Source organism: Buteo buteo, chromosome 18 (genome assembly GCF_964188355.1).
Source record: "Buteo buteo chromosome 18, bButBut1.hap1.1, whole genome shotgun sequence".
Lineage (NCBI taxonomy): Eukaryota > Metazoa > Chordata > Aves > Accipitriformes > Accipitridae > Buteo > Buteo buteo.
In genome coordinates this window covers 27,183,148-27,312,827 of record NC_134188.1, presented here as the reverse complement: position 1 = coordinate 27,312,827, position 129,680 = coordinate 27,183,148, and the positions used below count along the sequence as shown (strand labels likewise).

General features: G+C 41.1%; 1 protein-coding gene across 2 annotated transcripts; it reads left to right on the top strand.

Annotated features, from left to right (window-relative positions):
• Positions 1-8,128: 8,128 nt before the first annotated feature.
• Positions 8,129-102,480, top strand: UVRAG (UV radiation resistance associated). Of its 2 annotated transcripts, none has more exons than XM_075050252.1 (15): positions 8,129-8,260; positions 26,202-26,319; positions 27,763-27,797; positions 29,454-29,615; positions 31,409-31,483; positions 37,052-37,137; positions 50,640-50,745; positions 53,068-53,194; positions 54,152-54,236; positions 54,716-54,803; positions 55,392-55,452; positions 57,596-57,761; positions 73,318-73,396; positions 90,532-90,623; positions 100,500-102,480. In XM_075050252.1, the coding sequence occupies exons 1-15, from the start codon at positions 8,144-8,146 to the stop codon at positions 101,200-101,202; spliced, it is 2,100 nt and encodes a 699-aa protein (XP_074906353.1). In that variant the 5' UTR covers positions 8,129-8,143; the 3' UTR covers positions 101,203-102,480. The 2 variants fall into 2 exon arrangements, with proteins under 2 accessions (XP_074906353.1, XP_074906352.1); XM_075050251.1 differs by lacking the exon at positions 8,129-8,260 and adding an exon at positions 9,082-9,364.
• Positions 102,481-129,680: the final 27,200 nt, after the last annotated feature.

The window sequence follows — 129,680 nt, the reverse complement described above, 5'->3', positions numbered from 1 at the left end:
GTACAGGTTTCATCGGTGAAGAGTCAGTCAAAATGTTACGACCTAAAAACGATACCTAGTAAGTCAAAGATCAAGAAAGTCTTGACGGTTTGGTATAACGGCATGGTATTGTCTGGGAGGCATTTATAGTCAATGAGAGTACAAGGTTTTGGTGCAAATGCTGTCCTGGGGATGCTTCACAGCCAGTGGGCTCCCAGCCAATGTGTATATTGATTTTTTTTCTCCTTATGTAGGCTTAGCTTTCATATTCATTAACACATCGTCCTGCAGAGGCTTTCCATTCAAAGGGCCTCAAAGAGCTCTATACATATTCCACAGAAGGATTTACTTTGCCCATTGGTGAAATGCAACCACTTCTGTGGTGGAAAGCACAACCATTACACATCAGATTAAGTGAGGAAAGCACAATACCACCTCTGCAAGATGAAAAAGCAGATGCAGTAAAGGGAGGGACTTTAATTTAAGCAGAATTCAGAGAGAAATTTCCTTCAGGGACTTCTGGCAATGTGGCAGGGGATATTGCATGACCATACCTATACAGGAGCTTAGGATTTTTTTGCATCTTGCTTGGAAGACAGTCCTTGCAGCAACTTGCAGACTCCGTGCTTATTCAGTGGTGAACCACCAGCCTTTGGCCTTGATATATGGTTCACTGAAATCAGAAAGCCTCTTCTGGTTGATTTACATGGGTTTTCAATGTAGTCTCCAGTGAGAGCAAGTGATGGTAACAACCACTTTGAGGTGGGTGGGTGTGATGGACCCCACGTGCTAAAATGTAACAGAGCTGCTTTGGTGTGGATCATCCTGTGCAGAGCCAGTGTCTTGTGAACAAGCAGAAAGCTGTAACTGATTTAATTTCTCTGACATAAAAGATGCTTTAGTGGCTGATCTGAGGTTGGGGAATCACTTTCAGAGCAAAGAAGTTGCTTGTTGTCAGTTCCTTCTCCAGAGCAATCGCTTGTCTTCCTTTGAAGTTAGATACACTGAAACTCTCTGTTAAAGAATAATGATCCCAAGGGAAAACAGCATTTGAGCTATTTTTGTGCCATGCACTTAAGCTATCGGAGGCTAACACTTCAACTGAATGAATGCTCCTGTAAAAGTTTTTCTAATTTCTTTTCCAACTCCTCTAATTTAAAAAAAAACCCACAACATAGAAGATGTAGACATATCATCAGTCCAAGAAACATCATCAACAGCAGACAAAGCATGTGTGTTAGAACAGGGAGTTTCAGAGGTAGCACACTTCTATCAGCACACCCCTAGGACAGACCCCAGAATGATCAACACTGTAGTACATAAGCTAAGACCTGTAACATTTATATCTGGTGTAATCCAGTACTCAGTGAGTACTGATATGGCCTTCTCTTATAACCAGCTGAAAACTCTGGGAAAAAAATCTTGGAAAATACTATTCCTTATCCCAAGCTGATAAATCCTCCCTTTTTTTTTTCTTTTCTGCCTGCTCTGCCTTTTAGTTCATTGTCTGTGTTGTTAAATAAATTGGTCTAGCTGCCTCTGTTCACTTATGAAGCACGTCCAGTAATCATGTATATTTGTACAGCATCTTCCATTCTAGAGCACATTTAATGATTTGAGGTTTTGGTTTTCTAGCTGATCCAAAATAACATTTTCCCAAGTATTGCAAGAGCAATTCAGAGGGCAAAACAGCACCTTGCTGAGCCTTGATTAAGCAGGATGCAAGCACTCCCTCACTCGAAGCTCACGTGTAGTCCCCACAAAGCCAAAACCTCCTGTGTTCAATGCAGATGTGGCCCTGAGTAAGCACGCTGTGGGCTCATGGCTTTAATCCCAAGGGCCATTTCCAGGAGGCTTTTTAAAACATCCTCATCCCAAACTATCTTGGCCTGATTCTGCCTCACTTGTGAAACCTGGGAAGATCACAGCATGACTTCGCGTGGCAGCAATTCTCTTTTACGACACTCAAAACATAAAGCATCAAGAAATAGCTCATGTTGTTCCCAAACCGAGAAGCTTTTGTGAGGTTCTTTGAACATTTATTGAACTTGTTAAACTTTTTCCTGGTAAAAGCTTTTCTTTATGGCCACAGTGATGAGGTAATAACATCCTTCTGAAGGCAGTTTTTACAACCCCCTGCCACCTGACCCCCGCTTCTAGCTCTTTTGGACAATAAGCTTTTGTTTGGATTTTTCAACAAGCTAATTCAAACAACATCTAAACTAATTGGCAACCCTCTTGCAGGAGCAAACATGCTGAAATATCTTTTCCAAAGAAAAAAAAATTCAGCTTCAAATACTCAGGATATACTATAACCGGTGGGTGAGATTCCTGTAGCAAAACTTAGTGTAATAACCCTAAAGTTTGCCAGTATCTTAGATCCATGCATCCATCATTCCCTGAAAACAAGGCAAATAACAACAGGTTTTAAAGGCAGCAGAAAAAAGAATTTGGATTTGCTATTAAAGAAAAACTTTGTAGGATAGTTAAGAAGGCTGGAGAAGATTGAATCCATCACAGGTTGGTGAGAAAAGGTTGAAAAAAGTGTGTCAGGGCTAATTCAGGTACAACGACTGCTGCAGCATTCATCGCTGAACTGAGTTGCATCACGGTGTCTTGCCCATTCAGTGAACCTCATCCCAAGCCAGCACGACTTGGTGAGGCTTTTTTTGCAAATCCTCACCATAAGCTTGATGAAAAACCCACCAGAGATGCTTAAATGTAATCTGTTGACTTCAGTGGATTTGAGATCAGCCTTTCTTGGTCGGATGACTTCAGTCTACCAACACGTTTCTCAAGCTACCCAGAAAAACCAGCAAAACAAACAACACCCTTTCCCCCAAACCACAATGTTTTAACATATTGAAGGCTTCAAAGAAATAATACACACGTAGTTTTAAAGCAATATGGTTTAAAGCAATAAGTGTTTTCCCAGAAATTAGGTTTGGTTTATGGGCTGTTTCTCCATATTGTGCAATTGTGCTGTGAAGACTCTGACAGGGGAAGAGCCCAGGTGCCAAATGCTAAAGTCCACATAGCAAAGACACTCAGTGCCTAAAGAAATTACCAAAAATAGCAATTACTTCTTGTACAACCTAGTCAGGGTGGGAATAAAGCTGGTTTGTAAAGGTCGATGTGGGGATCACCTTGTTCTGAGATAGTGCTGCTGTTCTCTTTCATGATTGTATCTCATTTAAAATGTAATTTGTTTCCCTATCTCATTTTAAATATATATTTAGAATATATGCTTGCATCTGAGAAGGAAGTTTTTCCATTAAAATAATAGCTCTTCTAAGCGCCAGGATAATAACAGATATTCCAAGCATCATTTGCACTCCAGAGCAGCAGGAATCCCCTTCCGTGTCCTCTGTGGAAATCATCTAATGGTTGCGAGCTGACTTGAAAATGTCTTCTACTGAAAGGGGATCTCCTCTGTGCATGTAATGTGATCAGAACAGCTTGATGATGTGTCAAAAATACAATGAAGTCTCTCTGAGGTAGGGTTTATCTATATTGGGACACTCAGGAAACTTCTGGTAAATTAATGAAATCAATTAAGAAAACGATTTATGCAGCTGACAGTGATGGCGAAGTGCAAACAATGGCCAATTTACTTGCAAATTAATAACCCCCCCATGGAGTTTAATGTGGTATAACTCAACCACACGTTTTCAGCATTTTTCTGAACATCTTCACGTAGACCAGTACTTTTATAGTACCAGCTGATATCTTCATGGCTCTTCAGCTGATGCTCACAGACATATACTGCTATTAATTCAAAACCTAGGGCCTTCATAGCAAAAAGATCTGACCTTTACTGTGCTTTTCACTACGAGCCTCTGATATATTGCATAGGGATGACTAGAAAGTCTTAGGTAGCTGCAGGTGTCTTACAGCAGTTTAAAACAACCTCTAGGGATAGAGCAAACATATTCGCCTGCAACTAGAAATACAGACACTCAGAAATACCTTGGACATAAAAGGGTCCAGGGTTTAGTGCCCACAGACCCAGTTTCTTACATTAGTCTCTGTTGGTTGAGCTTGATCTCTCCAAATGCAAAGCTAAACAAACTCATTTAACCCCACATCTGTGGCTGTAAATTGCATTATTTAATAGGCATTCAGTGGCAAAACTTTAGCTTTTTCCTCTTCTTTATATAGCTCACAAACTTGACGTATTTTGCTCTGCACTTGGAATCCTTCCATCCACCACTGAAGTATGTTTGCTCATTTGAGTGATTTTGCAGTGATCTCATACCCCAATAAGAAGCATATTTGACCCAGTCTGTGGCAGAAGTAGGAATTACCATTAGCCACAAGGTCATTGCTTCCTTTCCCAAAGCTTCTAGCATGCCAAAACTTGCAATAAAGTCTATTTAATAATCTCCGTAATGACCTGGAGACAGTATCTCTCCACCACATGTCATCTGAATGGACACTAGCCCATGTGTCTCAAATTCAGTGCCACCAAGCAAAAAGAGCACTGATATAGCAGTACATCAAGAAATGACACTTAAGTTTTCAAATGGTATTTCTGACAATTCCTGAGTGGTATTTCATCCAGCTTTTTCCAGAGGGTTTTCAAAAATATGCTTTATTCTGTAACACTGTTTACCCTATTTTGTTAAAATAGCATTTTGAAATTCTGTTAATAATAATTTTAATTATTTTCTGGCTTTGCTTTCCACAAAAAATGTCCAGAAGAAACTGCTTCTGGGTTTCCATAATGCAAAAGTGAGGAGCTGCTGGTGTGAGTTTAGATCACATCTGAACACAAGACATGCTCAGTAATCAGATGATGTTTTTGAAAACTTTTTTTTTCCTGTTTGCCTGTTGGATTCACTTGAAGAACACTGAAGATCACAGAATCACAGGATGGTTTGGGTTGGAAGGGACCTTAAAGATCATCTAGTTCTAACCCCCCTGTCATGGGCAGGGACACCTTCCACTAGACCAGGTTGCTCACAGCCCCATCCAACCTGTCCTTGAACACTGCCAGGGATGGGGCAGCCACAACTTCTCTGGGCAACCTCTGCCAGTGCCTCACCACCCTCACAGTGAAGAACTTCTTCCTTACATATAATCTAAATCTACCCTCTTTCAGTTTAAAACTCTTACCCCTTGTCCTATCACTACATGCCCTTGTAAAAAGTCCCTCTCTGGCTTTCTTATAAGCCCCCTTTAAGTACTGGCAGGCTGCTATAAGGTCTCCCCGGAGTCTTCTCTTCTCCAGGCTGAACAACCCCAACTCTCTCAGCCTGTCTTCACAGGAGAGGTGTTCTATCCCTCTGATCATTTTTATATCCCCCCTCCGGACCCGCTCCAACAGGTCCCTGTCTCTCCTGTGCTGAGGACCCCAGAGCTGGACGCAGAACTGCAGGTGGGGTCTCACCCGATGGGAGCAGAGGGGCAGAATCCCCTCCCTCGACCTGCTGGCCACGCTGCTGGTGATGCAGCCCAGGACACGGTTGGCTTTCTGGGCTGCGAGCACACATTGCTGGGTCATGCCCAGCTTTTCATCCACCAGTACCCCCAAGCCCTTCTCCACAGGGCTGCTCTCCATCCCTTCATCCCCCAGCCTGTATCCCTGTTTGGGATTGTCCCGACCCATGTGCAGGACCTTGCACTTGGCCTTGTTGAACCTCAAGAGGTTCGTACAGGCCCACTCCTCAAGCCTGTTGAGGTCCCTCTGGATGGCGTCCCATCCCTCTAGAGTATTGACCGCACCACTCAACTTGGGCAGATGGGCAGGTCATGGAGGTGGGAGCGCTGCATGCATCCGTGCACTTACTGCAGCCCCAGGAATTTAATCTTTTATGATAATCAGCTACAGGAACAGCCACAGGGACATAAGAAAGGTCATGCTGTGATCTTCAAAACGATGCAGACAGATAACGCCAGCCTTTTTATGTGGTTAAAGAATTGAAACGACAGTTTCCTAGGACATCAGTAAATTATATAGGGTCCTACGTAATGCCACGTATACAGCTGAGATTGGCAGTAGTGCTCCAGCATTACTGCTCTGAGTGGCTGTTCATAAACCAGGGATAAAAGCAGCCACAGTCCTCCCTGGCTGCAGCTTGCAAATATGCTGGTAAAAAACCCACCAATCCTTATTAATTAACTAATTCTTTTAAGCCCCAAAGGGATGATTATTTTGTTCAAATTCAGGCACAATCTGGATTATTACATGACTCTCAGGGTGTTGAATGGTCACTGTGGTGAACTATGGTTCACCATAGACCAAGGCGTGGTCTTAACCTCTCAAAGCTCGTGAAAATCAAATGTAAAACTGAAACCTTATCCCTGGAAACTCCTCATTTTATAATGCCTTTGCAAACAGTTCCTTGTTACACTAAGAGAGTAAAAAGCAAAGATAAGTCTGAAATTGAGAATATGAGGCCAAAGCCTTAGCTAGCATGAGCTGGAAATCTGCAGGCACTTCTTTGGAGCTCTATCAGTTCCACTGCTACAAAATCATTAATAAATCAGCATGGGATTTGGGGTCATATTTGAATTTTCCTCTGGGGAAATTTTGCTTTTTAGTCCCTGAATTATGGGTTAGAGCTCTCAGTCTACATTAAGCAGCAAATTCAATGCAATTTGCATATATAGAGCATGTGAGCTGCTATGTTAAGTAACTCATTTGACTTTTCTAAACATCAGTATTTTAAGAAAGTTTTGAGATAGTCATCTGTTCCTGTGGAAATGAAGAAAAAGAGGATAATCATCCTATGGTAGTGTCGTATGGACTTTAAATTCACCAAATCAGCATCAGTTAGTCACAGAAAAGTCACATATCATCTGAGGATTGATTTTTTTTTTTTTTAATCCTTTGATGTTTTGGGCAAACAAGCAGTGGAATCTTCACGGTATTTCCATAAACCTTTTTTAGTGATTTATCTCAGGAATAACTGTTCTTACAACTGTGATCGTCTCTGATTTTATATATAATTCTGAGCTGGAATTAGTTTTGCTCACTGGAGGAAGCATATCTAAAGAGTTTCAGATTCAGAAAGCATTCTCAAATCTCTTGATGTTAAGATCATTTTTGCCATTCCAAATGCTTTTTTCACTCCTTTTTCACCTTAAAAAGGAAGTTTCAGTCCTCCAAGGTGAAGATGGAAAGTTCAAGAGGAAGGAGCATATGTATTGTAATGAGCCAGAAACCAGGAGGTGAATCAAACTGATACAACAGGTCCAAAATTACTATGTTTGAACCTCCTGATCTCGACAACGTGGCTCAGGAGTCTGGATGCTGGAAAACAGCACACTTTGCTGTTGAAAATACTAAAATAGTAGGGGATTTTCTTCATCAGAAGAAAAAAAAGGAGATGCACTGGTTCCCAGAAACTCTTCTAAAAAAAGGCGACTGTCGTGAAATAGTTTCCTTGGTAGAGACAGCAACATCCAGAACTCAAACACAACTCCAGGCTCATGATGCCCAAAACTTAAGTTTGAGGTGTCGGATTTATTGGGCACCCACACCTCGAATCACACAATTTGGTAAAAAAAGTCCACACCAACATGTCCCTCAGTGGTGAAATGGACAATTACTGAGGGGGAGAGTTTGGCAGCTCCATTTTCCACTCTTCCTAGGAAGTACTTTGGGGAAAGGCAGACCCTGGCGAGTGGCTGCAAGGGAGGGTGAGGATGGAAGAGGATGACTTCTGCAAGCATGGCCATCGAACTCCAGAAAACTTGGCTTTACACTCCAGTTTTCATCATTCTTCCTCTTTTTTATTTTATTTTTAATGAGTTCACCGTTGAATACCCAAGACCAAAATGCATGCTGAAGACAACGCCGGTACAACGCACGTCGATACAGCATGAATATTGCAAAACCATGAGTACTGCAGGTGAACGAAGCCTTGGTGGGCTTCCAGCGGGGAAGATCTCCACGGTGTGGGAGCTGCACATGGCTGAGGACAGGAGGAGAGGGAGGAGAAGAGGAGAGGAGGACAGGGCTTTCCAGCACTGCATGCCACGCTCTATCCTTCCAGAGCCGCCCAGTCCGGTGGGAACAGGCATTTCCAGTGCCGCGGCACACTCCGGCAACAGGTGTTCCCGGCACTGCTGCTGCCGGGGTGTTTTGGGGACAGGCGTTCCCGGCGGTGCGGAGAAGGGTGTTTTGGCACAACCCATGCCGGTCCTCGGCGGTGCGATGGGGACGAGCATCTCCAGCGGGGCTGCCTACGCCGGGCAGGTGCTGCAGGGTGCCGTGGGGACGGGTGGCCACGGCAGGGCGCGGGGACAGGACTGGCGTTCCCGGTGCTGCGTGGTACGTGGGGACGGTGCCGGCTCTGGGTGGGGACGGTCCTTCTGGCCGGGATGGATGTTGCCTGGGTGGGATGGAGGTGGGTGGCGGTGGCTGTGGCGGCTTCGGCGTGCGTTGGCATCGGGGGCGAGTTGGGAGGCGGGATGCATCGGCGTGATGTCGGGTTGGTTGGCACGCTGTGGGGGCGGCTGGCCTGTTATGGGGCCGGTCGGTCTTCGGTGGGGCAGGTTGGTTGGCGGTGGGGCAGGCCGACATGACACAGAGGGCGGAGAGGTTGGTCTTTCGCGGGGTGCGTCGGCCTGCTGTGGGGCAGGTTGGTGTAATACGCGGCACCGTGGCGGGACGCGGGGCAGGTGGATGGGATGTGGGGGCGGTTGGATGTGCCGTGAGGGTCCAGCCGAGGGATCTCGCCCTTTTGGGGACCCCGGGCCCGGCCGCCCCTCAGCAAGGCCCAGGCCGCGGCGGGGGCCAGGCCGCTCCGCGTTGCCATGGCGACGGCGCCCCCACCCAGCAAAATATTTTCGTCCCGCCACGTGATAAAAACAGCTCCCTCCACACGTGACGGGGGACGAAGCCGCGTCAATCAAAACGGCTTTCTTCCAATCGTCAGCCGCTCCTTCAGGCGCCGTCCCGCCTTCCGGAAGTCGGGCCTCCAATCGGCTCCCCGCTCCCCTTTCAACGGTTTGACAGAGGCCGCGGAGTGGAGCGTCGATTGGCGTTCCTGTCAGCCAGTAGCGTCTCGAAGACGCACTCGGGCTCCCGCCTCGGTGGAGGACGGGCCAATGAGCGAGCGGGACGCTCCTTCCCTCACGCCGCCCGCCCCCCCAGCACTGCGGTAATATGGCTCCGTAGCGAGCGGCCCGGGCCGGTGCTGCTGCCGCCATTAACCCCTGGGTGCCCGGCGGCGGCGGCGGCGGCTGGGGGGGGGGGGGAAGAGAGAGAGAGCGCGAAAGAGCAGCAGCAGCGGCCCGCGGGGCTCATGTGCGGGCGCTGCAGCCGTTGGCCGGCCGTTGCCCCGCCGTGAAGATGAGCTCGGCCGCCGGCTCCGCCGCCTTACCGCCGGGCTCCGCCACCCGGGCCTTGCATGTGGAGCTGCCCTCGCAGCAGGTACGGCCGGCCTCGGGGGAGAGGCGGCCTTCAGCTTGGCGGGTGGGGGGGGTGCCCTGAGGTGAAGGGGGGGTTGCTTCCTGAGGTGTGGGGGGTGTCTTGAGGTGAAGGAGGGGGTCCTCTATGGGGAGAGGGGTGCCCTGAGGTGCAGAGAGGTCCTCTCTGGGGTGTGGGGTGCCCTGAGGTGAAGGAGGGGGTGCTTCCTCAGGTGCGTGGGTGCCCTGAGGTGCAGAGGGGTCCTCTCTGGGGAGAGGGGTGCTCTGAGGTGAAGGGGGGGTGCTCCCTGAGGTGTGGGGTGCCCTGAGGTGCAGAGAGGTCCTCTCTGGGGTGTGGGGTGCCCTGAGGTGAAAGAGGGGGTGCTTCCTCAGGTGTGGAGGTGCCCTGAAGTGCAGAGCGGTCCTCTCTGGGGTGTGGGGTGCCCTGAGATGAAGGAGAGGGTGCTTCTTGAGGTGTGTGGGTGCCCTGAGGTGAAGGAGGGGGTACTTCTTGAGGTGTATGGGTGCCCTGAGGTGCAGAGGGGTCCTCTCTGGGGTGTGGGGGTGCCCTGAGGTGCAGAGAGCTGCTCCCTGGGGTGTGGGGTTCTTCCTGAGGTGTGGGGTGCCCTGAGATGCAGAGGGGTGCTCCCTGGGATGTGGGGGTGCCCTGAGGTGAAAGGGTGGAGAGGTACTGCCTGAGGTGTAAGGGGGAGTTGCCCGAGGTATGGGGATGCCTGAGCCAGAGTCCCTGAGCTTGATGGAAGGAGGGTCCCTGAAGCGAGGGGTTTTGAGCACCCTTCTCTTGAGCTGGTAGGAAGATGAGAGGATGAGGTTCTGTTTGTGCCGGAGCAGGGGTCTGTGCCCCTCTCCTGCCAGTACTGGAGAGTCAAGATGCGGGTTTCCTCTCTGTGAGAGGCTGCTTCTGTGCCCATAGAGTTGCTGGGCGCAAACTAAAGCAGGGAGTTGCAGCATGGGTAACACCCAGATAAATCGGCTTTAAGCTTGGGTAACTGATGAGGCCGGAGCAGCTGGGGTGCCCTCTCCTTTCCTGCGGTGTGGGGGGTGAGCATGGATAAAATGTACTGTGTGCTCTGAAAAGTGGTGAAATGTTCCCTCCCCATCACATCCTTCCTTCAGCTAACTCTGTTTTTCCTGTTTGCTGGTAGTTGGCTTTTGGTTTACTGGGCAACCGTCCCACGTTTTAATTTTGGAGAGCATTAGGAGCAAGGTTAAGTGAGGAAGTCTAGGCTCTGGATGAGGGTTTAGCAATCCGTATCAAACTAAGTCCGTGCCCTTTCCCCTCTTGCATGGGGTGACTTTTATTGTATGGGAGCTTAAGCAGTAGTGCTGGAGGGGGGAATAATTACTTAGCAAAAGCATGCTTTTCTTTAGAAATACTGTAAGATGTGAGTCTGCGCTTGAAGTTTTGGTTCATTGCCTCGGTGCAGGCGACATTATTGAGAAGTAGATGCACAATCTGAGTTACTTGAGCTACATGTTACTAGGTGTGAAAATGAAGAGTTACTTGAGAAAAATCAATAGATGTCCACTTTAAATGAAGATATAACTGCACCTCAGATAAACATGATTTACCAGACATCCACGTAGGGGCAAAGGGAGGGAAGGGAGATGGCTCTTGGCCACTGGAGCCGTGCAAGTATTGACCCTAATTTGAGAGCAAGTCCTTATTCTAAAATGTGGACCTGTTTTATGTTAATGAACACAAATGTGAGCACTGCTTTGGATGAACTTTAAAGGGAGCAGTGGATCTTTCAGGAGATCAAGTATGGCCTTCTCCCTGCTGATTTTTTGGTTTTATTCTTTCCCCGGCTTGTGCAAGAACCAGGTGAATGCTACAGGGAGAAGCCTTAGTTATTAGTCATTGGACTTCATTTGTGAAAGTGAGACCAAAACACAGGCTCTTTTCTAGGAGCAGAAACTTTTGTAGGAGTTTGTAGGAGCAGAAACTGAACCATCAATTACAGGATGTTCCAGTCGAGTAAATATTTAGCTTAAGCCATGTAGGATGCTTGTATGGGTGCTGAAGAAATGTTAATTGTAGCCAGTGTAAGGCTGTGACAAAGTCTGAGGTATTGTTTCCCTGTGTGCTCTGCAAATACAGGGACTGTGTGCTAAGGTATCTGTATGCTGCGTCAGTGCTTGCAGTCAAATCAAGAAGCTCCGGAACTAAACTACAGTCAGTTACACTGATAACAAATCATCCTCTTTGACTGTATTATCTGATCTTAAAAGTCTGTTACTGAATTGCAAGATAACTTTCCTTGAAGGGGCTAATCACCCTGGAGATATTTTACTGTAGAATCATGAAAAAGAATGGTAAAGTCATTCCAGTCTATTGTATGTGAGGTAATTGTTTGCTACCTGCCAGTACAGAAATCAACTTGCTGATTTGTTTTAGTAGGCAATTTTCTCTAGAACACCCAGTGCTGCATCTTTTGACTATAAGGATGAGAGTAAGATGGTCTGAGTCATGGCTATAAATCTCTCTAAAGACCAAATTCTCAAATGTGAACTTAAGGTGAGTGCTTTTAGTGACCAAATTGACTTTTTAATGACTGAAGTGTTGAAGGTGTAATTTGGGTTTAGTCTAGATTTAATTGTGCCAGTGAAATTCACATTGATTAGAAAGCAAAGTTCCTGCTACTGACATATTTGCAGGAGTGAAAAGTCATGTCCAAAGCCTTTTGCCAGTATGACCACACTTGTGTCAGACTGACTAACCTATTCTTTAACTTGTTTGGTGGTGACAGGATGACCTGGCCTCAGAATGCCTTTTGCTGTTGTATTCTACATTTTAAGTGGGAGAAATAGAGGATATGGCTGTATAGAAGTGCATCTGGTTAAGCATAATATTCCAATTTGTATCCCTAAGTAATTGTGCCAGGATGTTTTCTTTTGCTGGAGGAGTGAGTCTAAACAGAACTGAAAATGTGTCATGAAATAATTACACTTTAAAAGCAGAGATTCTTTAGCATTATCTCTTCCTAGTTACTCGATGCAAGAAAGCCAGGAGTGTCACGATAACTTACTGATTTCTAAATGCTCAAAATAAACTTCTCGGTCCTGTCATCATAGGCAGCTCAAAGCAATGGGAGGTGGGGGAGCCAAACCTTTCAGACTCATGTTCTAGATGGAAGGGGTTGGACAAAAAAAAAATGTGGGCTTAACATAGACAGACAGTCATGCTGCAGTCAAATGATTTGTTGAATGTTACTGTGCTAATTGCTGACGAAAACAGATGTCACGTGTGGTTGTCTAGAGATTGGAAAGCATATCTTCATGGACTCCAGCACCAGTGCCTCCAGCACTTCAAACTTTTCCTTCATGCTGAAATTGATAAGCTTTTACTATCAATTCCAACGTTAGAGAGACTGAAGCTTTAATGAACTGTGAGATAGTGTTTGAAGACCTGCAAGCTTGAACTGCATGTACTGTTGTACAAACAGCTGTACTGAGGCACAGTTTGTAGTGAGTGACTGGGGAGATGTAATGAAGAAAAAGAACCCATACTTTTTTTTTTTTAACAAATGATTTCCGGTTGGTCTGTGGTTCAGGCATTCAGTCAGATCCATGTCTGTAGACTGAAGCATCCCTCTTGTCTAGATGGCTAACCAGGGCATGAATAAACTATAGGTATAATTGGTTTTGGTTGGAGCAGAGGAGGATCCTTCAGAAATAATGGCTAGAACCATTTGAGAAAATGACAGAAATGTTCCCTACTACTTTATTGTGATAAAGATAGATGACAGAAGAAAAGCGAACAAAACCCAATGTGGATTCCACTGTAGTAGGTGAGTACTAAGTCATACGTGTAACAGCTTAGCACTTGTTTGACTTGGCTGATTGTAAAGTATTTCAACAGCTTGTTCCCAAGTGGTTTGACCGTACACCAACTGCAGGGAGAATGCTCATCAGCCAGTTGCATCTCTGCCACCAGTACTTGCCAGTTGTAAGCTAAAAGTTTGGTCTGCTTATGCTGCTAATTTTCACTGGCCTGATTGATGATCAGGTGCAAGAAGCTTTCTTCTGAAGATTGTCTATGGCTTACTTCCAAATTATAGGGGGAAAATAATACGTGACATTCAGACTGTACCTAAGGCAGCCCTATAATGGGACTAGAGATCACGCCCATCTATATCTGCTTTTTTCCCCAGGAAACTGTTCAACTCTTGGACCCATGTTATTGATAACTTGATGTAAGCAATTTTCTGCTCACTGGAGACAGCCTGGGTAATGGGGAGGAAAAAAACCTAGCTATTATAGATACTAAGGGATATACTAGAAGCTGTACACGGAGTTAGGTCTTTTCCATCAGAAGCTTTAGTTCCAGCTCAGTGTCAGTCAATCACGTTTCAGTATGCCCTGTGTAGTCATATCCAAGGTGGGTTTCCAAGATGAGCTCCTCAAAGACTGGATGTATTGCGTCCGAGGGTGCATGTGAGGGAGTTAGATATGCTCTGGTGAATATGGACGTGGTGGTAAGAAGGGAAGGGGTAAAGTGTGCCACTGTGCACAGCTGTGAACAGTGTTAGACCAAAGTCCAGGTGACCGAATATCTTCTGTATCTTTCAGTTCATAGACATCTCTTGTCAGGTGGCGAAAGTTTCTGTGGAAAGGAGCAGGAATGAGCTTTCAGCCACAGATGTCAGAAGTAGGTGTTTAGGGCAGAGTGAAACAGAGCAAACAGTTAGTGAAACTTTCCGAGGACACTCTGTAGCCTCCATTCACTTTCAGACTGGGATTCATGAAGAACCAGCTGGAGTGTGATGAATCTTTAGGAGCTGGAGAGCAACACTTAGCAAACATGGCTGCTGTGGCTTCCATGCTAGCTTAACTCTGGGAACAGTTTAGCTCACATAGTGGGGTTTAAGATAAGGGCAAGGGACCCTGACATGGTTCCATGATGAGCCATGTGAGGCTTCCTTGCACTCTGAACTTCAGCAAACTTCAGAGCATCACATTTGTTTATACTCAGTACTGATACAGACTTGTCAGACTAGGTGCATGTTGGCATTTCTAGTAGCTGGGTAAAAGTATCATGTGGCCAGGATATGTTTTCTGCCATCCCACCACTGCTCAGACAATGAGTTATCCCTGTCCTGAACATGTTTTGAAGGGAAGGGTCCTTTGTTTTGAATACTGAATATGAAAATCTTATTTAGGAACTGAAAAACTTCTTTCAACCAAACAAAGTTCTGGAGCAGACCCCTAACTGGTAGGAAGAAAATCCCCCAAAATCTACTTTTAATATGAAAACACGCTGTAATGTTTACCTTCCATGAACTGGTTGACTGTAATAAAGGGATTGAATTCAGAGACTGTGAATGTCCTTTTCAGGTTTATACTCTTATTCCATTCCTATGAAGAAATGGGAAGTTGATGACAAGGTCTGAATATCTCATTGATGACCATAGTAGTGAAGATTCTATCCATTCTGTAAAATTTCACGTACAAGGAATTGTTCCATTGAGCTACATTCAAAGAAATTATATATACTAAACATTTAACAGTCTGAGCTTTTGGTATTTTACTAATTGCATGAGCTTAATATACAGGCTTCAGAAACTTGCATTGCTGCTCTGTTTGAACCCAGGATGGAAAGGTATGAAAGTCATGAACGAAGTGAACTTTAAAGCAAAAGGCGTTTTTTTCTTTTGGAAGTACTTCTGGAAAGAACTTCTCAGGAAGAAAAAGAACAAATACTTCTGGATTGCAGGTACTTCTGCATTCCAATAATAAATAAAACCACTATTTTCAGCAGTTGGAAGTGACAATCCAGTGTTAATCCAGTACCTTGGGTGTATGTTTAGATACTTGAGGTGATCCAAGTGAGTAGAGGTAAAGCAGAATGAGAAGAACATGGGTGAATTAGAACAAGGCTAAAATTTCATAGTTACTTTATTTAAAGATGTGTACCACTCATACACGACAACTTGGGTAACAGCAGAAATGGGTGATTCAAAGTGCACTGGCAAATGAGTTTGAGAGGTCTTGTATGTGGGAGAAGTGAAGAAAGCGACTGTACGGGCTCAGAGCTGCACATGAACTAGTTTTTTAACTAAAACAGTGTGAAAAGAGCATCTTTTTTTAAATAGTTTTCTGTAGCTATTGTTGTATATGCCACTGAGCAATATGAAAACAAAGACTGACTCTTAAATATTTTATTTCCTCTTTCCTACTAAATATGCTGGGGGAAGTCAGAATAGCAGATGGAAAGTGTCATATTTGAATATTGCTTTCACTTCTCTTTGACATACACTGTCTTTAAACACCGAGTGGGGAGGGAAGTGCAGCTCCAGTAAAACATGACAATGTGAGTGTTGATCTAGTGATCTTACACAGTTGTATCCAAGTCCAGCTGTATCACTGTCTAGTGTTTGTTAGAGACAATTAGGAGGATATAGTTGTTAAAGTTACTGTAAAATTGTAACTGCAGCCAAAAAGGTTGGCTGTTAATCTGGGGCTAGGTTTTTGCTATCGGCAGTGTGCTACTATTTTTTTTTTCCCTAAGGAATGCAAGTGTATTTTGCAGACTGAATGGTCTGATGGTAAGTTAGAGAGAGACTGTTCTGTCAGAAAGCTGTAGTAAATCAGTTTTGATGCTTTATTTGGGAGATTTGTTGGGGGTTAAGGAATATTCTTAATTGAGTGAAGGAAAGGTCTTGGTAGCTGGTAACTAAAGACTCATTCCTTATTTATGAAGAAGCTTACTGGTTTGCCCTTGGTTTCTCATCCAGTAGCATGATAAACATTAATATGTTTCAGGTTATTAATTAGTGTATGCTGTTTGCTTGTGCAACTTGGTGCATACTTAAAATCAAGTGGTTCTTTAAGGTCAAAAGTGCCTTTGCTTCAGTTTTGTTGATGCTTTATTCCATAAGGCCCTGTTTACTTTTTGTGTCTTTCCTTCTGAGCATCATCTTGTTTTCCATTGCTTAATTGGTATTCCCAGGTCATTCTCACCGCTAATATGGACTAATGCTCTCTTGCCCAAGGTGGTATTAAGAAGCTTAAGGGACTTCTCTGAACTGCTACAGTGCATTATTAATGAGGTGGGACTTGCACCCCGATGTTCGCTTTTCTACCCCATGGCATAGTTCCCATGTTGTGTCAAAGAAGCAGTTACAGTTTTGGTCTTTCATCTTGCAAGTGAGTAAATATTTATTTAGACAAACTCAGAGGAAAACATCAATAAGGAAAGATGGTATTTCTAGCTACTGCTTCTTAAAGGTCTTGGTTAAAGATGAAAAGACTGTATATCTAGTTCCTTGTTATTTGTATCTTATATAAACACCTAGCAAGAGGAGCTTTGGCTGGGTAGTGGTTGGTGCTTGTAAGATTTTTTTTTTTTTTTTCTTAACCCCAGTTTAGAGCAATTTTTTAGGGTGTGCTGACAGTTTTTATTCTTCAGGGTTGTGGTGTTTGCCAGCTTGCTTGGTCTGTTGCTCCTGATGTTGTAGTGACCATAACTGAACACAGCTGTTGAAACAATACACAGAAAGAAGTTGATTTGCCTAAGTCCCTGCATGGGCTTATGATTTTGCTTTTGAACCCCTCCTGCTAACATTACATTTAAGTAACTTCTATGTTTTGAGTCTTGTTTTGTCACACCTAACCAGCTATCCTGTTTGTATTCTAAAACTGAATACCCATGTCTTCTGCACCTGTCCCTACCTTCTAGTTTAAATAACAGGTCATTCAGTCCTTCTGCAGAAATGAGCACAAATTATGGATGTTGAAAGAAGGATGAGGATGCAGAAAATCACTAGTGAAGAGTGTGAGCACTGTGAGCTTGCATGGAATATCAGTTTTGGTCTTGGTTGTCTCATTGGTTCTGAGCTCTAAAAAAGCAGTGTAGATTTTCTACATGTGATTATGGTGTACAAAGAGAAAATTTCTTGCTCCTGCTGAACAGTTACCAGCTGTTTACATTATTGCTCTGAGGTAGAACTTGAGTTCTGACTTGCTCCCCAGTGTAAATTCAGTTACTTAGTGAGGAAAGAGTTCAGGGGGCTAGCTATTAAGAGAGGGTGCAAGCGAGGATAGACTGAAGGACTTGGCTACCTTTAAAAGTAGTATATAGCCATCTTCTTTTTTTTGTTTTCATTTGTTATGTAATTAGCCATCTTATTACTTTCTGATACTACTGTTGCTGTTGTAATTAGTGTTAAAGGAGCAGGTTGTGTCATAGACTGGCATATTTTGTCAGATATAATGTTCACTTCACGTGTTGCATACTTTGAGTTGAGCTAATGAAGGGCTGGTTTGCATTCAAGTAGCTGGAGAATAATTATACTTCTACATGGGCCATGTCAAGTGTAGAGATGTTCCTTACTCTTCCTCTTTCACTTTCTCCCTATGTGAATTAGGGAAGACTTGGTGCCTTTTGGACAACATCTTCCATGTACTGACTCTTTGTTGAAACTCTCATTGCAGTACGGAAACAGGAGTAGTTGTGGCACAGTATGGATGATTAGAAACCTGTTTTGAGCTTTGTTGTGTTCAAGTGAAAGCTTCATAGGTGTTTTCTATCTCATATGAACCTTTCAAAAGCTTTTCAGATGCCCCTAAGCATAAAGGAAAGCCAGCACCTTGATTTAAGGAACTGTAAACTAAAATCCACAATTGCACGTCTGTGAAAACTTTAGGCCTATGTTGGTGAAGGTAGTTTTAACCTTTCTTGTGGTCACTTAGTCTGGGTAAATCACACTGCACAGATTCAATGTGTCTCATTGCTTGCATCAAATCTTTAGGGATGTGAGGGAGGAAAGTTTTGTATGAGTGTATTCTGCATCTACACAGGAAAAAATGAGGTTACATTCCTACTGTGCATCTTTGAATTGGTGTTGGCCTCAGGTATGATTCATAGCAGGCATAACTTTTGAAAGACTGTTGCCAGAAAGTATCTAAGTCTTAGAAGGAGAAATGAGTTACTGAACTGCTGCTGAATGCCGGGGTGCAATTATAATGAGATCTGCAAGCGATTCATTGAACTAATGATGGTTGTGTAGCTCTCAGGGCCTTGCTGTCTTCAAGTGTGTGCTGAAATCACATGAAAATAGAATTCCAAAAATTCCTTATTGTGTGTACTACAAGATTGCATATCAAATGCTTCTGCTTTGCTTCTGAAGTTGATCTGAAATCATGTGTGAACTGTGGAAAACTGTTTAATTACAAAACTTCTAAATAAATCTTCCTAGCAAGTGTCTAAATTGGAGTACAAGCATTTTCTTATCCTTCCTGTGGATTTAGGTAACAACACATCTGAATAGTATCTCAAATTCCCACTGCATGTTCCTTTGCTATTTGAGGCTTTGTATACTGCAGCAAACTTGACCCATACCTTCTGTGAGGTACCTTTTTTCTTTTTGTAGTGGAGTGTATCAAATTAGAAAACAAGGCAGCCTGAAAACTTATATAAAATTGAATTAAGTGTGAATTCTTGTCTACCATTTGAATTCCAAGAACTTAGATCACATGATTGTTAGGTAATAAGTCAAACTGGTACAGACAGATGAAAGCAAGTAGTGAAAATCTGAGGAGGTAGGAAGTTCAGATAATATGTTGAGCAGTGCTGTGCTAATAAATAATGCTCATGTTGGCTAAATACAGTTCATATTTAGATTTTTTTTTAAGAGCTAGAGTTTTTATGCTTTTAAGAAAAGGAGGAAAAAAAAAAACCTAAACAAAAACCCAAACCAACCTGACTGCTGTGAGCTACAAAGCACACGGAGCCTTGTGTTTTTCTGTGACTTAATTATGACAAGTATTCAGAGACCCAAATAGCTAACCATGCAAGCTCAGTTCTGTTAAGTTCAAAACAACTAGAGTTGCTGTAGTAATGTTTGTGTTGCTAACTAATCTTTGAAGCCTGCTTTAATGCTAAAATAGTTGGAGGGATTTTGCTTAAATTCTTCCAGAGCTACTGTGGGTCATAAAGCAAGCAAGCTAGGAAACTCATGTGAAAGCCAGGTAAAACCAGAATATGTACCAGCTTGTACAGAGGTCAGAGCTGATCCTGACCTGGAAAGAATTTATGGAATATTCTCCCTTGAAACAGTCAGGAGGAGGGCAGCAGTCTGAAAATCAGAGATGGTGTCCAGAGATGAAGACTATGTCTTGGTGTTTATGTTAAAAACTATCTGATAGGTAGGATGCTCCATTAAAGGCTGAGTAAGGAGAATTGGTGCTGAAATTGTAGCCAGTGTTGATAGTCCTGTACCGCATGTCTTCTGGAGAAAAAATGATTGCTTTTCAGGTAATCAGGTCTCTGTGAGAACCCTGAGTGGTGATTTGCTTTTGGCAACTTTGGGCTTTTTTTAAAAGTAATTTCTGTAAATTTTGACTTTGCTTGTACGAGATGGTTTCCCAGCCTTCTTACACTGGTTTTACCCTTGTATTTGTACTTCAGGCAAAAGTAAGCTGGTTTTTTTTTGTGTGTGTGTGTGTGTGTGTATATCCCCGCCCTTGTTCTTTGTTGAATCAGAAATGCTCTCTTGAACCTGTACGATGCTTTGCACTTTACATTGATTATATGGGATGTTACAAGGAAAGCAGGGGTGGTGGAAAAAAAGTCTTTTTCCAATCCAGCCATAGATTTATAAAAATTTCTTCGTGGCCAATTGAATTTAAACTTCATTCTGGAAAATGTATTCAATTTTACTAAGTTCTTTAAAAATTAAACTATTCCAACAGAATTTCTGAAACTTGCTCGTGGACACGGATGCAGCAGGCCCACTGTCATTCTTTTATTAACATCTGGAAGAGTTTTCAGCCTAACCTTCCTTTCACAGAGGGGTCTGTTTGACAGCATCTTGGATGGCTGTTGCTGGAAGAAACTAAACTGCCTGCCTTGCTTAAGTTTAGATGCTCCTTTGACACCTTTGCAAATTGCTTTAATGTGTCAAAGTGCTAGTGTTTCTGCTGGGAGCAAGGATTCATGAATAGTTTTGGTGAAAGAGGCAGTGCTGAAGAGGGCAGACCATGCAACTGGAAGAGAGAGTGGGAGGAGGCAGATTTGGGATATAAAGAAGACAGAGCTCCCCTTTTTACAGCAGTGAGTCATTAGATCATCTCAGCTGCTAATAAAATGATAGGCTCCATGTGATAAAGAATAGACTTAGCTGTTGCCCATATTAATGACCTGAGCTACACAATTCATACTTGGAGGCTGAGCTAGTAAGTGTGATCAGTGGCTAAGATAGAAAAATGGTGTTTGGCTATGTTCTCATCCAGCTTAGATATACTTACACTGTTTTTTTTTCCCCCAGGGTCATCAGATTCTTGTAAGAGAATAATAAAGTGGTTAAGATGGAAGAGGAGTCAGAACTCTCTGTGCTTGTTTTTGCTACCCATTATGTGACCCTGAACAAATAATTATGAAATTCCACAAATACTTTAGGCTGTTGTAGGTAGTCACTGTTCTTCTTGTGGTTCCATGAACAGTCTGGACCTTGTGTTAACAACAGTGCACTTCTCTCTCTTGTTTTGACGTATTCTTTCCTTCCCTTCCTCCCTATGCTCCAGCTCTGCAGTGATTTTTATTAATGGTACCAGATTGTTAGACTTAACCTAACAAAAAAAACAAGTGAATAGTTTTGTCACTTAAGTTTCTCAGGCCCAGAGGGAAGCAGAGCATGGTGTCTGGATCAGTTTAAGCCGTCAAGAAACTGCAGTGTTAAAAAAGACTCTGCTGCTTTCTACTCCTGCCTGCTCTGCCCTGCTTTTGTGGTGGGCACATCTGTGTAGCTGTAGTGAGCTGAATTGGAGGAACTTACCCTTAAAATTAACTTCTTTTTTTTGTCAGCTGTAGCTTGGATAAATTCTCTGACCCTCACCATGAGTGAGACTGCACAAATGCACAAGAAAACGTTGTGCAGGATGGGAACAAGCGTCTAGATGCAGAAGGTGGTATTTTAGGCAGATGTAGTAAAAGATGATGGTTATGTATCTTAGTGTTGAGGGAACTAAAGCATGAAGGGACCAGGCATTTTCAGTCCTTAAAATCTCAGAAGACTTGGTAGACTGTAGAGTTCTGGGATCAGCTGATGAAAAAAGCAAAGTATTAACAAGGTTGTTGATCAAAATACTTTATTCTGTAGCAGTCTGACTTTTTGTTTATGGCCTGCGGTAAATCTGGAGCGGTTCCCAGAAAGTCATTGAATGGGAACACTAAATACATTAAACAACTGATAATAGTTCTTCAGAGTGATGAAAACTGAGTGCTTTTCTTAAATAACAGAAAAGATCCCTGACTTTTAAGAGAAGCCGGTCATTGCTGAGCGTGAATGGTCTCGCTGCACTCTAGCAGCTCTGTCAAGATGCTGCTGTTGAATTGTGGGAAGCCAGTTTTGTGGCTCTGCAGGCATGAGGGATGAAACCTGATGGTAGGTTCTGCTCTTCTGATCTCTTCTAAAGCTTTCCTGATCAGCCTTTCTTCGGGATAGCTGTATGCTTACAACCTGTGGTATCTTTACCTCCAGCAGTGTTTTTAAAATAGAAGCTACTATTCAGGATTTCTTCTAGGGAAAAATTAGTGGCTCTCTTCTCCTGGTTTGTAGTAATTTATTTTCAAGGTAGAAGGAAGCACTGATTTCTTTCATGTAGGTCAATGTAGAGTTGCTATATAGCAGTTGCTTTTACTCAGTTGCAACTTAGACTAGCAATTAAATCAAATGATAACAAGGCCTACCATGTAATTTCACTGCTCCATTGACTTTCTTGGGAATTGCAAAGGACTAGGGCAACTGTGGTAATCAAAATAACTTCTGTGTCACAAACCCCCTAGAATGAGCTGTTAAACCTGCTCTACTGCTCTGCTAAGCAGTGATCCAGATATGCCGTCATTCAGGCTGCGGGCACTAAATTCAGAGCTGTTGGGAAAATTAAATAACCTTTTTAATGGTATCAGTTCTGCTTGTCAGAGCTTACCTAAATCAGTGCTCTGCTGAAAAATAACTTTTTTTGCAGTGGGATATCTTATTAAGATGCCTGTTGTAGTGTCTGAGATCTTCAGTACTGTGTTACTGATGGACTGTGAACTGTTTGAGGAGATAGCGGTGAAAATTATCTATACTCATCTGCATATTTTGCTTATCTTTTTTATGAAAGCAGATCCTGCACTATCAGCTTGCAAACACAGCTGGTCTTTCTTAAGTTATGTGACTCATGAGGCTACCAAAGCACTTACCTTGTGTTTTAGCACTTGTATTTTGATTTTTTTAAACTGGGCTTTTTGGAATGGCTGCTCTGGTTGCAGAACATCTCATCTGTGGGGGAATCCTTCCTTGTGGTGAAGATTTCTTGATACTTTTATAGAAAAAGCAAATAGCTAGAACTTGTCTCTTAGGAGAAGTAACCACTCTCCCACTTCACCTAAAAGAAAAAGGAAATGAAAGAACTCTGGATTATTTGCAGCTACTGTATTCAATGTAAAGTGTAATGGGTCACTTCTCTATAAAGAGTTGCTTTTGCAGTCTGAAATGCACTGATACTTCATTGTGAACCGCTTTTCACTTTGCTTGTAGAAGTGCCAGGCTGTATGTAGCTCCGCACATATTTTAAGCTGGCGGTTCCATTTAGATGGTCCTGTCTGCCTTTGGCTGCTCCTTGCTGCGCCGTCCCTTCTTTCATGAGGACAGCTGCTTGTACAGCCACATTGTGAACCCTATTGAGGAACTGATCTGGTGAAACTAACCCAGTGAAAGAGAGGTGGTTAGTTTTCATCCAGATCGGTTCCCCAGGGTGATTCACTGAGCAGCTGCACAAGTGCTTATTTATGGTGGTACAAATGAGGAGGGCGATGCAGAACTGAGAATAAGCAGCAGAGTTGGCAGCAGGGCGATTTGGCTGGTGCCAATGATAGCTGAACTACAACACAGTGGGTTTTTTGTTTTGTCTATTGAAATATCTTGAGCAAAAAATGATATTAAACACATAGGAGGCAACACTTAACAGAGATTTGAAAATTCCCTTGAAATAATACTTATTGTCACAGAACAGCCACAAGCTCGTGATGAGGAATTTTAGAGCCTATTTGAACTGTCTTCTGGATATGTCTTCATAGCTGATGGTCTCCTGGCTAAAGCTAATTATCTTTGGTCAGGAGAGGTTAATTAACTCTGAATGCTGCCTCTGTGGAGTTCTGAGGAAATCTGAGTAACGCAATATAATATCAGCAACAATGTAGTGGGCAAGCTGGAAGGTTTATTTTCAGGATCCAAGTCCTTCTGTCATCGTGACCTCATACTAAAGAATATGAACAAGAAAATTGTCCATGTAATTGGAAACTTCTTCCCTATCAGCTAGGCTAAACGGACAAGTAATGGGACAGGAGGGAGGTGGAGAGTGATGACTAAGTTAGTGATTTAAATAGACATTCATTACCTGTTGCATGCTGAGTCCTGAACTGTGTTGTGGTCTCACAGTCCCAGATTTAATGTTCCTCTTCCAACTGGTTTGGGAGAAGTGAGACTTTAGAGTTTGGGATAAATTCCAGACTAAGGGTGCACAGAAGTCACAAACCATGGAGATAAGGACTCTGCTCTTGTCCAGAGATGTAGCTGTAGGTTATGACACTCCACAGCTTTTTCCAAACCTCATTGCATATAGTGAAAGATGAGAAACTTGTTTGGCTTTGCTTGAGGGCTACTTCATTGTAACATACTACTTAAACCAGTCACACAATTAGTTTGCAATCCTAAAAAGACCTGGAGAAAGTTACCCCCTCAGCTAGATGCTATGTGGGCTATTCTTCTTAGATTTTAAGGGATTTAAAAAAAATATCAAAAATGAAGGGGGAGATGTGTAGGGCTTGACGTTCGGAAGATCTCGCGATGTCATGGAAAGTTAGAGGGTTAGTCACAGCCTTGTGATGTACCTGTAACCCCACCTCCCCTTGTTAGTATAAAAGGAATTAACTGCGCAATAAAAGGCGGAAGTTGGCGCTCACACTGCGTGTGTTATCTGTCTCTTTCCCTGGTCCGGGCCGACCAGTGATCTAAGCGTGGCACCTTGATATGTAGCGAATGCTACAGAGATGAACATGATACATGACTGATTTGTATGCTACTGAAGTTAATTAAAGGAAAGAAATGGCACATAAAATCCTTGAATCATTTTTATAGGGAGTGCAATGTATGTTCAAAGCCACTTCTTAAGGAGTGTTTAAGTTGCTTATAAAAATGGCTGTTTGGTTTTTTTTAAATTTTGTATTGCACGTATATAGTAGAGGTATTTGGGCATCCCATCTCAGGCTCTGTTTTTAGTGTAACTCATAAATAGACGTTGCAGGAATGAATCTACCAGTGGTTTTGAGTCTGTCATGTGAGAAATTTAATATTCTTCTTATATATTTCCAGGAAGGAAAACTATTATATCACTTAGGTGATACTAAGTGATATAAAGTGTCACACTTTGATTCCAAAACAGATGATGGCCTTTCAACTCTTCTTAAAAGCCTTTCAGGACAAGCGGCAGAGAAGTTGTCTTTTGGTTTCAAAAGCATTTTGAATCTGCTTTTGGTCAACGTGGGAGTGTTTCTTTTAAGGTGGATCCAGACTTAACAAATTAACAAGGTTTTGGGGAAAAAGTAGTATGCTGTAAAATGCACTCTGTGGTAAAAGGATGCACCAAACCAGTTGTTTGAGGCTTGTAGGTGGTTTGTGGTGATCCAAAAAGGATAGGGAGCCATTTGTCAACGCCCCCATGGTAGATGGATGAGACACTGGTAGGTTGAGAGATTGATTGGGAGAATATGATACTGAAGGATTTGGTGAGAGCTTTATATATTTGAAGTGGCAGTTTGCCAAGTGCTAAGTTCATGGTAGTCTGTTTTAAGCATGCATGGGTTTTCAAAGTTAAAATAAGAACCATAGCTAAGCAATGATTTAAGACTGGACAGTCCTACAAAATTGCTTTGTTAACTAGTTGAATTTAACAATAAGGTAATAATGTTAAGTATTTGTCAGAGATGAAGGGCGTGGTATGCTTTGAAGTTGAGGATTTTAGCCACAACTATTAAAGCTGTTTGGCACTTAGAGGAGGGGGGAGAGAGAGGGATTGATTCATTCTGATGATTTTTGTTTAAGATACAGTATTGTAGCAAACTAACATAGTGTTGGAGTTGGATAAAATCACCTAAACTAAAGATTTTAGTGACATATTCTAGTGTATTTAATCCAAGAGAAAAGGACTCAGTTATCCAAACAGATGGTAGCTGACAGACATCAGAAATTTGACTGTGCCCTTAATTTTCCCTGAAAATCTGGATATACCTTTCTGATGTACTTTACTTTTAGTTAAGATTGTTACAGTGGTTTCCAGGATTACTGTAATTTCAGGAAGTTTTGTTCAGCCAGTTATGTATGGCTCTGGGTTAGGTGGTGGTTTATTTTGGAGCTCTTGGTCCACTAGTGCTTGTTGAAAATAGCTTTGGCTAGGAAGTGTTTCCAGGGTGATGATGCAGAACACCTGGGTGACACTGCTGCTGTTTGATGCTAATAGTGTCACATATTTGCTTGAAACTGCTCAAATAGTTGGGGTGATTTAAATATGTAGAATAAAAATTATGTATAGGACATGAGTAAGAATAGCTTGTCTTGTATATCAGCGTTGCTTAATCTGATCTCATAGGTGCTAGTTGTTGCTTGTCCAGTCAGTGGCTTTGCTGAATGCTTATTGTTTACACTAGCTTTCTGCCAAAGAAAAAAAATTGAGTGCTTGGTGGGATTTTTTTGACAATGGTGCTTTGGAAATCATTAAAATGCTTTATTACAATAAAAAAGGGTTCAATTTAATTTAAGGAAGTTCTTTAACTATTTACATTTTTTTCTTATTTTTAGCGCCGGCTTCGTCATCTTCGGAATATCGCTGCACGTAACATTATCAATAAGAATGGTTACCGCCTCTTGGATACATACTTCACTCTTCACTTATGTGATAACACCAAGATATACAAAGGTACACCAGGCTTGCTATCAACTTTTTTACCACTTAATCTTTGAATTCTTATGGTATGAATTCTTTGTCCTTTTTTTTTTTTTTTTCCTTGACAACCTGCTGCCATTGCGTCACACATACTAACAGTGGAGAAGACCTCTTTAGTTTCCTGAACTTCATAAAAGCTTTCAGTGTTAGCAGCCAAGGAAGCAAAACAGATGACAGATTTGGTAGAGTCTCTTAAATCAGCCTATTTTTGTTATTGCTCTCCTCTCCCTGCCCCCCCCAACAATTTAAGAAACTTGGCAACTTCAAGAGCACAGAAAAGTTAAAGCTTTTGGACCCTTAGTTGCTTTGTGTGGGGGAGAGTGTTCCACTCTGTGCGTACCAGTTATTTTACGGAGCATAAACCAGCACTTACTATTATTGAAGTTTTCCAAAAATAGAATTGTCAGCCAATGACACAAAGCATTCAGGCATCTGTTCTGCTTTTGATAACTGTGAGTGTTACATCTCCTTTCTCTTTAATGCTTTGCTTTCCACTGCAACGTATAGTTCTTCATTGTGGAGAGATATTATTAAAAATATACATTTATGCCCCTTTTGATGTGGTCAACAGTTGGAGCTTTGTAGGCAAATTTTGTTTTTCTCCTATTTTTTATTTTCAGCTACTGTAGTTGAACCTTGCTTTTTTTCAAGGTCATTGTTTCAGAAGGGTAAGAGTATGTAACTTGAGCTTGCTACCTGGATTTTCTTGTAGTGGTTGGTTGAACCTGTAACTGATCACCATTTCTACAGTGTTTGGTGTAAGGGACTGTTCTGCACTCCATCAAAGCTTTATCCTTAGACTCCAATGGACTGAGGGATATTGTACAAAATCTGTATTCCAGCCTCCAGAGCTGTCTACCTAAAGACTTTAAGCTCTTATTTTGGCTGGGGAAGCCAGGGTCCATGTGTCAGGACTTGCTTATTTCCATTCAAATACAGGGTTCTTGGCACTTCTGTGAGGTAATTTGGCTGTTCACTTTCTAAGCATCTGGAACAGGTCATCCTTGCTCTTCAGGAAAGCAGTGCAATTAGTGTATCCATGCTGCACTCCTCCAGGAAGATGTTGTATGACAAACTAGTCGCTTTGTGAATGTCATCCAAATATTGTAAAGTACTGAGGCATGTTCTTTCCCCAGAAACCAAAGCCTCAGTAAATCTTGAGGATTATCTTGGGTATAAAGATGAAATGCTAAATTTAAATAATGACTTCTAATAATTAAGTGTGAATGAGTATTTTTAGTCAAAAGCATGACTGCATTTTAAAGTTTTTCTCATGAATCTGTTACTGATAAACTAGACCCACTAGCATTTGTCTTTCATGAGTGTTACTTATTTTAGCTTTTTCTATTTCAAATACTAAGATTTGTATCAGTGTTTAAGCTAATCTAAAGGTGTTTTTTACTCATTTTTCTTTAGAATTTTATAAGAGTGAGGTGATCAAGAATTCTCTGGTAAGTTATTTTAATATGGAAAAACTTTCTTTTAAAAATTGTATGTGTACTGCAGTATATTGATTTCTTTGCTGAATACCATAAGTGTTAAATGTTTATTTCCACTCTCCAGTTCTGCTGGGAGCATTACATTCTTCTTCTCAGGTTCTTTTCACAAGGATTGGAATAGTGAGTTACTGAATAGTAGAAATGCATGTTTTTTACTGGTTTAGCTTCTTTCAGTATCTAAGAATTGTATGCATCATAACTCAGGTTTGTTTACAGTTCATCTTTTTTTTTGTTTTGTTTTGTTCTAGCTGGTGTTGGCAACAGAAATAGCTGCTTTTATTTAAATGTCTGCAAATTGCTTATTCAGAGAGCACTTGTATATTACTTTGCTGGGTGTACAGATTCATTAGAAGCTCATGCTTTGCAGTTTAGCAGCTTTGGTGTAGAAGTAGAGGCTCTGCTTGCAACACCCCAAATAAAGGGAGAGTCAAAACAGTGTTGCAGAATATACCACTGATTTCTTTGAACATCTTTTGTATAGGTAAACAGTAAGGAACATGTACCTGCACATATAAACTTTATATTCTTTGAAGAGCTAATAGCTTTAAGAACTGAAGTTTGAAAATGCCTTAGAGTTTCTAAATTTTCCAGTTCAGATCAGTGAATGGACCAGAACTGAACTGTTTTACAACTGAGAAGGGGTGGGTCTCTTGGTGGGAGTATTGTGTTGCAAGTCTTAGGTAAGGAAGTTTGAAAACCTGCTAAATAGACATTTTAATGTCTTCATTAACAAGGTAAAACTGCACCATTTATGGCACACTAGGCTGTAAATGCTTTGAAAACCTGCTGAATGGAGGAAAAGCTGCTTACGTCTTCAAGGCTGTTAAATTGTCCAAGAGACATCTTCCTTGAGACTTTAGAATTTTGAGTTCTGCCTATTCTAAATCAGGAAAAGGAATAACAAAAAGGGAATCTAACCAAAGGAAACATGAGATGGAATGACAAAAATCTAAATAGAAGATGTCTTGAGCAAATTCTGTACATCATCTATGGGTGTTTTAGTGGCTTGTTATTCTTGGGTGTGAATAACTACCAAATATCCCTTCTCCTTAGGAAAACTTGATTAATGCATTCCTTCTGTGATACTTACTGGGTAAGTTAGTGACAACATCTGAGGATTGCCATCAGCATCAGTCAAGGAGAAGAATGTGAACAAACCTGTCAATAAATCATGCAACCTTAATTATTGGGGAATAGATAGACGTTTTAAATTGAACTTGTGCAATGTAAGGTATACTCTAGTTTTCAGAAGCTGAATTATAACTTGGAAAGTTATTTCCACTTTAAAGTTCCTGATTTGGCTAAACTGAATTAGTAAATTCTGAAGTAAATTCTTCAACATCTTGTAGTGGGAGGAAGCAGAGCCTGCTCTGAGTTTCTGAAGTACTTTACAGCATGTAGCTTTCAACCCAGGAATTCTTTCTAGAAAACAGAATAAGGAAGCAGCAGAGCCTGTTGGCTTCAACTCTGTGTAAAACTTGAAATGGCTGGTGTTCATTATTATTAAGGTTTTTTTAATCTTTGACATGAACTTGCTACTTTCTGAATTGTCAATTTTAGGACTACTTTCAGCTTGAGTTGTTTTTATCCCTCTTTGAATATCTACAGAATCCGACATGGAGGAGTCTGGACTTTGGAATAATGCCTGATCGTCTTGATACCTCTGTCTCTTGTTTTGTTGTGAGGATCTGGGGTGGCAAGAAGGAGCACTTTCAGCTTTTGATTGAATGGAAGGTCAATCTAGATGGGTTAAAGTACTTGGGCCAGCAGGTAATGTGAAAACAGTTTGTCTCAACTTTTTACGTAAGGAAACAAACATGTGGATGAACAAATAGATAGAATGCTAAGAAAGGCAATGAATGCATTTGAAGGGTGTATTTTAAAGTTTGATTGCAGACATTCATGTTAGCTTACCTCAGAGCTCTAAATCTTGACTAGCTGAATATTTTAAGTTATTGTTGACTCAGCCTCTCAAATAATACTGCTAGTACGTGGTGCTTTAAATTGCAATGCCTCAATTCGATGAAATAGCGATATGATTGTACATATAGTTAAATGAACATAGATCATAATGTTTGTGTATATTACAGTTTTAATCCATTCTCATGGTAGTGATATCCCATCAAAGATCTCCAGTCCAAGCAGCTTACTGTATAAGGCCTGTTCTAATGCTGCTATTTGTCTCTTAGTAGTAGCCTTTTGAAAGAGGTGAAAAGTGAGGTGTTTTCTGTATCGTGAAGCTTATAGTAAAAGGGGCTCAAAAAGAAACCCATATCACATAAATAATAAAAACCAAAAAATAGGGTGCCTTTTGAATCAAATAGGTTGTCCTAATTCCAATGGGCACTTTTCGCTTGATTAATTGATAGGATCTATTTAGAATAGATCATAGTTTATTTCTCACTTTAAAAAAAAAAATATAATAATTTAGTTTAAATTGGGGTGTTTCAAAGCCTGGGAAGAAAGCTTTATAGGAAACAACTGCTCTAGCTTCACATGGTGCATTGATCCTGGTCAGTACTCTGTGCACTGGTGGGCTGGGAGAGAGTCAGAGGAGCAAAAGTGAGGGAAAACTCATGGGTTGAGATAAAGACAGTTTAATAACTGAAAGGAAAAAAAAAAAAAAGCGGGGGCTGGGGGGAGAGAACAACACACAAGTGATGCAAAGGTAGTCAGTCACCACCTCCCACCAACAGACAGATGCCCAGCTAGTCCCTGAGCAACAGCTACTTTGCAAAGACTGACCTGTTTTTTACTTCTAAGCGTGATGTTATATGGTCTGGAATATCCCTTTGGTCAAGTTGGGTCAGCTGGCCCAGCTGTGTCCCCTCCAAAGCTTTTGCACACCCCCAGCCTACTCACTGCGGGGGCAGAGTGAGAAACAGAGGAGGCCTTGGTGCTGTGCAAGCACTGTTCGGCAATAGCTAAAACACTGGTGTGTTACCAACAGTGTTTTAGTCACAGATCTAAAACACAGCACCATACGGACTGCTATGAAGAAAATTAACTCCATCCCAGCCAAACCCAGTACCCTTCATATTGTAGCTTTCTTTCCGTTTGTTTTTACCAGACAGGAGAGATGGCTCCCTAAATAATACGCTCTAGTGCATGGTTTTATTTGAAATAATGTTCTTTGCATTAATAGTAGGATTTTAGCTATAATACTGCATGCTAATTTTGTGTCTACTATGACCATAAAAGCCTAATTTTTAATTATCTTTTTAGGTAATACCATGTGAAAGCTAATTGCTCTTGAGACTTACCTCTTTGATTAGTTTCCTGGTCTCTTAGTTTTGTCAGCTGGAAATGCAACAATAGGAAAGATGCTCTGGCCTGTGTTTCTGATTTCAGGATAGAATAGCTGAACATACTCAGTGACCGTTATTAAAGCTGTGAAGCAAATATATTCTCTATGGTTAAATTCAGTTTTTTCTTAGGTTTCATGTTTGTCTAGAATTACAGGTGCTGAAAAACTGCATTTGACTATCAAACAGAGCAATTTATGCTCACTTGCAGTGTAAAGTCATAGCAAGCTGACCGTAAAATGATTTTTCTTCTCACAGATACATGCAAGAAACCCAAATGAGATTATTTTTGGTCTCAATGATGGTTATTACGGAGCTTCATTTGAACAGAAGGTAAGGGTATCTCATATTTGTTCTGGCTTGTTAGTACTGGTGACAAGCTGCAATTCAACTTCTAAACTTAAATTTTCACACTTGGATGCTCAGAACATTAAAATGCTTAGTTTTGAGAAGAAATACTTTTTTGACATGACAGATAAGAACTGTTATCTCGCCTCTGTTACATGGACATCTGAGCTGTTCTGGAAAGACTTAAAGCATGGCATTTTAAGTCCAAAAAAAGCCTGGTTACTGAAAATACGCCTTGACTTTATTCTTTGAGGCATTCAAACATACAACGTTTTGAAAATGGTGTGGCTGTTCAGACTCATTTTCATGGTAAATACAAAAGTCCGCTAAGTTTTGGTTATCACTCTTAAAACCAGAGTTTGTAGCTTCTAAATGGGAAGCTATTTTTTTGCTCTGTTGCAACTCTTTCACCCCATTTTTTTTTTTCCCCAAAGGCTTCACTGTAGTATTTGTGCTTGTTCAGCCAATATTGTGACTGCAGCCAAATTAATTACATGGCAGTGCTGATTACTACATTGATGATGAAAAAGTTTAAACTTCCCTATTGTAAATAGCACAGCTGACAGGGTCCTTTTTTTAATCCCAAATTGCTTGTGGCAGTACTGTTGTTTAGATAGGTTGTATAAGGAGTCCTTGGCTGGAGACAAAATGACTCTTGACGCACAGCTACAGTTTCTGCATTAGCCACAACCAGCAAGTCCAGTCTTGTGGGGATTTGAATGGAGGCTGCGCCTTTATAGTCAGCAACACAGGTAACCATTCTTATGTAGGGAGAGTGGAGCAAGGGACAAGGTGGCTATGTGTACAAAACTCTGGCTGTATGCAAACCTCCAAACTCTGTTTAGTATTTTGATGGTTATCCTTCAAATCGTAGATGGTTTGGTACATAGCTCAGACTCTGCTTCCTGGTACTGTTAACTGAGTTTTCCTGAAGCAGGATGCAATTCTAGTTTTTCATGGTTTGAGTATTAATAAGCTGGGCCTGAATTCAATGTTGGTAATGCTATCCTCTTTCCTGATTGTTTGTTGTCAGGACTTGCTCCCTAGCTCATAAGGCTTACAAGTACATCTTGGTTTTGGTTCTTGTATGTGCTCCGTAGCTAAGCTACAAATACAGTCATAGCCTATGTAGAGCACAAATAATCTCCTTCTTTGTGCTTCCCTATAATTTATTCAGTTCTTTTTGGCTGCACGAGCTAGAAATTTATTTTGTCACCCTGCTCTGTAGCTTCTGATTGCTTTCTTTGTCAGTTCCTTGACCTAAATCTCTTCTTGTATAGTACATACCTCCTGTTTTTAAGTGACTTGTCTGCCCTTCAAGCCAAACTAGTTGACACAAGTAAACTCTTCCTGTAACCTGCAGAAGCTGTGTGCACCTAAGGGGTATTTCTGCTTTTAGTTGGTCTTGCTTCATAATTTTCACGTCAATGCTGGATATTCTAAACATTACACAGCCCCACTTTGGTGGTTATACTAAATACTATGAAGGACCACCTGAAACCTTCTGTAGAAAGGGATTTTTGGTGTCAGGTTTTTTTATCTCCTGTGGTGTTTTTTTTCGTTCTGGTGGTCATAGTGGGTCTCTGTAATACTTCAACACGTCTTAGTAATAAGCCTCAATTTTTGAGATAATACATGGATGGAATAGCAGTTTTTTCTTTGCACTGGCACATATGAAAATTTGTTATCAAAACAGATGCTTACTAATATCATTTTGCGAGTCTAATGAAAACCTTGTGCACAAAGACACTTCAGTCAATGTTGGAAGCATCCTCTATTTTTGCATGTCTCAGTATGGACAAAGTTAAGGTATCGTACTCTTATTTTTTTCCCCATTGCTCAAAAAAATCCTTGTTACTTTAATAATTCTTTGGACTATGAATTAATTGCCAAAGTAGATTTATGGAGTCTTACAATAAAGTGCATTTTATTAGTGTATTAAATGTCTATGTCATTAATTAAGACCACTTATGAGCCAAAATAAGAAAATTGTTGGAAGCTGACTGAACCATTCTGGCAATATTTCATGAACTCAGAGTTTCAAAACACACTGTAGATGTACTTCTGAGCATTGCTTGATCCATCTGGAACTAAATGCAAATTCCCATTTTCTGTCCTGTGAACTTAACTGTAATAAGAGAGGTGGGAGCCTAAAAGCTATTGTAGCAGAATAAACTGAAGCAGGGCAGGAACATTAGTGACTGTCACAACTGTTGTTTTTATTGATGAAAATTGTAGATGTCTTGATTAAACGCATATCTCCCTGGTAAAAAAAAAAACAAACCACCAAACAAAAAAAACCAAAACCAGCAAGAGCAACATGCTCAAATAGGAATATTCTGATTGCTAAATTGTTTAATTTAAAATCAAAGGACTGGAAGCTTACAGCTTTACTAGGTAATGCACTTTAGCTGCTGTTTTAGAACCTTCAAGCCTGCTTGCGTATAAGGTAACCTTCAAAATGCAGGTTTGTGCTCAAAATGCTTGCTTTTTAGGAAGCTCCTGTCATATAAAGGAGCAGCAGCACTCTAGCAGCAACACTGGTGGAGAAATTCTAGGTAAACCAGACAATGGTAGTACTGCAATTTTTGTCTTAAAATAAAATAACCATATCCAGGGCCTCTTTATTGTTGTTAATATCATCACTGACTCTTCACTTTTTTTCCTACTGATGTCAAAAAGCCTTTAAATTCTGTATCCTTGACAATACATAGGTGTTAGAAATTTTACATTTCTTCCATCTCTTCTGTCCAACAGCAACTGAGCTGTTGCTGATATGCAAAGAAAAAATGAATGTTTTCTTTGGGTAATGGTCTTATTCAAGTTGCAGTTTTCTTGCTGCAATGGATACTTAGCTCATGGCAAGAAAAAAGTTGGGAAGTAGGGTTTCAGAAGCCTTTGTGCATGCCTTCTGAGCCCTGAAGGGTATCTTTACTGTAGGTGTCTGACAGTGCTCATGTAACTCCTCCTCTAGTGTTTACAGCTTTTCTTCTCAATGTAAATACAAATGTGTGCTCCCAATATAGTTGCTTTGTTCATAACCACATTTGACTTTCACATAATTGTCCCTCCAACTTCTGTTTTTGTTCAAGCTTTTTTATTATTATTTTGTAGTAAATTCTGGAGCAATTTTGCTAGAAGATTTCAGCAAGATTCTGCTGCTTTTGTCACAATCATGTCCTGTTTATTTTCCTGTTTTCTTTCTGGCATGGGACCACTGGAGCACTTGTTCCTCTCCTAGTTTCATCCTCTCTAGTAATCATACAGTGAAACTCTATTTGGATTTGCTTGAACTGGACCAATGTTTGAATAAGATAGATTTGAGCATCAAAGATTTTTTTTGAAGCTGTCAGCCTGGACTTAAAGTATTCCCAGTCCTTTAGTAGTTTTCTTAATCTGCTTGGTTTTGTCTGAGACTGCATGCTTGTGTTTAAATCCACTTTTTACCCAGGTTCAACAAAATCAGTTCTGAGTGCTATATTAGCTTTCCTAAAACCAGGTTTCTCCTTCTCTGGTTTCCTCTGCTTTTCTGGCTTTCAAATTTTCTTTCAACCATTTTATGCTTGCTGCTACTAATCGGTCAGATTTGCCCTTGCTATTGCAGTGATATCTTTTCAGAAAGTGCATTTAGGAAAGCAAGTATAGCTTTTAGTTAATGACTAGCTTTCTGTTGTCTCCTTAAAGAAATAAAACCCAAACTAGTCTATACAGTTCTCCATAACTCAAGACATTTGGCTGTGGCCAGGGGTATGGGGAAACAGAAGTTTAAGTTAATTTCTTCAGGGATACTGAATTGTAGCTATTTTTCAACTGTCAAGCAGGAAAGGCCCTTATCTTTGGAAAGCTGCATCTCTCTCTCCGGTATGTGGTCTCCATCAATGTAGGTAGAGTCTTTACCTGCATATGCTTTTTTTTTTTTTTTTTTTTAAGCAGCTAGACCCTGGCCACTTTGCACAACCAAAGCCTGTTTGTGTGTTTTCAAATACATGTGCCTATACCTAATAAGTGCTGTGGCAGAGAAGTAGACAAACTCCCCTTTCAAAGCGCACACTTCTAATAACAAAGTTTGAAATGCTTCCATTGCACATACTGCAAGTTTCCTCGGGGTAGAACAGTTTGTATAGGCGACGTGGTGTCTGACTTTTTGGGAATTTCCTTTCAACACAGTGTAGTACAGGGGAAAAAGAAAAGGCTAAAATATGTTGCTGCTCCAAATTCTTTCCTTCCTGAAACTAGTTATTCTAGGCTGTTCCACTTGTTCTCTGAAAAATTTGCACTTTGCCATCTGAAGGCAGTGTTTCTTGAAATGACATAAACTTCATGGTGTAAAATGGTGATGCTGATAGTTGTGCATTTTCAGTTTTCTACCATCCTAGTTCATTCAGGCATTAGGATGACTTTATTTTGGTATTTTTTCAGTGGATATATGTATGGATTTCAGCATGTAGGATCCAACATCTTGAGAATGGAAATGAGGAGCTAAGACAGCTGATGATATGGTGCCTCTGTTGCAGTATGATGCATAATGTAGTGTATAGATCTCACACTTATTTAGGTGGAACCTTATTTTTGGTGGAAAGGAATGTCTGCTGCATGGCCTGTGGCAAATGCGGTTGCGTCAGCAGATGTTGACGTGTAACTCTGCATTTCAATGTCTTCTATATGGAAACATCCTGTTGAGGCAGGAAAGAATACATAGGCAGGGATTGTGGTACTCGGAGTATATCTGTATCACTGTTGGAAAATTAACTGATCATGTGTACCAGCTGGTGCCACTTCATACACTAAAATAAATGCCTTTTTTCCTGCAATCCATAAACTTTCTGACAATGCTGCCAGGTGGTTTGACCTACTTAGAATTCGCTTTATCGCGTGAAGAAACAGTTCTGAGATTGTGGCATTTCTAGGAATTTGTGTGACTGTACCTGATATGGAAAAGCTCAGTATCTGACCTTTGCAGCGTGAAGAATTGCGGTTTGTCTGCTACTGCTTTGATGCCTCTTGAGCAGAATGTACACTTTGGTCTCTTAAGAATGACATAAGTTTTTTTTTTTGTTTTTTTTTGTAACTTCCAGAAACTTGTTCACATCATTCAAAACTAAGATTGCTTTGATCTTTTAAACGTGTTACAGCATGGATAAAGAATAGAGCTTTATCTTGTGGTCTTGTACATCTCTGGCACATTACTGAATAGGCTCTCAGATCTGAAGCTGAAGAATGGCAGTACTGTAAATTGCATCCTTCAGTATTTCTGTGCATAAAATTTGTGCAGTAATGGATTATAAAGTTCAAGAAAACACACTCCAGGTCTAGAACACAGCTAAAGTGATGGGTTGTTAACGTCTTTATAGGTAAGTGCTATTGTAGGCCAGACTTGAACTTGGTGTTATTGGCACCTTAAATTGTTTCTACCTACCGTACATAAAACTGTATGAAGATAGATTTAAGATACATTAAATGCAAGATAGTTTGTTCTTTTACCAGAAATGCTTGTTTTTAGTCAAGATGGAAAAATTTTTGATTCTTAAATTAACATTCTTTCTTTGCCTTAAGGATCACTCAGGTACCCTGAAGAATAGTCTTCTCCAGGTGGATCAGAACTGTGTTCGTAACTCTTACGATGTCTTCTCTTTGCTTAGGTAAGGTTTTTGAGAATATTCTGCGTAGCTATTGTAAATTCTGTAGTGTGCGTGGAAGGACCCTTTCCAGATATTAAAAAAACTTCCGGACTATCATGTGCAAAGGAGATATCTAGTCGTGCTGATTTACCACTGGTAGCAAGGAGATGGGCCTTGATGTGTGTACTTTCCTTGGTGGTCTCTAGGCTTCTGCTGTATGGATGCTTGAGTGCTCTGAACTAGAGCTGGCTGTGGAGCGAGACCACGGACTTGCCTCGTGAATGTTGAAATCATGGAGCTTCTTTGTTGGAGATCTTATGTGGAAAGCCCCTACTCTCTTTTCCTCAACAAAATTAAAATGTATTTAAATAAATTAGAACAATGATAAGTTTTGGCAAGTTGCTTTTTTTAACTTGGTAGAATGATCCCATAGCTGGAACAAAACAGCTGCACACCTAAGTGTGTGTGTGTGTGTGGTGTTGCGGTTTTTTTTAACGTTGAACCACTGAATTGAATTTACCTTTTGCATAATTCTCCCTTGTAATACAGAAAAGAGGCACTGCATAGTCAGGACCCCAGTTACTCCAACACATGTATGGCATAAGAAAGGTATGGTAACTGCGTTTTTGGGTGATTACTTAGGTGTCTCTGGTGGTGAAAAACATGAAATGCTAGTATGAAGGTAAACAAGAAGACCTTTTTCAGATCTGCTTTAATTATAATAGTTCAAGAATGTTAGCTGTGGGGAAATATAATAGAGGTTTTGAACACTGTTGGTAGGTTGGTTTTGAGGAATTTGTATTTAAAAGGCAGTTTACAAGACAAGATAACTTCAGTTCTGCAGTAATAGCAATAGATGTGCTACAAAGGAAACCCTCAGAAAGGAAATGTTTAATATGCTTTCAAAAGTATTTGGAAAAATGCATTTGGTTTTTTATCTGTTGTAAAAGTTGAATCCATTTGATAATGTTAACAGTAGGTGTCACTGTTGCCTGCATAAAGCATTAGCTTTCTATTCTAAAGTGAAGAAAGTGGTAGGAAAAGTTAACTCTAGGTTGCTTATTCAGAAGTCTTTATTTTATAAGCTCTCTTAAAATTTAAATGTGCTGTTTCTTGATTCTGTAAAATGTATTTAAACTAAAGGCTGCTTTTGAAATGTCTGTCTTCTGTACTTTTAGCGGAAAACAACCAGGGGGCGTGTTAATGAAGTTCTGATTACGTTCTGGCACAGTCTATTAGAAGAGAACTCTTATGCTACCTAACATTAAGTTTTTGTTAAATAGAAGAAAATGTGTGCCCGTCATCCTGCTTGCTTTGCTCACGCATTTTTTTTTCACATTTCCTTTGCACTTCTTTGTAGTATGAAGCATGCTCCAGAAAAAACTCTCGCTATTATACCAGGTGGTCATGGACTTGACCAACTGGAGCCCTGTCTAACCCTGTCTAATCTGAACTGTGGTCCTTCTTCTGAAAGTGTCTGACTGTCTATCACAAAGCTGACAAGAAATGAAGATGTCAGCTTTGATAAAACTCCTCTTGCTGGATGCTCACCAGTGCTGTTTTGAAACCTGATTACTGGAACCATGCGCTTTGCTCAGTCTTGGGAAGGTGAGAGTCCAGGCACTGTCTCTTACAGTTTCTAGGCATGCTGTTGGGTGTAGCTCCTGTTTAGCCCTGCCTCTGAGCTAAGACTTCCTCTGTTTTTGCTTTGTCCTAAAAGGAACAGTTTTTCCAGACCTCAGCACCAGGAATGCTGCTGATTATATTTCAGTGGAGTCTACATACCCTATCAAGCAGTGTATATTGCATTGTCTAGTTCCAGCAAAAGTTAGAAGTTATAATTTGTGACCATACCTAGGTGCTATTTTTGCCTGTTTCCTTCCTAGCTAGGAAAGTTCTTTGGGAACTGAGGCAAAGTCCGCTGTGTAGTCCAGAATCCTTTCTATTATCTCTCACATTAACTCTGCTTTTTTACAGGTACACTTTCTCTACTGCTGCTTACCTTTTGATATCTAGCTCAAAAGACTGGTGATAGCGTTTGTTTCTTTTAAAATAATCTCTAGTCTCTTCTTGTCAGGTTTCCTTTTTCTCCTACCAAGCAGTCTGGTTTGCCACCTCCTCCAGGTGTTCAGGCTTGAGTAACTAGCCCGTGGATTCTTTCCAAAGATAGTTTTTGTGAGAGCATATTCCACTTAGAACCAGAAGAGAGAGATGGGCATACTTTGAGTGGTGATTCATTTGACAGGACGTGTACTTTGGGAGGAAATGGATTGATGTCTGCCTGCTTCTGTCCATTGGCTATAAAGAGAATAGGGAGGTGTCTACACCGTAAAGGTTTGCATCTGGTCACATAAATCCCGCATTTTGAAGACTTTCTCATGATATGATTTTTGTCTAGTAAAAATTCACGAGCTGCACATGTCACTTCCTAATGTTTCCATGAGACATGAATATGAAGAACAGCTTGTACTGGCTTTGTTTAAACTTCTCAAAAAAGGAAGCAATTCCTGGTGATGGTGGTATCTGCATCCCAGTTATTCTGATGGTACCGTGCTGCCAGGTGTGGCATTAGCTACTGTGATCAGCTGTAGAGTGTGAAAATCAATTGAGAGTGCAGATTCTAGCTCAACCCTTAACTCTTGAAAAACTGCAAAATGAGAACTTCTCTACTATCAAAACTGCTTTTTGGGGAAGAAATTATTTCTTTTTTTTTTTCGTACTTCTTAGAAGTGAATAGCTAAAACTTACAAAGCTTGTGAATAGGCCTTAATGAAAAGCACGTGCTTGGCTCAAATTATGTTGATTAAAAAAATTAATTAGGCATGCTAGAGTGTGTGAACAGTAGAAAATTTTTTGAGTGTTGGATTAAAATAGTGCCTGTGTGCTCAGATGCTTAATTACATGGATTTACAAGTTAATTAAGCAGGAGGAAAAGTTTAAGTACCCAGACAGCTTAGCTTTACACAAGGAAGTTCTCAGCACCTCTGCAGCTCATGAACCTTCTTGTTTTGGGGCAGGGACAAGATCCTCAGGCAAACATAGTGCTGCTAATAAGTTGTTCATGCCATATGGAAATGACGAATGTTCTTCCAGCCATTTGTTTTAAAAAGGCTAACTAACAAAAATTAACCACCCCAACTGGAAAGCTAAAATTTTGAGGTTTTTGTCCCTTGGCCATATTGTCACATTTCCTGAAAAGAGGTCACTTAAAGGCTTTCTAAATATTATGTAGCTGGTGGTAATAGGTTATACAGTAACACGTTTCACCTTTCACATAACACTCAGGATGGGCCAAATTCATCTGAGGTCATGTTCTGGACATGTCTCCATAATCAAGCTCTCAGCACGTTTGCAGCACTAATGGGAATAGCTTTATATTTAGTATTCTCTTAGTTTTGTATCCTTTCTTTTCTTTAAACTTTGAAAAACAGACCTTTCAGTATTAAGTGGTGTTGGGAAGATGGGATATGCTGACAATCACTAAAGAAAGGGCTTAAAATCCTGTAAGTTAAAATTTTATTTCAGTTCCTAAATACAAAAAGTAGTATCTTGTATTCTACAACAGCTTTTCATGGTATTGTGACACTTAGAGGAATTGGCCTGCTAATAGCTTTTGTGCCTTTAAGTATGTGAATGCCTGAAATCCTCCCAGATTCTGCCTGGAGACAAGAAGTGCTCTAACAACTAGTGAAACCTGGCCCTTTGAAATTTTGCTTCCTGTATTTTTATCTCTCCAGTCAAAACAGCTTTCGCTATGGCTTAACCATTCCTTAAGCAGATGGGATGGCAAGTTTGTGCTATTTAGCCAGCCAGTTAGTGCAGATTGAAAACATTTTTGATTGTATTTTTGTTTAAAAAAAATATTGTTTTTTAACAACAACAACAAAATCTGATACTGGTACAGTTTGAGTGCTGGAGATGAGTAAAAGACCCGGTCCAGGCAACTGCTGTAATATTGCTAATATCTAATCTGGCTGAAGTTGATTTAAATAATACTTTTAGGTGTTAAAGGGCTTCCTCTGCTACTGCCACATGTACATCTGATCTAGTGGATTAAATCTGGAAAACTAGAGCAACTCCAGAGACCACACAGACTGTGCCTTCATTAAAAACAAAATGTTCTCGCAGTTCTGGTGATAAGCAAATAAATCTGGCTGCAGTTCCCTGGACAAGTAAACATGACTTTTCGAACCAAATCATAACACTAAGCGAACAGTTTCCCTGTATTTTGCATCACGGCGATGATGGCCCAGGTTCAGTGACTTTAAATGGTCCAAGGTTGCCAGTGACAAGACTGCTCTGAGGAGGATCAGAGCTCAACGTCTGAACTAGCAACTAATTACTACTTTCTAGGTTAGGGGCTCAAAGAAACTTGCAGTGCACTGTTGAGCATTGGGCATGTTGATACATGACAAAAAGAAATAGAATTTCTAGAAATTATCTGAAGTTGCAGTGCCTTAAGTATTCCCGTCTTCTTCAGGTTTCATAATCTGTCATAGGCCAGGGGTATGCTTCAAGTGACAGGCTTTGTTTCAGGATTTGCCATTTGTAATATAACTTAATTTAAAGAAGAGTGCATGTCTTATCACTGAAGTATTATTTAAGAATATAAATGTAGGTAGTGTTTGTCTGCAGTCTGATACTTCGAGAGGTTGGTAAAATCAACTACCTTAAATGACCAGGACTAAAACATGGGGACCCAATATAAAATCAGCTTTTGTTTAGTTCTACCTATCTCAGGAAAGAAGCTTTTTAACAGATATGTTGCTTGTGTGTTTCAGTTCTTCCATCTTTATTAGCAGTCTTATTGAATGAACAGAACTTACACAAGTTGATCTCTAAAACTAGAAATAGAGAAAAATGTAAGCATTTGTATTGTTGAAAAACTCATAGTAGCTCAGAGTAGTTTCTCTGAGACTATAGAATCAGTGGGATTGTACGTGCCAAATGTAGTAACTGCCTTTGGGCAGCTACATTTAACACATGGAAATTATGCTAAACTTGAAGCTGTTTTTCATAAGCTCTCTGGGTGGGGAATGATAGAGTAAGCAAGGTCTTAATGGGCTTAAACTGCTTTGTGCTAAGGTGTATCTTAGGGGTACATTGACCTGTTTACAGCTAAGGAGAAGCACAAGACAAGTCAGTCCTAAACAACGTCAGAGTTTCCTGTGACAGCCAGTAGCTCAGTCAGACTTTGCTATTACGTAGTTGCTATAAGCAGCAATTCCAAACTTTAGGCGTCCAAATGTTTGGTGAGTGAAAAGGAGGGAAAGCAGGAAGAAAACACGCTGTCAGCTGCTCTCTGACTTTTGGGGTTGTACAGCATCTAATAACAAACCCAGAGGTGAGCCACACAAACCTGTACTGTCTTTTCAACTTCCCTGATGTTCCTCTATTTCCATCCTCATCTCCGTGAAAGAAGTGAACCCAATGGAGCTGTGCAGTAAGTAGGATTCAGCTTCTAGCCTCTGCAGTTCTGACTGCATGGAAATAGAGAGTTGCTCTTTGCTACCCTATTCCATTTAGCATGCTGGTAGATGCATAGAGGTAAGGGGAGGTAGGAAAGATTTATTTATTTTTTTAAATATGCACTGACAGTTAAGTCTCTTGTTTCTAGCTTTTTTCTTTGCTCTTCTTTCCTCAGAGAAGGGTCCCAACTCATGGCTGCAACAAAAACCTCTCTAAATGTTGTAGTTATGGATGTTCACGCAGTAGGAATGGTGCCATGTCCTGAGAAGATGGTGTGTGCGTGCCAGGAAAAGGTTGTCACTAATAGCCTGATGCTCTTGCAGTGCCTTGTTCTAGCTTTTCCTGTGAGTATCTTAGCAGTCAAATTGCTGGCTCACATTGCAGACTTTCAGACTTTAATGCTGCTGCTGCCATCACCCTCTCTAACAGGACATGTGGAAATACACTGTCTCAAGTGTGGAATGGATAATAGGATTCCTCTGAGTGTGACTTGTGCTCTTACATCAGTAAGTTCCGCTGCTAAAACTTCCCTTTGATAGTGATAAGTGTGGTTGTTTTTCCGTGATGGCCCTGTTGATGTTTCTAACTAGGAAAGATTTCCACCTGGAAGACCTGGCTCTTCATACTGTATAGGCAGGCATCCCCTTGGCTTTGGACATGAAAACCCAGGTGGCCTAAGGCCAGCATAAATAAATATGAACTGTAATTGGACCTCTTGAGTGCCTCTGTATACTCTAATAAGCAGTACTGAAATGGATGAACAGTATAACAAGTGTCATCTCTCTTGGCCTAAAAACCATGTGGGTTGGAATTGCAGGGTGGTGTCTTCGTGGGAAGTAGTGATGGAAATTGAAAACTGGGATCTGAATTTTTTTGGGAGGTTCTTCAGGGATTTTGATCTATGGAATGAGACTTTTGGACAAATCTGTTCCCAGACGTGTTACTTGTGTGGTGCTAAGCTATATGGAAACTGAGGCTAATCAGTCATCAGAAGAGTCAATTTACAAGCCTGACTTTTGCCAAAACATGTAGAAGAGAGCGGCATGGGTCATAGCAAGTTGAAACAGTCCATGAAGCAAGAGAGAGTGGTGGAGTTTTTTTGTATGTTAACTTAACTGCAGGGTTAGTAGTCTTCTACTGCTGCTGCTCTTATCTTCGGCTTTCCTAATATGCCATATGGAATACAGCACCCCTACAGTGGCAGATTTTTAGTGTAAGTGTGATAGGCATGTTGCTAGCTCTTGATCAAATTTGGTTTCAGAGCGCTGTTTAAGAGAGAGATTACACAGAGCTGTGCTGAACTTCAAAAATAGCTTTATTCTGCTTTTTTATTTGTGATGGCAAGTAAAAGACCTTATCAATGAAGAAATGTTCAATTAGATTAAAAGTCATAACCCAGTCCTCCTTTTTCTGGCTTTATTGGAGTTGGTGAAAAACAGAGCATGGCGCTTAGCTAAATAATTTTCTAACAGATACCGGAAAGTGTTTAAGAAGGAGGATTTTTCTGAACAATGGCATTGGGACTCTTCTTTATTTTTGTTATGACTTTGTCCTGGATATGGCCATAAGAATGGTGCTGCTAGTTGCTTCATCTTTCAGCCTGGGCAAAGATTTCAGTGAATGCAGTCATGTCACCAAAACGCTCAGAAATACCTAACCACATCAGGGAAAGTCAATATTGCATTTTGACTGAGAACAAATAAAATGGATTAAAGATCTCACATTGGGGAAAATGCTCTAATATCCTTGATAATTAAAAACAGGGCAGGGTAGGGAATGCACCTATGACTGAGAAGCTGCAGAACACTCCTGTGAGTGTTACAACCACCCCTTTGTCTGGTGGGAGATCTCTCTTCTGTACTTCAGCTGCAGAATTCTTCTTCTCTTGGAAGTACACTTTGATTTGAGTTTGGGGATGGCTTCCAGGAAAAAGTGCAGCAGTATGCAGCTTGAAAAAATGAGTTGCCTGAATATTGACTGGTGTTTCTCCTCTCTTCCCTCCACTGGGTAAGGCTTGTGCTCAAGTGTCACAAACACCTTATCAGTTGTGTGGACTGCGATTGGAAGAACACAATCAACTTCAGCAGCTGTTTCCCTTTTTGGGTGGAGCCTGTAACCCATTCAAGTTGAATTTATGCATCTTCCTTTACAGTTGTGCAGTGAACTCATCTTAGGCTTGCTCACTGTCTCAGTGGTAAGATTTGTTGGCAAGTTACATGTCAGCAAAAGGCTGTTGGCTTCTACTAGTGTCACTGTCCTTTTGGTAGGTGTCATCTTTACATGTTTATGCCCTTTGGAAATTTGATTTGCATGTAATTTACCATTCTACTATATGCAGTGTCTTGAATGTGATTCTGTCTGTTGCCCTGGCAGCAAGGTTTCTGTAATCATAAGCTGATAAGCACCAGTATAAAGAACAAAAAGAAACATCCTTTGGTATTTGCCACAAATACATTTATTCTTAAAAAAAAAAAATCAAGCCATAAATCCATCCCAGTGCTGGAGTCAAATCTATGAATTGCAATAAGAAGACTAGAAACATCTTAGCTTTTGCGCCTTCATTTCTGGAAAAAATTGTGCTTCACATTAAGACTCTCCTCTTCTGTTCATGCCCTGTGTGTATTGAAGGTGATCTATATACTAGCTAGCTACTTTAAATGTTCCTCACACTGAAGGCCAGCATGTTGCCTGCTGCTAGTCTGATAGACATGTTTTTTCCTGGGGCAAATAGCTCAAAGCATCCAGTGTTGCAGTGTCTACATGAACTTGATTATTCAGAAAGTTAATTTGAGTCTTAAATGTGTCAGTCAATTCAAAACTGCTTAAAAGAATGACGGAAAGTATCTGTGCTTCAACAGCACTGTCTTGTTTGAGTTTCTTACAGCACTGGCTCTTGTAGAGGTTTAATGCCATAAATGAATAAGTCAGACTTGGATTTTATTCTCTTCTTACTCCCTACTGTCTTCTCTCGCCCTACATCTGCTTTTGACAAATTGTAGGTATAGGTTTCTGAGGAAATTGGGAAAGGGACTGTATGATTATAAATTAGAAAAATTTTTCTTGTGGGAAAGCAGATGTAGCAAATGATGGTTTAAGGGGCTATGTAAAAAATATGTTATAGCTGGCTGGCACTCTCCATAATCTAATTTCTGGACTGATATAAAGTAGCATACGTTCCATTTTTTTTATTTAATAGGAAAGTCTTGGATTATTTTTTTCTTTAATAATAGGTTTGGGTATTTTACTTCCAGGATCCTACATCTCACTTATTGCCAGAAGTGTTCTGTTATATTTTCTAAATCCCTGGTAGTAATTCTCAGTTTAAATTTAGTCTTATTGTAAACTAAGGTTGTTCTGGCAAATACGACCATAGGCATTTATTTCTCTTGTGAGAAGTAGCTGTAGTATGTGACTGCTGTAATTAATTGATGTATTTATGTCTTTAAGTTCTGTACTTGAAAAACCCAGATGTGTCTGATAGAAGCAAATGGATATTTGGAGTGTATGATAGAACTACAAAATCATGTATCAAATGTCTAATAAAGTTGAGACTTTCATTAATGTAAATACAAGCATATGTTAGCTTAATTGGCACAACTGTCACTACACTCCAGCTTTCAGTTTTTTAAAGATTGCAGCCAGGAATAAGCTTGCTATATAAACTAGTAAATCACTAGACTAATTCATGACTGAGAGGGATATCTCAGTTGCAGGATACTGCAGCGTGTCTTAAAGGAAAGTGCTTCAGCTGGACCTTCAAACTTTGCCTCAAACTTACTGCAAGCTGAAAGAGAGCAAATGTGTTGTTACAGCACATTCCCAAGTTGTAAAGTCAAGTTATGCTGGACCACTGCATTGTGCAGCCTTGGGAAGTCAGGAAAACTGCTTGATCTTGCAAACAAGATGAGGATGGTATTGCAAAGAAATCCGGTAATGGTGAGGAAGACCGAAACTTGGCATCTTCTTTTTCCCCCTCCAAGTCAGTACCTAAGTTGAATTGATTGGCAGAAGGTTGTATGTTAGCATTGTTTAAAATCTTACAGCCAAGGTAGAAAGTAGTAGAAAGTAGGGTGGTTTGTTTTTTTTTGGGGGGGGGGGGGGGGGAGAGAACAATTTTATGTCAGACTTGAAAAGCCTTGAAGAAATACCCCAAATAGCCTGTATTTCAGCAACTTGGGAACTAGCAAGTGAAGAAGAGAGATGTTGAAATTTTGCACGCTGGTTCTTCCTAGATCAATTAGGGATGCAGCTTTTGTTGGTCTTAGCTTACAGTACGTAGCTAATGTTTTTGTATCTATCCCACTGCCTTTTAAACTTCCAAAGGAAGGGAGAGTATTTTGTTTCCTCTTAGTCTCCCTCATCTCAGAAAACAGGTGATATGAGAATGGAAGTAGGACAACAGCTTCATGGATCTCCACCTCCAAACTGTAATAGGGTGGCCTTCCCCTGGAAGGAATCTTAATATCTGTTTTGCTTTCCAGTTCTTTCCCAGGCAGCAGCATGCAACTCACCTGATGTTGGACAATTGCACAGCAGCTCTCAGGGCCCCAAGCAACAGCAGTAAATCTGTCACACTTAACGTTTGTATTACTCTGCTGCTGGCTGACAATGGCTGTGAGCTGCTGCAGAGACACCAGAGCAGCCTGCAGACACAGGATGACGACACTGTTGGCTAAGCTATCTCTTTAAAAAGGGTTCAGTTTCTGCTGTAACTGGCTTGGCTTTCCTGACCGCCGAAGGAAATTTGGTAGCAGGCCAGTGGCCTCTTGAAGCCCTGAATTAGCTCTTAAAGTGCTATGGAAGTGCTAATTTTAATAAAAAATAATAAAAAACTCCTCTTGAACAATCTAGGAAGAATCCTGCATTGGCTGATAGCATATAGATTATGCCATCAGTTGGCTCATCGTTGTCAATTACTAAACCAAGCCAGATTGTACTTAAAGCACAAATTGTACTAACTTTAGGCTGTAACGTTGGACTTGCATTCAGACTAGAAATGGAAACAATATGCGGTCAATTAGTGTTGAAGTTTCTCTCCATTCATTATATATAAATTTTAATCCAGATTTATGGCCTCAACTTATTGATTTCCATTCATTGGTGCAATCATAATTGCCTCCACCAAAGTCTGTCTTGTGCATGCAGAAATGATGGACAAAATTTCCATGCTGATGCCCTTATGGCTTAATTTGTATTCCTGTTGTTGGATGACCAAAGATTTCCGTGTGGGTGCAGTGAGGGCTTTTTTGGCTGGCGGAGGGAGATTTCTGTTGATAGTTGCTGCTTTTGTGACATGAAGCCCCTAAAATTTTAATCTTGGAAGGCTTAACTTTGGATGTGGTCATGATCTTACTGTTACCATTTTAAAGTTCTTGGAACAACAGTGAACATACTGGGATTGAGTCAAAAAATATCAGTAAGTTTTCTGTCTTGCAATGTAAATGGCACTATTTGGCATCAAGGCAGCCAAGTTTAACTGTAGGGTTGTTTTTTTTATATTGCAAGAAATGAGTGGATGAAGTTTGGCTTAAAAAGAAAACCATTTCTTATTAAAAACAAACTTGATTGCTGAATTATTTTGTATAGCAGTCTTTATAGGTTAGGAATATACCTTTAGATATAGATTCACCAAATTGAAGTAGTATTTTAATGTATGTACTGTTTGGAGAAGTCAGCCTGAATAGGTGTTTGTTCCTTATACTTGGACATGGGTAGAAGAAGTTGAAGCTATTACAAAATTTGTAGGTTTTTAGCTGAGTATTGATCAAATCACTGTGAGGAACTCGCATGGCAAATGACCCTTCTGACAATTTATCAATTACATAAATACTCTTTTAATGAGTAAAACACCTTTCAGCAGTCAGATTTTGCTACCTAAATAGTGTGATGTGAAAATTTGTAAAACTTCTTTCTCTAACCACCTAACAGACTAAATCAAGAATGTTCTTCCAGTATAAAATCAGATGAAGGGGAAAGGGAAATGTCACTCAGTTATTATTCTTTACTTACAAGTTTTAGCTTTGGGTAAGGCTTTCTTATGTCTGGAAAGAAAATGTTCCAGACTTTTGGAAAGAGGCAGACTGGAAACTGTTGAAGTAGGAAATATAGACCCTGCTGTATGATGTGACAGCAGAGCTCTAAATGATGTTCAGAATGGTCAGCAAACCTTGGCTTTGACCTGTGTAACTATGTTACGTAGCCAACATCCTCAAGATGCATTCAGGAAGGTGGGAGGTATAAATAGTAGTTCCCAGTAGGCAAAAGTGTTTCCAGGAGGTCTCAGTACTCCATTAGGGATGTGAGACCAAGCCTTTGGTGACCCAGCGCTGTTGGCCTCAGCAGTCTTACCCTCAGTAGCAGCCAGCAGAGCCGTGCTGCTTGATATGTGATTTGGGTGGGGTACAGCTACCCCTAAAAAGCTCTTAGGCTGCTTGTGCTATGAGCAGTTCAAGAAGCTCTAAAGAAACCAAAGGAATCACTTAGTATTATTTGAAACAAAAATCTATTACAGAGAGTGTCATTTAGGGAAAGCAGTAGTCTGAAGGAACTAGAAGTATCTGATGACCTATGTGTATTCACTTAGAGTTATAACATGTGGAAGTCCTAACTTGCAATTATCTTGTTTAATATTGCTAGCACTGCTCGTTCCTTGTTGTCCATGTATAATCTCTTCTCCGCATATTTGCTGGACCAGGTGGTTTAGGCACTGTCCTCACACTGATTAACCAGTATGTAACGCGTGCTGTTGAGTTGAGATGGGATGCTGAGGGGAGATGGAGTGAGAAGGAGTAATGCTTTGTGGTTGCTCATACTTGAAGCATGTAGCCTGGTTATCTTGGTCTAGCTGCATACAGACCATTAAAAACTGCTAGGCAAAAACTTTAAATAGTAATGCCTCAATTGCTTATAAATCTGCAAAAGATTAGGGAATGTAAAAGGAAGGAGCTGAATAGCCTCTTCTCTGTGCTCTAGTGCTTTGGTTTTTGGTGCACAGCAAATTTGTAGCCTTGCTTTAGTAAAATTAAGCATTTCTATGAAGAAGCAGAAGTTTTTAATTTTGGCAAAGTGGAGGTGGTCGTTAAAGCATGCGTTGAAGCAGGCTTGGTCTTTTCATTATGTTTGCCTGGCAAAGCACTGATGTCATACAGTAGGTTATCTGACCGCTTTTGCTGTTCTGACAAGACCTTAGTTGAGCTAAGTGTTTACCCCAGCAGCAAGGCTGTCTGAAGAATATCCTTACGAAAGGAGAAGTCATTAATAATGAAACTTTTGATGGGAAAAGTAAGCCTGGGTTTGCATGCCTTGAAAGATGCAGTCTATGTCTGCAGACCAACTCTAATTTTTCCTAATAAATATGTTAATTTCCACTCCATGTTAATTCTAAGAAAGATATTAATGCCTCTTAGACCTGTTTTTGCTATTCCTTTCCTCTGCCTGATTTTTTTCAATAAATATGGCTAATAATCAGTTTTCCCTCTTCACCCTAAAGCCAGGGCTAATGATCAGAAACATGTAATCATTATCCTTTTCACGCTTCAAATGTGTTTCAATTAAGAAAACCATGTTTTTGTTACAGAAGGGCCCATAGCATATTTGGGGATACTGAAGGGTGTTTCATGCTCGTGGCCTTGGTAGCTGTGTGTTATCTATAGGATACTTGCACTTTTTTTAAAGCTGGCCTACGTTAACAATGCTCACGGTAACTGTTGTGTGTATCCTTGTCTTGACATTAACTTTGTTATAACTTGATAATTGTTACATGAGATCCCTATAATTACCTCTTACCTAGAGTGTTGCCTTGTTGACATCTGACTGAATTTAACAAATGAAAAGGACGTCTGGCACTTGATCGAAATTAGAAACTTGCTGGTTTGCTTTGGATACTCATTTCTAAACTCTGCAGGTTGATTCCTCTTTGAATGTTTCATTTCAAAATAGAAGCTGACAATCTGAATTCATATTACTGCTGCTGATTTTGAGGCGGCTGGCGCATTCATCATTAGGACACGTGTGGGGAACCTTTTGTACAGCTGTAACTTCTCTTCTGCTTACAGGCTTCACAGAGCCCAGTGTGCAATTAAACAGACTCAGGTAACTGTTCAGAAAATAGGAAGGGAGATTGAAGAAAAGCTGAGATGTACATCTACAAGCAATGAACTGGTAAGTTTGATTATTTAAAACCATATTCTACAGGCTTGCTGAAGCATCTGGCTGATGTCTTCACCATGAGCTTGGTTTTTTAACACTTGAACTTGAAATCTTTATTTAAACCTGTCATTTCAAATGGAAACTCATCTGAGAAGTGTAACGTAATGGATTTTAGATTTGTGTATGTTACTTAGATGGGTTGATAGATTGCTTATCCTATTTTTACCTTTATTTTGTATAACTGCTTTTAAAATGTAAAAGTGTAAACATTGCACAGTGCATGAAAGAGGTTTATCAGGAAAAACAAACTTTTGATGATTTAGATACATCTTGACAGCAACCTATGATGGATTTAGAGTGAGGTGAGTCTACTGGCTGTATCTTCTTGCACCCTGCTCCCTTTGGGTGAATAGAATTCATGCAAAAGCTGTCACTCAAGTGACACGTTCATTTTAAGCAGCAATTATGTTAGATCTTGCAATAGCTTTTGACAGTTTGTTTTGCCTGTCCTCTTCCCCTCTCCAAAAAAGTGTACTGGCAGTAGTTTCTACTTTCCACCCAGAAAGACTGAGCTTCGTTCAAAGCAGTGAGTTGCCAGAACAAGAGTGGCTCATGGTGATTTCACTATATTGGTTCTCACTGGCATGTGTCTGGTGCCTTGCATAGGAAGGAGGAAACTTGTGATGTGAAATTACTTTATTGCTGTAAGGTAGATTCTGGGTTGAGAGTACTCAGATAATTTCCAAAAGTGTCAAACTGGTTTAAGGGTTTGACAAAATAGGAAAACGGGAGTGTGTTTACCCACTCTAATTACAGGGTTGCATTGTAGACAAAAAAATGAAGTACTTGACTCCCTTAAGGGGCAGTATAACACCTCCTGTGAGTGACTCTAACCCAGAGCTTCTTTGCCTTCTGCTGGTATCTTGGCTGTTAGGAGGTTTTTAACCATCCTTTTTTCAGTTATGGATATCCTTGTCCCTGTATGCAAAGGCTTTTCCTTTATAGATATGTGTGAGCAAAACTATATGAAGAACACTAAAACCAAAAATGTCAATGATTGTACATGTGATGCAATTTCATAGCAACCATGGTCTATGGTATAAGGAAATAATTACCTATTTTTCTTTTCCTTTTTTTAACAGTGGAAACTGTTGTTGGGCTTCCATTCCCCTTTATAAGTGTGTGAACTATATATAGTTTCCTTCCTTAATATTGAGTCATGTTTCCTGCTGCAGTCTTGAACCAGAAGGCTCAGCATACATGTGTAATTGAAGGAAATATGAAGTGGAAAGAAGAGTTCAGCAAGAGCTGACTTTTTTTCAGGCAGCTAGTGTTGAAGTAACATTATCTCCATTAACTACTTGAAAAAGTGAAAGCTGGCAGAGTTACACAAAGCGACATTGTCTGGCAGTACTTACACAAGACTTGCTCACAAGTATGTCTGACTGCCCCTTCAGGCTTTGAGCTCTATCAGGGCTATGATTGGACTGAAGAGATGTAACTTCTCTTTTCCATTTTGAATCTGTCTTCAGTTATTCTCAATAAGTATCTATTAAACATGGTAGTTATTTCTGCCTTAAAAGAAAGCAAAAAACCCACTTATAATAGAAAATTCTGCTTTGCTATGCATATAGCAGCACAATTTCTTAGTGGAGACAGTGGATCAAAGAAAAAAACATTCTTTTTAAACACAGGAATAGATGTAGAGTAGGTACAGGACAAATCCTGAAACTTTTAAAGAAGAGATCCTTCAGATATAATTGTGCGGAATGACATAATCTGCTCCCTGCTGTGTCTTCTTTGCTTTTGTATCCTTTTTTTTTTTTCTCATCACCCTGAAGCTGGGAATTAGATCTCATAGTGCAGCTCAGACATCTCCAACCTTTTCCCAGCTCCTTATCTCAATTTAGTGTAGACTCCTCATTGCTCATCTTCCCTCTTGTTGCTGAACCCTTTGCCAGGCAATGAATGCTCGTCATGCTGCTAGCGCTCTGCTATTAGTTTCTCTGTACTTGTCCTGCTGAAGCGTCTTCCCACCTCTCCTTCCTCTCTAAGTTTCTGCCCTGGGCCAGGTTGCGTCACTGAGCACAGGAGAGGAGATGCATCCTATAGCAGGAACAAGCACTGTGGGACACAGCTGAGGTTCTCTCCTTCCAAAGCAGCAAAATGTTTAGGGTCTTTGGTAATCTATTGCCCGTGGTAATCTGTGAACTCAGCTTTTAGTCTGGCAGACACTAGTCTTGTCCTATTTTTTCCTTCCCTCCTATTAGCCCTTTTATGGAACTGCTTGTATGCAGAAAAACTTTTTTTTTTAATCTGTTTTTCTTCCAATAGAAAAAAGAGAGTGAATGTTTACAGTTGAAGATCCTGGTGCTACGTAATGAACTGGAGAGGCAGAAGAAGGCCCTTGGTCAAGAAGTAGCATTGTTGCATAAGGAAAAAAGTACTTTGCATGACAGAGGTGAGTGTAGAAATGTTACTGCTTCTACTGCAGATACTCATAATCAGCTGATCAGAGGAGTCTTAGCCCAGCTTATGATCATGGTGATGAAAATTAAGGCGCTGGGTTTTGTTTGGGTTTTTTTGTTGTTTTTTTTTTTTGTCTGGCTCTAATGTGCTTGTGTTTTTTTTTATCTGAAGTTTGCAGCTATATATAATTTCTTCACCATCTGTGTTATACTGAATTCTATACAGCAGTTTCTAGTATCCTGTCTCTAAATAACTTCTTACTATGGCACCTCTCTAAAGCAATCTTAAATCTGTGCTTAATTAAAATTCTATGAGAAAATCAGAAGAGCTGCACTGTAATACGGTAAACAGTGGCTTGATGCAGGCACACCATAATGTCATGAGGGATGTTATTGTACCTGTGATTAGGATCCCATTTTAAGCGTTAGAAGACAAAAATCCCTCTTAATAGCTTATTATGTAAGTGAAAGGAGAAATGCTCAGTCTTCTTGGTATTTTCTTTTACTGGGAAAGTGTCCCATAGTAAAATGCTATATCACTGTCTCTTTGGAGTTCACCAGAGACCAAGCTACACGGACATTTGATCTTGTTGCAGGATTCTTTATTTAATACTTAGTTGAGTCTAAAATAATTAGTGACTACTAAAAATAAGGTTTTTGCCACTTACTTAATTCTGACTATGTAAGTATTGAGATGCCTTAACTGAATTACTCCACTACTGTGGACATGAGGGTAACAGCTGTTAAAGGAGAATGAGGTTTCGTTGGTTGTATTTGGCTGGTAAATGGTGTATAGTGCATGAAGGCAGCATAACATGGAAAATGGGCATCTAAGAGTAAATGAAGGATTATTGCCAACATTTGTGTCAGTATCTACTTTTAAAACTTCAGGTAACTGAGAAAATACTTGCTACTAATTTTTTTTTTTCCCCCTGATTCCTCATGTTTAGAAAATGCATTTGAGACTGAATACCAGAAACTTCAAGAGCATAACGAATCCCTGCATGAATTAAGAAAGGAATGCACTGCTAAGAGGTAAAAGGACCTATGCTTCTTCTGCAATTGGAAAGGAAATACAGGCTTGAGAGTAGGTCATTTGAAGTGGGACTCCTGGCACCAAATTTATCCTAATGTCACCCCAAAACTTCTGTTAAGACGTCTCTGCTACAATTTCTAGATATCTAAAGTGATAATTAACAGTGACAAGTCTAGAAGAGAAGAAAACAGATGCATGGTTGCATGTGTAGACTATGATAGGACTTTTAGGTCTGTTTTAGCGTTACATGGCTTTGTAATACTTAGTTGTCGTAGTCAAAATACACCTATAATATGAGGTACAACTGAAAATGAAAAGTCAGCTTTGTCTTCTGTGGTTGGGTTTTTTTTTGTGGAATTAGCTAGCTTTCTTGGAGAAGGGAGGTGATACTTGGGAAGATGCAGGGGATATGAGGGTTTGATACCTTTACTTAAAGCTTTTGAAGAAACTAATGGTTTTGGGATCTCTTTTCCTAAAGAGAACTGTTTTTGAAGACAAATGCCCAGCAGACTATTCGATGCAAGCAATTGCTATCGGAGCTATCCTATATCTACCCTATTGATCTGGTATGTTTTTAATGTTCTAAAAATCTGCTTGATGTGAAATAAACTTCCTATTTGTTACACTGTGAGCAAGTATCAGTATCATGTTTTATTCGTGATGGAACTTGCTCGTCACTCATGCTGTTTTTTCCAGCTTTTTCTTGGGTTTGGTCCTGAGATTGCAAACCTCACAGGGAGAGGACTTATGCCAGCATCTCTCAAGTAGTCTCTGCTATAAAAGGAGAATATCTGTAGCTGTAAACAAAATGGAAAGTATCCATTATATTACAATTATATGAACTAACCCCGACAGTAGGCTAGCTGAACTTTAACAGAGTACAGATGAACAGATGTCAAAATATTGAGCTCCAATGCCTTTTATATAATGAATTGATTAAGACGAAGCTCTTCCTTCTTTAAATAAGTTGCATTTATTTCTGAATTATATGAAATGTGGACTAAAACACTATGTCAGAGTCACTCTGGGTTTCTTTGAATATTTAGGTTTTTCTTTACAAAAATGCTTTGTTGTTGTCACATTTTGTGCAGGTTTCTGTTTTCTGGATGTTATTGTTTCATTCTCACTTTCCATTGTTGATTTTAAACTTACAGAATGATCAAAAGGATTACTTTGTTTGTGGAGTCAAGCTTCCTAATTCTGAAGACTTTCAAGGTAGCTGGTTATTCTTAATTTAGTTGTTACAGTTGACACTGCTTCTAAACTTCATAAAATTAAGTAAACTGATAGCAATGGCTTGGGATCCAAATTTCTGACTGGAAAGGTCTAGACTAGAAGAAAACTTATTCATTATTTATTCCTACTTCCTAGCTAGTACAAAGGAAGTTACTGTTGGCTCTTAGAAAAGTACCTCGGTATTCTAAGACTCAGTATGGAACTGCTGGAACAGGTTACCCAGGGAGGCTGTGGAGTCCCCATCCCTGGGGATGCTCAAAACCCAGCTGGAGACAGTCCTGGGCAACTTGCTGTAGCTGACCCTGCTCTGAGCAGGGGGCTAGGACTATGTAATATCCAGAGGTACCTTCCAAACTTAGACGCAAATATTTTCCAGAATCACTGACCTAAAATTCCATTGTGGCTACTTTCAGTCCATAAATCTTGATGGGGAATGTGCATGAATCCCCATTCAGTTTGCTGTAGTTGCTGGTGAACTTACCAAATAACTATCTTGCATAAGTAAGACTTTAAAGCTGCCTGACAGTATGGAGTATTTTACAAGTCAGCTTCTTCTTTAACTGTCTGCAGTCATCCTGTTGCAGAAGCAAATATATAATATGCCTGTCTGTATAACAGTTGTACAGGTAACTGCATGCATTCATCTACAAATATTTGACATGAATTGAAACTTCACTAAAATCCCCTTGAGAATTTCTTGCTCCCAGTAACTTGCTCACTCTGCAAGTCACATGGTTTATTGAGCAAAAACCTCAGTCAGTTGTCTAACTCTTTAAAGCCATCCCACAGGCATTAACTTGTGTTAACAGCATGTATATTGGATGCTAGAATAATGAAGGATATTCTTTAAAAGAAATTAATTTGTCAATATGACAAAAATTGGTCTATTTCTTTGTTTTCCTCATTGCACTAAATGTGGTCATGAACTCATTTTGGTAGTTCTTGAGGAATCAGTGGCATGCACCTTTTGGCCCATTTTCAGTTTACGGGTATTAATTCCTTACAAAAGAATTATTAATTCTTTATCAAAGTCTCTAGAAATATTGTATTATGAGGAAGAAGTACTAAGCATTCGACTTAGTGAAATATGCAGTTAAATTTGAAAACCAGCTGTCTGACTTGTATCTTTTTTTTTCAGACTCTTGGTAGATAATATTTAAAAAAAAAATAAAATCAGGCATCTGAAGTATCAAAAAAAATTTATTCCCTAGAAAGCCTGTTTTGCTGCAAATGTTGAACACTTTTTACAAAATCCTTTGTGAAAGGGGTGTAACTTTTAAATCCATGGACCATGTTGTGCTCTAATAGAGCTCAGTATGATTTCATGGTTGTTGTTGAACATCATTATAAGCTTTCTTAGAAGGTCCTCTGCTTAGTTGGTTTCATGAGACTCCCTTGTGCCTCAAAAGGGATGACTCTGTCATGTTGTTTGTATTGGTGTGTTCGCTTACAAAGAAGAAAAATAGAGAAAACGGAAAGGAAAAGGGCTTACATGGCTAAAGGATGTAATTTGAATCGCAAGACCTGTGTGTATTCCTGGCAGGTGAAGCTTTAAGGTTGAAACCTTGAATGTCAAATTGAAAATGATACTTTAAAACAATGGGTTAATCTTAAGTTCTTCTAGTTATTGGCAGAGAACAGAGTTCATACCCTGGGGTCGATGTCTCTCCAACTGATCTCACTAATGAATAAAGTTATGGAGGAATGCAGCTTTTCCCTGACCCCAGTAATACATGTCAGCTACATCTAGAGAAATGCAGAAAGTTTAAGACTTGAATTTTGTCTTGGGATTTTTGTTTCACTTTTCCCATCTCTTCTTTACCCTCCCCCACCCAGCCAAACGTTGACAAGAGTACCTTTTAGCTTTGAAAGTGTAAAATTGGAAGGAGAACAAGCCATCGCCCATTTTATGTTGCTCTTTAATGAAAGAGGCAAATATAGTGCACTGCAAACAATTGTAAAGCAGTCTAAATTTATTGCAGACTTGCACCTGTTCTTAAGTTATAACTTCTGATAGCTTCATTAATTATATCATTCTCTAAGCAATAAGGATGAACTTGTGCTGAGCCTGCAGTGAGATCCAGTTGATTAAATAATGGATTTTTTTTGTTGTTGTTGACAGCAAAAGATGACGGAAGCATTGCTGTTGCCCTGGGCTACACTGCTCACTTGGTTTCAATGATATCCTACTTCTTGCAAGTGCCACTCAGGTATCCTATAATTCACAAGGGCTCCCGGTCCACAATCAAAGATAATATCAATGACAAACTGACGGAGAAGGAGCGAGAGTAAGTATGTCGTAAATATGCTTATGTACTTTCTTCGAAGCAACAAATCAACAACAACAACAAAACCTTGAACAGTTTTGGGTAGTCTGAAGTGACACAGAGTTTGAAGTGATTTGTTACTGCTTTCAGTAGCTGGGGGACAGTTGTTTGAGTTTATCGTGTTGGAATTCTGTGATCTAATAGACTAGTTCAGCTTTGTCATTCTAGGTCTGTTGGCACACATATGCTATTGATTGGGCTTCTAATAATGCTAGAAGAACTTAAATAGTGTGTCTTATAGGTACATTTTGGCTGCTGATTGGAAAACTTGCCTTTCATGTTTTGCTACTGGCTCTGGGAAAAAGCTGCAGATGGCAAATGTAGCTTCGCTGAGGAGTTACTGCCAGTACTGGAGTAGTGGTTGATAAACATGAGAAAATAAATAGCTTTCTTTAATGTAGAGGTTTTAAATCAATTGAAAAAGAGCACTGTAAACTGTTACCTACTATAAATCAATATTCAGTGAACAGTTTTTCATTTGTTCTGTAATCATTGTCTTTCAACACATAGCTATGCTATTGTTATTGTTGTGCTACTAGGAAACTATCTTGCTGCCCTTAAATTTACTCCCTGAATGCCTTCTCCTGCATTTGGCACTTTGCCTATTTTCCCACTGTCTTTGCACCTGTGTGCTCTAATATGAAAATAGTGGCAATTGTTGGTTAAGCTGCACTTTGTAGCCTGCAACCGCAGAACTCAAAAGGAATGCAATACTGACCAGCTGTGGGAGGCCAGCTGCTCGGCTCTGATCCTGTGCATGTATGGATGGCTGCAGAGTCAGGCTTGCAGCACCAGTAACTTTGTTTTTCCATATGCAAGGTTTGAAAAGGGAGCAAAGGAAATGACTGAGGGGACATGAATTTGTGGAAAGTAGTTGTCTCTATTTACATGAATGCTGTAAAAACCCCTCTTCTCTTTGGAAGTATACAATCAAAATCTTAATATTTTAACACTAATTCCTAATAGTCCAAATCAAGATGGAAGGGTCTTACTGTGCATAGTTGACAGGACTGGGATGCTTGGAAGTGTCTGATTTCTCTTTGAAACTCAGTGACTTTTGCCAGGACACAGATGTAACTTGCCTTAAGAGTTAAACTCACTGAGGTCTTCCTGTTTCGACACAATAAAATATGACTGTATAATTATGTCTTGCAAATTAGTTTTGATACCATTTTAATAACTTGTCCAAACGCTTCCTGGGTAACTTAATAGAACATTAATCTGTTTTGCTTCAGTTTAGTTCTCTAAGCATATGATCATACTTCTTCCTGTACATCACTTTCAGAAGGGTAGCAAACTAGAACGTTTTTATCTGGAAAATAAATTTCTGAGGAGTAGAACTGCCCGTGTGTGGGTGTATAAAGATTAAAACAATTTCCTGTTGTCTGAGACAGATTGGAAGGTTTAGTTCTTCAGGCTATAGCCTTCCAAATCCTTATGACTTAATACTTTATTTCACAATAGATTTCTGAAAAGGAGAAAGTTTAGCTAAGTATATGAATCCCTGTTGGGCCATTTACCTGTGTTCTGCAAGATTTTTTCAGGATTAGCTCCTGCCTGGGATCTTCTCTTCCCAGCTATTGGAGAGTCAATCCTACCAACTCTCAAAGGATTTTGGTTGCTATAGAAAACCTCAAATGTCTTAACTTGCAGTTTTCTTTCTAAACTAATAGCTCATGTTTCTCACCTACTCCTAACTGAATTGAACATAGCAATTAACAGGCATTATTAAATTTCTTTATTTCAGTCATCTGTCCTTTAGCAGCTTTTCAAACTCCAACATAAACTGTTGAGTAATTACAGTGAAGTTTTCTCTATACTTAATCTTTACTATAACACATAGCATCATGATTATTGACTAGGTTAAACATTTTACTTGGCTTCGTACATTTTTTTTTTTTTTTGGACTGCAGGGTTGCCCTGAGATCTATATTAAGAGCTTCTAAAAATCGTACATTGGGGGAATAGCTGATGTTTTCACTCGAGAGCAATTTCATAAGTACATGTGTTTGGTTTTAATGTTATACTGTATAAATGTGTTACTTCACTTTCAAGTTTCTTTACCAGCTTTTTAAAGCCCTTATAATAAGCTGGTTAAATATTTTGAGAGCTTTGAGAATGTAAGTTACGTTTGGGAAACTGTCTGCTTCAGATTTGTTTACTTGGATGATCCAGGTCACTTAAATTTCAAGGTTCTTGTAGAAGTACTCAATTTTGTCTGCTGCAATTACTGTTACATTGGAACTTAAGAGCGTACAAAAGAAGTAGGAGACTGTGGTGAGAACTTAGCACTTGTCTGGCCACATTACTGAAGGTAGAATGAGGTATAGAATACCTGCTGGTAGCATACAATATATGGTCAGCTTTGTATTTGTAGAGATACTAGTGTTTATAATATATTCCATAACTGTTCCCTCCTTGTATTCCATGAAATAATTTTGGTACTACTAAAAGGCTGTAAGTCTTCTCCCATAAATTTACATTTATGACTTTCTGAACCACCAAGGTAAGACAAGAATACGATTGTCACTAAATATCTCATTAATACAGTTTTTCAGTGGTCCCTTTCAACATCGCCAGAGTGTACCGAATATGTAGGAAGAAAGGGTACCGTTCCTCAAAAGTTCTGGAGTCTGAAAGATTTCAAAGCAAATAATGGATATATCACTCCCAAATTTAAGCTACTTAGGACAGCAGCATGTTCCTCTCTCCAGTGACAAACAAACATGTTTCCTGAATAAACTACCTAAATTCTTTGGCACTGTTCTTGCAGAACTGAAACCTAGCACTTCATTGCACTCTCATAAACATAGTAAGAATGCTGAGATTAAACTATTTATGATATGTTCTGACACTGTCTGTCAAGCACTGCATTTAATGCTTCTGTTAGTCTGCTCCCAGATTTTTAAATAAAGAATAACTTCCAGTTTAGAGCAAAATAAGGATTGTTATGTCTGGATTGAGACATACTTTGTGAAATTGCCTGTGTTGGTGTTGCTGCAATTGTTGCAGTATTTTCTTATATATTCTTCAGTTCTCTTCTTCCAGTTCTGATACAAGCTAAACATCCCGCAAAGTAAATGCCTGCATTTTGCTGGCTGGAAGCTACTGAATCTTTTGAAACCATATCAGTCTCCTTCTTAGTATTAAAGTGAGTACAGTAAAGCACACTTATGCCATCTGTTCGGAGTCTTTTGGCATCTCTGTTGACTCAAAGCTATGCTCGGTTGCTACTTTTTGTAACTGAGACTTCACATGACACTTCTACAACCTGCCAGCTGGATATTTAAGAGTAGAATACTTGTTTAATCAAATCATGTTAGACAGCTTGGAAATATGTATACTCACCTAAGAAAAATAATGTTCTTTGGAGTTTAATCACCTTTCTGGTGCCCTATGTGTGTTTGGACAAGTGAAATGCACATTTGGAGAACTTTATTTCTGTTGTATTTTTGCATTCTCATTCATACTGTGTCTTTTAAAAAAGATTTTCAAGAACTCTTACTTCCCTGCTAGTTAATTTGGAAATGAGAATGGTTTCAAGAAATAGCTTTGCTAACATTGTTTCTCTGTAGTAGGAGAAATCAAATAGTACATGTGGTCTGTTCTGGCTTATGCTACACCTTCTTCCCACCAAAATGTGTTAAGGGAGGATTAGAAAACTACTTGTAGTAAGAAAGTAACCACCTCAAAGTCATATTTCAGATTAGGGAAAAAAAAATAAAGGGGTAGAGTACATGATCTAAAAACACTTTGCATTTAAAAGGCAAAAAGAACATCATCATTTTCAAGCATAGCTAGCTACTGGAACACATACAGGCATTTCAGAGGTGTCTGATCTTGAAGAAGTGCTATTTTTTTTCTTGTGTTGTATGTTTAAATATTGAACTTATTGCCACTTAAAGTTATAAAGGTCAAAAATATATTTAAGTTTAAAAATAAAATAAAAAACCCCAAACAAGCCCTAGACAGTCGTGGAAGAAGCCTGATCTAATCTGGTGTATTTTTTTGCAGGAATATTTGGCATTAACTGATCTGAGATAACAGTAAACTACTGTAAAGGTTTCCTTGGCATTTTATAGTTTATAGGAAGATTTAAGGTATTTTCTTCCACTCTGCTTGACAGATGCCAACAGGCCAAAGAATACACAAACAGCTGCGATGCAGTCTTGGTCATCTGCATTCAGAGGCATCTGACATCTTTGCAGTTATGTTTTATGACTTTTAAGTACCTCGGGAACCAAAGAGTTGTATGGAATGACCTAAGGAGGAGTGAAATTGAGCATGCTGCCATGGCTTTCTAAATTATGCTACTTGCCCTGTCTGAACACCTTCTGTTGTCACTAAACATAGGAAATGACTGTCTATTGCATTACTGTGTCCTCATAGAAAACAGGATCAAAATTGTATGCTGTGTTTGCAGCTAAAAGCGATAGGTCTGATACTGAAATAATTTCCTGGAAACTATTTCTGTGATGTGGAGTTATACCTCAAAATTGTCTTTTTCTGGAGCTCAGCTTCATCGTTATTGAGAACTTAAAGCATGCCAGAAGATTGTACTTATTAGTCAGTTTTTGTCTTGATGTTTAATTTAGGTAGGGGTTCTAGAAGTAGGTGTTTTGAGCCAGGGTTGTGAAGATCTGCTGGCATCAGACTTGATCTGGAAACAAAGTCTGGGTGCATCCAACCTCTTATATCACAGCGGCACTGCAGTGCTCAAAACTAGCCGTAATTCTCTGGGTGCTGAAAACTTAAAGCCCAGTTTCATTTCATTGCTGTAGCCCACATGGGAAGTACAAAGGTATGAATAATAAAGAACACGTCATCTTTCACTGGGATGAGGCAGTCTTGTAGCAACTGAAGAGCGTATCAAGCATGAAATGCAGCTGCCCTTGTTGGATCTTCAGAATACTTCTGGATTCCTTAAGGATGTAGTGCCACGAGTGGGTTTATCCTCATGCAGCTTCTCTACAGCTAAAGCTGACATGCAAGTGCAGGGCCAAAGGGCTGCAGCACTGTGTGTGGTGAATATTAACGTATCTGCATGGCTTGTTGATTGAGTCTTGAATTCAAACCAGCAGGTTGGTTTACCCCAGTTTGGGATGCTTTTAATTAGTTTGGGGAGCCAAATTTCAGAGAAGTGGAAAAGTTAAGAGTCAGTCAGGCCAGATGTACTTTTAATCCACACATGTTCAAGCAGTTAATTTGATATGTTGGTGTTGTATTTTTAGACATACTTGTTTTCACTGATAATGAAAACTTCCATTATATTGTGCGTGGTTCACATGGTGTTGTCATGCCATATGAGTTACTGACAGCGTAAGTTCTGGTGTAAAAAGTTTCATTTCTCAGGCCTGCCAGTAAAGCAAAGGTTGTGCCAAAGCCTTTTCTGCTACAAGACTGCTTCCAAATTACCTTTCTCAGTGTGTTGTCTTTCAATTCTTTTACGTGTGACAAGCTGAATTTGCAAAGAAGTAGATAAGTGTTGCTGAACAGGCATGTGGATAATTTTGGAGCATTTGGAAACCGCTTGTTGAATGAGCATAGTCTAGAAGTGGTCCTCACTACTGTGGCCTTGCTCCTGTTTTGAAGAATGGGAAAATCAGAGTTTCAGCTCTAAGAGACTTAGTATAACTAAAGGTGGTTATTGCTTTGTGCTTGGTAACATATAAGGTACTTGCAATAAAGCAATCTGAAAAATCGTGACACGAGCAAGTAAAGAATGACTTTTCACTGACATTAACATCTCCCAACTCAATCGAGAAGTCTTTAATCATATTTGGTACTTCGGCTGAGATAATAAAATGGCAGCTTTGGGAAGAAATCTTGGCAAACTTAAATCAGATGGAGGGAGATGGTTTGTTGAGAAATCTAATATCTGTCAAAGTAAAGTTGATTCTTTGTGGTAGATTGAGTGTGTGTTAAGTGTTCAACTGTATTGCTCAAAGAATGCTTTTTGCCGTGAACTTATCCTGAACTGTATTTTTGCGTTCCACATTCTTGAGGATATTTAGCTAGAATCCTGGCTTATTTTATTCTTGATCACCAAAATAATGCTTTTGCCTTCTTGGGTCAGCAAATATTGCTGTGTGTAGATTAAGAATTAGATCAGGTGTTCTTTAATAAATTTAGATACTGTTAACACTGTTTCTGGGAACTAGAAGCTCCTGGCCAGTCTGAGAAAGCAAATTTTGTTTACTGCAGTAGATGAGACCACTGACTCCAGACATCTACAGCTGAGAAATGTTTCTGTGAAGACATACTAGTCTTAATTTACTCCCATTGGAACACTATACTCCTGATGAGATTATTTTTCAAAACATTACTTCATTTTTCAATAAGCGGGGACTTGACCTATATAAAGTGTCCTCTAGTTAAAAATGATCCTTCAGTGGCAGGGAGATTTAAAGTTCTGATAGCGAGTTTGTCTGCTCTGTCCTTTCAGATAGTCCTTGTGTTGTGATATCCATCATGGCTTGTATGTAGCAAGCCTTGCATTCAAGCTGCAATAAATCACAGAAATGCACAATTTACAAAAAGCTATCGGTGTCGCTTGTTCTGTGGATTGCTAGCTGTGTTTTTGAGGTGTTTGAAAGCATTATTTGCTGAAGTAGTATAATGATACCCTCTTGTATAAATTGGTGACTGTATTATCGAGAACTGCCTGACTTTCATAATCTGGGTCTTTCCTTTCTTTTCCTGTATACAGCCTGTACATATTGAAGCTATTGTACATTCTCCAAGAGCAAGGTCACAGCAGTTACATTTCTTAATAGAAAGATGGCAGTTCTTCTGCTTTCGATTATCTTCTTGTTGAGCTATTCAGATAGGCATTTTGAAAATACATTTCATAAAGTTAAACTGCCAATGTTATGTTTTCCCAGTAAACTAATTATCATTGTATCATGTAAAGCTTGAATGAGGATATGCTTTTTTCCCTTGGCAGTCTGTATTTTTGTCATCAAGTTTGTTTTACAAGTGTAGCTTTTTCTCTCAAGTAGAAACTAAAACCCATATAGTAATCAAATCTGAATACACTTGTGATTCATATTCATGTCTTAATCTCATCTCTAACAAAGCAAAGTGCACACTTGTAATCCTTTTTTTCTGCCTTTTCATTTGATGTCAGCATTGCTTGCCAGGTGGGGATCTTAACTTTTTTTGCTTAAAACTTTTACAATCATGCTGATTGTTGGCAGACTAGTTAGCTGTTCCTGGTAGGCTAGTAGTCACCCTAAGGTCAGTTTGTGGCCTCCACCATCAACTGGTAGCTTGATCTAAAAAGGATCTGAAGTGCTCTGTGTTGCATTTCTATAATTGAGAAGTCTGGTGGTGACGGCAGTTTCATAGTGTTGTGTTTTAGTTGTGTTCCTTCCAACAAGCACTCAGTTGCTTGGGTCTGCTACTTAAGATCTGTGCCGGTCTCTGCTCTGAAGCTGATGTAACCATGGAGCAGCTTATCTGAGGAGGAAACAGGTTTTGAAGCTGTGCAATCAAAGCTTCTTGTGCCTTGGTCTTCTGGTGGAGTGCTAAAAGTGCTGGGTATTTTGGTGGCTGTGGCTCTTCAGCAGCCTACTTTTCCTAATACTTGACTCGAATGTCCTGGGGAATAGTGATTTCAGGTGAGCTGGCTGGACAGTGGTAGTCTTTCTCACTTAAAAGGCTTTCAAGGTTTGCGTTCTTCTGGTTCAGAAAAGTCCCAGCACTTTTCAATAACACAAGCTTTCTTCTCTGGATACAACATTCCTTTACAACAAGCAAACAGGATGTGGTGAGGCTGGAGGGAAAACACCAGCTCCTTCCTCCCCTGCCTGCCCCCCTCACAGACCCCCAAAAGGGGGTGAGGTTGAAATAACTCAAACTTCAGTAAATATTTAAACCTTGTTCTTGTACACTCCTCATAGTTCAGTCATATCAAGCAAGAACTTGTGACTTTTTCAGCTCACTGTTGTATCTGGATTGGGCTATTTAGTTCTGTCATTGTATAAGGTGTCCTATCCATGAGCTTAAGCTTGAAATTCATCATTTTCTAAATGGCCATATTTTTTGGTAGTCTTGCGTGAGGCACAGTTGTTCCCTAGATCTGATGGATGACTCTGCTATCACACCAGTGACTGTTACAGTCACAGAAATTATGTCAGTTCTTTATCTGTATAATAGTGAATAATTGGGTTTCAGCTGCATTCTGCCAAGTCTGCTCTACAGGAATCTCCCTGCAGTCATTCTGCTTACTGTCCTTGAAAATAAGAAGTGAAGGAAAAAGCCATGTCAAGTTTGTTCTCCCGTGGCTGCAGTTGGGCAGGAAGTATCAAAGGTACTGCAAATAAGGTGATGTGAAAATGCAGTGGTATCGGCTTCGTTTAGTTGGTGGACTAAGTTTCTGATCTTCAGTTAACTACTGGATAGTTATTTGTTCTTGAAACATAAATGTCCTTGCTGTTAATTTAGCTTGCAAAGCTACAAATATTACCGGTCCTTGAACTTTTTCATCACTTTGAAAATTAAGGTTATCTAACACAGTTCCAAACTAGATTTGGAATTTTACTTACATTTGCCAAATGGGATGTAATATGCTATTTCAATTGTGCCACGCTTCAGCCTGTGGAAACAGTTAGATGTGATGTGTAAAAATAATTATTTTACTGACTTCTTCCCTAAAGAGCTTTCTGAAGTAGAGATTAAACTTTGAGACTTGGTCTGAACAGAAGAGAGAATAAAAGATCTAAAACATATGGTGTAATACCAAAGTAGAAGCAGGTGAAAGCAGTTAAAAATGAAGCAATTTCTTAAGCTTTAAAAATAGTTTGTATTAAAGACAGGCGGTTATAGACAATAAAAATTGGCCACCAATATATTGGTACATATGTGATTTTTCTGGATACAGAGGAGTTCATAAATCACAGAACACAACAGTAAATGTATTTGGACTTGAATTCATAAGAGATACTTGAGGTCTGAAATAAATGTATGGAGTAAGGATTCCTTCAGCTTTTCCTAACAGTTACCATCTGACTGAAGCAAGAATCTTGGGGTGATTTACTGCATGTTCATCAAACACTGAAGTTACTATGTAAAGCAGCTAAAGATTAGCTGAGGATATAAAATTAAACGAGATCTTGATGGCTGATAAGTACTTGCCTAAGATCAGCTGAAAAAGGTGGAAGAAGAGTTCTTAGTGGTTAGGATAGAATATTTAGCACAATTTATTTATGAGCTGTAAGAAGGGTGGTCTAATGCTTAAAACACTGAAATTAGGCTAATCACATTTTTAGCTTTGAAACATACCTCTCATTTTCCAGAATCAGTATCTGTGGGCAACATAAGCAATCTTTAAAAGACCTTTTTTCTGTAGTCAGTTTTCTGATTTTTAAATACATCAGTATTAGCGAGCAGTTTTGGTTGGAGACACTTTAGTAGCAAGCTTCCTGCCCATGCTGTCTTACCAAAACTAGTGGTTTAGTCGCTATATTAAAAAAAAAATTAGTAAGAGATGGGTCAAACCCCTTTCTTTTATTAAGTAGTAACCAATACTTTTTATAAGGAAAAAAACCCGCACTAAACATGACTGATCCAAACTGTAGGCATCTCACCTTAAACTGCAAATAGGAAAAAGAAAAATCCTTGCAAGAGGCTTTTCATCTACCCCTGAAATTTCTCAGACTTACTGTCATCAGCACATAAGCATAGTCTCCCTTGTTATGCCTTGAGTCATAGAAAATAAGACTGAAATCAACACTGGAAAGTAATTGAGACAATCTTCTTACCCCAAGGAAGGATGAAGTTTATCTAGGGGGAAGTGTTACCATAGCTGAGAATACAGGGCGGTTTGAACTTGCCTTAGAGACGGTACATTAGACTTCTTTGTGCCTGTAGCTTTATGATTATAAGATGGTCTGCTTGTATCTGGATGAACAGGTAGTTTCAGCAACATAGAGCGATGGCTGGTGGTCTCATGGGGCACACTGCGAAGCTTTTGGATCAGATTGCTGCAGAGATGTCGTAGTGTCACAGCCTACTTCCAGCAGAAACATCTTCAGGCCTGTAGACAGGTTCAGCTGGCAAAGGCATTCATCGAAACTCCTATCTGCTCATCCAGTACTGCCCCCAGACCACAAATGTGTTTAGACACATTCAAGAATACATCTCGAACTGAAAAATGAAATTTTCCTTGGTTTAACACTGATATTTCTGTTTAGCTGTTTGCATCTTAATGACTCAGCTGGAGTGGAAACGATGGCTACCAGCCACCATTAGTTTTCTGCATTGACTGGAAATGCGTATCTTGAGTTTCTTTTCTTTTCTAGAAAGACTTTTAAACCAGAGTTGACAATTTAGTACCCTGTCCACAGTCTTTGTACCCTTAAAAATGTGATTTACTGTAGTAAGATTATACTTTGCTTTTCAGTTTCTTAGAGGTATGTGTGTTTGTTATGTCTAAGATGTGTTCTACTTGACTAAATACCACGTTATAAAAAAAAGCTCATTAAAGACTAACTCCAAAGTAACAGCTCCTTAAGAGTGCTGTTGATGATGTAGTTGGATGCCTGTAAGCTTGATACTGATCAGAATGGTATTTCTTATGCAAATGTTCAAACTGACTATTCTAAAAGTTAGCATTTATAAAGTGTTGTGAGATCCCTGAAGAACTCAAAATTTAATTCCGTTGTTGATGGTAGGGTGCTGGTTCTGTTGTTTCAAGTTGGAGAATAGGTAGACTTTCAGCCCTGTTTTTTATTTAAAAGGCTGACTTGAGGTTACTTTCCCCATCAGAGTAACTGTGAACAAAGCAGGTAACCTTTGCCTCGCTTTTTTACTTTAAACCCTCCCCAAAGAGTTGTGAAATGAGGCTTAGTACCATAGAAACTTTCACATAGAGTCTACAGCATAAAATCACACTGATGTTGACACTTCATTTAGCCACTCCTTTTAGCTGGGATTTCTTCCTTTTCCACCCCTGTTTACCTGGGCAGTTTACAAGGAAATTAGAGATTCTTCCTTTTAGGCTTGCACTAATCTGTATTCTGATACTTGAGTGCACGCTTTGATTTGTCAGTCTCACTTGAGTTTCTTACAAGTAGATATATTTGGTTATGTAGATCAGCAGTACTCTAAGCCTTGACCTGCTCATGCTTGTTTGCTTACTCATTGCCTACCAGTAAAACCTCCTTATGTGCAAATAGACTGAAAATCAGTTGCCTTATGTACTTCAAAAACCCGTTCTTTGTTCTTAGAACTGCTCATGGTTGGTGGCACCCAGTTGTGTTAAACACAGGATTTCAGTGCTAAGAATAGTATCTTATTTGAATATTAGGTGCCTTCAATGGAAGAGGAGAGTTTCTTGACTAGCTGTTAGTAATGTGCTCCCTTCCAACTTCCATGCCAGTTTTTCTTGGATAAGGTTGAAGGTGAAGAGTTCTTTATCCAGCAGCTGACGTCTGCTTAGGAAGTGTGGCAGTAATTAATAGGGGATAGGTTGAAATAAAGCGGTTGATGTTGACTTGTTGGAATTAAGATTGCAGGTGGAGAGGAGATGCTTATTCTTGGGAACCCTCCAAGCAGGAGAGATGGGAGAGAGGTACAGTAGGAGCAGATGAGTTGCTATCTCTATTCTGAGCTCTGCTAAAATGAAATTATGCAGAGATCATTAGAAGTGCCTTGTAACTGCTTCTATGATTATTTTTAATTTTTTAATTTTTTTTTTTTACTGTTGTCCATGAGAAATGACAATCAAAACCTCTTCTTCTGAGACTGGGAAAACTTGGGTCTTGAACATATTAGTGTTAGTGTAAGTCTCATGTGTGCTTTGAGGCTGTAAGCATGATATTGTTCTGGTTCACTATGGAAGAAACTATTCTGTCATTGTGGTATCACAAGTAGAAGAATTCACTTTTGTCCAAAGTAACATGCCATGAAAGGGGAGGTGAGCTATGTGTCTAAAAATGTCATGCATGTGTATGTTTTGCAGTTTATTATGGATTTGTCTCTGTTCCTGCAGTGTGGTACAGCTGGGTAACACTGGTCATCTGACTTGTATCCCAGTGAGTCCTATAAAAAAGAACACATGACTCAAAGAAATTAATAAAAACTTTGCATTTGTCACAGTCCTTCAGGATTGAATAAGCAAAACATAAAACTTCCAAAACAAACATAAGCTTTTAAGATTGAGAATCCTCTTTATGTTATCTTAGATCTTAAAGGCACATATTGACCATCTGGTTAAAATCAGTCTGGTGTGCAGTTTGGATCACTCTTAAACAGTGTTCTCCACCTTCTGAATTCAAAGTGGGTCTTGTTTAATTTCAGCATCTTTGGCACAATTGTCATAGATCCTACAGTTGCCTTTCCACGTGCCTGCTAGCTTGTTCCTCCCTTTATCACTACTCTTCCTTGTGCTTTTCACCAGCACAGGCTCTTACCATTGCTGATGTATCAGATGTCTGAAGGGAAGCAAGAATAGCCTTGAGTTACAGTGGAAACATGAGGTGCAGAAACAACTCCAAATGGGGTTAACCTGTTATAAGTTACTAAATGCTGTGTTTTTTCTTGCATCAAGTTAATGTTCTCTGAACTAAGATCTTCTTTATGAGTCACTGTTAAAGTTATTACTGCTGTATGCCAGCTGAGCAGTGTGCTCTATATAGAGAAATAGAATATCTACTGTAAACTCAGGGTGTATTAGGGCTGTGTTTTAAGAAGTCTACGCACTATTAAAAAGTAATATTCCATAGTCACAAGATAAATATCAAGATATTTTTACAAGGGCACACTTTGAACCTCACTGAGCAGAAGCTGTTTTGTTCCTAATTACTGCCTGCTAGCATGGTAGGTGTATGGTTTCCTCACAGTGTGTAAGTGTGCTGATCTGAGGAGGACCAGAGCTCACCTTCTGAATGTACTTAGAACAAGTTTCCTACTACTTGGTAACTTCTCTCAGATGATGTCTTCTGGTGATTACACAACAGACACCTGTAGCTTGATTGTTTTCTTTTTTCTACTAAACATATCACACTTACTCCTTTGAATTTGTCATCCTAGAGTAAGTATCTCTGTTCTGCTTTAAAAGAGCTTAATGATTTTTTTCCCAAATGTATCAGCAAGAATGGAAACAAGGAAGGTACATGTTGGAGTAGAATGGGCAGGCGGATGCCATTTTGCATTTTATTGAGTGCTTCGTGATTATAAAAATACTAAAATAGTAGTTTTCAAATATATTTTTTGAGCAAGTATAACTAAAACCTTATACAGCAGACTTAAACTTTTTGCAGCATGCCAAAGTGAGAGATTTAGCTTACAGTCGTGCTTTTCTAAGGAGCAGGCAAGAAGAATTTCACTTAGGGAGCCAGCAGTTAAAGTTGCATTCAATTATACTCAATGAAGCACTGTATAAAATGTCGTGGTTCCTCTCCTTTAAGTTTATTGCTTGTGACCAGGCTTAATGGGCAAGCAAGATAACACACAAAGAAAGAGATGTGAAAGTTGGTAATATTTTTCTCTGAGTCATAAATGTGCATGCACAAAGACATCCACTGACATTTTTCAAGACTTTCATGTAAACGATTATGTTATGAAAGCTGACACGAGGATGTATGTAGTTCAGAGTCTTTCAAGATTAATTAGTGGAAGTTAGAGGACAAAAGTGTGAATATTAGCAAAGAAGCAGGGCCAACGTGGTAAACAGAAAAGCTTAATCTTTACGACTTAGAAAAACTGTGTGGGAGATGGTAGCGAGCACTGTAAAACAGTTTTTATCCTCTCTTCTATACTGTATGTATCGAAAAGCTCTGTGTCTAATAATCGAATACATGGTTCCCATTACTAGTGACTTAATGAAATACTATCTTCCAGTGAAACATGGCTTGTGTTCCTAATGGTGCTTTTATTGTCAAGCTTGAGTTAGTTTTATACTGTTAATTGTAAAGGTATCCTTTTAAATCTAAATCCTGCTCTATTTGGGTAGTGTAATTGTAGATATGGAAATGAACTCCTTTTGATTTGTATTTTACACTTAGGATAATGCGTCGTGGAATTTTTGTAGCATGTGTTCATTTTGAAAGGTTTTATTTTCTTGCATGGGGAACTAGTTGGATTTATAGATCTATTAAGCAAGGTGAGCTAGATATATACTATTCATGGTGATTTTTATATTCCTCAACTTGAAGTGACCTAGTGATTTTGAAAGTAGCATAAAACTTGAAGCTGACATCTTAATATTTGATCTGCTGTGATCATGACCTGTTAACCTTTAGCTTTAATGGTGCTGTATAATTCTCCTTAAAAGTTGCAAATGTACTCTACTGTGGGGCTGATTGATGATAAAATACACTTTCCATAATCACCCCTCTAGAATGTGTGTTGTTTCTAGTAGATATTGATCTCCTGTATTTGTTATCTTACATTTGAGAGAGACTTTGGTTTCTGATGTAATGTGGGTTTTGTGCAGATAATACGCTCAACATCTTGATTAGGAGCTACAGAGCATACAGTTCTTGAAAAGGCAAAAGCTCGTTTCATGGTGTAGTTCCCATAAACATAAAATCTAGATTGTACTGAGATTACTGTATTGACCACGATGACCTCATAACCTCTAGTGGTAAGGAAGAGTCAAAAGGCAGTCCTAAGAAATGCAGTGTACAAATATTAAAACTGTTTATGAGATTTGCTTCACTTAAGCCAAGTTTTCTAGAACATACACATAAATTTATATTCTTTAATGCAGACTGTCAAACAGTTTCAGTACTCTAGGGACTAAAGTTTTGGTTCTCTGATCTCATGCAGCAGTTAAGACAGAAGTAAGCTGTGCTACTTTCCTATAAGCTATTTGCTGCATCTAGGTATTTAAAATTGTGAAAAATGCTTTATTTATTAAATAGGAGAAATAAACATTAGGAATATGATATTTGCAAGGGCTGGCGTGACCTATGATGCTGTAACTGACTCAAGCCTTTGGTGCACTTGTGAAGCTTGTTGAAAGGAAAGGAATCACTTACATTCTCTGAGCGTTGTTCTGGTGTGATGGTAAGTGAGCCTTCAGATGTCTCCTGTATGTGAAGAGATTTGTGCTCCTTCAATCACAAAATAACAATCACAAGAGAACACCTTTCTTCGAAGATTATTTCTATTTGGAAATGAGCTAACCAAATGCGAATGGCTGAATACAAAGGGATAACGTGGGATCTGGTGTTATGCTGTATGCTTCTTAAAATATGCTTCACTAAATGAGAGGAATGTTGCAGCACTGGGAGAGTCATAAAGCATCTTTTAAAAACCTAAAATGCTTTAGAAAATGTAATTCATTAGCTGAATTTTGACATCAGTTTTTAAAAGGCTGATTGACTGGAGTTGCAGAGGGTTCCTAAGTACATCCTGTGGAGAAGGGTTCCTGGGAGAAGTCAGCAAGAGAGGCTTTTTAAACCTTTACCTTCTCAGAAAAGGAGTCTGTGGCTTTTTAAAGTTTACTTAAGCATCTGAATAATTTCATCTCACATGCTCTTTTTTTTCCTTTTTTCTTTCCTATCAGATTTCCTCTATATCCAAAAGGAGGGGAGAAGCTTCAGTTTGAATATGGAGTATATCTTCTCAACAAAAATATAGCACAGGTTAGTACACTGAGATTTTAAATTTTTTTTTATTTATATCTACTATCTGCTTGGTGTCAGTATGCCATGAGTGTACATCTACTGTCTTGTGATGCTATTCTCTATGGCGAACATCTGAACTAGTGGGGGTTTTCTTCAAGTCATTGTTTTCACTTAACTTACAGCTTTGTGCTTGAGATTTTCTTGCATTGTGCTTAGAGAAAGGCTTGCCAGTTAATAATGAATCTTTTCGTTTTCAAATAGTCTATACACACTGTTTTGAAAATTGCAAATGTTTTCTGTTATTTTTATCCTGTCATACTTAAAGATCCATTCATGTCATTCTCATTGCTGTGTCTTTAATTTTGCTGTATTATTACTTTAACTAGTATTCTGCCTCTATACTTATGATAAGAAAACACAACAAGCTGGAAAATCTGAAGTCGTGCACATGTATGACTTTATATTAAAAAGTTCTCTAATCATCCTTACTTCCTTGCTCTTAATGTATTTTAAAAATCATCCTTTACTTTGGCAAATGCATGAGAGTTTACAAGTTCACAAGCTTGTATTTGAGATGGTACTAATACCTGCTGCTAACACATTTGGTATGGAGTTCAGAAAATGTTCAAAAAGCTGGTCTGAAAGGGGCCTGAGGAGGCCATTTAGACGATTGCCTAGTCCTAGGGCAGCGTCAGCTGCTCATACGCTATCCTGGGTAGATGTGTGTATAATTTTGCCTGAAGGAGAGCCTGTGATCTAAGTACTACTTAGTTCCAATGCTTGACTGTCTTGGCTATTAAAGTCTTTTCTGACATCTAGTCCAAATCTGTCTTGCTTCTCTTTAATCACGTAATCACTTATTATAATAATATGTTTCTTTAAGTCTCTTCCTCTTTGCAAACTTTTATGCATTGAAAGATAACCTTTCATTTTAAAAGTGTTATCTCATGGGTCACGTCTCTTAACTTCTGAGCATTCTTGTTGTCTCCTATTCTCCATCTGAATCCACATCTTTCCTGTAGTGCCCAAAGCTGGATACAGTATGCAACTGTTGCCTTCAAAACATTGAGTAGGATGGGAGAAATGCTCCACAGGTCTTGTAATTTTTTTCCAGTTCATTATGTTCCGATAGGTTTGTACTCTTAACAGTCTAACATGGTGAATTTTGTGATTCAGTGCAACTAGCCATCCCAAGTCTTCTGCACAGCAACAAAATAGTCCATTCTAAATTTGTGCAGGTGACTTGCTTAATTCATGTTTTACATGCTGTACCTTGAATGTATCCTTAAAGATGCACCTTTTTGTTTTTAATCATATTTCTGATTTGGTGATGTAACTGTAGAAGGTGGGGAAAGGTGGGTTGAGAACTCTGTCTTAGCCTTGTGCTATCTGCATCTGAGCCTATTCTCTCTCCAGCTCACCTAATTAAAATATTGAATAGAACTGGGGTAAAGCTTAGACTCAGGTGGATCCCTGCTTTGCTAGCACTTCCATTTATAGCAGTGAAACATTATTTTAACTACACCCAAAGAGTACTTACTTGCTCTGTATTCATTCATACTTTATCAATGTCCCATTTCCCTGGCATGCTTGCGAGCATATTACACCATAAAGTGCCCAGAGTTATTTAAATTCCAACAGAAATGACATTTTAGTTTCTAACCTGTTTGTGAGGCTTGAAATTAGATTGGTCTGACAGTTTTATTCTTGAAAAATCTGATCTTTTTTATGCTTAGTTTCTAGGTTTTTTGGTTTGTTTTTCCAGTTCTCTCTTCCACCACTCATTCCCCATTCCCTATCCCAAATTGAAGTAAAGCTTCTGAGTCTTTTTGTGTTGTTTGTTTTTTAAGTTTGGATTGCATTTACCATTTTCCAGACTTCTGGTATCTTGCCCATGCTTAGTGTATTTTGGAAGATAACCTCCAATGGCTCTGAAATTACTTAAAGGCTAAAATATCTTAAGATGAAGTTAATCAAGTCCTGCTAATCTTGGAAATTCACTTAACCAAGCTGTTAATGTAACTTAGACTGTGGCTCTTTGTTGCTGGTATTAATAATGGCAGCCAGCTGTTCACACTTGACTTTCATAGGGAAGACCAGTGAGAGAAAGGGATTAAATACTCTTTTCCTTCAAATGCTTTGATAGCTTTCTCTCTCCTTTACTATCAAATCAATGCTTTCCTTAATCTCTACTTATGTAAATACATTAGTTCATTCTGTAACTTGTGAGTCGTGATGCTGCTTGCTTTGCTTTTTAGCCTTTCATGGTTTTGTTCCTATGCTGGAGTTTGGTGTTCAGTTATGTGATGCAAGCACTCTGTGCTTCTTTCTTGATTGAGATTATGAAGTCTTCATTGAGCCCAAGTTGGTAGTCTTCCCAGTTCTTGTAGTCTGGGTTAGTTGGCACTTGTGCCTGTATGTAGTATTGTTTTTATAGGAACTGTCACCACTTCGCTTGTTTTCCTGTTTTTTTAAGACTTGTCATCTTTGAGTTGTTAGCCACTGTTGGACCTACTGAAATCTCTCGTTCTGATTTTGTTCTTGTCCTATTTCTAAAGGACTGTGAATAGTTGAACACATGGTCACTCACTCATGTTGCCTTCCAAGTCCTTGCAGTTGGTTTCTGAAATCACTGGCATGTGTTTAAACTCATAAAAGTAAATGAAGACTTTAAGTACGTATTTGTATAAAAAAAGTTTCCAAATTTACATGGGGTCACTGGTGCTGGTACAAGCTAGAGAAGTCAGTGGCCAAACTTTGAAGTGGTTTGTACAACACCAGTGGTTCACATGTTAATGCTTGAGATTGTATGCTGTTGAATATAAAAACATAATAAAAGTAAATCGGAATTTCTGGGAGGCTTCTACTACTTATTTAATCAGGAAAGTGTTACTGAAGTCCATATAAACTGGTGTAGTCATCTTTGTTTTGATATCCTTGGTCAAATATTGCAGCTTTTTATAGTTCTGCCAAGGGGAAATTCCATTGTGAAAGCAGAACAGGTAGATAACTTGCAGAAATACATCACAAAACTCCTGTACTCAGGGACTGACTTGATCTAAAAACCTGAAATTGTTTGAATCCTTTATGTGTTCCTTTGGAGGCTGGAACTGTTGAATTTAAGTAGCTCTTAGAAGATCTTAAGGCTGCTTTGAGAGAAGCTTTCATGTGTGTTTAGTTCATGTGAATCTGTGAAAATAATTAAGTTTGGATGGAGAATGAGCAGTTGCCTCTTTTTTTACCTCTAGACCATCACAACCTGTGAGGGAATCCTTTTAAGGCCCAAAGGTGTTGGCCTTAATTCAGAGAACCAGTCCTGCAAACTATTCTGTCATGAATAAATGCAGATCAGTTGCTTAATTCCCTCTGGGTTGCTGTGGGAAGATTGGAGGTGCCTAGGAGGAACAGTGCTGACTCTACTGGAGTATTAAGAGAAGAACTTGGGTCTCCATCACCTTGCTTGAATCATTCATGCAAGTCTTGATGGCTGTGGGTGAGAAACAAAGAACCCAGAAAAACTTGTATCAACGTAAAAGAAATACTTGAAGGGATTTGTATAAGCTTCCCTGGTTTCACAGATTTTTATATTTTTGTTCCTTTCACAATTGCCTGGAGTTCTGGCGACAAGGAGAAACATGAGTGGGGAAGAAGTGAGACTGGGTTGATATTAAGTAAAATTGCTGAAATAAAAACTGTTCTAGAGATAAAGTGGTACTGTTTTGTAAAACAGCAGGATAATAACAATGAAAACCACATCTTGCACTCAGGAGAATTCAGCTGGAATTAGAAGCAGCTCAGTGCTAGCTTGGTAGAGCATTTATTTGGAGAAACTTGCTTTGCTGTTACATTCCGAAGTCAAAACAATGTGTGTTAATTCCGAGAGTTCATAATAACTTCCATCTGTACGTGAGCACAAATTGTTTCAATCCCCATATTTTCTATTTGTAAAATTGAATTGAATCCCTCACGAAGTTCGCAGAGTAGCTTTTTAAGTTGGATTATATTAGGTAAAACCATAAATTTCCAGTTAAGATTTCAGTTCTTTGACTCTAACAAATGTACAAGCATGTTATTTTTTTCAAAGGGAAATTAGTGACTTATGTCTAATAATATCAACAACAACAACAACAAAAATCACTGTCATTCCAGAGCATTTTCAAAGGTGAAGCACAATACAGTTGCTAAAAATGGGAGGGAATTGCTTGGCTCTCAAAAGCATTAGGCACTGGGAGATCATTCAGTAGGTAGCTGGTCTCACAAACTCTGCAGCTGCCAAGTTATGGATGTGTATGGAGTATCTGAGGAAGAGGAGGCTTTAGCAGGAGAATGAAATGAACTCCTGCATTCATTTTCACAGCAAAGGACTTGAGATTACACCGTGAAAACCGCCTGCTATAGTGGATGAATATTAGGAACTCCCTGAAGCATTGTGAGTTGGGTTTTTTTGTGGGTGATAAGCTAACACAGCATGGGCAGGCTAGCATCTCTCGGAGTTCTCATCGCTCTGACCATGTAATGCATGTGGCACACAGCTCAGCTAAGGCATAGGCATGGACTTGCTAAGCTGAGCTCTCACAAGTCCTTGAGTAGTGGTCTTGGCTCTCCAGTTTTTTTCCTCTCAGTTCTTTAAATTTTTTTTTTAACCTTAGAGTGTGTGGGGGGTGAGAGTACAGTGGCTTTAAGTTTCAAATCTCAGGCCTGTAGAAAGAAAGAAGCTTTATTGCTGTTTTGCTCTCTCTTTCCTTCATTCCCAGAGCCTTGATTGCTTGGGCTTGACTTCAGTGTAGGCTCTTCATTACATATGAAGAGATGATCTTGTTTTAGTGACTGTCCTTGAGGTGAGTCCTTGGTGAGCATGTACAGTGTCACTACTGGAGAATACCTGGCCTGAAGTTGTATACAAGATGATATTACATGGTTTCTTTCCTGTATTGGTCATTATTTCTCACCTGTAGCCATTGAAGAGAGCATGAGCATCTTGTTCATGAAACTTCTAATTCCTTTAGGTATTCACAAGGTAGTCTCTTGCACAATACTTGACAGGCACTATTCCTCGTCCAGTTGCAAGATTGCTTGGAGAGGAAATAATTGTGTTACAGCTATAGAGCTAGTTTCTTCTGGTCCTGGTTAGAAGGGGAGTTACTGCAGCTATTCTCTTGCACGGAACAATCAGCTTATTTGCAGCTCTGAGCATCAAATGATGATTTGGTATTTCAGTCAGCCACCGCAGGGGGTGGAAGTTAATTTGTCTCTTGATCTTCTGGATTTCTTATTCTGAGTCTCAGCCCAGCTTCGCCATGGAACCATAGGCCAGAACTATGATCAGTGCGAGACCCCTTTTAGTCTTGTTGCTGCTGTGACCTTGGTCACTACCTCCCTCTGGCTTTAGGGGAGGTGGCCTCAGAAGTGGTTTTCTGTCCTTGTCTAAATTATTGGCACTTGAAAGGAGACTTGCAAAACCAGGTATCAAATAGTTTGGACTGTTCTACAACTCCTTGATTTCCTAGAGCCAAGCTAAGGAGTGAATATGTCTAGTCTTACCCCAGTTCATTGCTGGTGTTTGTCAGGGAGGCTCTGCAGTTGGTGGCAGTTGGCGCATACCTTCCAGGCATCACTCATGGGTTTTGTGAAATCTTTTTGATTTGTTACGCTGCATGAGTTAAGGTTTGTTTTGGTTTTTTTTCTGTTCAGGCTGAATGCGTGCTTACGATCAGCTTACAAGGCAAGGTTTCTCTTCTGATCCAGCCCTGATTTGTTTTGTCAGACAACTATTGAGTGATGTTAGACTGATACTCCTATTCACATTGGCATGATTTGCTCAGCCCTGGCCAAAGAATAGTTCTGCTTTCATCTGACAGTCATTAGCAACGGATGAACTTTGCTATTTGACATGAAAAAAATCACTCAATCTTTTGTCAGCTCCCCCAAGGATGTTTGTTTTCACATCAATGCAATACAGATCCAAGCAAGTTAACTTGTGTCTAGCCTTCCTTTTAAGTGTCCAGAGTTGCTGTGTCCACATGGTGGCAGACAACATTTACGTGCTTTATGTAACCTGCTAGAGATGTTGATCAGCCAATGCTACTCTCATGGGAATGGTGCTTTTTGGTTCAGTTGCTTGTCTAATGCACGAGGTAAGTAACATTTACAGAAGCATAGAAGAAAAGCAAAATACTTCTTGACATATTCTAGTTGCACTCAAACTGATATCTTTCTAATAGCTGCATGGAATAAAAGTTAAATGCTTATGTACTAGTGCCATATGTAAGAAACTAAACTGAAATTCAGCTCTTAAACGTGAAATGAGGCAAGATGTTCAGTTTCTGGCTCCATTAGACAATCAAACATGTGAGAAAATCAACTTTATAATAGAAACTATTAAACTTTTCCATGGGAAGTTGAGCGGCAGAAATGTTAGGACTAGAAATTTGTTTTGGCAATAAACACTACCAAGCAGAAGTGTCTTTAAGAGTTCTGTGGGTATCGGTGTAGATGCAGTGGTTATGACCCTTCGAGTGTAGGATACTGTGACTTGCACACTGCGTCTTTTATGAGGCCCCTAAACTAAGATCATAAAATGTACAGTTCAGAAAGAATGCACTGTCTGAATTTGTGGCCAATTTAACTGCATAGGGAAAAGTGTTCTTGAAAGAGCACAGGTTGAAGCCAGAGTCGAGTCCTCATCTTGTAAAGTGCCAAGCATTCATTTTAATGTTAAGAGGAAGGGACTGCACCTGAAAAACCACAAAGTACCTTCTCCAGCTGCATAGAGCCAAAACCTTTTAGGAGAAGTTTCATTCCTGAAAGTCTCCTAGGGTAGCAATGGGCTGATACCTAGCCAGATCATTTAGAATTGGGGAATTTACATATGTTTTTTGCAAACTTGTTGGAAGGCTTTCTTTTTTTTTTCCTTTCCTATCACCCATGCCAAGATAAAATAGGTTGAAATGAGACTGGATTAGCTGTAACAACAGTCACCCTTTCATTCAGATGAAAGCCTGCCTATCCTTGCCTGTAGGCAATCTGTACTGATCAGCAAAGGCCAATGTTAACTTGCTCTGTGGAGGAGCAGGTCTTGGCTCTCCAACCTGTGCTGATCACCGCACCTGCAGCTTGAGCCCAGGCAGTGCTGGAGGCTGTGCTGCGTGCTCTGGTTGCAGAGAGTACGGAGCAGATGAGGTGAGGTGAATGTCGTTGGGTGGAATAGGAGAGGTGGCATCACCAGGTTTGCCTAGAGTCACTTCTCCCAAATAATTTTGGGGATCACCCCCCTGCAAGCATGCTCTAGGTGTTAGATCACTTGTGTACTACGTAGCTGTCATCATCTCTGTGTGTTAACTCTTCAGCCTGCTAAGTTTTTTTTTAAAAAATGAGTATGTGTTTAAAATAGAACTGAAATTTAATAATCAAAAAGAAAATGGATTCCTGATATACTTAAGCTGACATAAACACATGTGATTTGCCAACTTAAACTGCTTTGTAGTATATATAAGCACTACATTTTGAAATTGAAAGAGATAGGCAAGTGGGAAGTCTGTTATCAAGACATGGCACAATGTGTTAGTGTAGGAAAAAGATGTAGTGTATAATTTTTCCTAATGAGTAGGGTGTGTGCTCTGGAGACAAAGCTTGACTTTCAGATATAAAGTGTTAACACCTGTGGAATTCATGGACCTCATTTGTGAGCCTGCCTCTTCCTTCAGGAGTGTTCTCACTTTCTGCCATGTTGCCATCTCTTAATGGGGAAAAAAAAATCATGCTAAAATGCATATCGTTTCCTGAAATCTTGCTTGCTTTAATACATAAAAATTACTCTTATCTGTCATTAGCAAGCAAGTGACAAGCTGTGACTTTTTTTTTTTTTTTTTGCTGAGCTGCTGTTATTTTCACTTTGCCATCCACCCACATCCTTTGTTCTCCTGTTGTATAGTTTAATATGTATGTTTTGTACTCTCTGAGGCAGGGTTTGTCTCATACTTCTATGCATAGGATTTGGCACATCAGGGCACAAATCCTGTTTTGAAAGCTTTGGGTATGACAGCTGCTTAATCACCCATAAATGCCTTTCAGGCTTATTATATACTATGGTTGAAGTTTAGAGCAAGTTATTCTCCAACAAAAGGAATAAAAGTGTCTGATATGTATTGGCTCATTTACATTTTGATCAGTTCAGAACACTTGGAAATCCAGAGCTTTAAAGTATTTTGTTTTTCAAGAGACTGGAAATACTAAAGGGGCTATTGTATCTTTCTTTGTTTGTATCTATCTTGTTTGTAATTCATGTGAATATTTCTCAAGTTAACATTGTGTAAACAGAAAAAACAAGCTCGTTCAATTTAGCAAATAAAAGTTGCTTGTTGTTTTCAGGAAGGCTGTTGCTTAACAGACCTTGGTTTAATGTTCCCTGACCTCAGCTTTTAAGTTTGAAATACTGTCTATCATATGAGAAAAGATTTCCAGTATCGGTGTCTCTTAGTGCCATTTGGTGTTCACTGAATGATGATGTTACCCTGATAGGAAGCAAGCCTTACACAGTTTAAACTATTAATTCTATACTCTTCAAATGAGAGGTTTTCCCTTTTGATTCAAAATCTAATCTTATTTAAAAGTCAATCTCCTTTGCCTACTAAAAGTAGCGTAATGGATACCTGGGAAGCAGTTCAGCTTAGGTGAAACATGGGTCTGGGAGCTGAGAATCCCCAAATTCTTCCTACATTTAGGTTCTGTGGCATGGCCTGAATCACTTGCTCTTTGAGTAATGTTTTCTCAAAGCAAGGGCCTTTTCACTTGAAGGAGCAGGTTTCACAAACCCGGATGAATGCTTGAGAAAAACTGCCGAAAGCTCAATTTTACCTATTTTAAAACAAGGGCTTTCCCAGCATAGCATGAAAGAACAAATAGCTGAAAGACTTTGAGTTTGCAGTACCTAATGGAGCACATTGTTCATGCACACTGAAATAATTCTGCAGGTTCCTTTCCTGCAATGTCTTGAGGTACAAGTTAAAGCTGGACTGATGCCGAATGGGAGAATTGCCTGGTTTTGGAGTGGATTTATAAAAATATGAAGGTAATGAGCAAATGTAGGAGGAGTGAGTAGCACCATATGCAAATTTCCCAAAACTTATTTGGAAACTTCTACGATATTGCTGTGAACTGTCATCAAGTGATAAAACCTCATCACTAGCAGAGAGGAGTTCACAGGCATATGCAGATGGGTGCGGATGCTCGTCCACCCCCTGAGCTGATGGAATAGCCCCGGTGCAGCCATGAAGCCTTTCAGCCTGGCTCTGTGCTATATTCGCTCTGATTTCCAGCCAGAACAAGGTGGGCAAGTTCTCTGTACCTACCTGTGCGCTCCTGACACTTGCCCTTTTGGTGTATATAGGTAAAAAGCAAGCATCAGATGTTCTCATGCAACACAAAATTACGCTTGGGGAGCTAAATGCATAAAGAAAATGTGTTTAAGATAGATGTACAAAATGTTACTTGTCTTTCTCCTTCTGGCTTTTGCGCATCTGACCTTTTGTTCTGTGCCTGGTGTAATGATTTCTAATACAAAAGCTCAGGATGAATGAGGTCATAGGAAGTAAGTGTGCCCATGTCTTATAATCCAATAAACATCACTTTGAGATACCGAGCTGTTTTAAGAAGTTCTGACCTGAACCTGGAAAAGTTATGCTGTATAGTTTCATCTCATCAAGCTATAATGCAGCAAGACTACAGCTGAAGAGTAAACATGGTTTGAGTTATTTGAGTGCTTCACTGGGGAAGGAGGGAAACTGTTCTGAGGCCAGTAACTGCTCTATCTTCTAAATTGCTTTTTTTAATGTTCTTTTTGTAAAATGGTCATGGTATATGAGAGGCACCTTTATGGGCAAGGGGGCCCATATACGTTATTTTTATAACGAGCCCACAAACCACCAAATTTTACAGGAATAGTTTACTTATGTAAGTGGCTGTTTCCCTCAGCCTGTCTTTGACGATGGTTTCCCATATCCTTACTGGGATACCAGACTTGAACCATGAAGGCTAATGTTTGAGATCTCTCTGGAGGGATATTGTGTTTACTCTCAGGAAGGGTTTCGCGAATATGAGCAAGAGAGTCCTGGAGGAAATGCGGCTTTTGGCTCATCTAAATGTTTAGTTCTACAGTGTGTTCTGCATGTACTCAAACACGTACTCCTATTTCCTTATTTTCTTGTGGTCTATCTCCAATAAACACTATTGCTGTGAAACCAAAATCCAGTATTAAATATTGCCTATTATCACATTTCAGTTTTAAAAATTAGAAGAAAACTACTTCATAAATGTTTGGCAGAATATTACAAGTTGCTGAGCGTTAGCGTCCAGGCTGCTGCTGTATTTGAATAATGATCAGACTTTCTATTTTGGTGGATGTGAGGGGAAGAAGCAGCTTAATATAATTCTAAGGCAAATCAAAGAAGGTAGAAGGCAATTAGATCTCTTATCAGATGAGAATATAGTTTTCCTGGTCACTGCCAAATCACTCCTGTACTTAGATTTCATGCATGAATTTCCCCTGCCTTTCAGATGGAAGTGAATTAAAATTCTCCAGGCTGAGAGGAGAGAGGAAAGGAGACAGGCTGTTCCTGGGGTAGCAAGAACCAGTGGGTGAGAGAAAGTTACCGTATCAATTTGATGCAGTTTGTGAGAACTGAATCAGTTAGAGCTCCATGCAAACCTAATGTGTGCAGACACTTAGCCATGACGGAGAGATCAACGTTTCCTAACTGTAGCATCGACTGTCTTGGACCAGTGACTGCAGCATCTCAACTGCTAGTTATCACTTACAGATCAAAGTAAAAGAAGAGGAAAGTATCTTACTGATAGCAGCCTCTACCTTGTAAACGTGGGGGAAATCAGGCTAGTTTAGACTAAGCATGTTTTAAAAATAACAGTGTGATTGTAAGTAGGCTTTGAAGGGACAGCAGAAAATGAAGTTATCTCCTGTTACTGCTTTGATTGCTGTTTGTATGCCTTATTTGTTATTGCTAAATCAAAATTGTGATGGGAGTCCTTTAAGGTGGTTTTAATGAAGGCTTTTTTTAAGCACTCTGGGTCAGCTTGAGGAACTTTAAAGCATGTGCCCAATGGATTAATGAAGGACATGGGTCTTCAAGGATGTTGATGTAACTTGTTTTTCATGTTAGTTTAGTACTCTTAGAAGAATTGCAAAGTAAACAACTGCTTTTCAGGGTGGACCTCTGAACAGCATGGAAATCCACTTGGGGGAGAGAGGCAGGCGTTGGCATATCGACATACGAGTCAGCATTTCCATAAAAATAGCTGTGTATTTGAGCACTTCCTCTTGTTTGGATGAGGGCTGTCACTACTGTGGCAGTCCTCTGTTTGCTCCTTCTGAAAGCAAGATTGAGGACTTGAAGACTTGTTATAATCACAGTGCTTGCTACGTTGCTTTTTTTCCTCTCCTACTTCCCCAAGAAGCTTTAAAAAAAAAAAAAAAAAAAAAAAGCCTTGGTTAGACTTAATTCCAAACTGTGATAGATGTATACTGACAGTCTTTTAAATATGAAAAATGAAAATGAATTTTAGATGTTTAGTTTTGAGATATGCGGTCTAAAGAGCTAATTGATACCACAACGTATTTCACTGATGTTGCAGATTAAGGGTTTTTCAGTAAACCCACATAGCTGTTCAGAGCTAGAACAACTAGCTAGATTTAATAAAACAAAGGCAAGCAACATGTTAAGAGTGCAAATAATCTAAAATTTTATAATTTCCCCCAAAAGGTATAAACACACACAACTGTTTATATAGCAGCATGCATTATTTCACTGATCCCCCAAGGTTGTTTATATAGCAACAGGCATTGTAACAACACTTTCTGTTTTCATTATTGCAGTGCTTAGTCATCTGAATCCCAGCCAGTGCTCCTTCATGCTCTGAAAAGTCATCCAGAATCTTGTAAAACAATTAACTATGTCATTTTATTAAAACTTGCATTTTATATTTCTGTCCCAGCATTTGACATTCTCTAAAAACCTTATGTAAATGCTTGGCTTCTAACCAATACTGCGAACTTGATTGAAAGAACACTTTTGCTTCTATTTTTGTTTGTGGGTTTTCACATTTGTGGAGCAGATGTCCTTTTAAATGCTTGATGCTATCAAACACAACTCCTTATTGAACTGAAAATAATTCAAAATTGCTCTTGACTGCTTTAGCAGTACATGAGCTTGCATAGTGTAGTAGCGGGTTGAGTCCACCTCTTGTATAGATACACACAGTGCTACAACACCAAGGACCAGTTGCCTGCAGTAGAGACTAAGGGAAGAGCAAACATGCTGGAGATTTCGGTGTAGACTCAAGTATTATGCATAACATGTACTGAAGTGGCTGGTATTTGGAACTTAATTAACATAGTCCGAGCTGGAAGACAGCTTCCACATGTCTTAGAACAAGATGGCTGGGGAAACAATATGGTAAATGATGAACAGATGAGTTCATTCTGCACTCCCAAAAAAGGATATTCCAGTCCAGGTACTCTGTGGTTTCTGGCTGGAAGTAAAGGTAAATGCTCGTATACCATTAGTCATTAAATACTGTTACAGGAATTAGTATAGGAAATGGGCTATTCTTCTTTGCACGTAAATGCAGGATATTGTTATTTTTCTTAAGAGGCAGTCCCTTAGTGGCAAAAGCCCCAGTTTTGATCATGGGTGCAATCTGATATTACCTGGAAATAGAAAGGTAGCTAAATGGTTTCTTTTTAAGCCAGCTTATTTTAAAATACTTTAATGGTTCTAGTACTTCTTATCTCTTACTTTATAAGAGAGTAACTGAACCTTCGTAGATTTGTATTTTAATACATTAACAAATGAGATAGCTATACTCGTCATGATTTGGTGAATGAATGTTTTGTCACGGAATTGTTACCTTTAGGAAGGTGGTAACCTTTTATGTTGTCTGACATGATTTTAATTAAGTATGCTTGTCTGGTTGACAAAATAAATTACCTGGAAGATGCTTGGGTAGCAGGAGTGGTTTAGAGATGCTCAGGGTGGAGCTGATTCACTGCTGAGGACTGACAACTTCCTTCCAATAGAAGTCCAAACCGTTGCACACAAGGAAATGCAGGTAGAAACTGGAGCAGCTGAATTTTTTTTTCATCCCTCTTACTCAAGAGTCTAAACCAATTATGCCTGCCTTGTTACAAATTAACTTTGTTTGTCATGCTAGAGCTAATACTGTGGTTGTGTTAGCTGGAACAATTTTCTTAGTCTTTGATGGAAATTAAGTGTTTACACAGTTTATTAGAAAGCTAATACAAGTTTTAAGTATAAATCTACCTTTCACTCTGAGAACCATTGTTTTAAATGCAGCTTATTTCAACATTTATAGTTTTCTGTGATGTTGGAATAAGTAGCAAGTATAATATAAACTACCCACAGTATGATAGGCTGGTCTTCTATAGAGGTAGAGCTGGCCTTAATATAAATTTAATATCCTCTTTCTTCAGATTCTTCTGTACAGGTACTTCCTGAAATTGTCTTAGGACAAACAAAAAACTCGGATTTTACAAAAGCAGTCTAGGCAGTTACCTACTGATAGTTACAAATACTGTCTATCCTCTTTTCAAGGTCTTTTCATAATGCTGAAATTCTTTTAAGTTTATTACCCTGGATTTGCAGTGTCAGAGGTTTGGAATACAAGTTTTCTGAGAAAGGAATCAAATTTAATGAATCTGGAGTTGTTTTCTAAAATCTTGTGGAAACATGAATATGTGCTTTTTTTAAAGTTACATTTGACTAGCTGCTGCTTTACATCTCTAATTAAATAACTTGGAAATATGTCAGTTAACATAGAATCCAAAGTAACAAAGGACAGTAAAATGTTGAAACTTTCTGTCTCTGAGATGAGTAAAAGGAATTAATCTGTGTAAGTTAAGGAAATTACAAAGTGAGATTTTTTTTTTTCCCTTAAATGTCAGTACCCTTAAGTTCTTCTGTCTTGAACTGTTCATAAAATATGATGCATCTCATCTGCTACATCTTGTTTCTGTGGGGTAAGTGTTGCTAGTAACTGGTATGAGAGCAGACTCGGACTCCCGTCTGAAGTGTCTGAGGTCTTTAGCTTATTTGTTTTCCAGTTCATGTTTACTACGTGGTTTTGTTCAATCAAGTAACATTTCACACAGCACTTGGGAAAACAAAGCTGTATATAGGAGCTAAATATTAGTAAGGAAATGGCAATTAATATTTTATTACTTGAACATCATTAATGATTTACTCACAGTCCCATGGAGAATACACGGTCATAAATGTGTACACAAATCTTGGACACTTGTTCACTCAAATTAAAACAGGCACGTTTTCTTTGGATGGCTGGGTCTGTAATATCCTGAAGAAACAATCTAATCTTTAAATAAAATGCTGCTGTTGCAAATTATACTTGGTTCCTTTGGAAACGTAGTGTGGGGTAGGTGGAAATGGGTGATGTTTAGTAGCAACAATTGAAATGTGAACTCAGTTTCTTTAAAGAATCAAGACAGCACATGGCTACCTCTTTCTGCTTTTGTTGTCCTACCCTTTTAAATCTCATGAGCAAAGCAGCTGTCCTCTCCCTACATTTTTCTCTTTTTAAAATTGGTTTTTGATGTTCAAAGGTACTTGTATGAATCTGCTGTAAGAGGTCACAGATGATGGTTATTACTGTTGTTCAGTGTCTTACTATTTATTGGATGAGGTGGAGTAACTATACCTATATGGGTGGTGGTGTCTGTTAAAAAATATTAAACTTAAGAAAAGGTGTATGAGAAATGCTTTATGGTTTGGGGAAAAAAACCCAGTCCTTACTAATGATGCAGCGTCATCAGCGGGTAAGAGTAGGAGGAAGAGGAGTTCTGCTCTCTTACTTAAAAGAGAAATCTTTTCCCCTGCCTTCCTGCTCCCCGCAATGCTCCTGTTTGCTGTGTGCTATCCATGTAGTGGGTTCTATGACTTGGTAGAGGTAGAGAGATTTCTTTTTGGGGCATATATGAGACTACTGTAGACTGCTGCGAAGTAGGAGTTAACCTTGGGGCATTAATTGGGAGGTAATTTTGGAACCAGACTAAAGCCTGGGAAGTAACTCATAGCTCTGATGCTTCAACTGATTTTTAATTATTTTTTTTTTCTGTCACTAGAAGGCAGATGAGTTTTTCAGCAGCTTCTGGGTTTACTTGTAGGTTTGTTTCATAAATACGTCATCATCTGCTTGTATTGATACAGACACATAAGGGAATATTGCTTTGTTTTTAAGCTATTACAAAGCCAAAATAGAATGCAGTTTATAAATTTAAATCATATGTTTTTTTTCTAGAGGTTTCACAAAACTGACATCCTAACTTTATTTACTGTGCATCTCTACTATATGCAATATGAAAATGGGGTTTAGCAGAAACAGTGGTTTTGCTCGTGTTTTGGTACAAGAGGCTTGCATGCATTCCTCTGATCTTGGCTGTTGGAAATAAAGAAATCCCTTAATCCAATTCTTTTCATGGTCTGAAACTTTAGAATTTAAGGATGACTGTAAAAAGGGGTATTCTATGAACATTTGATTATAGTAGGAGGAACAAATGTAATGGGTTTTTATTTTGTTTTTTTTTCTTTTTTATTTCTTTTGCCCCAGGCTAGTCCTTTGGTTAACCAAATCCACAGTAATCCCATCAGGAGAATGTGGTGATCGTTTAGTAATTTATATTGTATGGTTGTCTTAATCCAGGTTCTGTCACTGTAGCAGAAAATATGAATCCAAGCCCACCATATGACTTGGATGTGTCCATATGGAAATAATAAACTGTGTAATAAATGGCCTCCTGTTGTACAATGCAGTACTGAGGATGATTTTCTTCCAAAGCAATTTTTCTTACTAAAATTCAGCATAGAAATCATTCCCAATTTCAAGAGTCTTTTTCTGTGAAAAACTGATTGGCCCATTGTTTGGGAGAAGTCAGAAAACTTTCTAACTTAGAGGATGCTTGCCTACACCTTACTTTCATGAATTACGGAAACAGGTGTGGAATTCTAAAAAACAAATTTAACTTTGAGTGGGATTGTTCCATGTTTCAGCAAGTAGCTCTATCAGTATCGAATTTGTGCAGTTACTGTTTGTGTATATTGGAGGTCAGCTGTGACTTCTAGAGGGTGTTAACATCTGCTGAGAACTGCATATTAAGTTGATACTGCTTCATTCTGATAGTCTTAAAGATACTGGAATTTAGGGATATTTTATTTTTCATGTTTTAACCACACAAGGGATAAATTTCCCTGCAAAGTTTCCCTGAAGTTTTGAGATTCAAATGTGAAAGAAAGAAAGACTTTTTCCCTTCCATGTGCTGTTTTCTTCAGAGGTATTTTTAGTTTGGGGACTTCTTAATTAAGTAGTTTATAATTACCAGTGGTGACAGTTAAGTCATGTGTACTTCATTTGATAGTCTGAGGGTAAAAGCAAGTTGCAGTTTGCATGGAGTCAGCGTATTGAATCTTTTCATTTACGGTTGCACCCACATAGAAGTTAATACTTGGGTTAAAGTCAGGCAGTGTTTGAAGCCTTTCTCTTAGCTACATGGCGTTTTATTTGAATGCTGGGTTTAATTATAAGAATAATAGCAGCAGTTTAAATGTTGATGTAAACTGTATAAGGAACCCAGATTTAGATCAGTTGTGTGACAGTATGTATTTTTACTAGTTGATATTACTCTAATAATTCCACTACTGATTCCAGCATACATTGATATACTCAGGATGACAGATAGTGCTTGCATACAAATAAATGTTTTGAATCAGTGAATATAGAACATTGTGTTGAAATTTGGTCTTTTCACTTAACGGCTGTAGTTTTATTAAGCTGTGAGGCTGCTCTCCTGTTACAGATAGGAAATGGAAAGAGTGTAATGAGATTTAACAGTCAGATTGACTGATTATTTTGTCCCTGTTCTTGGGTGGGTTTTGCTAATATGAGGTTACGAGTATTAAATGGAACATTTCCTTAAGGGGAATAGATCTCTTGGAACTGCTTGATTATTCTATACTTTCTTTTAAAACCTAGTAAATTAACTGACCATAATGTTATATTCCTTGGAATCTGGGATTTGGAAAGCGGTCCTAATTTAGTTTTTTCTGTTCTTGTAGCTTAGATATCAACATGGGCTGAGTACTCCAGATCTAAGGCAAACTCTTCCTAACCTGAAAAACTTCATGGAGCTTGGACTAATGGTTAGATGGTAAGTATTTTTTTTATAATTAGGAAGAAAGAGGTGGATACTGCAAAAAAATTTGGATGTAAGGATTTTTTACAAACGAGCAGCTCCTCTTCACGAGAGGTAAGCATGCTTGGTGAAGACTGTGACTTTCCCAGAATACACACCATGTAAATGTCTACAGTATTCTACTGTTTTCTTCTGCTTTTATAATATCTTCTATATGATGGGCCCACAACACTTCTCAGAGGTGTATGGAATGGGGGGAAGACTGTTTGAAAAACTATGTTCTTCTCTAGAGGGAGGTGAATTAATCATTCTCTTCAGACTGTATTTAAAGGATTGGTGGCAGATGTACCTTCTGTATTATGATAGTCCAGGAGAGTAGAAAGGCGTAACAACCTTAGCAGAAGAGCTCTTAGTCTGGTCAGTACCTGGCTTCCCATTGCTTTAAATGTGTAATTCAGGTGAGCTGCATGGGAATCTGAATTATAATCGACACAATTTGTGTTGAATATGATTGCTGCTAATGAAGACAGCTGTTGTCTCTTGAGTGTTGTTGCTAAATGGGAAGCTATGTTAATAAGTAACTGAAGGTGATAGTAACCTTCCAGGGAAATCATGAGTGCTTCTGCTCAGATTCACTCTGGAGGATCCAGACTTGCTCTCCACTGTCTGTGCGGAAAATCAAAGCAGACTGGTTTCTATGTTATAAGACTAAAGCTAGCGTGGGCTTATCTTGCAGCAGTTGTTTGAGCATGAGGCTTGACTGATTCTCCTTAAACCCACTGAGATAAACTTCAGTAAATGTGGAAGGCACAATTCACTAGCAAGTGTATTTCTGCAGGTGTTAGATGCTTTGTATTCTCCTTTTTTTTTTTTCTTTAAGTTTATGGTCTTTGAATTGTGTGTGCTCATGCAGCCTCTTTACCTTAAGCATTTATTTTGTCCTGCATTCTCATCTTCATTCTTTGGGTGCCTGCATCCCACCCAAACATAGCACTGTGCTGTTCTAGGATGCCTAGGTTAATTATTCACTGCTTCAAAGTTGCACAGGTCTTATGTGGTCCCTGTGTCATACCTGGCCCCATGCAGATGTCCTGGATGCTCCAAAGTGTTGAAAATATCATCCAGTCTGAGGTTAACCCCATCAGGTTTTGCCTCCAGCTGCTCTGGTGATGGATATGGGTTCCCTCACTGCTTCGGCTGGTCTGAGAAATAATTTCTTCTGGCCCATATTATGCTAAATTGAGGTGAAAGAATGTTTCCAGTGTTCCTAATGGAAACTAGTTATTCTTAGTAAGATGACAAACTACAAAGCACCAATAGCCAAACCTTAATATTTTTGGGCTAGTATATGGCTTTTAGGGGAGACTGAAAACCAGGCTTGAACTAATTTTTAAATCTGATATGAAATGACACTAAACATTGTGGCACTGACCCTTCTTTTACAGTGGAGTTAAAGCTTTCTAGTGCTATTCATATTATATCTGAATTCCTTACATGTTAAACCAGCAGAACTAGCAAAGCCTTTATGAGTTTGAGTTGAAAAACAGCAGGCAAACTGCTCATATACAGCCTTCTCTTATGTACCCATGTCTGCAACTTTTAAAGGATTTTACTATTCCAACAGCGTTCTTACTGCTGTATTTTAGTAGGGTCCTAGAATGTTGCTAAGCTCTAAAAGTCTTTTCTTTTTTTCTTTTTTCCTGCAATATGCAGAACATGGGAAGAACACCACATCGGTTCTAAAGACAGTATGCGATCACACATCCTTTTATGCAAAAACAAAACCAAGCTTTTTGTTATTGCTCCATTTAAAAATTATAAGAGCAGGCTTCAAGCAGGGTTAGTGCCTCAGAGTAGCACAACTCAATATATCAGACCTTTGGGACAAAAATTCTACTTCAGTGGGTAACGGTGATGAAAAACCTATGGGACGTCATCATGCCACAGCTCTTACCAGCCCTTATTTCTGTGTCACTCTTTGCCTTTGTTATGTTTCATTCCTTGCACATAAATGCTGATCCATGTGAACTCTAAGCTAGCGTCTAAATCACTTATTTTGGGAGGAGAGTCTTGGCAAAGGAAAACAAATACAGGAGTAGAAAAAGAATCAGCTTTGAGCAATACTGTAAAAAGTGTTGCCTGATGAAAATTCAACTCAGCCAACAGAACAGTGGAAGTAAACAGGCCCTGAGAAAAGGAAGCTCAGTCCCATGTGCAGTTTTATTCTGTCAGTAATTTCAGGCACAGCCGAAAAGATTCTCCCTGCTTTTCTTATCCCCTAGCAAGATGCATAAAGAAAAGCTTTCTTCATCAGGAAAATATTACTATGAGTATTTGTGTGGTATCCATCACTGTGATGTAAAAATCCTAAGACGACATGTGGTCCCCTAAGCAAATCTGAAAATGAAGGGCTGAAATACCTAAACTGTGACTTCTGTAGCGCTTGTGTGTACTCATCGGTAGAGTGGGAGGAATATAGGTCATGGATGTCTCCTTCAGTCTTGAAGAAGCAGAGGTGGGATGACTCTGGGACATATTAAATGGGAATCGTTTTCAAAGCATAGGTATTTGTTCTTCCCTTCTGGTGTGTGCTGGCTTTGAAGAACTGATAATGGAAGCTTTGGTTATGCCTTAGAGGTTTAGCCATCATACAGCCAGGGGTTTTTTTTCCTGTAGGTGATACACAGTCATTAGCAAGACAAAACACATTTTTTTACTGGATAATATTTCAAAACATATAGAAATATTAAGCATAGTTCTCTGGGAGTATCACATTCCCTCCTTCCCCCCCCATGAATGTCTATGCCTCATTTCCTTCTCACCTCCAAAATTTGTATGAATAGTTGTTCATTTTTAACTTTTTTTTTAAGGCTAATGATTCTAAACAATGCTTCTTAGTACTTCCTAATAATATAAATGGAAATGAGGCTTTACAGGGAGTCTAGCTCAAGGGGAAAACTGGCTAGACTTTTATAATCGGGCATTGCAGTTGAGCACATACATAGCAGAGTACAGATGCCCACTGTCTTGTGGATAATATCTGATTACACATATTTAAACAAGCATAAAAACCACCAGCTGTTAAAATGAAGATTTGAAGGAATTTTTTGTTTTCAGGATACTGTAGGTGAGTCATATGACCCTCTGCCACAAACCGTAGTCAGTAAAGTATTTCCAGGTTATCCTTCATTTGCAGGTTGAGAGCAGGAACATATGAGGCAGTGATGGGTTTTTCTTATCTACAGATTCACTCACATTGCCTGGTTTGTTTGGTTTTGTTGTTGCTGGTCTTCAGTTTCCTTTCTTAGCCCTGTATCTGGGTTTTGCTGAATTTAAGTTCTGTCAAATCATAATCACACTGGTTAAAAAAAAAAAATACTTACATGGTACTTAGTTTCTCTTTGAACTGGACTGGTTTTAACTCCTAGCCCATGCATTGTTCTCATTTTTGCTTTTGACTAGAGATATCTGTATTTCTCTGCAGTCTGGAATGGAATTGAATCCCCTAGATACATAGGGTAACTGAGATATGTAGTTATGTCAGGCTTAACCTTTTTCTCTGATAAGCATCAGTTTAGATTTGAGTACAAAATAGTTTCTTTACCCCTTCAGATTAAAAAACAAACAAATTAACCCTACAGCTTTTGTAGAAGAGCCCACCTATTTCATACTTTTATCAGAGCAAATTTTTCTTTAAAGTCTCTGCTTCAGGCTTTCATGAACTCCATTGTTGTGCCTGGAGCTCTGGGGCAGCCCTCAGCCCTGTTGAAGGTCTGTGGAGTCCAGTGCTTTTGCATCAAGGTTTAATTGCGTTGCTGCTGGATCCCTCTGCCTGGTGAGACTTGTGTTGTTTTGGTTTCTCAGGCATGACACTTAAATGATTAATACATGTTTTCACATCCCAACATGCGTGATTTATTGCAGCAAGCTTGCAGGTCTACAAGCTCTGCTTCCCTCTTCATATCTCTCCTGGCACCTATATTCTGCTATGTTTACTTTTCTTCCCCCTTACCCCTACTGCAAAATATTATTTGTACTGTATGGAGATGAAATCAAGACAGATCTGTTGGTTCCCGCATACACTGTTATGGAGGCTACAGAACTGCAAAAAACTTACTTTTTCTGATATCAAATCTGGATGTTGACTCTTAAGGTGAAAGATGATGAACCAAAGTTGTTGCTGATTTAGACTGTCTCAGTTGTGGTCCCCCAAATCTTTTCTGTTTCCTTTTGGGAATAATTCTCTCTGTTCCCAGTTTTTTAGTCCTGGAGTCTTACTGGCTTCCAGAAAAGCAGCTTGTTTTTAAGATTAGCTTTTGCTGATGGCCCTATGCAGTTTTTCTCTTAAATTCTTTTTCTTTTGAGAATGCAGTTGATTCCAGCTTTTGAGACCAAATCTCTACTTACGGGTAGCCTGTACATTTTGAACATTGCTTTATTCCTTTTTGTGCTTTCATCTTTATCTTTCACACATCAGGCTCTTTAGATCATGGTTGCATTAAACCAAGAGACTTTCATTTTCTCTCCCCTTCTTCAGCTTAATTTTATTTACTCTGTGTACCTTTTGAGGGATAGTATTTGTGATTATTAATGGCAAGTAAAGAGCACACTGCAAACTTGAGCAGTCCAGTGAGAAGATTTTTTTTTAGTGAATAGATTAGACAATAGGCTTATCTAATGCTGGCAAATAGGAGGTACTTCTTTAGAAGGTCTTGTCTGTAGTCAGGGAGATGTCCTTTTGAGTCTGCATTTAAAAGCTTTACTTGAAATACTTGCGTGCCAAGGCTTAAATTTGTGTTTCGAAGGTACGTCTTGATTCATATACTGCTAGATTCAAGAGGAGCCTAAAACTTAAATGTTTGAGTTAAGAAAACTCTGGTAGCTTAATTTATGAAGGTTTTTTTTTTTTTTTAAAGCGTGTGTCAGAATTTCTTAGCTGCCAAAAGATGCAATTTCACCTTAACTTCATATTGGCAGCCTCCCTTTGCAGCCCTGTCACTATTGTGCGTTATTTAACCAGTAATCTCTAAGAAGGTGAGAAACTATTATTGCTTTTTAGCACAGTTGACATGATATTGGCTCAGAGCTGCGCTTGGAGCTTCAAACATTTCAGATGGCTATAAACCAACTTAAACACCTTCATTTAGCGTTCTTACTGCCATGAGGTCATAGTTTGCAACAAAAAAGATCAAATGGTGTTTAAGTTTTTTTAAAGTATTCTCATACCAAAGAGCTGTAGCTGTGGATTTTGGATTTTGGCCAGACAATCAAGATTTAGTATTTTGACCAGCTGTGATCCAGTAATGTTCCTCAGAGGAAACATTTTTGGGGGAGGAAAAGATACATATTTGAGCCTGTGAATTGTATTCTGTCTCTCATACTGCTTTACAGTTTCTCTGAGCCCCTTGCAGACAGATTAAATAATCACAACTGAATCTGACTGAAGAAACTTTTTCTTTTTATCAAAACTGCAAACAGATTACAACCAGAATCTGTTCACTAAGAAAATAACTTTAGAAATGTTTGTCTCCTACTTCAATCACTTTATCTTGCCTGTTTACAGCATAGAGTCTGTGTCTTGTGCCTTAGGTCTGTAAGAATGCCCAAATCGGCTAATTATTAACTAGTGAAAAGTAATATTGGGGAGAAAACAGCTACATTGTAATTTTGCTGCCAGTAAAACTTACAGCTGAAGTTAGACTACTATGAATTGGCTTTGGAGATTTGGATGCAATTGAAACATTGAGATTGGTGATGATGTAACTCTTATCTATGATGTCCAATAAATCGAGGTTTCTTCTCTTTTTTTTTTTTTTAAGTTTTAGAAATCCTGCTTCCTGATAGGAACTATATGTACTCATGTACGTAACCAGTTCTAGTCTGATCCAACTTGATGACTAAAAGTCGTTAAGGCCTGATGACAGTTCATCAAATCAGTTTTTATACTCCACTAGTTGCAGGCTGTTCTTTTTGGACAGGTGTCCACATCTGTTTGCTGTCTCAGAAGATTGACCAAGTAATTGTGGCTGGAAGCTGAACCAGCTCAACCCTAGTAATTCAGGTCAAGGTTGTACCTTAAAGTGCTATGTTCCTGCAATCCAAACTCTTTTCACTGGTGACGATACCTTACGGTCTTTTACAGTTTCTGGGCAATTGGATGACAGTTTTCTAATGGGACTTGCTTTTTTTACACATTTTATTAATTCCATCAGCTGTGAAGCTGATAAAGCATCTCTTTCTCTGGACTTTGCCTTGATAGAGTGGTCTGAATTCTGGTAACAGTACAGCCTTTTCCTCAAGGAAGTTGCAAATGGAATAGTGACCCTTCATCAGCTGCTTGTTTTTGTGAAGATTAATAGCAACCTAGTATTTCTGAGCTCTGTGCCGTTCTGTAAACATTACTGTTGAACCAAACCCTCAGTTTGACTTCTCATTCTCACCTGGAGGGAGGTGATGGAACAGGAAAAGACCCTTTGCCTTAACTGCTTAACCCACTGTACTTAGAGCCATTTTGGTTTTAGTTGCCTGCAAGACTATGACCACTGTTCTACTTAAAAGTATACAGAGAGCTATTCATCTTCTCAGGTTTGCCTTCTAGACACTAGCTTAAACTAGTTGCCTGGGTTGCCCCTGTGGTCAAGAATAGGCATCTAGAGAGGGTGACTTTCCCACTCATCATAAATGGCTCTCTATTAATAGAGTATTACCCACCCTTCTCTCCAGTACTCATTTTCTTTCTCCAATGACTGTGGAAGGAGCCTAGGCAATGGACTCTTAGATAGCTGATCCCCAAAGTCCTTCATGCATATTCACTTCTATCTAAATGCCTTAGACAATAGAATGGCTTAACTGCTTATCAAATATTGACTTCATTCATTAAAATCTAATTCTAGCAAGATTTCAAGCTGTACTTGTGGCTTTAAGTACAGGTACACATCAGCGTTTCTCAAAATAGTCACAAGGCTATCTACTCTTTGCACAATATTTTAGTGATAAAAGCTCTTGCCTGAAACGTAAGCAGTCAGAAGAGGGTCCAGACAAGTTACAAACACACCAGCCTATAGACAAGTTTGGAGTGGTCCCTCCTGTTGAACACATCACCTTGCAGCACAAGATGCAAGACCTCACAAGAGTAAGAGCCATCTCAGATGAGGAGGACATGTAGGGAAAGAAGGGCAGAAAGCAAGCCCAGGTTTAATCCTAGCTCCTGAAGTTGCAGAGGCACACCGTCATGTAAAACACAAGTAATTCTTGGAGAGATCAAACTCAAGGCAAAGCCTCTTCACCATCTGAACGAGTGATATGCGCTACTCTTATTTGTTGTGCCGGACTGTGCTTCAAACTTACTCAAATTCATTTATCTTACATCAGACTCTTTGAAGGGCAAAGACTTGAGTATGGCATTAAGACTGGCTAATTGGCAAACCCCAAATTACCTTCAGCAAGTGCTGATCAGCCCGTTAGGCACAACAGCAACTTTTCTATGCAGAAGGAATTTAAGGGTCTGAATATACCAACATGAAAACTGGTGTCTTGTCTATTAGGTCGAGAAAAGTAGCTTTACAAACTGTTCCGGTGGGCATGTAAATTTAAGTTCCTCCTAAAAAGAAACATGCCTGAATTCCTTTGTAAATCTAGGCCTTACAGGCAAATGGGTGAGAAATTAATTAGTTTGCAGGACCAGGAGAGTTTTTAAAGAGCTTGTTATGACAAGACTATTCAAGCTAACATGTTATATATGCCTGAACAATACCTCTTTAGTCCAGCAGCCAAAAAAATCTTCCCTTCCTTAGTAAGTTGAACTGGCAGAATGATCTATACTAAGTGATCTAACAGCCTAAACGTAGCAGCAATACAAAGCTAATCTCCCTCATCTACAAAATAACTTCCCAGTTAATAGAGTATGTAAGGGCTGCCCCATAGGGCAGTAAAGCAGGAACGATCTTCATTTATCCTGCAAGTGTTCAAACTAATGAATTGGAACAAAAAGCACTTGCAACCAGGTTCCTTAAACTACATGCAATGAAATGGACCTTCCTTAAGAGTGCAAAACTAGGTTTTAAGCTGCTGGAGACATATATGGGCAGATTCTGAAACTGTCCATTGCTACCAATAAACATGAATAGGATGGGCTTAGCTTCAGTCAGGAATAAACATGAGGATAACAGCCCAAACCTGAGAAAGCAGGAATGAGTATTCCTTTATTTTCTGAATCAAGGCGGAAAGCACTAAGCTGGGCGAAGGGGAGAAGAAAACAGACCATCCCCAATATGTCTGCAGCACACATTGCCTGAGTAAAGTTCACAAGTGTCCTGCCTCAGATTCTTGTGTTTGTCATATTACATCCTTTTAAAAATAAATGATTTATTGTGTAGGGGTTAGTTGAAGTATTTTAAAGTCTCTGGTCAGTAAGGGACTTGAGGACTAGTCTCCAAGACCATGTATACAGCACTTATTAGCATCTGTGGCACATACTGCTTTCTGTTTAGTCACCTCTCTTAAGAATGCTCCAAACCTTTGCAAACAAAGCTGCAAATGCTATGCGGAGTTTGCATTAAAAAGGTTTGAAACAGGAGTTGAAATCTAAGAAGAAAGTTGATGTGTTTGCTGCTAGCTGCATGTGTGGCACTTATCTCTCTACTTCACTGCCCGCAACTGTAAATTCTGAAAAGCAACTGTTCCTTAAGGTAATCTGCATTTTTTATGGAAGAGAAGGAAGCCCTACACGTGTATTAAGGGGCAGCCTGGGAGGAGGTAAGATGGGAGGGAAAATTAAAGAGAGGTAGTTATTTTTCAGAGGGACTTTTTGCAATCTAGCTTATCCTATTTACAAAGGGGAGCAAAAAAAGAAAAATAACATGGAAAAGGATCCACGATAGGGTCTATTCGTAACTGCTATTCCAAGGTTTTCCCCTGCAAGACAGATCCCAAAATGTATCAAGCCTTGAGTAGGAGGAGTTTCTTTTAAATGGAGTTAGTGAAGGAGACTCATGCTGACAGCAGTTGAACCTTGGAGTTACATATTCAGCAGATCAGTAATAGCTGTATTTTATTATTATTATTTTTTTGAATTTGGAAGGAAAATGAACCGGTTGCATAAGTTAATCTACAACATACTATTTGCATATAGGTTGGTGATTATATTTGGATAAGGATTAAGCCGATGAAGGAAAATTCATATAACACACCACAGATGACGTAAAGCGGATGTTCCAAATTATAGACCTGAGACAGTGTAAGTGGTCTGTGGAACTGTATTAAATAGTAAAATCAAACTTGTAAATTAAGCTTGATTAGTTCATGTTCCTCAAGAAACCGAGGCTGACGCTTGTCCAAAAAGTTTTGGAGTGATTGGCACAGAAGAGCAGAAGATCTGGCAAAACCAATCCTCCGCAAATAGCAGTTAGTGTGTTTTTTCTCCTTTGTGCAGCTGTCAGGAAAGTCCACTGTTGGAAGAAGTTGCTCTTAGAGGATTCGGTGATTATTACTCACTTTTGAAGAGTTTATGATGGCCCAGTACAGGCCATAAATACATAAATATACGGTCAACAGTAATAATTCATAAAGTACAGCTTGGTCCTATAAAATGGTGTTAACAGTACGAATTAACATAACGTGGTGGTTTCTTGGGTGATTGACTCTTCAAACCATAGAGCTTTGTGAATGTTCCTACACGATCTTACCGGTTTTCAGTAAAGCTGTCCTCTGGGGTGTCTTCTGTAGTTCATACAGCATTAAACACATTTGGGGTTTTAGCACTTTAGGATACAAGTAGTTGGCCAAACGGAGCCCAGAGTTGTGATAAAATAATTGCTTCAGCCTTTGGTTAAACATCTGTATTGCTCGTGAGCATGCCTGACAGCTGTGATTTATCCTTTCCTTCTTTTATAGTGATCGACACCATACATCCAGTGCAATTCCTGTTCCAAAGAGACAGAGCTCTAGCTTCGGCAGATTGGATATTGGCTTTTCCAGTGGGCTTCCTTCTCCAGATAAAGGACTCCGAAAACGAGCCAGCACGGGAAATGAAAGACTACAGTACAAAACTCCTCCTCCTAGTTACAACTCTGCTTTAACACAGCCTGTTGCCATCAGACCCCATGTAGAAGAGTTAGATAAAAAACCTGGATCGATATCTTCTTCCTTGGATACCTCTATGGACTCCTCAAAAGGAAATACCAAGAAAGGCGAGGACATGTGCAGAAGTTTAAATGGAGAGAACGGGAGCCTAAACAATACCCAAGAGCGGCAGGAGTCTTTCCTAGGACATACTAGTGCAATAAATGGGGCGTTTCTGCCTGGTGAGTGCTCTGGCACTGCAAGTAACGAGCAGCCCTGTGAGTTTCGACCCTCGCTCGGCCCTGTCCTTTGCTGCACCGTGGAGCAAGCAGAGGAGATCATGGGGATGGAAGCGACAGGGTTCAGCACGGGGGATCAGCTAGAAGACTTTAACTCCATCCCGGTGGAGCATGCTGTGGCAGTGGAGTGTGATGAACAAGTCCTAGGGGAGTTTGAGGAGTTCTCTCGAAGGATCTATGCACTGAATGAAAACATGTCCAGCTTCCGCAGGCCGCGTAAAAGTTCGGACAAGTGAGCTTGGACAGGGATTTGATAGCAGACATTGAGGTGAAGTCAGTGATCTGGAATAGAGATAAAATTGCACTTATTCTTTATATTAATTATATAAAATTAAAAAAAAAAAAAAAGCTAAAGCTATTCCTATGGTGTTAGACAAATGAACTTGAGCACGATAACACAGGATCATGGTATATTCACAGCCCAGGTAAATTTTGATTCTGCTTCCAGTCCTCTTATGTCTGGTATTTGTAATCTGTTGGAAATTTTTTTTTAGGCATTGGAATCCATTTATAAAGGCTTTCCTGGAAACAACTTCTAGTGCTGATCAGGCCCTTCTATGAATGTTTGTTAATTTCTTAATTATTATTTAGAGTTAAATTTATTTTAATCTTTTAAGAAGAAAAAAAATTAATTTAAAAATACCATAAATTACCATTTATGGTAAGACCTCTTTACCTTCTCCCATATGTACTCCTGTGATTTTTTTTTGAGCAACGTAGTCAGTGTTACAGGAATACCATGAATTTGTTATAATTGGACAGCTTTCTCTTGGCTGTGCTCTGTAGCCTTTGAAGTTCTAGTTTGCACTGATGGGTCTTCAGTTGGTGGTGTAAACTTGCCAGAGAATGAGCACCCGTGTGATATCTGCAGTTTCCTTGCACCTGATTAATCAGAAATGACTTTTCCTCCCCCTCCTTTCCTCCATCCTCGCTGTTCCTACCAGTAGAAGCCTTGAGGAGTAAATTGCCTCTAAGGTTTTGCATGAAAATCTCAGCCTGACCATTCCCCACTTCAGTTGGGCACAGACCTCATCAGTAGAGACCTAGCGAATGCGCTTCCTAAGTGGGGTTCAGCTGCCACCCTCCGAGGGGTCTAACAGGGACAGCGTGCTGTGAGGCACTTCACAGACGTTTTTGTAAAAACCCAGACTGAAAAATGCAGTCAGCACTTTGGAATTAGGTGAATTTGTGGAATCGCTCCACCCTCTGTAGAAAGGAGGCACTTAACATTATTCATCTAAATTAATATCTTTTTAACCATCTGTACTTTAAAGGAAGAAACTTCCAGCGGTTCACTGGAGGTGTGGTTTGCTGTTAGGTAGGTTACCACTGGCACATGTGTTCAGCTGCACTAATGGGAAAGCAATTTGCAGCCTGCTTTGTGATTCCTGGTATTTGTTTCAGTTTGGATTTCATTGCTCTTGCTTTCTATTATTGTATACCCAAGAATTTGGGCTCGGTTGTGAGCTCTCAAATATAAAAATATATAGCAGAATAAAAAACACTTCATCATGCCTGGCTTTTTTTCCTCCCTGGTCTATGCTTTCTTTTGAACCGATGGCCTAGTCTTTTCCTAACTTCACCGTAAGGCTAGCCTAAGTTAACTTTTTAAAATGTGGATATGTATAATCTCAGCTATTTGTTGTCAGAACAAGACGTGTATGTGAGAACCAATATACATAATAGCACTCTTCTAGAATATGCATTTTTCCAGGTAACACCTTAATGATTGTATTAAAATTATATTCACATTTCTTCTGTTAGCTTTTAATGGTTGTGTCTGCAATTGAGTTGTTGGATTGAGCCTTTCTACAGCGATTCATTATCTTTGGTCTGTCCCAGTACCATGTGCTAGGTGAAAGCACTCGGAAGCAGAGACCTCGATTCTGTAAGACATTGAACGTGATGCCAGGTGCAAACTTGGGCATGAAGTTGGACACGTTCATGAGTATCTTCTTCCCTGCATAAGCTCTTCTGTTCCAACCTCATGAAAAGCTTCCCTAAAGCCAAATGCTGCAGCAGCTTAAAGCACTGCCATCATCTTTGAGAAGAGATAGGTAGGAAATTCTCACTGTCTTTGGCATCCTGAAGCCCTTGTTAATGAAGTGGGCAATAAGGTACTCTGTCCTGTGACTGTATCTTACCATCTTCTGATAGCATTGTATTTTAGGTGAAATCAGGGAATGTTGAGTCAGTCGTGTACCCTGCGGGATGGGATCTGTCACGCTCAAAGCAGCACGGACCTTCTGTTTGTAGGCACACTCGTTTTCTTCTATAACGGAAAGGCATTAGCTTGCGTGTGGTGGTGACTTTTCAAAAGCAACCCAAAGAGTAGTTGTGAAGTCGCTATGTTTCGTAGGCAAACACGGAGCGTCTCAGTGCAATTAAGCGACATCTGAAATTAGGTTCGTAGAGCATCGGCAGGACTTCGGATATTTTTTTTTTTCATTAGTTGTGCACTTTCTCAGGTTGCACCCAACCAAATGAAGTCTAGTTTTCCTCCCTGATGTTGTGTTGCTGTTCCTGTTTGAGCCCTGTAATTGTTAATGTGTCAAACACGATGGTTGATTTCTGCGTCTGTCGCACAAAGCTTCTTTCACGGGCTTTCTATGGATGTACCTTTAGTAGGCCTTAAATTGTCCCCATGTTTCTCTTCCACTTTCATCGCTTTCTATGTAGAAGGTGGTGTGAAGGGCGACAGCATCGCAGGGCTAATTAAAGCATTGACAAACTTCTCGTTGGTGTGAGGATGGGGGATTGTACAGACTGCAGTCACCTCATAGCTTGCTTTTTTGTGTTTATTTTTTCCCCCCTGTAAATTACTTTGAAAATAGCATAGTGGGAGAGAAACAAATAGTAGGTTTGAAGGTGAGATGATATATCACAGTGTGCTTTAAACTGTCAAGAGCCTTTCAGTTCCTGCACAGCTGTGACACTGTTAAATGTCTGCAAATGTCTTCAAGTGGAGAAAACATTTCATTGCAATCTTTTCCCCTCACTAGGAATTCCTAAGATTTTTGAGAATATTAGTTTTGGAAGATCATATCCCACTATATTTTTATAGCAAGCACAACAGCATTGGCTTATCCTTGCTTGACCAGGTATTTAAAATAAGCAAACCCAGAATATCCCATAGTAAATGACACATTAAAACTATGTTGGTAATTGCGGGAAAGCTCATCTGTATTTATAAAATAAAACTGATTAGTATCTCTCAACTTGTGTGTCTTCTCTTAATGGCTCCTTTGTGTTTGTTTTCTTTACAAGCCTGATTTGAACCACAGTGTCCTCCCCAGCCCCACAATCTCTTTGGTTTATTGTTCATCAGGCCCATATTGTTCAAAATGTGAATTTTTGGGCAAGAGGGTTTGCTAGAAGACCTGACTGCCTTGTTGGTTCCAAATCCTATTGCACACGAGCTGGTACTGCAGTTGTTTTTCATGCTCTTTCCAAAAAGATGGCACGCAGCTGGAAAAACAGCGTATGGTGGGGCTGGGAGACAGCTGGATTTGCAAAACTTTTATGGATAGTGGAAATGCCGTGTTCCCTCATCAGGGAGGCATTGCTACTCATCCAGCACCTTCTGTGATCCGAGCTAATAAGCAACATATGTCTGCCTAAAAAGCTGATGTTCCCCTTGAACAGGAGTCTGCTGCACAAGTCTTGGGAGGAGACTGTCCGCTATACGGAGTCGCTGGTGGGAAGCAGTGTAATGTGAAGAGCTACAGGGACTCTCCAGGCATCATCAGAGCAACAGGTTTTTTGTTGTTGGTTTTGTGGGTTTTTGTTGGTTTTTATTTTCTTTTCTCCCACCCAATCTGTCTGTCAGCAGAGAGTAAAATGCCAAGACACCAACTGTATAGTCCTGGAGCTGAAGTGGGAAGATAACAGGAGAAAAATATTACTTTAAGCTGTTTTGCAACATTGAACAGTTTTATTGAAATGTAGTTGCATTAAAGTAAATCATAAACTATGAATGGAAAAGGTTTTTACTGAAATGTAACTGGAGGTGCTGCTTGAGAGTGGACTTGTTCTAGATAAACCTTGGGCTCTTCTGAACCTCATTTTTGTCACCTTTCAAATGGCCAGAGAGGGTGTTTCTCCTTGGTTTCTGGATTTTGACGTTTTTTCAGATGGAAGTGTTTGCAGGTGCTTTTGTCCTCTGAAATGATCCAGTGTAGCTGGTATCTTTGGGCAGCCGTGAGCACCTCCTATCTGCAGGCAAGGTTGTCTTAACCCCAGGTGAAAAAATATTTTCCAGGAAAAAAAGTAACTAAGACTTCTTTTAATTGCTGGTTATGTTGATATCAACTTATTTTGTATATGGAAGAATGCAACATTGTTTTATGATTTTTCGTTAAGTAGCATGAAAACTTTTTTTCCACTACGTAACTGATTGTCAGACATCAGCTCTGCTGCTGCTGGAATTTGTCCTGTATGTATTGCATTGACTAGCTTGGCATTTAAACTGTTGGTCTCTTCAATCTTGCTTTATTAAGTTACTTTTAATAAGTTGTTTTGATAAAACCACAGTTGAATTTCTGAGTTTCCGACTTCTGGAACAGCCATATCCATTCTGATCTGGATTGTCTTGGTTTTAGCGGGGACAGAAAGTCCCTTTCTGTGTTGCATTGACTTGTTAAAAGACACTAAAGCGCTGGCTATCAAAAAATAAAAAAATTAAAAAAGAAAAAATGCTTTCTGGTAGTCAGGCATTACAAAGGTTTCATTGACGCAGGTCTATTAAGCCCTGAATTGGCTCGAGTAACCCATGTGAACTGGAGCTGCTTTCCCCAGCTACAGCAAGCAGATGCTTTCTGCTCTTGCACAGGGGAAGCATTCTCCCAAGAACGTTAGCGGAGGAGAATGTAACCTGTGTTTTCTGCTGTGCCTCCAAGCCTGGACAGCCAGCCAGCTCTCGCAGGAGAGGGGGGCAGCAGCCCTCAGCCTGATGCTGAGCGCCTGTATTGATTACACACGGTAACTGAAACAAGTTCAGGCTGTTTATTTAGGCAAAACTAAATGTAGTTTGCTTGGCTGGATAGAGGTGAGATGAGGAATAAATCTAACACTTGCTCTATTGATGTTTTGGCAGCAGCACTCTGGCTTTCCGTCGTGTCTCCACCTGCCAGCAGTGGTACACGGTCTGTGTGCCAGTGCCAGAGGCATCATCTAATTGCGGCAACCAACCCTCAGTTCCTGCAAGGTACCTGTCAGAAGGGGTTTGTGCTGTTACCTCGGGCGCAGGCAGTGCCAGCAAGACCTTCGTCCTGGTTTTGTGAGAGAGATAACGCTCTTCAACGAATAGCACTGAAAGTAGCTAATGCCTTTTAGTGATGGTGCTTGAAACGTGAGCTGAGCCTAAACGGCTCAACGTCAATCTTGTCAGCTGTCTTACATGGTGTGTTTTTCACGTCTCTGTTAAAAAAGTATTTGCAGGTCAGGTTGCGTGGTCATGTCTCAGGTGTTAAACTGAAATCATGAACAACTCCTAATGGGCAACTCCTGAAGTGCCGTAGCATACTAATGCTGATATAAACAGATCTACAAATGTAGAACAGTCCCAGGTGCCTAAACATTTCATATAAAATGCCTGTATTTTTTAAATAGTGTAATAAGGTAGTTCAGTCAATTAAGCTGCACATGCATGAAAGGCTGTTAAGCTTGGACATGCAGTTGGTACAGGTGGAAAACCTGCCAGCCCAGCCGTCACGATTCTGCCAAGCACGTTGGCCTGGATGTGGGGACTGCACCCCATGGACAGGACGGGCAGGAGAAATCCAGCCATTGAGAAGAAATTTATCTCTTCATCTTCCTTCTTACAGAAGGTGCAAGATCAGGGTAGCATGGTGCAATGATTGGATTACTGTGCCTACCCAAATTTTAATCCTAGCTCTACCTCTCAGGAACTGTTCTGCTTGTGAGTCTCCTTGGGCTTCTCCGCTTGGGAAGGCAATATTCTTCCAGCTGGACAGTTCATTGCTGCCAGTGCTGAGTGCTTGTATTTTCAGCTAAGACTTACACATGCTACAAGTGAGGCACTTTTTGGGAAAAAAAAATCTTTTCCTTGCAGGATATCTCCTGATGGAGGACATGCGTGCCTCCTCTGCCATTCCTGCAGCAGAAATCTGTCCCTTCCTTTCAGCTCTTGTTACTCTGGTCTTGTTTTCAGGAAACTGGTTTCGGTTGTTGGTCTGAAATTAGAAAGAGTCTTGGCAGAGTTTGTGGTTGTCTTCTGCGGTTTCATCTGACCTGGCTAGCACTGCTCAGAACATGGCTGCTGGGTTTGGAAATCATTTTCTCATATTAATCTTCTTCTCCCTGCAAATTTGCAATGATGGTGAAATTTCACTGCAACCCGATACATCCTCGATGGTTTAATTGGAGACATGAGTGTGCTGGCAGAAAGACAGAGGACTCTTATGTGTGTCTGTTTCCTATGGCTTTGGTTGTACGTGCCCTATGTGGGACTGAAAGGGAACGATTCCTTGAGGGGAGATTGGGCACCTGACAGACACAGTGCAGATGTTCTGATAACATCTCAGCTTTGTGGTAACCTCACTGAGTTCCTCCTTTCTTTCACAGTTGTTTAAACCGATGCTGGAAGGAGTGGCAATAAACCAAGTTCACCTCTAACTTGGTCCCTACAAAGTTCTCCTGTGTCTTGATGCCTGGTCTGAAAGACACTGAGGATTCGTGTTAATGGACCACGGTGCTCCTGGCCACAGCTTAACACCTGTCCCTTAGAGAGCCGAAATCACATATGCCTGGTTTTAAAAGATCCCTGGGCAACTACAGCTATGGGTCTGGAGGAGTCTGAGGTTTTAGCACTGTGATCGCTAGTTTTACTCAGCTCCGGAAGCACGTTGGGGTTCCTCAGTCCTTTGCAGCAGGCAGAGGTGCTCTGTGCTCTTACTGCCTCAGTGTGCTGTTCCTTCACCTCAAAAACTAAACGCTGGTTACAATGCTGTTTTTTTCAGATGTTCACTACAGATAATGCTCCAGTGGTGAATGCAGAGCTGAGCAGCTATGGAGGAGCTACAGGTCCCTCCTTATGACCTGGCTGTGATTGTCTTGGGGTGGGCATCGCGTTGGAACAGCATGTCTGGTGAGATGGATTAAAAGGAGGAATTTCAGCTGCCGTGCTGGAATTAAAAAGCAACTTTCTGCAAGCAAATAAAGGTAATGCCACATTGGCTGTAAGGGCAGTTGGGGCAGTGCACAAGCGCAGCACCTCTCCTGGTGATCAGAAACACAGGACTGTGATTCCAGCTCCAAGATATTTGGTCTGAAGAGCAGGAACACGGCTTTTCTTTGGTGATGGGCTGTTCCTCCCCTGTTGGTGGGTTGTGTTGTGTGTTCGGGCAGGACACCTTTGGTGATGGGCTGTCCCTCCCCTGTTGGCGGATTGTGTTGTGTGTTCGGGCAGGACACCTTCAGTTCCTGTGCAAGAGAAGGACTAAAGCAAAAGGATGGTGGTTTCCTGCAGTCCAGGAACCCCTTCTTTAAAACAGTACTGGCAGGCTGAAGGATAGCTGGGGATCTCTAAAAGCATTCCCTATTTTCTGTTTCTCAGTAAAATTTGTAACAAAAAAAAATATGAATTCATTTGCTTCCTAAAGAGATTAACTTATTTCACATATCTTCAGATGGCCTTCGAAGGAGAGAGTGCCCTATGGATTCTGTAGGGCTTTTCCACCCATTGATGTCTGTCATCTCTCCCTTTTTTCCTGTCACTAGCACCGTTGCAGAATAGGTGTTTGCAACGCAATTAATTGCAAGCTCTGCAGTTGCCGGGCTCTACTAACAACTCTTAATAACAGATCTACCTAGATATTTCTCCCCTCATATCTTTGCCAAACCACAAGCCATCAGCAAGGTTTAAGCGTGTTCCTGTCAGCTGAAACCGTAGACTTGGTGCTTGAGTGAAAAATCAGTATCACAGTTGCGAAGAGCTGGTTGTATGCGTGTAGGGCAACCACTGGAGGAGATCCAGCTGCATGTGGAGAAGGGGCAAGAGGCACTGAGATGTTCTGCTTCATAGATCTTCTGTGGAAGGGCTGCTTAATATCCACATAACACTATACGCGGTTCCACTTCCCATCTGCATTTGCTGGAAGAGCATGTGCCCACAGAGCTAGGCTGAGTTTTTAGGCTGGTCTTGCCTAACCAGTTATACTGTATGGGCCGCAGAATTTCACCTAGATCTTTCAGTATATTATTTGCAATATAAGCCACAGTATTTCAGAAAAGTGTGGAAATCCTTCCTAGCGTAGCAGATGGTGAGGAAGAGACAAGGACGGTTCAGAGCATTAACCTGGGCAGCTAAAAACTTGTACTTGCAACCACAGCATCTTCTCATTTAATTCCCGGTTGACCTGAAGTGCATTCAACCGTGTTCCTGTTGGACCTTTTTATCATCTACCTGGAGCAGTTTTAACATCTAGCCTTTGGATTTCATATTCTTCATCTACCAGAGGGAGTCCTTCTTTTACAGATCACCTTTCTCAGACCCTAAACACTGATATACAGCAAGTGCAGCTCCACAACCTGTGGCAGCTATCTTTGCCTTTGCCTCTATATGTATCTTTAATAACCTTTTCCCCCGTGCTAGCAGGAAATGCTCTCATGCTGGAGTAGGTGGAGGGCCCCGTTTGACTTGGCTCCGGCTTGTTTTTATAGCGATAACTTTGTCAACAGCACGTAGTGTGACAACACAAAGCGGTTGTTTGGCTACCTCTTCGTCCACGAAGGAGACTTGCTAAATTGGGGTAGGATTTGTCCTGGGTGAGAAGTCCAAGATGCTGTCAGCTTTGCTGGGAACTGCAGACGGCCGAAGAGGGAAGCTTTAATCCTCCCTGCCCTGACGTTAGCCAGATATCAGGCACTGGAGTACGTGGGCTGGTTAGCGTGGGCTTGCTCTGTGCAGCAAGGCTTCCGGCATTAACAAAAAGTGTTGCTGCCTCGCGCGAGTATTTGTCGAGTTGGGGACCAGCAGAGTAGAGCAACATTTTTCCTGCTCTTTGGCCGAGCATCTCTGAACTGTGCTTTTCAGTTCCTCTGCCTCTGCTGTGATTTCCAGCATAAGATGAACAAATAAAACAGATACACCATCAACCCTTCCCTACCTGCCAAAGCAAAGGAGACCCAAGGCTTTTCATTATTTTCATTAAAGGTTTATTAAGCATTGGAACAGGCTGCCCAGGGAAGTGGTGGAGTTGCAAAAGGTGTGTAGATGTGGCACTCAGGGACATGGTTTAGTGGTGGACTTGGCAGTGTTAGGTTAACAGTTGAACTCGATGATCTGAAGGGTCTTTTCCAACCTAAATGATTCTATGATCTACCTTCTTTCCTGACAAAACCAGTTTAAAGCAGGTGGTGGTTTTATTCTGACCCAATATCCCTGACTTTCATTTCAGTGCTGGTGTAGTTTGTGAGAGCGCGGTGAATTAAAGGCTCAGGAATATAAACCACACAAGCAGTCACTGAAATCGAGGAGGGAAGGGAGAGCATGCAGTCTCCAAGGGGGATTCTTAATTACTTGGCTGGGGTGAACACCTCCACTGTGAGCTGTTCCTGGTGACTGGAAGCCAGAGGGAGGGAGGGAGGGATGGATGGATGAAGGGATGGAGGTGACCAGCTCCTCATGTGGCTGAAGGTTTGCAGGGAGGAAAAGAGGCTGCAAGTGCCCTGCAAACGCCATCCCTGGCCTCGATAACTGCACTGGGGCCCACGGCCACGGTCTCCCAACTGAGCGTGTGTGTGTGTGTACATGCAAGGGAGAGGAAACTCAATGTTTCCTCAAAGCAAAGAATGGTCTAATCTCATTGCCAGCTTCACGACAAACTGGCTAGAGTTATGGGAGACAGAGGGGAGATCTGGGTTTGTTGGTTGGTTTTGTCATTTGGTTTTGGTTGGCATTTTGTGGTTTGTTTTTTTTTCATTTTTGGGGGGACGGTGAGGGGTGGTTTTTGGTTTTGTTTGGAGGGTGGTTAGGGATGGTTTTTGTTTTGTTTTTTAAGACTCCAGTCCCATGACCTTTGGTTGAAGGAACCAAATTTGACCTTCCTTGTCTCCAAGTATTTTCTCCATCCAGCTAACCATAAGAGGCTGTAGAGTCTCCATGAGAAGGATTTAGGAGGAAATCTCAGGGAATATGACATTAATTGGGGAGAACACCAAGGCTGCAGATAATAACATTAGCACCTAGCTCATAGAAACTTTAGCAAAACCATTTATTTAGAGAAGGTGTGTATCTGATTCTTGGCTTCTATTTTGGAATGACTTTAAAATCCAAAATGTGACTTGTACCTGGGATTTAAACTTCCATTTGGCATCCCCTTGGCAGGGTACCTTTTCTTATCCCTGTGTGATGAGATTATCCCTTCTGCAGAGGCGAGCCCGTGCTGCCTGGCTCTGCACAAACCATGGGTGCTGCTCCGTGGTTGCAGTGAGCAATGGACAGCGTGAGAGGATCAGCTCTCGCCCCAGAGTGCTTGGGATAGAGCATGAAAAATGAACGGAGATCCCTGGCTTTCGGGTCCAGCCTCCCTGCTTCTGCCTGCATCCTGGCTGTGGAGAAAAGGGGATGGATGGAAAGACAGGCACAACTCCTGCAGCCCCTGAACAGGGGCAGGGCTGTGGCCGTGTGCCTGGAGAGGAAGGTGTAAATTATCCCTCCTGCTCCTACGCACCTCTCCTCTTGCATCCCGTGCTCCGGATGAATTCCTCTGTGTCTTTAGCCCAAGGCTGGGGAGCAAGAGCTTGTCTTCACCTGTGCGTGCTGAGTGTCTGGGAGGATGGGAATCCTGGTTGTGCCTGGGACTTTGGGCTTCCAGAATGACACAAGTGGCAGGGATTTAGACATGCACTAATAGAGGGATTTAGCCTCCCAATGCATCTGACTAGTCCTGAGCTCTTCGGGCAGCCTCTAATGAAGCATCCCCAGCCAAGGAAGCCCTGTGCAAAGTGGCAGAAGGCGCTGGGGAGAGAAGGAGGGGGCTCATCTCCAAGATGCAGTAGGTTTGTTCAGTCTTAGCTGTTATATTTGCACAGGGAAAAATATAAATCAAGGCTGTACTGGTCTATATCTGGCCAATTTCAGTCTGAAGTTCCTGACAGGTGACCCCAGGGTATGGTTGCATGCTCTCACTGCTTATTTTTGACATCGTAATCCAAATTGACATTCAGCGCTTGAATATACAATAAGTTCATTACAGCTAAACCCTCTGGCTCAGGGATTTCCTGTTGGTAAGTCTCGGAAAAATCAGGATTCCCAGTGGTATCAGGCTGAAAACGCTTACAGATAAAATTCAAGTTAGCAAGTTATGCCAAAATTTTTTTGGAGCCAAAGCGGAGCTGTATTTTCTGTCCGGTGCAGTGATGCCTTATCCTTCCTTGTTGCTTGGGATTGGAGGCGGAGGCCCCCACCCTGCACAGCTCCCAAACAGGGTCTCGGTGCTGGTCTCAAGGGGAGCTCATTAAAAAGCAGTGGATGAATCCACAATCCTATAGCCGAGCATATTTCTTGAGTGTGTTTTTGGAACCTAAACTGTTGCCCCTCTTCCCACTTTCTAGAGAGCAAGAGAAAAATCTGCACAGCATCTTACCAAAACAGCCTGGGATCAGCTGTGGTAAACTCCACAAGCAGATAAGACTTCAGATATCTCCATTACCTCCACAAGCTGAACGTATCTCCCGATCTTCCCATGTCTACATGAGGGTTGCAACACAGCGGGGTTACTACTCAAGCCCTTGACCTGCTGGTTAATAAGCTGTTATGATGAGGTGTGAACTTGGCCTGGGACTTCTCCATGCCCATCTGGCACATGGACAGCATCTCTTCTGCTTCCACCTCCTCCCCTTGATGAAACTGATATCTTATAAAAACAGATACAGCTCTTTCCATCCGATGGGTCTCAGCTGGGATTTTCAAACTACCAGTGGAATTTAACCTGGTTTTCTAATCAGGCGAGGGGAAAACATTGCTGTGTCCCAAAGGGGAAATGTGAAGTGGCTCTGTGTGGGGGTTGAGTGGTGGGAGAGGAGCTGAGAAGTTCCCCATCACAGGTGGAGCAAGAGCCAGAGGTGATGCTGTTACAAAAAAGAGATGGGATGCAAAGAAGTGAGCAGGAAAGGTCTCATTTTTACACATCTGCTGCCATATGGTGAGAAGAAATGCATGCACACACAGCAAATGTGCACTTGGTATTATTTAGGAAAAATTTCAGAACAGTAGAAGTAGGAAGTATTAGAGGAGGTGATCCAAGGAGACTAATCCCTGCTACTGGAGGGTGTGAGAACAGACGAAGACATACAGAGTAAACAGGACTGGAAGGGCCAGCTTCGAAGTTTGATCTGAGGTTGCCCAGGGTTTTTTTTCAGGAGGGTTTTGAGTATCTTCAAAGATGGAGATCCCCAACCTGGACCCCTGTTCCAGTGTTTGACCACCTTTGTGGGGAAAAGATTTTCCTAATGGGAATTTCTTATGTTCTATCTTGGGCTGTTGACTCTCTTCCCATCACTGAGCATCTCCCATGAAAGCCTGTGTCTCTCTCATCTCTACACTGCCCCAGCTGGGAGGTGCAGACAGTGACAAAATCCCCCTTTGCCTTCTACTGTCACTGCACACCCAGCTCTCAGCCTCTCCTTGCATGTCCTGAGCTCCAGTCCCAACCAGCTTGGTGGCCTCACTGGGTTGTCTCACCATCTGCCTGATAGTGGGGAGCCCAAACTGGTCCCAATGCCCTGTTTGAGAAGTGCTAAACAGAGAGGGAGAATTGCTTCCCTAGCCCTGCTGGCTCCACTCCTGCCACCACCACCCATGGCACGGTTTGTCATCTTTGTCCCAGGTTCTTTCCCCAAAAGCTGTTCTCCAGCCCATCAGCCCCCAGCCTGTGCTACACCATCCCCGAGAGCTGTCCCATACCGATACGATCCTGTCTCAGCAACCGAGGGTGGTCTACACAGGCTCCTGAACTCCTTTCCAGCTCTGTGTTTTTGTTCATCCAAATCGCACATATCCGTAATTCCCTAAGAATTCAATAAAAAGCTCGGGAAAAGGTTGCTATTCTTTCCTCCCCTGGTGGTTTTTAAATTTTACACATCTTAAACCCAATTAATTTGCTAGTCAGTGGAAGCGTAGCATCCTATATGGCTCCTGTGAGAAGAACACATGATAAAAGTAGGATTATCACTTGCAAGAGCAGCGCAATGGCACAAGAATAAATATGGTAACGTTTCCTTCTGAAGCGTGGGACCTTCTGTGGAGGACTAGCCACGAGCTCTGCAAAGAAACTGTTAACCACTGGACTTGAAAACAATTCCTCACTGTGGGCTGCTGTCTGCTTCTCTTGGTAGCTTTCTGTTGCGACAAATGACACGCGATTGCTTTTCCTACAGGCTTGTGTTTTGTGTTGCAGAAGTGTCTAGAAACAGCAGCTGAGGCAGAGAGCCTTGTTCTTCCAGGGGCTGCCTGGCCACCTAGAAGGGGATGGGGCTTTTCCTGGTGGCCACATCTAGCCTTCCCCTAGGATTTGGGGAGCAGAGGCTGCTGTGGGGTTTGGCAAGGGATGGATCCATAGGTGAGAGAGTCCCGTAAAGTTTGCTCTTTAAAAATGCCTTAAAGGAAGGAACAGAAACCTGCTCAATCTAGAGGCATAGACCTTCCCAGTCCAGACTACTTCTGATGACTCAGAATAGATCTAGGTCTTAAAATTTCACTTTTCTAGGACTCGTACATTCCCAAATTGTTCCTTCTATCTGCCCCGGGTCGTTCTTCATCCTCTTCCTCAGCCATGTGAGGGGAAGAGGCTGCCACTGCCTGGAAGGGAGCACCGGACTGCTGGTCCCTATAGCTTGGTGTGACGTCCAGGGGAAGGACTTACTTTTCGTCTGAGGGTGCAATTTGCGTGCTTAGCTATAATTTAAACCCTGACCCTGGGGAAGTCAGAGCCAAGGACACTGGCTGGTGCCACACGGCTGTGGGGAGAGGGATGGGTTGGAAACAGGAGTTTGGTTCAGCTCCATCGTGTTTCCGTCAGGTCTCGGTTTATAAATAGTTCGGATCAACCACGTGCTTCTCTACTTTGACACTTTTGTGAGGCTGAAGACGCTTTAGGTTTTATACTTAGAAACTTTCCTTTCCTGGCTGCCCCCGTCTCCCTGTCTGCCAGGAAAGTCCAGCACAAGAGTCAGAAAGGTGCCTGTCTGGATTAACCGGGAACCTGCCACAGCCGGCGCTGAGCTTTGCCCAGGGCACGGCCTGGATGATACCGAGGAACCGGTAAAGCAACGTGGGTCCTGGGTGCTGAGCTGCCCTCAGGGCTGGCTCCCAAATGAGGCAGAGGATGGGAGTGGGGTTTCTCTCCCATCCTCAGCAGTGGGGAAGCAAGCTGGGAAGTCAGGTAGGAGCGGTGCTTGCAAAGGACAGTTAAACATATGGAAATTATTAACTGCAAAGTCACCAAAGCACGCAGAACTATCTTCCTTTGCTGCAGAGAAATGATTTTTGCCTCCTGTCCTTGTGCGTTTCTCTGCGGAGCAGGCGGGCATTGCAATGCCCGCCTGGCTGGCTGGTGGCTGCGTGGCCAAACTCCGGGGCTGGGGAGTCGTATTTGCTCCAAGAGCTCTCTTCTAGCGGTATTTGGGGTGGTGAGCAACTGATGCACTTTTTGCCACCGGCTGGGTGAAACCGGCATCACAGCAGCCGCTCCTGAAGGTGGGTGAGCACACTAAGGCTGGGGGAAAGAGCTTGCTTGCGGAGATCTTTGTATTGCAGATCACTGCAGTTTAACTGGTTACTCTGGGCTCCAGTCAGAGCCACTGAAGAGAACTGAGCATGGGGTCCTGTTCTTGGGATGCCTGCTTTGGGATGTAGCTTGAATTTTCCCTATCAGCCATAGAAGGAGCTTGGTCATTTGCAATGACTTGCTGGGAACCTCCAGAACTTCATAGAAGCAACAGGCAGTACCGTGCTTGGGTCCTTCTGAGGTCTGAACAACAAGAAGCAGGGACCTCCCGATCAGAGAGGTCTGAGCTGTGCCACAGTCAATTAGCTAATTTAGGATGATGCTGACCTCTGGTTCTTTTGCTTTTCTCATGGTGTGTTGCGTTTCAGACGTGGCAGGAGAAAGCGTGGTCTGACACAGTGCTCCTGAAAGCCTGCTGAGCTCTCGTGTGGGCAGAGCATGGCCGTCCCTCGTTGAGCAGTACATCAGTCCTCAGCTGCTGTAGGGAGAAGGTGGGGGAAGAGAAAAAAAAGGGACGCCTGTCAGTGAGATCCTCTTCTTACCCTTTCTGATGTTGGAAATGGACGCAACCTGTGAGTCACAGTTCATCCTGGGCTTAAGTTAGTAAGTCTGGATAGGTGCCGAGGTTGACGAATTTATGCTGTTGGCTTGTTTCAGGCTTGTTCCTGTTCCTTGTGCTGCTTAGAGGCAGCTCATGAGCATCTCTGCTGAGAACAATGTTGCACGATTCAGTGCTTTGTGCTTGCTAATCACATGCATCTCTAAAATCTGCATGGCTTATTCAGCCAAAACAAGGATGGTGGGACAGCGAGATTAAATCCTTTGCTTACAATATATATCTATACACAGTCATATCTTCAAGATCGTTGCAAGGACAGTCATAGTGTTGGTGGTCTGCTGATACTCTCTCCAGCTCATTGACTCTAATCTGCTTGGAGCTGGGAGTCCTGAAGCAGAGGTCATGCTGACTTTGTTAAAACCAAAAATCCAGCCTGGCTCCTCATCAAAGGGATATGTTGGTCAGAAAACTTCTAGAGGGCTTTAATGGAACGGGTAGATGGAATTTTTCCTGAGTGCATCATGTCTTTCTTCAAGCGAAAAGGTTATATCCAGTTTTGTTTCAGCTGTGTGGAGACTTTGGCATAGATGAGCAGAATAAAAGCAACCCCTGCTCCAAAGATTCTGAACTCTAAATGTGAAAGAAGAAAGCGAAAGAGGATGCAGGTGACTGAGGAAATGATGAAGTAGAACTAATTAGCGAGGAGGCAAGTGTTCTCCGTACTTCAGCTCCTTTATCACATCCTTCGCCAGTGTCTCGATGAATGAGAGTTTTTGCGACCCTGGTTCTGTGGTTGGGGGTTACCCTTGAATTCAGGCACTGAAACAGCCCTGGGATTGTTCTGCTTATTTCTGTTTAAAAATCAGAGATCCTCGTGTCTCCTGGGATATCAATCTGTCAGGCTGCAGAGATTATTAGTACAATAAAATCATGCATGGAGCACCTGCAACCTTGTCTCTGTTATTACAGGTGTGCAACTGCACGTGGGAAGAATTTAGGAATTAAAGAGAACAGCGTTACTGAACAACCTGGGAACAGTGGAGCGAGCTGATTGAACAGTGGATTTAGCCACAGAGCGTGTGTTAGAGCGATATGTCTTTCCCTGCCTTGACAGCTCGGGGCTGGGAGGTATGGGGTGATCTGCCGTTTGGGGGGCACGCTTTGCTGTGGAGGTCACCGTTTGCTCTCTCCAAATGAAAGCGGGGAGAACAGCAGCGCTTTGCGTGAGAGCAAAGGCTGAGCTGAATTTTCAGGAGAAAAGTGAGGCTGAACAACCTGACCTGACGGTGGGGCTGGTCCGGCAGTGAGCAAAGGTTGGACCACAACCTCCAGCGGTCCTTCCAGCCTCAATTATTTTGTGGTTCTGGTTCTCGCTGCAGTGATGACAGGAGCCACAAGTAACTAGCTCTGGTGCAAACATCTCGGAGGGTTATGATAAGTGGTGCAAAGTCCATCTGGCAGCCAAAAACTAGTGGTATCCCTCAGTAATCAATACTGGCATTGGATAACATTGAATGTCTTCATTGATATCCTGGATGGAGTCCGCTCTCAGCAAGCTTGTGGATGGCACCAGATTTGGGTAGGGGAGCGGCCAATGTGCTGGAGGGCATGGCTGCTACTCAGAAGAAGGTCCTGGGCAGGCTGGAGAAATGGGCTGATAGGAATCCAACAAAGTTCAGCAAGGGCATGGGTGAGTTCTTAAATCTGGGGTGGAATAATCCCATACAACACTAGGGACGGGGAGCCAAACCCTAGGAGACAGCTCTAGAGGAAAGGAAGGACAAGGCTCTGTCCTCATCATCATCTTGTGCAGATAACTGAGCTTTGCAGACCCTTCCTGCCACAAAGAAGGGGTGCAGTTCATCAGGTAGAAGTTTGAAGGCTGTCCTGGGTAAAATACCAAGAAACGTGCCATCGGGAGCTACTACACAGCTAAGGAGAATTAGCCTTTTCCCATCTGCTCACCATGTCCTGGAGCTTTCCCCAAGAACTGCATCTCCCAGCCCCTGCCTTCCACCCATGAAAATAACAAAATGATGCACTTAGCAAGGAGAGGAGGCTCTTCACCCCACGTATTGGTCTTTGCCTTTCATTATTTCTCTTAGATGATGAAGGATGAAGACAAAGCTTGGTAGACCCTTCAAAGTCCTGTGTTTGTATTTGCGTTCTGCCACAACGCTCCTCTCTATTAGCTCTCCCCGTACAGGGGTGTCTGTAGGAGTCCTCAGGGACTTTTTGTGGTCCAGATACCTCAAAGAGGTGTCAAAGCACGGAGGTATTCGAGGGATGTGGGTGCTCACACTCAATCAACCATGGTGGGGCAGGATGTGTTATGTCCAAAACCGGGATAAACACATGCATCTGGGTTGCTGCTAACCTTCGGAGATGGCTGGGGTGTTCTACAGCCTCCGCTGCACTGCCGAGATGCTGCTGAGGGGTCGACTGGAGACGTGTTGCTGAAAAAGCCCCGGTTGCCTTCCTGGTGCCAGTCAAAATAAAGAGCTTGGCTTCTTTTCTGCGTTGGTTGCTGGCGCTGGGACCTCTCTGGGGATGGTGCTGGAAGGGCCAGTGTGCAACTGCCCGCTGATGACGGGCCTGGTGAACACCTCCTCGGGCTGAAGAAGTGAAAAATGACAGTAATTTCCTGCCCACACCAACCAAGCAGAAACGTTCTCCCGTGAAGGTTTTTTTTTATGAGGCTACAGAGCCTGAAATGTATGAAAGGCAGAAAGGACGGATCAGCGGAGAGGTAAAAAAACTGATTGAAAGGAAATTAATGTTGCTGAAACCTTGTGAAAATTTAGAAACCCTGCTGAAGACCTAGGGTCTGATTCTGACCTGACCCAGCGAGGCAGCAAAACCTCACCGAATCCAGCGCCGCAGATTTGCAGAGCCCCTCGCGGGGGCTTCAAGATGCTAAAAGCGTGCAGGAACTGATGCAAAGCAAGGACACGAAGCAGATGGATGTCTAGAGGCTGGCGTTTCCCTGCCCTGATGCTAGAAGGGGTCTATCATAGATATCATGAGTTTTGTGGGGTCTCACGGTGTCTTCAGGAGCAACCCAACCACCAGTGCTCCATGGGGGTTCCCTGTGACCTGCTCCTCGGTGAGTCCTTCAGGGGATGGCGTAGGAAGGGATGCGCATGCCCTTACAGGCACGTATTTTCAGACATCCTGGCTCCAACCCAGAGGTTGAGACGCAACTGGGGATACCTCCAAGCCTTGGTTCCTTCTTACGTCTTCTATCCCCACCAGCCAACGCCGATGGCTTTCCAGGGGCTGGGTCTTTTTCCAGCTGTTGAAGGCATCAGGAGCCAGCTTTTCCAACCCTAGCCCCCTCCCAGCGCCCTGTGTCCATGCTGCAGGCTCAGGAACAGGAGGTCCTGGCTTGGTGTGACCTTGGGGCATCAGATGCTTCCCATGGGCTAGACAGAATGGGCTGAAGCAGTGTCCTCGGTGCAAGAGCCACCAAAGAAACACCCGCTCTGGGGGTGGCTCTGTTGCATCCTCGTTCTGCTCTTGCACCATAAGGGATTTGGTTGATGGTGGGGAGTCCAAGGCAGAGGGGCAAGGGAGAATGTAAATGTGGAAAAAATTGCAAAATGGAAAAAAAAAAAAAGGGATATTCTAATTTGCATGTGGGTTTTGGTATTTGTTGCATTCAACTCGCCAAAATGCTGAAAAATACAGTAATTGCACTGAGTGCAGTCATGCAATTTTTGTGAGGTACAGAATTAATGGCTTTTAGAAATAACCACCTTTCTAATTTAACATTTAATTTGAAAATTACTGAGTTCTGATAGAAAAATGCTGCTTTTTGAAGGATCCAGTTTGAGCTACGGGGAGAATATAGACATGATTTTCCAAACAGAGGGCAGCCTGGACTTTTTGCAATCCCACAGCAGGTTTTATATGTGAACTCATTACTAGCCTTGTTGTTAACCTTATTGTTGCTATTTTGTAGCTAACATCCCTATGTCATGAATACCTTTCCCCTCTGGATCTCCAGGTACTTTTGAGACAAAGGCAGGTTTATTATCTCTGCTTTAGAGATGGAGAAAACAAGACATGTAGATGGGATTGGTCTGGCACAGCAGAGTTTTTCACACCTGAACTAATTGCTTGAGACTCCCTTTATTGTCGCTAGAGGCAAACAGACACTTCTATTCATTTCATCCTAATATAGATGATTAAAATAGGTCAGATGACTGGCTTCAATGTATTTATGCAGTGTTTGTGATGGGCATCTAAGGGGAGAGTGTGGGGGAGTAGAGACAGCCATGCATCTATAAGAGTATTTTTTCTCTTTAACTACACATGCAAGATATAAATATCTAAATACTCACAGGCTCTTTCCTGTACTAGTATGTGATGATGGATGGATAGATAACCTTTCTCCATAAAAATATACATAGTTAAGAGTAAATTTTTCATTGTCATCTCCAGCTTGTGTTTAACAATTTCTTTTCCTCTTTTTTTTTTTTTTTTCCCTTGGAATATTGTTGTGGGTGGAGGGATCTGACCTGTGTCTAACATAATATTCTTGGATGGGTTTTTTGAGTAATGGCACTGTTATTGTACAACCTCCAGCAAGAACAATTTGCAAAGTGTTGCAAACTTTTCAAAATGACCTGACAACAGCTCTCTAACCGAAGTGGTTTTGCAGGGATCTGTTCCAGCATTGCAGGGCTTGGAAAGAGGGAAGCAAAAAAGGCATCGGAGGTGTGTGCAAGCTGCCCTTCACTTCGGGTTCATAACGTTGGTGAAGGTGCTAGAGGGCTGATGCTGCAACCCCCACGCAGAGGAATAATTCCCTTTGGGGCAGCAGAAGCTCCAAGTGCTGAATGTTTCTGCAATAGCTTAAACCTGGAGTTCCAGGGTCACCTTTATGATTATCTCAGAGGGTTTTTCTTCACCCATGGCCATCTACTACGCGAGTGCAGAGCAGGGGTGTGAACACGGAGCCAGCAGACTTGTGCTCAGACCCTGCAGGGACACTACAAATAAGAAGACGGTCACAAGAATGTAGACGTTGATGCCTCCCTTGTGGGTACGCCGCTCCCCTGGGCCACCAGCCAGCCTTACTGCTGGGACTTCGCTCCAGTTTATTTTCTTCAGACCTGTTCCTGGTAAAATACCGGTCCGATTGCCATGAAATTCAGGAGAAACCGTACCTAGGGGGGACCTCGATGCAAGTTGCTGCTGTGGGTACCAAGGTCTTCATGATGTGGCATCTTCTGGTCTGATGCATCCAGAAGCCCTGGTGTTATTTTTGCTAGCTAAGATTTTTAGAAATTAATTGCTTTCTCCCTGTGGGGTTTTGGTCCCCCGAGGGGCTGAACAGAGAAGGCGAATGTTCAGAACCGGGCTTTAAATTGGCTTGAAGCCAATTGTCTGCCAAGATTTATTGCACGATCCCGTGGCAGACAGGTCTAACGTGGGACTCCCGTGCCGTCGCGCCAATACTCACAGCAGTGAGAGAAATTGGATACGGCGTCTAGGTCAGATGGGGCGGGACCCTAACATTGTATTAAGGTGATTTGATGGTTATCAAAGGATTTAAGAGGGGTTTTGCTCTGTGGGTGGGATCAGGAGGCTGTGAGGGAGAGGAAGAGCAGGTTCATGGTGTGGAGAAACCTCCAGAGGGGTGGTGGGACCCAGAGTGGCAGGACCACGGTGCTAGCACCCTCCGAACACCGGTGAGGTGATGACGGATGGATTTGCTCTCTGTAACGAAGCAGTGATTGAAAGCATCGGTTGGGACCCACGCCTGCGTGTGCTGTACGAACCCCCTCCGGTGTGCGCCACAGCTCTCGGGCCCCCAGGGAGGTCAGCATCTTTCCCCTGGTGCCGATGGATGCTGTGGGTCCCTCACTGGGCAGATTAGCAGGATCTGGTCACCTCTCCCACCTCACCCCTTCCAGTGGCAAGCATCTCTCTTCAGTGTGATAAGTGTGTGGGGTCTCAGCCAGACTCTGTGGCCGGAGTGCCAGGCGCTGCACAAAGACAGCAGAGCCAGGACAACCGTAATGAGGGAAAAAGGCTGCCTTATGAATTGCTGATGAGGAACCAAGGGAAGGGATGAAGCAAGCTGTCTGGGCTGGCAGGCTAGATGGTTGGAAATATCCCCAAATTACCCGAATCCTCTTAACCATGTTTTAACCGGGGGAGTCCAAGCCGACATCCACCTCACAGCAACCTCTGCCCATGACATTGCTCCATCCAGTGAGACTGAAAGCAGGGATGCAAGTGAGACACCAGATTTACCTGGACCCCCCAAAGATGTGTGACCAACCCTCCCTTGCTCCCCACTGAACGAAACTGCGGGCAGCTGATCTCCTGCCTGCGTTCCCTTGCGATGAGCCCTTCCTCCTTTGTGCTAACAGGCTCCTCTGGAAGCAGTAAAGTTAGCTTGAACCATTATTAAAATAATAGAGAGACCCCAGAGGATCTTTAACCAGGAGATCTTTAATAATTACTACCTTCAAGACTCTTGCTACTCCGTTTGAACCAGGGTTTCTCATGCTATCCAAGTCCTGCAGCAGAGCTCAAATCTGTTCCCGCAGGGCTATGAGTGCCATGTGACTTAATTGTCCTCGATATTTTTCTAGTCACGTCAAGGGCTTCCTTGGAAATGTTATATAGCTGAGAAAGAGTTTATTATTTGCTGTCAGGGGGCAAATAACACCAGGGCATCTCTGAAGACGTCTATAACGTATCTGCGTAATGTGAAGGTTAAAATAAATCAGTAAAAAGAGCCACTCTCCTGAGGGCAATATACTGTAAAATATTTCATCAGAAGGTCTGGATATTATTGCGCTTGTAATTAATCTTCCTGGTAATGGCACGGCTTGTTTTCTCCTGCCGCGTTATCTCTCTCAGTGTTTTTGCCGGCCGCTAGATGTCGGGGAAAACCCTTTCGGCATCGGTTTTGAGGAAATTTCTAGCAAAGTTGGGAGTTGCTGAGTTTCTTCGTTCATTTGAGGTCCAGGAAAATGCCTGGTGTGTTTGGGAAGTGGAAATGCCTTGGCTGCTGCTTTCAGCTGCCAGCATATGAGCTGCAAAGCTGACCAGTCCCCCAGCTTCTCCCCTTGGTTTGCAGCCACGGATCACTTTGTACAGCTGAAGAGGCTTAGCACCGCCAAAATTCTACCCGCAGCACTGACCATCTTTCACCCACTGCTTGCAAATCATCCCTTTTTTTATCATTACCCCTCCTGAATTTTACCTGGGTTTTAAACCCAGGCTTTCCCGAGCATTCGTAACCCTTCCGTTCTCAGATCATCGTGTTGCAAGTGTGCCGTGACTTGATTTCTATAACCGGAGGGAGTGGGTTTTGTCTATGAGTGATGGGGACAAATCTTGTGCAAGAAATACATGCCCGCAAGGAGCCACAACTCAGAACGGACTTTGGGAGTCCGTGGTCGGGGAAAGGTGATGGGAGAAGATACTTTGTGGGTGGTTCTTGCATGCAAGGAGGGTGTCTTGGTGCAGATGTTCCCCTCCTATCACGCACACCCAGCAGAGGCATGAACCTCCTCCCCGGGAAGGGTCAGGCTCCTTCACCGAAAGAATTCAGCAGGAAGGTGCCAGAGATCCACATGTCACTCCCTGTCTCCGAGAGCGGTTGCAGCACTTTTTTTTTTTTTTTTTTTTTCACACAGGGGAAAGGGGGAGCAAATGCAAACCGTGAGTCCCACGAAACGGAAATGCTATTGGAATGTTTTCTTGTTAATTAGCCTCCTCGGCCGTGCGCTTCCTGACTCTTGAGCAAGAGCTGATTGCTGCAAATAGCTCTGCCGCTCAAAGCAGTGACCTGCCGGAGAGGGCTAGCGCTCGTGTTTGGGAAGAGGATGCTTGAAGGTAAAAGGTTAGTGCAGGAGGACAGAGAGGGGGTCTCTGACATTCAGAGACGATATAAGTGCTCCTGCCTGTCGTGTCCCCTCCCTGCCCTTGGTCTGACTTTGCTTTTTAGCCCAGCTTGCTGCAACTTGAAAGCGGGCTTTGTTCCCTGTGCTAGAAAACAACAGATTAGGGAAATCTTCTCCCTGGGTCGTGGTGTATTTTGATTCATAATTTTCCTCCTAATGTGCCTGGCCTTTCCACGGGAGGCTGAGAAATGTGTGGCTGGCTCTTCTTTGGAGCGTACATGTTTGAATCAATGTGGCGTGTACGAGTTTTGCTGTGATTGAGAGAGGCTGCAGCCATGGTCATGGTGCTGGGAGACAGAGATACTTTTTATAAACATAAAGTACAAGTATGACCCGTGTTTCTTCCTTGCCAGGGTGTTTGCTGCAGTCAGGCACCCTGATGCATCCTACTGCAGCTCAGGTGATGCTCATCTCCCTCCTTCATCCAGCTGGAAAGGTTTCACTGTATTCCAGTACTGCGAAATGCTGAACATTTGCCACAGACGAAACAAAACAATCTTTGCTCTTTTCTGTCTTTTCTACTGGTCTTACTGGAATTTCCTCAGCAAGGACAAAATCTCATGTAAGCTGCTTGCAGAAAAACTTTATACTTAACACTGCTGAGAACGGGATTTGATTCATCCCCTCCACGCTCAAGCTGTTGAGCTCAACCTCTTTAACCGCAACCCGTCCTTGTAAACTGTGGTGTTCAGATGTAGGACGTATGTGGGTGAATGGATGTCTCTGGCCACCAGCACTGGTTTTGAAGACAGGATGAACGTCCCCCTGCTACTCTGCTTTCCCTTGTGGTCTGAGTCTGGGTGGTGGAGCTACAGAGACTCCTGTTTTATGGGACACATATAGCAGAGCCTGTGGAATTTCATGATCTTGGGCATGGAGGAAGCTTTGGGACAGAAGAAGCTCAAGACACCACCTAGTCTAAACGCCTACACCAAGGACCGTGCTGCCAGTTCATAAAAACCCACAGCAGAAATGAGTCCAGACTTTTTCAGTGTTTCTCTTCCATCGGGTTAGGAGGTTTCCTTTGGAGCCAACCTAAATTTGCTTTGCAGCAAATGATGCCAAGACAGTCGTCACGTTCCCTCCATGGGCTGCTTCTCTCTAGGCTGAGGAGTCACCACTCTACCAGTCCTTCTTCATAAGTCCTATTTTCTCCAGTCTCTTATCATCCTTGTTCTTCTGTGAGCTTTTCTTGTGTTTGCTTAGTATTTGACTGCTCTTTTTCACAGTGTTAATGGTTTTTAAAAATGTTATGTCTCCTATCTATGGTTGGATCCTTAAGATGAAGCTAAGATGAAAGGGAGAGGGTAAAGATGACTGAAGAAAAGGCCTTCTCTTTCCCAGGGCTGATCTAATTCATGTCTGTCGTTCTCTTCCTTTCTGGACTAAAGTTGCAGAATTTAGTTAAAGAGACTTTTAGCTTTTTTTCCAACCTGAGACACAAGATAGCGATTGTGTATGTTAACTGGCTTACAAGGCACAGTTGATTTCTTGCCCAAACATGAGGTGCCTTCCCCAGAGAAGCAAAGACCTGTCTCATTGCTTGGATCTTCTGTACTTTTCCTGGAAACCAAATGAAAATCACAGTCCAGCAGAGGCTGGGAGGCTGTTGTGACAAAATGAATTGGAGCAAAAGATAATCACCTATTGTTATGCTGCAGAACTCCTTGACCGGTTGGGATTCCTCCAAGAGCCAATTGGACATGATGAATAGCGGTAATTTCAGAGCTATGCATATTCTCAGGGTTTGCAGTTTTCCACATCTACTGCATGATGGAGAGGGGGGAAAAACAAGGTTTCTAATCAGCTCCAAGTCAGCAGCCTGGACTCTATCCTGCAGCTTCCAGCTGGTGAGGTGTTTGCAAAGGAACGACTCATGTCTGCAGCAAACATAAGCCACTGTCCAGTTTCCAAAATGCTAATTTATATACAGTCTTTGCTAGAGAAGCCAGGAAGCAGATGTCTCCTTCATCTGGATTGAAGGACATTACACTTTTGCATAATCTTCCCTACAAAACTGTTTCCTCTGAGGAAACTTTCTTTGCACGTGGCATCCTTTACCACAAGGGATTTCTTTGCTATTACTTCTCTCCATATAGAACTGGTACACCAAGACGCCCAGGTGCACCCATATCCCTTATTGCAGTCTCCCCTGTAATGTAACGAGTAACACACTCAACACGCTGCCCTGTCCTTGCAAAACAAATTCCCCCAATGAGTTGGACGTTGGATCCCACCGTGACCAAACCGTATTCGAGCAGACTCCATGCTAGAGCCAGGGATGTGAGAATTAATGTAAAAGTGCCCTCTCGTGGCAAATAGAGTAGGTATCATTCGTCATCATTTTGGGGAAATCCGTACCATCTCTGGGGTTGTGATTTGTGTATGGTTTCTAGTCCGGACACACCGTAAGAAGAGGGACAGTGTCACTGTGAGGTCTTCACGTTGACCTGCGCCAAATTATTCCTCAAGGCACCCAGAGGACAGTGGGTTGGCTTCCCTCAGCCACGCACAGTGGGACGCTCAGGGAAGAAAAAATATCTTCTGGGGTCTGGAGTTAACGAGGAAGGGTGTTGGTCTTGCAGCAGGGTGGTGGGTGGGAGCCTGGCTCTCGGGAACACGCGGCCAAGAGCGAGCTGTCGGGGTCTGGAGTTTCCTTTGCTTCAGGTAGATCTGCTGGGAATGAAGTGTTTGCAGCTGCAGAGCAGAAACCAGACTTGGGCAACCCTCCTGCCTGAAACCAAGAGGCGGCTTAAAACAACACTCTCTCTAGAAGAAATGATTTAATAACAAAAACGTAATAAAGCAATCTGGGGCTTTTGTTCTGCCTGTTCTCAGGCCTGTGATTCAGTGCTTCTCGCTGTATTAGCTGTTCCTGCACATTGTCTGAAGCAGTCACCCATTACGTACCTAATTAATCAGAAACCTGGGTAGACCTGTGTCTCTATGATATGAGCCATAAAAGGGGAGTTTTATGGACTTCTTTCCTTCATTCCCTTTTATTTTGAGAAGGGATATGGGGTTTTCTTTGCGCTAATGGTTATTCTGGAGCATCCACGAAATATTCCCTCCTCCTGCTTGCTCTACCGCTTCCCTTGCTCCACAGAAGACAGATTTATGGCTGGACTAGCTGGTCCTGCTTCTGAGGAATTCACCACTTAGGGAAGGGAAAAAGTAGAACAGGAATGGAAACTGGTCTCCCAGTCCAGCTCAGCTATAAGGAGTTAGGCAGGTAGATGAATTCTACAGGCACCTTGGGATGGATATCTGCTGTTCTTCTGTCCAGAGGAGGTAAATGTGTCCCAGGTGGGATGGTTGCTACCTCAATTACCTGGCTTTGCCATGCAGCACCTCGGTCTCCATAATTCATCTTCGTTTCCAGTGACGTGTTGGTGGGTACAGCTGGGATCTCATCTTCTTTTGTACTCTTATGATCAAAGGCAACTGAAATTTCCCACCTGAACACACTTCTCTGGTGAGGGAGGATGAATGAGAGAGGGTCAAGCCACGGTGCCGCATGGGGACTGCTGACCAGAGGCACCGTGGAGACATGGGGCAAATCTGAGATTCGTCCTTTGGGGCAGGAATGAGGTGCTGGTCACCTGCTGGTGGCATATGGTGCCTGTTTGAGGAAGGATTCTTTTTTTTACAGGACCTAGCACAAGCCACGCTTGACACAGCACTGGGCCCTTAGATACTTCAGGAGTACAAATGGCAGCGATGGCCATGGACGTGCATTTTGCTGGGCGGAGAGAAGCAGCATTACAACTGCCAGTCATGATGATGGAGGTAAAAAAAAAAAAGTCCTGATCATTGTTATCCTTTCCACACATTAGTGGTAAGAAGGAGGAACAAAAAATGGCATGAAGTGTCCAGGCCAGGAAGCGATGGGAGGAAATTCCAGTACAGCAGAGCCTGGACCAGTCAAAAACATGAGTCAGCTCCTTGCCAGCTGTTGATGTTCATGAGATTATACAATTGCATATAGCTTTGATGGTCACGTTTTTCAGATCTTCACTTTCAGTTTGTTATGACTGTACCAGTTTGTGAGCTGCTCTTTTTGTCTAGAAGCTCGTGGTGGTCCAGCTTTGAGCAGGAGGTTGGGCTGGAGACCTCTGCAGGTCCCCACCAGCCGACACTGCTATGATTGCATATTGCTCACATAATCCCACAACTCAAAGAGTAGTTGGGTTTGGTCTTACTCCCAGCTGGGAGGCCTTCAACAACTCATTTCACCTCTGTGGTCCCCTCACTCCCATGAGGGTCCTGCAGGTCCTTCAGGATGGCAAAGATCTCCCTCCGAAGGTACTGATCTCCATGGGAGCCTCAGGATGCTACTGGAGTAGTCATGATTGATAATAACACTATGTTGGGGGGCCACTTTATCAGGAAACACCATGACGGGAATTATAATCACCATTTAAAGGCATTTTCCCCCTTCCTCTGGTGGGTTATCAGATTACAGGAAACAAGAGCAGTTTTGCTGCCTTATTATGAGAGATGGATGCTACCGTTTGGAGCATTTGCCCATCAATCTACTTCCCCGACACCCTCACTCATCAGGGGACGCACTGCTCATTTGATGTGCAAAGGCTTCCCAAAGCTCTCTTACTTTGCTCCCTCCTTGCTGGTGGATTTATCTCTGCTTTGCAAAGCACCAATATTTATTCCGCTGCTTCCCCAAGCTTCCCCCTCCCAGCGGCAGGCCCACTTGCACAGAAAGATGGATCTCTATTTTGTTAAATGCTCAGGCAATTATGTTCATTCTGCAAGCAGTCCCGGTGGGAAGCTCTCCAGCCGGCCCTGCTTTTGGCTGCAAATCCTTTTTCAATATGCCAAGTGCCTGTATGTGACCTCTCCTCAACCCGGACCGTGCGGCTAATGCTGCCCGACCCCCTGATGGCCACGCTTTAGGGGAGTTCAGCATCTCTGAGGCCTCCAGGTGGGTTTTGGTGGGGTTTGTAGCTCACTCCCCGTGCCTTCTCCTTCCCTCCCTTGGGCGAATGCACCCCCCATTGCAGTCCTGGGTGGACACAAACTCTTGGTCCATGTCAAGCACCCGAAGGGGAGCACCAGGAGGACCTCAGATGAGACTTGTTTATGGCACCTACCACCATCTCTCCAAGCCCTGATGTCCTTTAGGCCAATTCTTGTGCTTTGACTAAACCCTCGCTCCCCATCTGAGCTTGGAAGGTGGGACTCGACCATACTGCTCCCAGGGACAGCATGGGGGTCTTGCCAGAGAGAAAGTGCCTTGGCTTCTCCTCTCCTTTACGTTCCTGTCCTTGCTCTCTGGTCTCTTATCAGCACAGCTCTGCTGCAGTTTCTGTGTCCCAGAGCTGCAGGATGGACGTACCCAGGGTGATTTACCCTGAACAACCAGTAGCAATTTTATTCATTCAAAGCCAAATTCTGCTGTCAGCGTGTGAACGCTTTGGCTGAGACTCTGCAATCCTTATGACTGATATCACCTA

Coding starts and splice junctions, on each gene's coding strand:
- UVRAG (XM_075050252.1), top strand. CDS start 8,144: ATGGGGACGAGCATCTCCAGCGGGGCTGCCTACGCCGGGCAGGTGCTG. Junction 8,261..26,201: donor GGCGTTCCCGGTGCTGCGTG/GTACGTGGGGAC, acceptor TCTTATTTTTAG/CGCCGGCTTCGTCATCTTCG. Junction 57,762..73,317: donor CTGACGGAGAAGGAGCGAGA/GTAAGTATGTCG, acceptor CTTTCCTATCAG/ATTTCCTCTATATCCAAAAG.